Source organism: Pipra filicauda, unplaced genomic scaffold (assembly GCF_003945595.2).
Source record: "Pipra filicauda isolate LSUMZ 115617 unplaced genomic scaffold, ASM394559v2 scaffold30_size5312502_pilon, whole genome shotgun sequence".
NCBI classification, from domain to species: domain Eukaryota; kingdom Metazoa; phylum Chordata; class Aves; order Passeriformes; family Pipridae; genus Pipra; species Pipra filicauda.
Genome location: NW_024104432.1, coordinates 2,289,958 through 2,434,136, shown reverse-complemented (window position 1 = coordinate 2,434,136; position 144,179 = coordinate 2,289,958). Strand labels below are relative to the sequence as shown.

Genomic DNA, 144,179 nt, shown 5'->3' with positions numbered 1-144,179 from the left:
ATATCTTCTCTAGTGGAACTTGAATGTAATTAGACCCCCAAAGCTGTAACATAAGTTGAAAACTGGTCCTCATAATGCAATGACAACTTACAATGGGTCTTCTAGGGGCAAAGGCACTTTGGTGCTTAAAATGCTTCGATGCAACAGAAGTTCCAGGTCATGAACATCTCTGTAAAATATATGTACACAGTAGCATATTTCATGGAGCTTCTCAAACACATACTTCTCCCCCTGCTCTGTCAAATAAGAGAGTCAGAGACTCAAAACCACACCTGCTCTGCTGTGGAACTTCAGTGAAAGCAGTTACCTAGCTTCTAGAAAAAAGAGAGTGATAACAAATAACCTTTAAATCCAAAAACCTAAATGCAGCTGCAGTCGAATCTGTTAAATGTTAGCACCCTTGTATATCCTCTTGGACACATGTGTAATTCCTTGTCTAAGCCTTTTTTTTTTCAGTGAAAATTTTTGGTGCACAATTTTTTTTCCAACTTTTTATATACTGTAGACTTAATATACCTGTATGACATCTATACTCCTTGAACATTATATCCCTTGAAATAAAAATATTTTGTAAAAAGAAATTTTCTTTCTACAGCACAGATAATTTAGGAGGCAAAGGAATTTGAAAATGGCATCTCCAAGAACATTGACCTTGATACTGTGAAATATTTGCCATGACAGCAATGACAAGAAACTTATAGGTTTTGTGAACTGAAGTGGTACTAGAAATTCACAAAAGAGACAGATACATAGACAAATTCCATTCACCAGTTTCTCTATCAATGTGAGGCTGATGTCAGCCTGCAAATTCATGAAATCAAAAATCTGCAACATATGCTAAATTCTGCAGCCTAGCCCTTACTGCCAAAAGCACTGATGTCAACTGCTCTTCCTCAGAGGCCTCTCAGCCTGTGGCAAGCTGACTTATTCTTCTGGATCAAGAACATTGTAACCAAGTTCCTCCCTTCCCCCTTTGAGATGCTGAAATTGGAAGGAACAACCGGCTGCATAATTGTTCACCCAAAGTCCGTAGACAGAGCTCAGTCGTCTACTGCAGCTCGTGCTTCTCATTTAAAAAAATATATATCAAACGCATCACTGATTTTTTGTCAGACTAATGGAATAAGGAGAAGAGCACTAAACCAGCCCTAAACAAACCTGGTAAAACCCCAAAGTACAACTGGTACATCAGTAAAACCTTCAGCACATGGAATTTCTCCAGCAGAATTCTCAGTATGAAGAAGCTTCATAGTGTATTATTTTGGCTTGAAAACAGCTTCAGCCTCAGGAAAACAAACAAATAAAATCCACTTTCCAATGCCACTAAGCCTGGCTGAATGTTAAAAGTTTAGGGAGTGAATAAACTAAGCATCAAATAAAGAATTCTGGTTTTTTTCGCAAATTGCCTGTGAATTAAAATTTACTATGGAAGTTGTTTCAGTGAAATAAAAATAATAAAAATATGCTATCTGCTGCCTCTCTTTTGTCACTTCCCTTTCTTTCCTGGTCCACAGGTCTTCCATAGTTTCCTACTTTTGATACTTGCAGTTACTGCTATCTCCTATTCACTTATTTGTCATAGACCTGCAGCCAATTCTTCTGCACAGTAGCAAAGCCTGTAGAGGGATATTATATCTTTTTCATTTCTAGTTCCAGCTAGAGGGCACTGAGGCTCACAGTCTCCCTAAAGCCTGTACACCATAAATAAATAAAGTCATAAATTCAATTAATATTTATATAATTTCCTTTGTTTTTAGAATCACATAAAATCTGGGAATCACTCATAGAATTACTGAGTAATAGTGGCGGTACCTCTGAAATCCTACAATGCAGCACTTAGGCAACTTCTCTGGGAAACAGTGCAGCCAGGAATAATCCCTACTCTGCCTGGTTTAGATCAAGGTTTTAAACTTAAGTCTGATACCTCAGTAAGTTCAGCTGATTGAAAAAAAGTGTTAGCCTACATAGCAGATTACTTTGTCCAGCACTTGATTGTTTTGATTTTGATTTTAGTTTTGGTTTTGGTTTTGGTTTTGGTTTTTTCCTAAGGAAGTTAGTCTGTGCCATTCTACTTTACATAAAAAAGTTCATCCTGACCATGCTTGCAGGAGATCATCAGAGGGCTACCACGGGTTCCACAGTGCTCCACAGAGAAAAAAGGATTTTTGGAAACTTAACCATTGTTTTTTGGTTCTATAATGGGCTTTTGTGGTTTTTTTCAGTTCTGGTGGAAGCATACATTTTCATCCCTCATCTGTCATGATGGAGCACAAGATCTGCTGTGATTACTGAAGGATCCTGATGCAGGGTCTGCCACTGGGATGAGACCAAGGGTTAGGCTCTCTGACTAAACAGGTCAAGGCCTGCACAGCAATAGGAGAACTGGACTCAGGCACTATTACTACCTTCTCGTACCCCTTCTTCTCAATATATGTCAAAACTGAGAATGGATTATAAATGTTAAAAAATAGTCTGTAGTGCCTCACAAAGCTCCCAAACACATTCCTTCTTATGAAGCTATCCCAGGACAAATCCTCCTGAGTAACAGCTCCCTGTTCCTTTCTGACAGTCTGATTGTGACAGAGATAAGCATACAATTGGTGTTTTATTTATGTTGTAGCCCCTATGGTATGTTATCCCAGAGGCTAAACTTTCACTTTACATAATTGTAGAAGGGAAGGGAAACTATAAGCAGACGAAATTAAAAAATGCCTAAAATTTCCTGTTTTCCATTCAGAAAACAGAATAAAAGTAAAGAATTTGATATAGTAGTTATAGTTAGTGCTAATTCCTTGGAACAAACAAACAATCAATCACAAAACAAAATAAAGAAAAAAGAGCATTTCCTACTTTTTCAATGAAAATAAGTAATAGTGAAATAGTTTTGGTGGAAACTAGAGCAACAAGGAAGAGTCACTCTCATTCATTCTTCCCACAGTAAAACTGTTTTGTTGCTGAACAAAGTCAAACCTGAGATCTTTGCCTGCTTGTTCTCAGTCACAAAGCATGATATTTGAAAGTTATATGACAATCTCATTCCTAGTTTTGATTCTAAGGAACGGTTGAGTGATTTTGCTGAAACCAAAAAACAAAAAAAAAAAGCAGACTAGAAAATTAAATACAAAGAATTAAAATTCAACAAAGACTCAACAATCTTAGCTAAAGATGTTGCCAGTAGGCACAGAGATGATGGAATAGTTTATGCAGATGTATATATATATATCTATAGTTGACTAACATTCCTGAACCTGTTATTGACTTGTTTTCATTAATACCTGTGCTGTAGATTATATTTCAAAACTCTTCAGATGATAAAAGAAAAACATTTATTGGAAATGACTTGAGAAAATTAAAACCTTTAAAAAGAAGGGAAATATTTTTAATTATAAAATCTTTTTAATTCTTATTAAGAAGTCTTTCTAAAAACTTACTTCATAATCAGTTACAATCACTTAGTTACAAGATAGCTCAGTTACAAGATAGCTCAGTTACAATCACTCAGTTACAAGATAGCTAGAATTGCTGAAAGTAAGAGCCATTTTTCTTACAGATTAGAAAGGTAGGGAAGTTAAAAAGGATAGAAGAATAGACAAAAGGAGAAGAGTCTCTTTTAGAGGTTGCTTTATAAAACCCTTTTTTTTCTTCCTCAAAAATAGACTGTAAGGGATTCAATTTTAAATAAAGATTTCAAAGAAAACCGTGAAACGCGTAACTCTGTAAATCTTTATGAAATGTAAGAATTAAGCACTAAAGGATGCATTGTGTTGTGATGAGAAAGAGGATGAAGTTGAATGACATCAGACTAGTGGTATTCTAGTAACAGGCTTTTGTGTTTGCATGGCTCATGTGTGGAGAACTGAGATAGGCTGTTATAGATAGCAACAGGCATTGCAGTACCCCTACATACACAATGGGTGTATGTAACCTTACATACACAATAATCATTAAACTCACAAGGTCCCTCAGTGGTGGGTCTCACTATAGTTCCATCCACAGACTCAACATTTAAGCTGTAAAAAGTGGCTCATCCAATTTCTATATCTGTCTATTCAGAGAAGAAATTGTAAACACATAGAAGTCATTTTAGCAAAAGTGTCTTGATTGCTGCATTATTCTATACAATCACACTAAAGAGATTTTTACTGGACTGAGGACTGGATATACAGAAATAAAGTTTGGACGAGAGTGCTTCTGTAGAAACCCCATCTGCCATTTCACCAGTGTGTCATCTTACTGCTAAGCCTTCTCCAACAATTAGCTGCTGAGATGATTCTGGGCATTTGGCTGAGACGCTACCACTTGTCTCAGTCTAAAATTATGTTGGGACTTGTGTTAACAGTTGCAACAATATGTTGCAACGCCAGTGCTTGGACCTATGCCCTGAGCCTGCTTAATTTATTAGTATAGCCCTAACCTTAAAGCCTCAGATTGTTTCTCAGATTCAAATTTGTCACCTTTTCCCACAGCATTCTCCTGAAGAAATTGGCTGCTACTGAACCCCAGCATTCAGTACTGGGGCCAGTCCTGTTCAATATCTTTATTGATGTTTTGGATGAGGGCATTCAGTACATACTCAGTAAGTTTGCAGACAACACCAAGTCAGGTGGAAGTGTCGACCTGCTGGAGGGTAGGAAGGCTCTACAAAGGGATTTTGACAGACAGGATTGATGAGCTGAGGACAACAGTATGGGGATCAACAAAGCCAAGTACGAGGCCCTGCAGTTGGGTCGCAACAACCTCATGCATTGCTACAGACTGAGGGCAGAGTGACTTCAGACCTACTCAGCAGAAAGGGACTTGAGGGTGCTGGTTGACAGCCAGATGAATATGAACTGGCAGCGTCCCCAGGTGACCAAGAAGGCGAATGACATCTTGGCCTGTATCAAGAATAGTGTTTCCAGCAGGACTAGGGAAGTGATTCTTCTGCTGTATTTGGCACCAGTGAGGCTGCACCTCAAGTATTGTGTTTAGTTCTGGGCCCCTCACTTCAAAATGGACATCAAGGTGAAGGGTCTAGAAAACATACCTTTAAGGAGTGTCTGAGGGAACTGGAGTTGTTTTGTCTGGAGAGGACTGAGGAAGCTCAGGTTAGATCTCATTGTGCTCTACAACTACCTGAAAGGAGGCAGCAGTGAGGTGGGGGTCAGTCTCTTCTACCATGTCTCAAGTGAAAGAACAAGAGGAAATGGCCTCAAGTTGCATCAGGAGAAATTCAGGTTAGATATCAGAAATGATTTTTTCTCTGAAAGAGTCATTAGGCATTGGAGTAATGAGGGGGTTAATAGCGGGTCTATTAGCTCCCAGGATGAAGATATCGACTGGGCAAACTTTTGGGTGTATCCTTGATGATAAGGAAGTCAGTACACAGCCCTAATGGAGAAAATAAAGGCAGACTGTATAGTTAGTAGCCCTAGGATGTGGGAACTGCAATAAGGCCTTGAGCTTTGCCAAATGTATCACCCGTAGAACCTACCCAATGAAAATGCTGTTGCTTGCTTACCTAAAATAAGAATACTGCTTGCTGTTAGAGGGGGTATAAAAAAGCAGATGAGAAAACAAAGAGAAATTCAGTGGATTCTTCAGTCTTAACAAATAGAGTGGGAATGGACAGATATTCCAATTAAATCTAAATATATGTGATGCCAGGAAAGAATTAACTGGAAGCTATCCCCAGCCCTTACCCCAAAAATAAATCTAAACCCAAAAGCTCAGCATTTACTTGCCCAGAACTCATTAATAAAAAATTATATAGAATGGAATCAAGGGAAATGTTGACCTTGAAATTACTGTCTTTGGCTCCTCTGATAAGCAGAAGCTACTTTGTAACTTTCCCCATACTACATTATTTTTCCTCCTTGTTTCTTGCTGTTGCATAAGCAGTGACATCAGAAGGCCAAAGGTCCAAATGGCACATGCAGATGCAAGCCATGCATCATAAGGGTTGTACTTGTAGAAAGGCAAAGGTTGATGAATCTCACACAATCCATCCTCCTTATCTAGCTCTAAAGTACTTTATTCGTTTACTGATCCTCTTGTCATATACACAGCAGATGCACTATTATATTTGTCTAGCATATGATAGATCAATCTCATGCTCAAAGTCAATATGAAAACCAATTCAAAAAAGGTCACATGGACATCCAGAGGCTTTCTGGTTTTCCCCTCAGTCTATAAGATCATACACAGAGAAATTCCCATGAAAATTATGATTTTTTTTCATGAAAGTGCTGTGTAATAATTTTTGTCTCTGGATTTTTTTCCATTTCCTTCCTTGACCTTCATTTTATCTCTGCATCTTGCTCTTGGTGTGTATGCAGTGCTTAGCTGTCACTGTCCAGTGCAAACGAAAAAGGACATACTGTGTCTTGACACAGTATACATAGGTGCCTCAAGGTGCACAGCTTTCAGTTTCTCACTCTTCCTCCAAATGCCAATAACTTCTGGGTCCCTAAGCCTCATATTAGCCCATTTTAGTGCCTAGCAATCATGCCTCACCTGAAATCACAATCCTAATCTCAGAACATCCCATCACCACACTCTAACTACTAACATTTAACTATTTGAATGGCACAAGAGGCATTTTCAGTAAGACCCTTTTTCTGGACTTGGGAACATGATATTTCCAGGCCCTCTCCTTTATGAGGTCGGGCACTGGTTTGTGGAAGAGAGAAGAGGGCTTCATATAGCTATTTCACACATTAATCACAAGAGCAGAGTGTGCAATAGGCTAAATTGCTGGTCACTTTTGCATTCCTTCTTTATTGTAAAACTGATGTTGACTTTCTCTCTTTCTTTTCTCCCCGAATATATTTAGCTGTTGAGAGAAAAGGAAACACCCTGTCCGCTTCTGTTATCATAATGGACAAAACAGTCCCAGGCAAGGTTCTTGAAGGCAGAGCTGAAACTTGCCAAAAAGTTGTTAATTCTTTCATCACTGTGGAACTCTCGGCCCTTTCCCCAGTCACAAAAAAAAAAAAAAAAAAAAATTATTAGCTGAGGAAATAATGGCCAGTGACAATTCTGTGATCTGTAGTTTCCAGAATCCTAAATATGCCATGACCGTTATGAGAAAAATTACTTGTTCCATTGTCATAAGGAAACAGCCCAAACCTGTAAAGGTGGGAAATGTTGATTAACCTTTATGAGGGAAAGCACTGGAGTGAAGTCCATCATCATTGTGCAGTAGGCTTCAGAAAAAGACTGCAGTTAGAGGAGGCAACATACATTTTGGAGTTATTTTATATAAGATCCTCATATTACCATGCGATAATGTTCGCATGATATGCTCTAATGAACTCCAAGTGACACCACAGTAGAGTCCCAGTGCAGTCCCATGAGCTACATTTTTGTTCAACCACAAAGCTTTTTCTTCCGCAGACCTTGGTGACCTTCCTCCCTGAGTATAAAATGGTTAGTAGTCTGATAACTGGTCAAAGCGACAGAAGCTCTCCACCATTTTGCAGAGCAGATCATTGTGTGATCATCTGGAGCAAGTCAGGAAGGCATGTTTTCTTCACACTCTTTAGAGACATAAGTAGAAATACTCCTGTCCTAGTATGCCTATAATGCACTTTGCTTTTAAATTCATGTTCTTGGCAGATAGTTAAACTGAACAAAAAAATCGTTTGTGGAAGGCTTCTGAGGTGGAAGTGTGGCTTCTGAGACAAAAAGAAAGTAAATGTGGCATTTGGACTGGCTGTCTGGGGATGTGAGTGCCAATCCAAACCTAAACATTTGGAGAGGAATCATAGCTGGTAGGACAACTCTTTCTCCCTGAGATGCCCATAGGAGGCTTTGCAAGAAGAAATGTCTGTATGACTGTCATGGGACAAGGGAAAGGCTGGGTCCCAAAATGTGAAATCTCCCAGGACCTTGAGAATAGCACAGAGATCATTTTACTGTCTGCGTTTTCCATATGCATCTTTTTTGAGATGCTTTCCAGTAACATAAGGGTTACCTAGACGATAATCTTGCAGAAATCTTCAGTACAGGAAGGCTGTGCTCAATTTCTAAGGTTTCTTTTCAGCATAGTGTCAGAGGAAAGCTCTGTATATGTCATTTTCTTTTTCTACTTCTTTTGCTTATATATATATATATTTTTTTCCCCTACCAATTATTTTAAGAGACACCAAATACTCATCTCAGAAAAAGTGTGATAATCTGAATGTGCTGCATGATTTCACCATGAGTCTATTACCCCAGTCCATTTCACAGTAAAATTTGATCTGACATTATTCATTAACCAGATCTTGTCACTATGGATTAGATGTTTCTGATTTTAATTTACTGAGAGGGGTTTTTTTCTGTATTTATTTTACCCTTCTCTTTATGCTACTGAATTTAGACAAAATAGGACATAGTGAAATCAGTATATACTGTTTATTATGGTGATATTTGGCTTAAAAGTAAGTATTTTCTCTCTGAGAGTTAGTAAAAAATTATTCTCTGTGCAAAAAGAGGTGACATAGAAAGAAAATTATTTTTCACAGGAAGTTGAAAGATGTCGATACACATTTTCTGTGATACACAATGAAATAAAATTCTAAGATGTTAAAATTACCAACAAAATTATATTATGAGTGAAAATTGTCTTATTTAAATGTCTAAACAGCTGAAATATTTTGCTTAAATCTGAGTTTTGTTGTTTGGCAAAACTGCTTTTTTTCAAAGAAAAAATCCCATTCCTTTCCAAAATACTTAGGATATGATTCATTTCATGTTTTAATCAAGATCACCAGCATGTAAACACTTTTAAATGTTTTCATTTTAAGAATTGCATATGCTTTTACCAAGAGAACACTCATTTTAAAGGAAAAATTTCTGATCAGATTCATAAGAATATACAGGATGCATCATTCCACCTTTATATTATATCAGTCAGGCTAACTTGCTCAGACTGCTTTGATGCTAAAGAAATTATCTGTCCCACTAGTTGGAACCTACCCTCTGAATCCATTCCCATTGATGTGATACTGGGGAGGTAATAACCAGCTCTGCTGGGAATTGTATTTTAAACAAGTTCAGGAAAATAATTTGCTTTCCTTCCTTACTGTATGGATTATGACCTGACTATATTTCTACTATATGAATTTCAAATGACACAGTAAAGATAAGCATGACACCGAATTACAGGATACAGCATAGAAGCTCTTGGCAAAGTGTCTTTGAAATATGTATAATTTCCTGTATAATTTCCTGCTTTTTATGCTTGAAAACTGCAGTAGGCATAGTCTCCATATGCTGCTCTGTTCCATATGCAGGACATGATGTACAATTCCAACTTCAATTTAGAGGTGTTCTGCTAATAAAGGATAATGAGATACCATAATATAGCAATATAATTTATGAAAAGGCATGAAATAAAGGCTTGCAAAAGAAGTAAAACAAATAAGTGAGCCAACAGCAGCAACAACAAAAATCCTCCTTCTACAACTTTGTTCTCCATGGTCTACCCTTGAAATCAAATCAAAATCATGGAAAGCACTAATACTGAAACTTTGTGAACCAGCTGTTTCTAACAGCTGACTAATTAGTCTGTATATCCAGTAAATCAAAAATATTTGTTACCACTTAGGCAAAGTAATCCTACAGGAATCTGCATGTCAGTACAGTAAACTTCGTCTGAAATAGGGGGATATGTCCTGCTTGAAGCAGCAGGTCTCTGCAAAGTGTGCTAGAGGGGAGAGAGGGTCCAGCCCACACCTGAGTTGCACCATTTCCCTTATCAATGCCCTACCCCAGCTGTCCGCTGTTGCTTTAGATTAATAGGAGCAAATCTCCAAAGCCCCAAGGGTCCACTAGCTCCTATCTTTTCCTGATTTCTTAGTGATGTGAACTGAGTCTGGAAAACAGGAAGGGGGAGGGGAATGCATGCTAACTAGAAGTTGCTACAGGAAAGTATCTTTCTGTGGCCCTGGCAACACACCTAATATTTTCCACATCAAAAAAATTTTTATTGTTTGACACAGGACTCAAGTTAATCCCTGCCTGGAAACCTAAAGTGACAGGAAAGGATTTGATGTTGCAGCTTTATCCGTTGCATGGCTAGCTATACCTTATATAGTGCACATCCTTCTTGCACCCATTTTTTTTTTCTTTAATATATCCAGAAGTTGCCAAATTGCTTATACTGTAATAATTTCATCATGATTTGGGACGGATCAGGGCTGCAGAAAATGAGGCTGAACCTGTAGCAGTGCTAGAGCTGAGTTTTGAATATCTTAGGTGATACATCATAATGAGGGAGTTCTGTGTGATTGTGTCAAGAACAAGAGACTGACCCACCTGCAAGACTCTCCCCCACTGCAGTGCCCTGGTAGGTGAAAAGCCTAAACAGGTCAGTACTCAGACTGAACATGCTGAAACTCTCTCCTAGCCTTTGGATCCGTACGTCCTTCTGGGGAACTAGAGATGAGGAAGAGAAGTGGAGTGGTGCTTTCCTTGATCTAGATCCCTTGTGGACTTGGGATCTGATTATGACGCTCTGTGAGACTTGTGGAATGGAAAACAAACTTTATCTCACAGGGCTCAATAACTCTCTAAGTTCTGGGATGGTTGATAATCTTTGGTGCTAATACTGCCTTTTGTTCTACACTTGCACAGACCCTGTCCAAATGGGGTTCAGTACATGGTCAAGATTTTGAAGTACAAGAGAAATGCAAATGAGTAAGAATTGTAGTATTATTGCTTAGGACAATTTTAGAAGGAAGGTGTGGACTCTGCAGTTGTGTACACTCAGGTAGATCTTTGGTCTTGACCATGCCAGTGTTAAGACAGCTAAGGGATGAGGTAGCAGGTCCCTCACTGATTACTCTTCCTAACAGGGTAGAGAACAGTGAGGAATCACCTCTTTAAAGCCAGTTGAAATGTAGTCAGGTAACAGTAAGAAAAGATGTGTTTGCCAAGAAAACTTTGGGAATGGGTAAATGACTCCAAACGTGTGTGACGGAACTTACAACGTCTGTGGTTGTAATGGAGGTGAAGTTATGAGGTAGTTTGGGACTACTGCTGTTACAGAAAACCTTTACATCTATGTAACTATATGTGACCAGTGACCTTATCCAGTAAGGACAAGATAGCTGAGTTGCCTTCACTTTACAGCTGACATGTGGTTCTCTGTTTTGGCCTTTCCACAGTGGGATCCAAGATACAGTGAAAACGGTCCACCAGTAATTCTTCTGTTGAGGAAGTTTCTGTGCCATTAAAGCAGAGTAATACTGATAGAAAATGTTAACTATAGAAACAGTCATGTAAAAGTAGTTGTTCTTTCATTGAGAAAAATTATTTCAGGGAAGATTATCAAATATAACCTATTAAGACAGAAGAACAGTGACCAGAAAACAAATCTCTTTCCCAGATTGTCTTTAGGTTCCTTGCTGTGTAGTTCCAGGTCTGTTAAACTACATGCTATCTTGCTGAGTAATTTCTGCTCTGCTTTTGTTCATAAAACTACTGTAAAAGAGAAAAAAAATCACTTTTTGAATCTTATTTTTAGCCCTACTGGGAATTCTCAAGCTGCAGAGGAATCACAGTTCTTCTTCTCACCTGGAAGTTTTGAGAATTATTTTTGTAAATTTGAGCATTATATTAAGAGCATTAAACACCTACATCACAGTGAGATGAGCTTCATGCCTTTAAACAGGTGAACAAAAGTCAGAAGTAAAAATAAAATAAATTCAAATGTAAGACAACATTAAAAGAATGTAATAGAACAAATACCTTATGAGATGGTTTTAAGTGCCATAATTTGCAGTCAAGGTAGCATAGCCTTCATCTACACAAAATTCAACCAGACATTGGAACAGTAGAAAACCTTCCACGAGTTTTACAGCAGTGGTTAAATGGACCCTTTGTAACAAAACAAAATACAACCTTGTACCTTAGAGCCAGTGCTGGTGCAAATGTGTCTATATAGGTACAGATGGCTCCATTAAACACTTCAGAGGCAAAGAGCATTTTATTTCTACTGTTGCATCTTGATGGGAATTTTTTATCAAAATGTCATTGCATGAGAAAATGCTGTTTTGCTAAAATTCTTTTAATGATTTTAAAACATCTGCTTGAAATGTCTTAGATTCAGTGGATATTCACCAAATCTGAGTGAAAGTCCCAGAAAATGCTTAGTGGGACTGGTCAGACTTGCTGATTGTAAGATGGAGTCTTTAGCCATAGGTGAGTTGATTTGATTCAGAGGTCTCTAAGCTGAGGACCTCAAAAAAGCATTAATGCACCTGAACAGTGTGTACATCTGCAGAGCACTTATTCCTTTTCCTGTTTGGTATAATCACTGACTTACAGAAGTGGAGGAAGACAAGAGACCTCATGAGGTCTTTCACTCCAAGTGTCATTTCCTTCCATTCTGGGTGCACAACACAAGTAGACCAGATTTTGCACAGTATGCACCAGGGCTCAGGGCAAGCTCCAAGAGTCAGCAAAAGAAAAATGTGTGAGAGATGACTCTTTCCATTTGCTGGCTCCAACCTGAGCTGCTGACTCAGAATAAGGTCTGAAACGGGTGCCTTATGCAGCAACAAAATGTGGCCAGCATCTATTCACCTTTGTGTAATACGGTCTCCTGGCTTCCTCTGAATTTCTGTCAGCTCAATTAGCCTATTATTTGGGAAATGAAAATACAGGCTGGCAAAGACCCCTTGAAAGATGGTTCACTTCTTACTGTGGCTATCACTTGATTGGATTTTGAATAGGCCATCTGGAAGTACTTTGCTCTAAACTTTTCTTTAAAATGACCTACTTGAGAAGCTCCATTGTACTTTGGCATCATCTATTATAGTGTGTCATGATCCTGATAGTGAGAACATTTTCCCTAATATTTAACCCAGATCTCCTTTGTCACATGTTATGATGTTTGCTAGTTGTACTGTCCCTCACAGACATAGGGAATAACTGATCACTGTCTTGTTTTCAAATCCTTTATATAGATTAGAAGAGACCTTTATGTCTACTCTAAGATAAACTCAACTCTTTTAATCTTTTCCCACTGGTCATGCTTTCTTATATCATTATAATTCTTTCTAATTTCTACTAAACTCACTGAAATCTCACACTACATACCTTGCAAAGTGTTTTTTCCAAAAAATAGTGTAGAGATACAGCCAAAAGGGGGTTGCCGTTGTACAGAGGAGTCCTGTTTTGTTGTGAGTTTGACATGGTGTTTTGTTGGATATCAGGGAAAGAATAATTGTGAATATGAGAGACCATGTTTGTAATTTTTCATACATGTAAAATGTTAAAAAATATGGTGGGGAAATTTTGGGAAAAATCAGTATTATCTTTATTAGAAAGACTAGAAGAATTTAGATTTTAGCAATGAATTTAGAAGACTCTCAGCTCTGAAACTTGTCCTTGTTAAATCATATTCAATGTCACAATTGTTTACATAAGCAAGGATAATTAGTACATCTGTAATCACTTTTACTGGCAGTCTATGAAAGAGCTGAATGCTTCAACTTCAGCTCTTTATAAAGTAAAGAATAAGTCAATGTTATGTAATCTAAACTATAAATATTGAACACAAAATTACCAATTAATGTTAGATACTAATAGGTCTCTAGGAATAATAATAATAAAAAATTACAGCATTCTAATTTTAAGCAAAGTTATTAACTAAGAGTTGGGTTTGCAGAATCTTCATTAGAACATCACCTCATTTTTTTTCAGCATGTGTTTGTGCTGTAAATACTAAACAAATATTGACTACCTCTGAGTAGAATAGCAGTAAAATTTTTACAGCAGTAAAATTAATTCCTGGAACTACCACAGAGAGCTTAAAAATAAAAGGAATGCATTATGAAGGGAACAATTTCTCCTGATGGCAACTTTTACTTTATTTCCAGTACCTACCCTTCATGTACTGGAAAATTCTGTTCCATAATTGCTTCTTGAATATTGGTATGAAGACTCTTCAAGGTACCTTGGCAGTCATTTCTTTCACAGTTATTTTTTTTTACAAGTAATAGTATCCCACTTGATTTCCAGGATTAGCCCCAATTTGATTCTCTTTCATATGATCCACAGTCTGTTGTACCTTAATAATGTTATTTTAAAGGATGCCTAAGAGGTTTCTGATATTCAGAAGACCTGCTCATTGGCAGGATTTTTTCCTTCTGAAGAAATTAGTATGTATAGTTATTTTGAATGTGGATGAGCTTTCATATGTGTTTAAGCAAAACCATTGATACTGTAACAATTCACTTTCTTGTAATAGCTATTTGATAGAGAAATTTAAATGAATAATGTCTTTGCTGTGTGTCTTTAGAATAGCTGATCGTCTCTGATTTATATCAGTGACTATGTAAATATTCCTCAAACCTGCAACATTTCTTCTAGATGTTTCCTGTGATGAAATGTTCTAACCTCAATTCTTTTTTGTTCTGTTACAGATATCTATTTCAAAAAATGTCCTAGTTCTTGATGTTGAATATTTTACCTCTATTTTGTGAACCCTCTTAAGATTAGAAAAAATAGCCCTCTGAAACAGACAATATGGGCCAAGTCATTCCTTTAGGGTATTATTTTAGACAGCTGCATAACAAATAAGCAGAGTAAGGCTTATTTACACACAGTCATTGAAGCATTCATTCCACTGATTTATAGGACAGTAAAAGGTCTTTGAGACACAGAACAAGCGATTTTGAGCTGAAGTTGAAACAGAGGATTTTCTATTCTGCCCACCCCCAGCCCCAAAGGTATTAAAAAAATCAATTGTAGGATTTGTTGCCAGAACAGATAGATATAGTACAGTCCTACATCCTGGATAATATTGATCTCAGATGCTGAGTCTCCATTTTTCACACTGTAATCATAGTAAGCATTTGCAAAGGTCTTAATAATATAGTATTTTGACATTGTTTCTGTAAAAGGTAAAACATACATATTTGCTTTTAACTAAACTGTGAAGGCTGTGCTGTGACTAATGCTACTAAATGTTTTTGATGGTGAAATGAGCTAAATGTTAACGTGCTGATCTGGGGAGACCAAAGCGGGGCATAATTTCCAGCATTGAACATATTCCAATACCATTGAATGTTTTACTGATATTCAGCATTTCTTAATTTAATCTGCTTTTAATTAAAAACAATTACATCTCTGAGTATGTGAGCTAGTTATACAAGCTCTCATATATAGGTATTTCCAGAAAGTTCTAGGTCTTATAGTAAGATGAAACCGCCAGGCTCTGGAGACACCTATTTTTCCTTATTGTTTGTAGGGGAACCTTTGATTTTCAGTTAGCACCACAACCTGACGTAAATCAAACAGCAGTCTAATAAGTTATCAAATGAAATGGTAGCTTTGTGGAATTTATTTTGCTTAGCATCCACAAATGTTCAAATTGCAGCTGTAACAAGAAGAAAATAGCAAGAAGACTTAGATGGTGATATTAGTATTACTAGTGTCAATTATACTGTTGGAATATCATGATTTCTGAGTTTCAAAAAAATATAATTTTTTGAACTGGAAAAAGTTCAGGATGTCAAATAATTGGCACTTATTTGAACTCTGGAAAATTTCCTTGTATTGACACACTCATAAATATCAGTCTAGCCTATGCAAAGTAAAGGTTAAGAAGCAGAGTGCTCTTACAATTTATGATCTCTTCTACCAAGCCAGGATGACCAGCAGATCAACAAGCTTGTCAAGAACACAGCTTAAGCAAATGGAGAAGAGGCTGCCAATGACACCTGGTTACAGTTGCAGAGACCGATTTGACTCCTCTTGTTTGGGTTTAGAGTCCTCCTTGTGCTGCTACTGTGTTGGAGGTGGTTAAGAGAGGAAGCAGAGTCCAAGAGAGGAGGTCTTGGAGGGGTTTTTTTGGAGCAGCAGATCCATTTTTTCAAAAATAAAGATAATAATTAGTATATTGAAGACTACAGAAGTGCCTCTTGCTTGGCTACAGGCTGCAGACATGCAATGCTACATCTAGCCTGCAGGTACTGGAGCTTTGATAAGTCCAGGGCAAGGGATGGGTCAGCTGTCTATGACAGTACCTGTTTCTTTCAACTAAATCTAAAGTGTTTCTCTCTTCCCGCTCCCCCTTCTCCACTTATACCCTCCACCCCCAGTACACATCTACAGTACAAGGTCCTAAAGTTATACAAAATTAATCTCTACCATGGAGTTTTGAAAGTAAGTGGTCTGAATAACAGACATCCTTTAGGATTTAAATCAATAGTGTTACTGTTTATTTCTGAAGATATTTTTTGTCATTATTGTTGTTGAAAAGAAATTCCAAGGATTAAAAATTATTCATATCATTCTTGAATAACATGTATGAAATTTAATCATTCCATTTTATAGACTTTTAACAATGATTCAAACACAGATTATAAAATTATCTTAATATCCTTGTTCCCCTATTCAACAAATGTGCCTGCTTGCAAGCCCGTTGGAAGTCACAAGCAGCTTGTATTGGAATACTAACAATGCTATTCTAAAAGCAACTAATAAGAAAAAAACCAGAAATGCCTGTAAAAATTACTTTAGAATGTCTTTGGAAGGAATAGTCTCTCAATTTCAAAATCATTCAGTTCAGAAGCATTACCAGAATCAGGTACCATTATGGTAAATGGGACATTTTCTCTTGATTTATTATTAGTCAAAGGCAGAAAAAAAATGCTTAAACTCTCTTTTAAAGGTTAAAAATTTATACCCATTTTACTATACATGGGAAAAGAAAACAAAAAAAAACCCTATTATATTTTGTGGGGCACAGATTCCTTCAGTTTCCTTCATACGTTATATATTTCAACTTCCTATGTCACCACTGCAAAGATTTCAAATGGAAAATATTTTAGGAAATTTAAAAACTATTTGGATAAAATGTGATAAGTGAATAGGGTATCCTTAAACAGGCTAATTTTCAAGACTCTCAGATCTGACAGATCAATACTGGTATTTAAGCATTATTTTGGATCAGGTTCAAACACAGAAATGAAGTTTATAATTAGTCAACTGTGGTACTTTTAAAGTTTTTTACAATAATGTCCTTGAGATTGTAACTCCAACTACCAAAACTTCTCAGAATTTATTTCAAATCTTTGAAACATTCTATGCAATTAAAACCAGGTTTCCACACCTTGCAAATAGAGTGATTTGTATTATTTAGCTGTCCTTTTCTCTACTCTAGGCAGTCTTTATTTCCCTTCAAAAAACATTCAATTGTACTCCTACATAATTCTGAGAGAAATTAAAGAGCTTTTAGTAGGTAACTGAGTATTGTTTTCTTTTCTCTCTACCTCACTGTACCATCCTGGTACCACTTTTGATCCTCTTCCTAGCTAAGTCTCTGGCTAGTCAAACCTACTGAAAAATGTAGTAGAAGACATGGAAACATGAATTACAACATTTTTCAGATCTGTGCTTTCGTATGTGTGTTTTCACATGTGTGCCAGCCTTGATATGGACATCAGTGTATGGTCAGTTACTGCAGTTATGTCTTTTAAGATTTCTAATTCAGTGGTTGCTCACAGAGGATCCGAAGAATCAATTCCAGTCTAAGTCCAAAGTAGAGAATAAACCCTGTCTTTGCTCTTTCCTTTCTGTCACTCTTTCTCCCTCAAAGCCAGCTGCAAGTAAGAGTTGCATAGTTGGTAGATATTATTTCCACAAAATGCATTTAAGAATATAAAAACTTGCTTGCAAAATGAAATATAAAAAATTCTTAAGGGGATGTCAAATACACAAGTGTGAACAGCTCTGAAACAGCTACAATTGAAAAAAATATGTATACACCAGAGAAGTGCTCAGCATGTACTAAGTCATCACTAGTACTTCATCTTGATATCAGTGGTGTGAGATAGTGATGTCTATATCTATGTCTTCCTCCCACCATCTCCTGCACCCCTGGCAGGCACTGCACACTAGGAGGCACACACAGTCACCCCAAGAGAATTCATCATTACCAGGATCGAGGCCTGCATGAGGAAGTTTCAGTATAGAATGTGTAGCAAACCCTAACCACTAAATAAAATTATAGACATATATGATGTAACAATCATTGGAAAAGCTTTACAAAATCCTTTAATTTTTTCCCCATATAGAGGAAAAATTTTTGCAAGCATCATATGGTCATGACCCATAAAATTAGTTCATATCTTAAAGGTCATACTCAGGCAAGAAAGCCAGTGAAGTCAACTAACATTTGTTTCAGAAAAAAATGGCTTAGAATTCTAGTGCTTTACAGGAATGCAAAGAAAAAAAAAGATATACATGAAGGATTGTAGTATGGAGATACTAGACGATTATTTTTTGCATGTCTTTAAACACATCAACAAAAACCACATGTTTCTGCGAATATGAAATATCTTACATTTGATTAGTAACTAAGAGAGATATGAAATAGTTTCTGAAGTTAGACATTTACAGGCAAACCGAAATTGTTTCAAAGATTGCTGTGTTGATCCATGGATAATTTATACTAGTTTTCGATAGCCATGAGGGAAAGGAGGAAGCTCAGGAGGGGGAGAGAGAGAATTTTGTGCCAATATTTAAATGCAATGACCCTTGATTCCAGGAAAAATAATAGAAAAGTGATATTAGACACTATTAATAAAGAATTAAGGAGGGTAATTTATGCCAGTCAAAAGTTTGTGCAAAATAGGTGTTATGAAACTAATACAATACCTATTTAATGAGATTACGAGTTTGACTGGGAAAGGTAGCAGTCCTGATAGAATACAAGCGTTTATATATAAACATCTGCAAGGAATTTTACTTGAGTTAGCATGACATCTTGATTGACAAAACAAAACATAAGAAAATTAAGAGAGTCAGATTATGAATATGAAATAAACTGCTGACTTGTTTCTAATTGTAAAGAGGGAATAGGTTTCCCTGTCTGAGGGCATAGGTTTCCAACAGGACACACAAGGATTCTTGGTCCAAGCAATGAATTCTTTCAAATCAACATTAAAGAAAAGACAGTGCAACTATGGGTGAAATTTACAGATTAAACAATTTAGGGGAGAGGTAAAAAGCAAAGGGTCATCACTGTAGAAAAATCGGGATTATTTGTTTGCCTGGATGTAATCTAATGCAGTTAAACATGAAAGTATCACTGTCTGTTCTGAAAAGCATTTTGACCCCCAAAAGACTTTAAAGGGGATTTACCTGGTACAGCAGATGACCAGCTGATGGTAAACCTCTGCTCTGCTTCTTTCGTACTTCTATGTCCTTGGCCAACTAAACAGCAAAATATCAAGAAAAGCAGACATATTCAGCATAGGGATTCCAATCCTGATTTGTTGTAATCAAGACAAGTGGAAGAAAGCTACAATACACACCTCTGGAGATATTTTCATACCTTTAGCTACAGAAATACAAATATTTTAAAATGTACAATGATATTCACATTTGAATGAATACAAGCTTAGTAAATTTTCAGAACCTTGTACTTTTGAACTTCGTTCTGGGATTTTTCTTTTCATGGAGTTTTTCATTTCTATACAGTTGTATGTAATATAAGGTGCTAACCCTGGTGTTCAGTGACAGGACATACAGGAATGGTTCAAAGCTGCATCAGGCATGCTTCAGTCTTAATATTATGGAACATTTCTTTACTGAGTGGTCAAACACTGTAACAGGCTTTCTAGAGAGGTGTTTGGTGCCCCAAGTCTGTCAATGTTTAAGAGGCATTTGGACAATACCCTTAGTAACAACACGCATCAACTTTTGGTCAGCCCTGAAATAGTCAGACAAATGGACTAAATGATCGTTGTAGATCCTTTCCAAATGGAACTACTCTATTTCTATTCTATTCTAATCAACATGTCCCCTTAATGTTTTAGGAAACAATGTCTTTTTATCATCCTATTAACTGTATTAATCATACCAATAACAATTTACAGAGAGTACATTGCACATAAGAAAACAGCACACATCCTTTTACTAGCATTACATCTATTAAAAATAACATTTTTTGTTTTATATTCAGAAATCTAAGTAAGAAAATATTGTGTTATTTATTCCTAAACTAAAGTATCAATGCTATCAAAAGCAATAAAAATTTAATGAAATATAATTCTAAAAGCCATCTAGTTTTGGTATTTATACTATTTTTGTGCTTTTAAAAGTATATAAAAAGCCAAAGTAACTTTTAAGTCATTGTGTTTTGAAACATCTTATGACAGTGTAGAATCATAAAGTCATTCAGACTGGAAGGGATCTCAGGAGGGCCCTGGTCCAATCTCCCACTCACAGCAGGGTCAGCTATTCAGCCAGAACAGGCTGATCTAGGTGGGGCTTGAAAGCCCTCAAGTTCAGCAACTTCAAAATCTGGACAGCCTTTGCCACTGTCTGACTGTCCTCATGGGAAAAATCTTCTCCATCCAGCCTGAACTGAATTTTGAAGTCACACTGTTTGTTCCTTGTCCTGGTGCCACGTTCTGCTCTGTATTGCCTGGCTCCTTCTTCTCAATACTTCCTTGAAGTTCTGGTTCAAGGAGTTGGGTATTTGTATTGCAATAAACATTTTTGTATTTTGAACATAATAAATAGCCATTTTGCTTAAACACAAGAGCATCATATTCACAGATTTTCATTAAGGATTTTGGTGGCACCTATCATAATATCTGTGGACAATCATGTTAATTTAACACAAAACAACCTCATAGCCAAAAGCTGACAGAGCTATCTGCATAATTTAACAAAGGATCTGATAACAGGAGGACAAAATATGGATGTCTTCTTCGATCTAGCAGAGCACAACAAAAGCCCAGGGCTGAATGGTGAAACCATGTCATGTCGTGCCAGAAATAAGGTGCAAACTTTTAACACTGGAGATAAATAATGTTTCAAATAACCTGCCTGAGGTCATGGCACATTATTCTGGAAATATTAAACAAGACTGAATGCTTTATCCCCTAAAATATATACTCTACTTCAAACAGGAATTAAATTGGGAGCATCCTGTGGCTTGTGTTAAGCAGGGGGTCAGACTAGATGATCACAATGGTCCCTTCTGGCCTTAACTTCTATGAATCTAAGTGGAACACAGCACCAGGAGAACTCAAATCCCCTCACAGATTTAATAAAAGCCAAAAGCACATGACTGACCCAGAGGCAATTTTGAGAGTTGCTAGCATGACCGACTGCTGATAATGTAGGGCTTTGCCAAGTGGCCAGACACTGGCACTGATAGGACACATTTCACAACTGACATCTGGAATTTCAGGTTGTTGTGCACATCACATGCAGCAAAGCTAATGACTAGAGAAGACAAGGAAGGCACTAAGCTACTAGGAAAGTGATTCTTTTAAAGAAACAAAAGAAAATTCAATTTTCTCTATTTTCATCTCTTCCAAAATTTAATAATAGGATTTGCTAATTGAGAATTGTAGGTTTTGGGTTTTTTTAAATTATTGTCATGGTTTAACCCCAGCCAGCAACTAAGCCCCACACAGCCATTTGCTCACTCCCTTGGGTGGGATGGGGAGAGAATTGGAAGAACAAAAATGAACACATATATAGCAACATACTTATAAATAAATATCTAGTAGTTATGAACACTGCTTATCAAATTTATTCATATTCTAACACTGGTATTTATTTTGAATTTTTAGCTGGAAACTTTATTAATAACTCTGCAGTGAAAACCAGAGAAACCATAAAGGAAGAAGACATAGTTATAGCTGATAGAGTGTCTGAGACTGGGTTTTTCATTTCCATATCTCTGTACACTATGCATGAGTCAATTTTATTGTTTAATAATCACTTCTTTCTTTTACCATCTCTATTCATTTCTCGTATGCTGGAAACACTTCACTAATTTCCATATATTTATCTCTCATTTACAATGAGACAACTCCCAGAAACAGAGGATGAAACTGATTTCATCTAAATTTAAAAGTACACAGCACAAAAGTCTGTTTTTTGGTTTAGTCATCCTAGGCTCCCTCAGAAATCAGTAAAGAGAAATTAGCACTTCGGAAGTGTGATTCGTCTGATCTGCTGTAGATGTACACTTGAGGATGGGAATCATTTTTCCTTCAGTCCGGAAAACAGACGACTGGGAGAAAGGATGTGAAATGCAAAGGGGTTACAGAATCATGAATGGCCTGCAAAAAGGTAAAATGAGTCAACTGCCCAGTGTTTCTGAAAAAAAAAAAAAAAAGAGAAATAGAAGACACTAAATAGAGATGACTGTAGCTTCATTAAATCAACCACACTAAAAATGAACGAGAGGAAGTAGAGTGAAAAACAGACCTATGGAACTCCATGCCAAAAGACTGCTTAAAGTGCATGTGGGTGTTAAAAGAAGATTGTACAAGGAGATGTAAAATAAATAATTTTCAAATTGCTAAAATCTCAAAATTACATACACAGCATGAAAATCTTTCGAGTTGAAATAGCCAGAGACCAGAAGAGTAATAAGGAAAAGTACCATATATATGCTCACCCTCCCCTGAGGTAGGTGGATCCCTGGTCAGCCTAAATATGGTTCTATTATGCTCAAACACTGACTATAATAGATGGAGTGGAGATAGTTTAAGAAGCAAGTTAAAATCTACACTGTGGATGACTGTATTTGATCAGATGAAATCCACTGAGTGTCTCTGAAAACAAAATCAGCTCAGGTTTAAAATAGGTTATATGTGGGAGAAGAAGGAAAATCAGCCAATAAGGTGCTGGACTTATCATTTTTGTAGGCAAACAGACTTTCCACCACAGTTCTGCTTGTACCTGGTTCCTGCAGTCCATTAATGTAATCATAGGGCTGTTGGCTTTTCAAATAATACTTCTGAAGTTCCTGAAATCTGAAATTGAATGGAATTTACCCCCACAGGTTAAAAAGGACTGCTGCAGATTAATCACAGTTGGTAGCTAAACCCCAGCAGAATGAGGGAGACAATCAGAAGGGTAAAAGCAAGAAAAATTACTTACATAGCCCACCAGAGGGACCTGATTCTTTTTTATTTACAAAAGGAGATTCAGCTGAACAGACACCTTGGTTTTAATTTAAAATAGATTAATCTCAGCTTCATTTCTGTAAAGGTTAAGATTATTTTATGCTGATATATTTGGAGGGTGGGGGGTTGTATATCTGTATAAATCCATGCAGTCATTGAACAGAGAAACTAAGGTTTGTTTCAACTGTCTTCCTATCAAGACATGGCTCTTCTCCACATCAGAATTGGATGTAAAAAAAACTGTAGTATGTTCATCTATGACCTTAGAAGAGCATCTCAGCAGATTATTTCAATTACTATAACACTTATTTTTCATATACTTAATAATAATGGCCAGTCTTCGCGAGCGAAGATTTGGGAAAGGTCATTAACCCTTCCAGCCTGCGCAGTGGATTTTTAGGTGAGACACAGCGTGCGCTGAACTGAGCCCACCCTTTAGTCCTGAGGTTCATCTGCCGGGGCCGAGCAAAGCTTGGACAGTGGCAGTGAGGTCCCCAGGATGTAGGTTTGTTTAGAGTGACCTTCTCTTAGGTGGATTGCCTTCCACGGCTGACGAGCTCCACCTGCCCAGGGGGCCGGGAATCGAACCCGGGTCGCAGCGGTGAGAGTCAGACACTCTAACCACTAGACCACCAGAGGCCCCTAATATATACTTAATATTGCACACATAAAAACCTTCATGTTGTCTCTCCTTTCCTGTGACTCCTGTCAGATCTTGTAATGCAGCTTGACATATACATATCATCACGTTCTCTTTTTAGAAACTGGCTTTCCTTAAACCTTAACTGACTACTCTAGTGGAAGACCTGGCAAGAAGCAATACTTTAAGAGCTGAGTGAGCAATACTTTACTATCTTTAAGAGCAGAGTGAGAAAACAGTGTTTAAAAGGCTCTGCAGAGTTCAGGGCTCTCTCCATGGTCCATTCTCACAACATTTCCTTGATTTCCTGACAGAAAATCTGAGCAATGTCAGCAGGCATGGGCTGCTACCAAGTTTGCTTTCCTCTTACCTTTCTTTCCCTTCTCCAAAACTGGTGTCAGATATATAATGAAGCTCAATATAATGTATCCTATATTTATACTGTAGTAATACTGCCATATCACCCAAGATAACAGACACTTGATACATACAGTGCATGCATTTTTTGAACAGTTGAATTATAGTTTCCTTAGATCAAAAAGTAAAATGAAGCAAAAATGTGTAGCAACATTACTCAAATCAGATGATCATACTGAATTTTTCATACTAGAGATTTAACTGGAGAAAAGCTTAAAGGAAGTCACAAAAACAACACTCTAGACTTCCCATACGTTTTTAAACAGAATGTGGAATGAAGGGGAAAAAATAAAAAAAAAACACTTTAGAGTATATTTTGAAGGGTGGATGACTGTACCTACTGTAACAAGTCTCAGTGTGTTTCAAATGTGTGGAGCAGCACAGAACATACAGAAAGAAATAGATCTTTAGCTAACAGCAGAGGTTTTTAAAATATCAAGTTCATGTATGCAGAGCAAATTATTTTTCAGCATTATAGACTGAAAGGGATATAGATCAACAGGCACTTTTTTTGACAAAATATCTGCATTTCTCAAGCATTTTTATGGAATATGAGAGATGATCTTTGGCAATTCACGATATGCTGAAGACTAGACAGAGAAATAATCTGCTGTAACAAATAGAACAACACTGTGAATGGAGATGGTGGAAAATATCCTTTAGTGGTTTGTAGTGGAAACTAATGCAGTTTAGGGCTTTTCTCCATCTCACTATTGTTCATGCAGTTTGAGTACTAGATGATAAAGAAGCTAACATGAGGATTTATCAGGAAATTACAATGCTGATTTTTCTGATGACATTACTTGGCTCAGCTCTGTGTATTGATGGTAAACAAAAGATCCACCAAACAACAAGAAAATCAAAACAAAACAGTTTGATGGTTTCATCAATAAAAGGAAAACAAAAAATATGGTTATTAACATCCCAAAAGGAGCATAACTTCAGAAAGAGAAATATTAAAAGAAATAAGTCACTTTTTCTATCCAGATTGGAGCCTTGCAATGAAAATGATACTGTGGTAGACATCCAGCAATGATGACCAAATGCTGCTAATGGCTTTTATAACTTTGAAAAGATTTGGAAAAATAGCATGATTAGCATTGTCCCAAAAGTGATTTCTCAAAATTGTCATCTTTATGAAACAGTCATAAAGATATTTAGTAGTGGTTAGGAAGAACTATTAACTAACTCAAAAGCTTTGATTGAAAGAGTTTATCAAAACTTATTGGGAAGTTCATTATACTGTAATTTCTAAGGAAAGAAGCCAAAGTCATTAATCAGACATGAAGGAAGAATGGAGATCAACATATTCAGAATAAGCTTTAAGAGTAATATCAGTGTGACCTTTCTGTCAAACACCATTCAGAAGAAGAAGATGAATGAGAGCTAAGAAAACCTAAATGAGACAATAGGCAAAGAAACCCAGTTCGTCAACATGACACTAAAAAACTGAAGACCATCATATCAAAATAATTATATAAATTGCAGAAACCAGGGCCCAGCCCATGACCTGGATGGTGCAGAAAATTAGACAAGAACAAGAAAAAAATACTTTTCTTCACTAAAAGATTTCAGATGTTATAAAAGATTTCAGCTCCTCAAGGAGAGCTGAATAACCCTTTTAGGATTTTTGAGCAGTTTCTCACTATTCACAGTTCACCTGTGTCTGAAGTCTTTCCCCAGTATGTTGATTATGCTTAAGAAATACTAACCAGCGAATTAGTTTTTAAAAAGCCAGTTGTGAAGGGATTCCTTCATGATCCCCTACCAGCCTCCATTTAACATGGATCTCAGTCAGATTTAAGTAGTCTAAAGTGTAATGAAGAGATCTCCTTAGTCAGCTTCTCCTCATTTCCCTCAGGGACTTTGATCCAGTGTTATAAATGGTACAAGAAGTCTGACTGCTAACACCTAGGAGCACAGCAAAAGGGTCTTACCTGTAAAACCTTATTGGAACAGGAGCCCATCCTCTATATTGAAGGATTCTCTTTTTGTTAGAAAATGTTACTATTTTTTTTATCCCGCAGTTTTCTAATAAATATATTCAAAGTATTGTCTAAAGCTAATATTTTACTATTTTGTATTTGCTTTTAATTTCATGCAGTGTATTCAGTTTCTATGTTTACTCAACATCAATATTTGAATAGTCTTTCAGAGATACATGCTAAAGCCATGGTCAACCAAGCCTGGCTAATGTTATACATCTATTTAAACCTGACCTTCAATTCTTCTCTCTGATCAACCAGTGTCTTCACTGTTCTTCAGCTAATGGATTTTTAGCACCACATGTGAAGAGTGGAGTGTGCATCAGCATCTTTTACATTCACTCCCTCCAGAAGACAGAAGAAAGGGAATATCTGACTAAAAATGCCTAAATGGATTCAGCTGTACAAACACAACCTATTCATTTGAAGAGGGGAGACTGAATGACAGAGCTCAGTTTAAATGTGGCAAACTGTCAATTTAATTGAAACTAATAAATATACGTATGAAGGGCAACAGACAGACAGTTTATTGTTTGTGGGTTTTTTGCTCCTGTAAATTCTGCTCAGTGAAAGCTGGCCAAATCTTTATGTTTGACTGTAAAGAGTCTCTTTTCTTTCTGACTTTATTGGTTTGGGTATTCATTTAAGGCCTTCAACAGACATGGAAAAATATAGTAATCTGAGGACAAAGGGAATTCATTGTAAGATTACTACAGTATCTTTGAACATAAGAGTATGGATTTCCACAAAGAAATTCACATGCCTACTTTTCAATTTAATAGAAATATATCAGCATAATATGATATAATGTCATACTGAATAGAGGTACATTTATATTGCATTAGCTTTCACTTAAATAGCTAGAAACTTTGCAGGGGAATCACTACTCTCTACACAGACTTTAATTAATTTCTTTTTCTCATGAATCTCTTCACAATCTTCCTACTTGTTGGCCATCTATTATCACTACAGTTTAGTTTTAAACCTTTGTCTAGAAAATTTTTCACATATAACTAAAAAATCTTCCACAGTTCAGCAGCAAAACTCTTGTGTGCATCACATGAATGGTTGGTGGCTTGCATTGTTAGGCTACTAATATGGGAACTTGCACACAATTTCTGGGCAATAACTAAACACAAAGGCAAATGGACATGGGGATCTAATGGTTAACTATTACTGGTAGTTGAAAGAAGTCTGTTTTAAATGTGGTATGATGAGTTTGGGGTCCTATCTGAAATTCACAGTCTTTAATTCTGACTACTGCTGAAATCTTTGGGGGATTTTATGTCTCTTTTGGCATGCAATACCTCGCATTCACTTTCTTATTTATAGGTCAAAATGCATGAAAAAGCTTTCATTCAAAAGTATATGCCCAAAGGGATTTGCAGTAGTGCAAAACTCTCATGAAAATTTATAAAAGGAACCAAAGACCTTAGAATCGGCATACAGAATTCAAGTCTATTAACACACTGATCTCAGATAATGAAAAATCTGATAAATCACAGGACAAAGGGGCCTATTATGTAATTTATTCTGATCTCCTACATTGCATAGACTATAACTTTTCACCCAGTAATATCCTGATCTCTGGATTAGCTAACGCTCTTCTAAAAAGACAAACAGCTTTACTTTAAACTTCAGTGGCAGATACTCTGTCTGAATCCCTGATAGTAGTTCTAGTGGTTAATCACATTGATTGTGTCATAGATGTGGTTGATTTACCTGGCATTCTCTGCCAGCCTTTGGATGTCAGTATGCCTTTATTTTATCAGATAGCTCTCTGCTATAAGGATTCTTTCCTCAACACTACTGTCATCATTCTGTGATCACTAAACCTCTTCTTTGATAAATTAAATGGAGAGAGATTCTACAAGGATTTCAAAAAATTTCTCACTTTTTTTCCACCTTTGTTCTGACCTCATTTAGTAGGGTTGTTGAAGCACTGACTTAATTGGTTTACATGGCACAGTAAATGGCTTAGCAACTCTGCACCCAACCTTCTCCTTCTACGCCACCTATTACCTCATCCGCAACTGGGGAAAGTGCATACCGGGCCAGTATGACCTATATTCCTGGTTCCTAGGCATATGGACTTTTGTTTGGCTTTAAATGAGAAAAGCACATCAAAGGGCTCTCAGGAACCAATTTTTACATGATTATTCCTTTTGTCTCAACTGGTTTCACTCATCTGCAAATTTCATTACAGCTTTATGTTTGCTTCCAGTAAAGTATTTGATTAGCACTGGGCCAAAGAGAGATTCTTCCTGACAGTCATCCAAACTTCATCGACTGAAGATGCCTATATCCTCCACCAGCTGTTACAAGCAAATTAAAGCCTGGATCACTTATATTCTCCATTTATTTCTGCATTTAGATTTAACAGTCAGTCCTCAAGGATAGGGTACCCTACCAAACACTTCATACAATTTATACGGGCTACAGTAATAAACCTTAGACATAAAGGCATTAGTTTAATTCATATCCAAACGATCTATAAAATAATTATTAGACTGGTTATAATGACAGTAAAACTTACCATTCCAATTATCTGGCTTTCACCTCTCTTTCTCAATAATAATTTAGCCTAAATTGATAGAAACTTCCTGATGTCCCCCCTTTCTGTGATACTATGCTCGCCCCTTCATTTCTGCTTCAGATCATAAGCTTGATGAAAGGTTTTCCTCAAGAACTGTAGAGGGAGTGAGTCGTCTCTGACCCAAATTCTTACCTCACTCATTAAAGAAGTGTGATACTGATGTTTCCTTCATCTTGGGTATTTTTTTATATTTTTGCAAAAAATCACCTTAATTTGTTCTTTTTTGATTGATTATCCCTAAATCCAGTTTTACCTCATTTCCAGGTTACATTCCTTTAATAATCAGGGAATGATCAATCATTTGTGCCTTGCATTTAGAGCTCTGTGGCCTTTGCTATCATCCAGTGCTTGTACTTTCAGGGCCTTATAATCTTGTGTTGTGCGTACCCATTGCAACCTTTTTCACAGCAGCCTCCATGCTGCTTTCAGGTCATACAACTGTTATTTTATTAGCTCAGTGTAGTAACCCATACATCCTTGTCCTAGGGCCATTAATAGCACATTTTACAAAAGCAGTAATGTGGACATTGTGCTCTGATAAATGCTGACTATCAGTATCCATCAGTTACAGCAATAATACTGGTAAATTTTTTTTACTATACAATCCATAGCTGGAGTCAAGTCCTATCTTTTTACTTTTTCTTTTCACTTTTTTTTTTTTTTAATCAAGGTGAATCATTCTTATGCTTACCTAAACAAACAAGAAAATGAAGAAGCAAACCAAAGCAATTCATTTCTCTATTCAGAAAGCAAGAAAACCTCTCTTAGTATATACACTCTGCCTTTCACAGATAGGCACAATCACGTTTTGGCAACATTTGGAGTCAGTTCTGGTCTGATTCACAGAAGTTTGTTTACCATAGACTACCTTCTTGACATAAGGGTTCACTGAAGGTAATGAAGCAAATTCACTCCTACAGAATTGTAATTGCTCTGGCATTGTTTCTCCCTGAAAGTGACTGAAAAGAATTAGCAGATTTTTAAGTTCCTGCTAACTAATAAAGATATCTGATTGTTTGGTGGGCTTTATATCAGATTTCTGGGAAAGTAAAAAAATATAAGCTACGCTGAAATTCTAGCTGTTGCACTTGTCCTTATACAGACTCAAAATGCATATATGACAGTAACACTAACAGTCTGAGACTGACATCTATTATAGGCTGGCTTTATCCTCTGATCACAGCATAAAGCTTTTGTGGCTAAGACAGAAAGATTTCTGAGTGTTACACTTCAGTGAAACCCAAAAACCACTCTTGATATCGATCTACACAAGTCAGTGGTTCTAATTCTTCATCAAAACGCTAAAGTCTTCACCAAAGTCAATGAAAAATGAAAATGACAGGAAATTTTGCCTTGTATGGTAAGGATTGAATTCAGCATGTCTTGTCAAGTAAATACATTTAAAGACAAACTGTACTGCAGCTCTATGTCTAGATGCAATTTCTGAAAAACATATTGTAGTATATATATGTGATATGTAATGAATGCACTCATTTTGAGTGCCCAACAGCATTGAGCAGAGAGCACGAAATATTTCTACCAAACACAATGAATCTAGAAAAGCTTTTTGTTTGTTTTCCTTAGGAAGAGTAATCTTTGCTCTGGTAGCTACCTACTGATGAAGAACAAAATTAAATGGTAATAAATTAGTATAAATGGCAAGGAATCTTTAAATGAGTTTGTGAAAGATGAAATTCACAAGAATTTGCCCATTTTATCCTAATTTCTTTTTCAAATGATCAAGAATCCTTTGCAAAGAAAAAGAGTGTTTTGATACAGAGATGATATAAGGACTTCCAAGGAAGTTGACTCAATCTCCAAGTCTGTCATACCTTTACTATGTGACTTTACTCATTGAAGCAATTAATTGGATGAAACCTAGCTGTGAAGAAGCATTGTTAACAGAGATAAAGACATTAAGCTGTCTTTATAGTTGGTAGAGAGAAAAATCTAGTTTTAGTGTGCAATTTCTCTGATCTTTAGATACTTGGTTGATGTCAAGGAGAATTATAGCCTGAAAGTGCCTGGTTTTAAATCCTGATTTAAAAGAGACTCTAAAGTCACTGGCTTACATATGGATACCTACACCATGGACAACTATAACTGTTCAAATGATCCCTGCCCCTTGTGTATTTGTGCCTTATTTTCTGCATAGAAATTAAGGAAAACTATGCTACTTTTACGGTTGTTTGCTTTTTCTGAGTTTATGTAGACCATATATTCCCAAGATAAGGTCTTCTCTCATTTTTATACAAATGAGATTTTAACATGGAACAGTTCAACCACTACATTGATATGAACATATTCAAATTTTTAAGAAATAAATCTCTAAATCAATTTTAATAAATTATTTTCCTGACTCAAAATTGGATTTCAATTTTTGCTTAAAGTAACATAGTTTCTCTTTAATGGCACATACATCTGCAAATTGCCAGAGCATCTCAATGTCAAGATACGCTTGAATATATGAAATGTCATTCCGAAAAATCATTGCCTTGACAATGATCCCATTTTGCTAATTGCCTCATCAACTAAAACCCCACCCTAAACCAAAAAAAAAAAATATTCTTCAATCATTTCATCCCTCTCTAGAATGCAGGTGCTGCACTTTACTATAAGGTGCTGTTGCTACAGTAAAGCAAGTATGTGCTTTACTGAGTGATTTTGGACTTTGTATAATTTATTGAGAATGTGTCTCTTCCTGATGAATACTTTTAGCCAGCAGAAGGATGAGAACATCATAGAATCATAGAATAGTTAACTCTCCAGTAACCAGAGAAGTGAATTTGGACATGTAGATCTCTGAATTTCAGTAATATGGAGGATTTAAATTTTTGTTAGTTTTGTTTTTGTAAATTCTGATATTGTTCAATCACTAACATTTGAAAAATAACATTAATGGATAGAAAAGGATTAAAGACCACTAATTGTAAATCCCAATAGGCTTAAATTCTCTCAGTCATTCAACGTAGTGAGAACCTCTAAGTCTTTTCCAAAATGTAGATGGGTATGTAAGTACAACAAATCAAAAAGAAGCTAAGATTTCACCCTGTACAACAACACAACTGAAAATGAGCTACCACACTACCATGTGGTGCTATAAAATCATCTGGTTTGCTGTGAACAAGGGCTTGACACTGCAAAGTTAAAATCTCTAGGTGACTCTTACATGAGGGGGCCTAACTGTTGCTGACTTCCTTATGTGTTGAACAAGCTGGCTTGGCACTGAAGAAATGTTGCAGAAGGGTGTCCTCCCACCAGAAAATATGAGTAACCGCCATGATTCTTTAGGATGACTGCACAAGGGAAGTCATATGCCACACTGAATTTTTATTTTGCTCTTTGAGGGACGTTTTCATATATGAACAAGTTTTCTGACAGTGTATTCTTTATAACAAACATCTCTGTAATATCACCCAGTGAAATATCTGAAATGTCAGATGGAAACTGAGAATGAAGTAGCAGTGAAAAAATACCACCTAATTACAGTTAGACAAAATATTTGTTCTAACATTTCAGGAAAAATATATTTTTCTTAAAAAAACCCAATTTTATGTTAAATTATTTTGATTATATCCTAATAATTCAAAATATTTCAACTTTAGAAATAATTAATTACACATGGCCTATATCCAAGTCTCCCACACATATTCAGTAGGTCTGAATATCTGAAAATTCCTGCCATGAAGCTACATGGACACCAGTGAGACGTTTCACAGTGTATTGGGTCTGGCTGAGAAGGAGTTCATTTCCCCACAGCAGCTCTCACAGTGCTGTGCTTTGCATTGGTAACTAGAAAGGTGTTGATAACACACCAGTGTTTTTGCTACTGCTGGGCACTCCTGGCACAGCATCAGCACTGTCTCTCAATATTCCTTCCCCCCTCCGCTATCAAAGACAAGATTCTGAGAGGGGACACATGTAGGCCAGCTGACCCAAACTAACCAAAGGGATATTCCATACCATATGACATCAGCTCAGAAATAAAAGCTAAGGAAAGGAGGAGGAAGTGCTGAAGCCCTGCTTCCCAGGAGGTGGCCTGACTTGCTAATGGTCAGTAGAGAATAAACCTTGTTATTTTCCTCTTCATTTGTGAGCACACAAACCTTCACTTTTACTTTAGTAAACTGCATTATCTCAATCTAGAAGTTGTTTTCCATTTTATTCTCTCTCCCCTGTCTGGATGGGAAAGGGAGTGATAGAGTGGCTTGGTGAGCACCTAGCATCCAGCCAAGGTCAACCCACCACACACAGATACCAAACTAAGGAAATAGGGGTGGTTAATTAATTCTGTGTTAATATATGTATCCCATGAAAACTCTGCCTCTCCATTGATTCACACTGAAGTAGAAGAGCTGAGACATTTTAATTAAATAACAGCTTTTTCCACACAAAAAAAAAATCCTCCAAAACTTTGAGCTGATTTTTTAAAAACAAAATTAAATATATTTATTTCTCAATTAATTGTAAACATTTTAATTTATATCTATTATTTTTATTTTAAATTTCTACAGAGCCAAAACTTTATATAAATATTATAAAGCTATTCATTTTAGATTGTAGGTAGGAAAAGCTTAAAATGTTCCATACTTTAAAAATAATTTTATCTCTTCTCTGCAACAAGCTTGCTTTCTCTGTTGGTTCAACATGTTTTACTGCTATTAATTTAAAAACTTTCAGAGACCTACAGATTAGTGCCATGTAAATACCAAAAGTAAATTAAATCACAGTCCCTTCTTGGCAGATGCATCAATATTTATTACTTAATTCATATCCCAACTGAATTTCTCTCCTAATTGTAAGCAAGCAAATAATGATCTTCTTTTATCAGGCCATTATGTCATGATAGCTGAAGAGTCTTTGAAGATTTGCACTTTTCATAAGCTTTCTAGAACTTGCCTCTTGTGTCACCTGGTCTGTACTGAACTCATACATATAGCTATTTTATTACCTGCTAAGTATCTTGATTACAGATTCTAATCTTTAAAATAAAGCAATCTCTCCTGATACCTTCCAGTCACAGTCTCCTAGCAACAAAGCTTACTCCCCTTGATTCTGAATGCAGAAGAATTTATGGATACTTAAGCTTTTACATTTTATTTCAAGCAGTCTCTCTTTTTCTCAAGAAAGGCTTTGATTCCTTAAAACGCTATAAATCAGTGCAAGATCACAAATAGGGAATTTTAAACACGTTTTATTAAACAAAACAACACCTTAACACACTTATAATCTTAATGGAATTCACTTGGGCCACACTCCTATTATTTTCTGTATATGATGCTGGCAGAATTAGATAGCAGTAGGAGAAAGTTCCCTTCTTAAAAGTGTAAGAGGAGTCTGTAGTTAGTATAGTAGCAAATTTCTCAAACCCAAATTCCCTTCTTCTTTAATACATGGAAAACAACTTGTTTTTATTCATTGAAGATTTTATCCTATTAGACACACTAAAATAGCAAACCTTTATTGACAAAATCTTATTCAGTACTCATCATCAAGGATTTGGTTGAAGATTTGACTTCCTTATTCTGTAATGCAAAGTATTATAGGCAAAACCTGCGAAGCTCACAAACTGTTTTCTTCCTGTCTTGTGGCCTATGCACAGCTGTGTGAAGCCACGCAATGCTGAGTGCTCTCCAGTTCATTGCATTACTATGCTCCTTTCTGCTACTGGCACTTAACACTAATACCTGAGAGGCCAGTTCAGTAATTCTAACCCATTTATCAGCTCAAGTGTATAAGATATTTGTATTCTGCTTATCTGGTCATCTTGAGGATATCAAATATTATTATATTCGTCCTGTAAAATCTTTCTGTTAGTGTGCAGAAGTTGTATTTAACACACGGTAATCTCACCTGCCATTTCAGTCCAAAAGCAGAAAGCTTTCCAAAATCTTTGTTTATTAAGCATAAGCGTATAAGGAGAGGTAGAAAGACTTTGACTGTCATTCTACCATGTTTTCTTCATATTCCCCCAAGTATGATTCTTTCCAGATTATTCTATTTTCTTTCTTCTAATTTGACCAAAATTTGAAGAGGGTAGACGCCTCAAAGATCTCAAGATGCAATGAGATATTGGGTAGAGGAAAGATTCTTCAGATAAGCCTTTATAATGTCCAAGATCACAGGAAAGAGAGAGATACCAGAGTCCAAGTTTCATTAGTCCCAATATGCAGAGAAATTGTAGTTATTATTAGAAATCATCAGAGACTATACTACAGTCTCAGGTCATTTTCCAGACTCCCAAATAATTTTGTCAAAAGGTGTTTTACTATTTTTCAGTTTTTGCCTTTTGTTTGTTTGTTTGTTTGTTTGTTTTGGGTTTTGTTGGTTTTTTGTTGTTGTTGTTTTTTGGTGGTGGTGGTTTTTTGTTTTTTTTTTTGTTACTGAACAATTTTAGTATCAGACAAGCTAATGCCTTTTTCTGAAGTGAACTTTCAGAAGATACTTGATCATCTGGTGGCCTTCTAACATGGATTTGCTGAAGAAGAATCCAATATGTTACAGCATGGTTGTCTGAGCCAATTTTCTATCAACACTTTAATAATTGCTATGACCTCTTATCTTCTAATGAAATATTTTTCTGCTACACTTCTGTCTATGGCTATGGCCTTGGCTTCCTGTGCTGCTCACATAATCCTTGTGATGCCTGATTCTGTGGAATGTTTCTCCAGGAGTATTTCTGCAGCAGCTTCAGAGATATAAGAATTGGTGTACCCTTTCTAATTTGTGCCATCTGAACAGAAGCTGATCGACACTCTATTTTGCTCTTATTTCTGTGGACTTTCCATTTGTCAGTGTTAGAATGAACTCTAAGGATATTTGCAGGCAACTTATTACTTGAAAGTTTAATTTCAGTGCTGTCAGTAAATTATGATCTCTTCTGTGTCAACCTCTTTAGAGGCCTTCTATCACACCTTGATAATTCCTTGTTGAGATGATAAGGCAGTGAGTCCGACTGTAAACCCACTGACCCATCACGCATGGAAAGTCCACTACCTTATTGCTTTATGCTTGAAAAAAATATGTGTTACTGTGAAGTCACAAGAGTCACCATCTCTTACTTTTTGTCTTGTCACACTAAAGCATCTGGGAACAATTATAGCAATCTGCAGAAGCTCTTGTCAGGGCACCGCAGGGGCTAGTGCTCCCTGATGACACAGGGCAGCGCCTGGCAACCAGGGTCGGTCCCACCGCCCCAGACACCAAGCAGGGCAGCTGGGGGTAGCCTGGGCAGCCCCAGCCCATAGCACTCACCTGGGGATAGGGACAGGAAAAAGGACAGTGGTAGGGATAGGGATAGGGATAGGGATAGGGATAGGGATAGGGATAGGGATAGGGATAGGGATAGGGATAGGGATAGGGATAGGGATAGGGATAGGGATAAGTCAAGGCCAAGCTGGGCTCAGCTCAGGATGGGGGCCAATGGTTGGGCAGAGCAGGAATGTAGAAGCTGGAGGCCATCCCTGCTGGGACTTTCCTGGGGCAAGACCTGACAGCCCTCGGAAGCAGCCACGGGGTCCTGGGCTGTGGGTCAGGTGAAGGAGGCCAGGCAGGGCTGTTAAGACTACTGGTGCCCTCCAGATATTGGTAAGGTGTCTGGCAGTCAGCAAGCTCTCAGCACCTGAGATGGAGACCACACCTGGCTCACTGACTTCAACAGGCACAAATGGACCCATTCTCCATGCGTTAATCTAGCCCCTTTTTCAGTAAGAGCTTGAGAGTGGTTTTAGATCTTCAGTGCCTTCTGGCAATAATTTCTACCTCATTTTCAGCATATGTGACCGTTACTGTTCAAGGATGACCATCTGCCTCACATGTCATCCCATCCCAGGTGGAATTCGGGCCCCCGCCTGCACTGTCTGCCTGCCAGCATTGCAGAGCTCTGCCGGCACTCAGTGCCTGGGTGCAGTCACGTGCTTCTCGCACTGCACACAGTCAGCACACAGTGAGGGGGAGTTTGTCAGAGATGACTGCTTTTAGCAATATATTTGTATACCTAAGCCTTGAGTAGTGATCCCCAATTACATCCTGCTCTTAATAGACCTTTCTTGAACCATCAGAAAGAAGATGAATTAATTAAACATTACTTAAAGTGTTTTTGGAAGTTACTTAATCTCCTCAACAAAGCAGTGACCTGCATTTTGAAAGCTCCTGAACTTCGCACTTATTAATCTGCTAGACACTCAAAAGTGGCTCTTATAAAATGTAAAATAATGCATCACAGCAGCTAACTTTGATAAGGTATTGCCTAACTATATTCTAACTATATTATACAGCTGTAAGTGTAATTGTGCTTTGCTGTTCCTGTTTCCTGTTCTTTACAGGCAGAACTTCTTTTTTTCAGTGCTGGCCTTTGGATAATGAACGACAATAATACCAGTGAAAGAATCCTAGCCTGTATAATGGAACACAAGTTAGGTTTGTTTCCACTTTTATACACTTATAATGATTCCTATAATTTCACATGTAAGTAGGTGTAAAAAAGAACCCATGGAAAAAATATATGAATAAAAAAAATTTTCCCTTTAGTTTCTTAATTGATGAATGAATTTCAAGCTTTGTTTATGAAGTGTTGTAAATGCATAATCTGTCCTCCTTTCTTGAAAGCTGGAAGACATTTAAGATTTAATGGCATAATAAAACATTTGATAGAATACTTCTGTCTGTTAAATGTATTATCTTTTATTATAATAAAATTTAATAGAAGAGAGGAAAATCTTTCTTTCAGACATCTTACATTTATGGAAAATAATTGTCATACTCTTAATATCAGTGATGTAGCCGGTAATTTAAGGAGTGCTGAGCTATCAGTGAGGTTTAATGATGTTATAAAATGAGTGAACCACAGTTATTTGTTAAAGGCATGTTCACAAAACATGATTTCTATCATGCTGTGTATAAGTGAAAAATGAAAAGTCTATGAAACAAATCAATAAAAAGAGATGAATGCAAAATAAGCTATATACACCCCTCTAACATTTATGAAGTGTTAAGTCCTGGCTGGATAAAAATTTTGCTAGGAGATGGAGTCATACTCCTCTCTGCGAAGATGAAATCAAGGATCACGAAAATGCCATTTTTGCCCATCACTAATAGGAGACCCTGTAAATTGCAGCCACATCAAGATGTCATTACAACTCTGAGACAAAAGAAAATGTCCTAAAAACATGGGGGCTACGTGGAATTAAGGGGCTTAGAAAACATGAGCAAAACAGGTTTTAGCCAGGAAGCCTGAGGCAGAAGTTAACAGCAAAAGGGCAAATTGAGATGCTGGAGCTGTGATAGATGTTCTCTAGGATTTGGACTGGAGGAAAAGCAATTTCTGTACTTTAGAAATAAAAGGCATATAAGGAATAGTGGCTTTGCTTTTTTTCTTCAGGGGACTATTTTTCCTCCTTGTGGAGTAGGAGCTTGTGAAATCTCTTAATATTGTGGAAAGTAAGAGGAAGAGCTGCAGCATAAAAGGGAATGCAGGAGATACATTGAGATCTCCCTTTCTCCTTCAGGTGACCACCTGTATTGTGCCTGCTTCCCCTGGATTGTTCTGTTTCCTTCATCTTTACTTCTGCCAGAATATAACTTGTAAATTTCTGATACACAGAGAAGAACTTAAAAAAATTCTGATTGCAAGCTACAGTCTCCCTACGGTTACAGCAGAGTATGAATAGTGTTTGAACCCATCTCTTACTACACAAGAAAGACCTAAACATTGAGATATCCTAACTTAACCTATCCTATTAAGATATCGTGAGGAATGATATAAGCAGAAGGTTCTTAGTCACGTTCTGTGAAACTATTGTTCAACTTGGAGCAGTTTAGTGCCAGAAATGAGTGAAAAGAGAGAAAATGCAACCACAAATCTAAAACGTGTTGATTAGAAAATTCATCTAGAAAAGGGCAGGAAGCCTAAATGTCTTCCCATTGTCCATCGAATACTTATTATAGAATTAATAAAACAAGGGTAACATTTCAGTTTTTCTTCCTCCTCATATGTGTCCCAAACACTTAATTACAGTTAGTTTTATGCTTATTTTCTCTTGGGTCTGCTGAATATTTAGATATTTCCTACAAAGTAAAAAGATTTCTAACAGCAGCAACTGAATGTATTTATTTTCTCTCTATCCTGACATACCAAACAGCCCAGGGACAAAAAAAACTGCAAAAAGATGGAAGACCTGGGTAAAACAGGCTTTCAAGCAAAGGAGCAACCTGCATCTAAGATGTCCTTAACCTCAGTAGTGCCCTAGATACAGCACAATTGGCAGATGGGCATGTGTGCAGACACATTTTGGATAGAGCAGAGTTCTCAGACTTGCTCTGGAGCACCAAACAGATGAGGCCCTGCAGGCAAGGATATGATGGCTCTGGAGAGAGAGACCTTGTTTCAGGGTCAGATGACATTTTAAGAAATCAAGAGAGGTTATCATAGAATCATAGAATGGTTTGGGTTGGAAGGGACCTTAAAGATCATCTAGTTCCAACTCCCCTGCCATGGACAGGTTAAAAGGATTAAGATTATACATCCAGGCTGTTTGCATTCTGTTGTTTAGGACTTTATTCAAAGAATGGATCAATTTTATAACAATCCTAAGCCGTTATTTCAGATACCAAAAATCATTCAATTCAATTACTTCATTCTGAAGTACTTTATACTCCATTAAAGCAATTACATATAGGTGTTTGCTTTAGGTAATGGCATAATCATGACAACTGGTTCACTTTCAGAAACTTTCACTGGGGGAAAAGAGTACTAAGAAATAAATTCTTTGAAATAAAGTAATTGACATCAGATTTTTCCCTTCCTGGCTGAACCGCTAATTCCTAGGACACTGAATCAGGCTCCATTTTCTGCTGGACCACCATATCCTTCAATTTAGGTGGTAACATGCTGCTATAAACTGTATTGTACCACCTTACTGCTTTGGGAATTGACTCACTGGACATTATCCAAAAAATTCCAGATATTGGCCGTCATATGTAAAATGCAAAGGTGGTCTACCAACTGTTTGCTCTATGTCCAGCGCAGAACACATCACATATGTTAAGTCTGGACCTACGAGAGTTGATGACTGCTGGACCTATCATTCTCATTTTACATTGCACAGTGGATTGCCTTCAACAGGAGAGGTAATCCCCACAACACAATATAGACTAGTTGTTCATGCACTATTCTGTGAAGTAAATGTGAGCTACGATCCAACCAGGAATGAAGACATCAATAATAGAATCATTGAATGGTTTGGGTTGGAAGGAACCTTTCACGATTGTCTAGTCCAGGCCCCTGTCATGGGCAGTACACGTTCCACTAGACCAGGTTGCTCAGAGCCCTGTCCAACCTGGTCTTGAACACTTCCAGGGATGGTGCAACCACAACTTCTCTAGGCAACCTGTTCCAGTGCCTCACCACCCTCACAGTAAGGAATTTCTTCACAATATCTAATCTATGTCTACCCTTTTTTTGGTTTAAAACCATTCTTCCACGTCCTACAGCTATATTCCCTGATAAAGACTCTCACTATCTTTCTTCTAGGTGTCCTTTAAGTTTTGGGTAGTGTTATCAGAGCACATCCTCGATGTGAATGTCAGCAGTGTGACTTCTGAGTTAACCCATCAAAAGTAATAGGCCAGGATTCCACTAGTTTCTAATTGAGTAACACAGAAAATAAGGACGCAACTCCTCAGAAAGGCAAATCTTGTCTTCATAGAAACAGAATCATCCATGCTCATGTAGCTGTCAGATCAAAAAACCAAGTCTCCAAATGAGTTGAACAGGTAGGATTAGATGAAAGTTAGAATTGAAAGTAAAGTTTTTATTTCACGTTGTCAGTCATAAATCACGTGTCAACTGAAGTTCATATTCATTAAGAGAAGCTTATGACTGCTTGGGGAATCTTGATTTTGGATTCAAGTAGGAAAATTTTGAAATCCAACTTTGAACACCTCAGCTCCATTTTGCCTGCGAACCTGTGTAGCTAAGATGAAAGTGTTCCATCAAGACAGTAGTTTGGGAATACAGTGAGGGGAATTGTTTGTGCAGTCACTGTTGGAAATACTATTTCAACCCCATAAAATTACTTTGATCAAAATACATGTCTTGCAAGAAAAAAAGAAGAAGAGGATCATTGTAATAGTCAAGCTCCCACGCAAAATTAAACCAAGAGACAACATTTGCTATCAGTGTACCAGAAAGGGCTAGAGAGATGGCTGGACTTGAATGAGTCTTAGGGTAAAGATAATGAATCAAACTTGGAGTCAGGGAAGCTGGAGAACTGAACAACAAATCCAAAATGCAGTGTCTAATGCCTGATAGGTTTGGTAGCTGGGAACATTTATTTTGAAAGATTGCATGTGCAGGTAAAGGAGATAAACTCTGAGGAATAGAATTGGAATTCAGCAAACTCATAGAGCTCTGATTGTTTTCCTATCTGAATAAAACAGAAAAGCCAAGATTGAATATTTTGAGATTTCGCAGTGCTACAAGGAGAAGAAAATTTGCAGAGATATCAGAAAGACAAACCAGTGAGTTTTCTGAGCAAATTGGCTTTTTTTTTAATCACGGTGCAGTTCCAAAAGGAAAGCAAACAACTTTCAGAGACTATCAAGCAGATGTGAAAAATGAAGCTGCAGTGCTGAAGAAAGATTTGTAATTTCTCTTATAGTTTTACCTTTGTACATCAAAAGCTCAAGAGAACTTTGTATTGTATGGACAATTCTCAGACAAACAGTAATTAGAAATTGCATATCTGAATAGGAAGATAGAGGTATTTAATTTGAAAAGACCCAGGAATGATTGCTTTATCTCCTTCATTATCAGAGTGTGTTAGAACTTAGCTGCATATTTCAGATATATCTACTGTTTCACTGAATACTAAGTACATGGAAATATAGACTTAAAACACAAAAATTTAACTACTGTACTGTGGGGAATGGTGGTAGTTTAAATTCCAGTGGTAACCAGAGGACATTCTGACAGATGTTTAGTGTCTGTAATTAGTGTGGGAAGCAGACTTTAAGCAAGAGTCTTTAAAGTTTAAATCTCACAAGGGAAAGATAAAGACTTAATATGAATGAGGCAAAAAAATGTATAAAAGGGAAGATCTTACCTGACAGTTCTTTGGTTCTTAATTGTAATTCTGTCCTGGCTTCCAATGTTCACAATGGGATTTTGGTACCATAGTTTTACCTGAGGCAGACCTACATTTTTCATTCAAGTCTTGATTTCCTCTTGTATGATTGCATATAGCATGCTCTTGACAAAGAGGCATCTGGTTATGCCTGCAAAGGTATGTTACTATTCTTTTCACGTGCTTCAGACCTCTTGTATAGCACACCCCAGAAGAGAAAGTGGTCATTGCTCTATCTGAATGTAGTCTTAAGAACACAAAACCCACTTACAGAGGTGCCTCTGATAGCAGCCTTAGCCTCATCATTAAATAGCTATTGTTGATTATTATTTAGTACTATCCAAGTGAATCTGAAAACCCTTCACAGACAAGGGATGCCATACAGACCTCAAATTGTTTTCCTCTACTATTCTTTATTTTTGTTCTTCAGGGTAAAAATCTGATAGGGAAGGCATTTTGGTTTCAGTTGTAGTGACCCTTTGATTTGGCTTGTGTACGTTTATTGTCAGGAAGCAACTCAGTGTTGTTCCTGATGTGTTCCACTTACCGGCTTCCTTGGCTGTGCTAAGGTTCTATGCCCTTGACAGTGTCTTTGCTATCTTCTTACTGATATAATTTAAAATACTGGATTTTTTTTTTTAACAAGTATTCAAGGTTAGTTTTTGGACCAAGGTATGCAGATCTGCAGTAGAAGCCGGTCACTTGGTCATAAGTCTTGTCAAATAGTCATCTATGGTTCAAGAGGATTTTACTTAATTGAATACTATTAGTTTAGTACTAATAGTACTAAACTAAATAGTTTAGGGTGGAGATATTATATTTATCCAATCTACTGTGGAAAAAGCTAGATTCTATTTACCACTTTTTAACCTTCAGTTTATCACAGATTTTTACCACATTGCAGAGCTGTAATTTTACAGCAGCATCTATTTTTTCTTCTGCTGTTTTAGCAGTACCATCTGAAAGACTTTACATATTGATTGAGCTCAATGTGAAAGATATCACATTTTCATAACACTGATCTAAGTATTTCCGTTTAAATAGATCACAGAGTGAAAACCAGCAAAAATATATAAAATAAACAAAAGGTTTGCACAAGGAGATGAAGAGAAGAATGAAAAGTATGCCAAGTCAAGACCTAGTATTTCAGTTTCTGTCATTCTGATTCCTAAGATCTTCATCATTGCTACATGGCTTTGCTGCCCTTTCTGAAGTCTACCCGCAGAACCTCTACCATCTGCCACTAATCTTCTTTCCCTGAGGACCAGATTCTCAGCTGATGCAAAAAAAAGTGCAACCCCAATGATTCCTTTACATGCGACCTGATTGTGATTCAGACATTGCCTCAGGGTTAGTTGGTCTACTGTCATCACTCCTGTTGTCAGACCTGACACGGGCTGAGTTTCTCCCAGAGGCTTGGCAAGGGGTGACCTTGGCATCCTTGGACAGTTTCATTAACTTCAAACCAGGTCACACTGTAGGACCTGGTCGTAGTTTTGGGACATAAGTTGAAAGCTCTTCAAGAGAAATATTTAATCTCATTATCTTCTGAAACTCATCTACAGGAATTTCAAGGTGAAATGGAGGTTACAGTCACACAGCAGTGTTGATTGCTTGATTATTTCACGCTTCTGTAATATTACCCTTTTTCATTGCTACCACTTCCAGAAAATATGTATTATCCTAATTGTTACAGAATGTTCAAGACAACAATGGCATAACATTAACTTCATCTTCAAATGTCTTCTGATTTTTCAAGCAATGTGTTTTCTCAGCAGAAATCCACCATTTGATAACTTTAGTTAACTGTAAACTAATAGACCCATGGTTACATCTATTTTTCAGCAAAATTATAGGTTTTCCTGTGAAATTTGAATTAATGGATGCATCTACTAATGTATGTTTTTTGACATTGGTTTGCAAGTACTGCTCTTTATAAGTAGCATCCTCAAATACCTGTAAAGCAGAACTAAAATATTTCTGAAATTCTCATCATTTTCTCCCTCTTTCATCCCCTCCCTCTACCTTTAGGCCTTCTCTTCCCATCCTGCTTTAAATTCTCCAAACTGTAGTGGGAAAAAAAGCCCCTTCCGTAGATCTCCTATTTGTAGCTGGTTGACAGATTATGGAGGTCTTTTCTTCCTCCTGGAGGGGGGAAAAAGGATACAACAGATGGTTCTCGATCTTTTTTTGTCTACTTATTTGGTGAGGTCTGCATTTTCTTTTTGGAACTCCTTCTGATGAGTTAGAAAAAAAAAAAAAGCCTTATCTCTGCAGTATGTTTTACGTTCTGAAGTGGGTTTTCTCTGACAATCCCAGCTGTAGCACTTGTACCACTTTTCTCCTGACTTAGTTTTTAAAAGAGATCATTTTTTTTTTGGTGAAGTCAGCTTGGCAGCAGTGCTTATGTATTCTTTCTTCATTTGCTGGGCATTTCTCTTTATCTGTCTCTACAGCATGTTGAAGGCAGGCACAGCACCCTTTTTTAGTCAATAGACTGCAGCACTAACAAAAAATATATCGGTAGGCTGGAAAAATTCTAATACTAGTTTTCATTAACAAGGAAACAGGAGGCAAAGCAGTCACAGGATTCATGAATACAAAGCAAGCTACACTATAAAAAAATTGGCAGTAGAGAGTTATTACCTCTAGTCCCTCAACCTCGTAAACAGGCATTTCCTTAGTTCTGTTTGCAAAAAGCCTGAGCATAGAGCAAGAATTTTTATACCTTTTTCTATGCTTCAATAACTATTGATATTGTACTTGTGTGCTACCAGATAACTCAAAATACAAATTTTATCCAAACTGAGGGCAGGGAAGGGCAAGAAGGAGGGCTTGCTGCAATTTCTTCAAATGAGCACTGAAGCATACAATCCAGTATTTAAACCCTTTTTTTTCAACCACGTAGGAAAAAAGATAATATATTGAAACTTGTTCCAGGAGAAAGCCTGAGACTTCAAAGTCAGCACAGCAACATCTTTTGAGCAAAACTGACCATACAGAATGAGTTTAAATTGGCTTCTTACTTTGCTTCATGGGATTTTCTTTTGATCTCATACCACAAGACCTAAAGACAGATTTATTTTGTGATCAAACTGGAGCCTAAATCTATTGACTAGTAAAGATTTTGCAGGGATGCTCCCAATTCTAAGTGAGCCCTAATCTCTTGAGAACAACATAAAGAATTAATTTTCTGTATTTTTGTCAAGGAAGAACTCTTGCAAATTATCCTAGAAAGATTTTCTTCTGTGTGTGTTGAGACATTCTTCATGCAAATCATTTAGTATGTTTTTGTTATTAGTATGTCTTACTTCCTTTATGTTCTGCCCCAACAGGTATCTGAATGTGCAATAGACACCTTCATCTGGTTCTTTTTTTCCTTTGGTTTTACTCAATGAAAAGATGATTGACAAGCCCCCTTTCTTGCAGAGAAATTTTTGCAAAGTTCTGAAAGCAATCTGCTTTCCAGAAAAAGAATAGTAAACTGTGGAAGAGTTGCAGCAATATTTTTGCTAAGGCATTTCTTTTTCCTCTTCAGCATTTTTTTTTCTCTTCACTGTCAAAAAGAAAGGTTGCAAAGACAGCATTTTCTCAGACACACAGATTTGGTGATGTTAGCCATAGAAAGTTTTATTCCTTTCAAGAAAGACTTTCTGATCATTTCTGGAGAGACAAGGAGAAGTCAGCATGAAAATTTGAAACAAAAAAAAACATTTTTACACCAATCATTTTTCCAGAAAAATAGGATTAATTTTTCACTCCAAAGTTCAACAAATGCATTTTAAAGTTTCAGAAATTGTCACAGGAGCTGTAATTTCTAACAATAATTCCATAATTCCATTGACTTGGTAATAATGCAGTTTAAGTTCAATACCACAAACAGAGACCAAAAGAAGATCCTGCTGTTGCAAACTGTCATTGTAACATTCAGTAGTGTCTTCAGAGAAAGTCTAAAGACTTTCTAATGAAAGTGTGCAAATGACAAACCAAGAGGAGTCTGTTAGGGAAAAAAACAACTGCAGTCAAAGTCAATACATATGTAAGGAGATTTCAGACTTCAAGGAAATTAATAAATATTCTGTTCTAATTAAGAGGTTTTAACATTGCTAATTTTCTTTTAAAAAAGAACTTACTGGTATGATCTTGTAAAATCTTAGTGTGAAAAAGAAAATAAACCTGAATCAATTCTAACAAAATGAAAAAAAAATCACAAATATTTAATTTTCTGATAATTTATAAAATTTATAGTGTTAATTGGGAAAGTGGCTCAGAGAAAGCTGATCCAGAGGAGTACTCTTCAGCTCTTATTACTGAAATAGTCTTTCTGTTCTTCAGTTTGGTCTGTAATATGTTTCAGGCACAAAAGATCATCTGTCTTGCAGAGGTGGTCTTCAGGGACTGCTTTTCAGCATGTTTTTCACCTAAGAATAGCCAGGCAGTATTTACATTAACAGTAAGGACTAGCAACAGAACACTATACAGTTTTGACATTACTCCATGTATGAAGTGCAGAATTGCATCCCTTATAAATTACCACAGAGTTTTTGCTAGAGTGAAGTTCGTTTCTTTCCTCAAGAATTCATTAATAAGGTTCCTGGAGTTTTTCGTCAGACAAAAAAAGTTGTGGGTTTTGGTTAGTTAGTTAGTTTGTTTGTTTGTTTTAATAACTTTTCTAATTGGTGAAACATTGCTGTCTTGTCCACCCACAACATCTGTCTTCTTTTACTGTCCTCTTTTATTCAGTTTTTCTACTTCTACTGCCTTTTACTTTGAAAACCTGTTCTTCAGGTTGTTGAGTAGTTTTTCTTGCTTATCTGTTATCTTACTTTGTTTAGATTGAATGCCTATCTCTTCATTGAGGAAAAGTTCCTACCTGGAACAACTACAGACACAAAAGTAACAGGGAATTTATTAATGAAACTTGAAATGCCTCCATCAAATTCAAAAAAGGGATTTCAGTCTCTTTTGTTAAAACATAATCACCTCACCACAGACTATGCCTCATTTTTGTCTAGCTTGCTATCTATGCCTTTTTTATTTTATTTCAACACCCCTGAATGTTATTTATATTATCTTGCAAATTCTTTTTGCTTTTTTTATAATCGATTTTTAAATTTTTCATTTCAGGCACTAAGATGCATGACAGTCGCAGAAACATGCCTTGCTAAAAGAATGCATAAGTTTATTGACAGGAGACAATTCAGAATCAGTGCTGCTCACATCCTGATTTGGCAAGGCAAATATATTTCAATATATTTATGCTCTTATAAAATCCACACAATATCTTACAGACAAACAAGGAGCTCCACCAAAACGTTCCTCACCATTGTAATCTTCAGTACAGTCTTTTTTGGGGTACTGATTCATGACTCTCTGCTCTGATTAGTTTGTATGTTTTTACAACACAGGGCAGATTTCAGCCTACCCAGAAGACTGGTTCAGAGGGTACTTTGGGAAACAACCCCTGAAAAAAAAGAAGGTCCAGGAGGGATGGACATGTTTCAAGAAGCAAGTTTTAAACAGACAGGAGCAGGCTGTCCTAGTGTGCCAAAAGGTGAGCCAGAGGTGAAGATGGCCAGCCTGGCTGAACAGGGAGATTTTGAAGGAAATTAGGAGAAAAAAGAGAGCCTACCAATTATGAAAATAAAAGCTGGCTATTTAAGAAGAGTTTAGGAATATACTTAGGTCATGTAGAAAGAAAATTAGAGAGATGAAGGCACAACTTGAACTTAACCTTGCCACTTCTGTGAAGGATAACAAAAAGTCCTTCTACAGATACATCAAGAGCAAAAGGAGGGGGCTAGGAAAACCTCCATTCTTTGTTGGACATGGGTGGGAATATAATTATCAAAGATGAGAAAAAGGCTGAGGTATTTAACACCTTCTTTACCTCAATTTTCAACAGTAGGACAGGTTGTCCTGAGGATAGCTGGCTTCTGGAGCCTGTAGAAAGAGATAAGAAACTGAATACCCCCTTGTAATCCAGGAGGGAAGAGTTAGCAACATGCTGAGCCATTTGGATCCTCACAAGTCTATGGGACCATATGGGATCCACCCAAGGGTGATGAGGGAGCTGGCAGAAGAGCTCGCCAAGCTGCTCTCCATCATTTATCAGCATTCCTGGTTTATTGGGAATGTCCCAGATGATTGGAAGTTGGCATATGTCACACCGATCCACAAAAAGGGCAGGAAGGAAGACCCAGGAAACTACAGGCCTGTCAGCCTGACCTCAGTGCCTGGCAAGGTTATGGAGCAGATCATCCTAAGTGCAATCACACAGCACCTACAGGATGGACAAGGGATCAGACCCAGCCAGCACAGGTTTAGGAAGGGCAGGTCCTGCCTGACCAAGCTAATCTCCTTTTATGATCAGGTGATGAGGGGGAGGCTCTGGATGTAGTTTCCCTGGGTTTCAGCAAAGGCTTTGACACCGTCTCCCACAGCATACTCCTGAAAAAACTGGCAGCCCATGGCTTGGACAAGGGCCCTCTGTGCTGGGTTAGGAACTGGCTGGAGGGCTGAGCCCAGAGAGTGGTGGTGAACGGGGCTGCATCCAGTTGGTAGCCGGTCACTAGTGGTGTCCCACAGGGATCATTGTTGGGCCCAGTTCTGTTTAATATCTTTACTGATGATCTGGATGAGGGGACTGAGTCCACCATCAGCAAATTTGCAGATGACGTTAAGTTGGGGGGGGAGTGTCAATCAGCTGGAAAGTAGGAGGGCTCTGCAGAGGGACCTGGACAGACTGGAGAGTTGGGTTGATTCCAACAGGATGAGGTGCAACAAGGCCAAGTGCTGGGTCCTCCACTTTGGCCACAACAACCCCATGTGGCACTACAGGCTGGGCACAGAGTGGCTGGAGAGCAACCAGGCAGAAATGGACCTGGGAGTTTGGATTGACAGGAAGCTGAACAGGAGCCAGCAGCGTGCCCAGGTGGCCAAGAAGGCCAATGGCATCCTGGTCTGGATCAGGAATGGTGTGGCCAGCAGGACCAGGGAAGTGATTCTTCCCCTGGACTCAGTGCCGGTGAGGCCACACCTGGAGTACTGTGTCCAGTTCTGGGCCCCTCAGTTCAGGAAGGATATTGAGGTACTGGAGAGTGTCCAAAGAAGGGGAACGAGGCTGGTAAAGGGACTTGAACACAAGTCCTAGGAGGGGAGGCTGAGGGAGCTGGGGTTGTTTAGCCTGGAGAAGAGGAGGCTCAGGGGAGACCTCATCACTCTCTACAACTACCTGAAAGGAGGTTGTAGCCAGGTGGGGATTGGTCTCTTCTCCCAGGCAACCAGCAGGAGGACAAGAGGACACAGTCTTAAGCTGTGCCAGGGGAGGTTTAGGTTGGATATTAGGAAGATATTTTTTACAGAGAGATAAATCAGACATTGGAATGGGCTGTCCAGTGAGGTGGTGCATTCTCCACCCTGGAGGTTTTTAAGATGAGACTGGATGTGGCACTTAGTGCCATGGCCAAGTAACCACAGTGGTGCTGGATCAAGAGTTGGACTTCATGATCTTGGAGGAATTTTTGATTGCAAGATAATCGGTTCTTTAAACAGATTAAAGCAATACCATCTAATTTTACTAAATAAAAACTCTATAAAGCAGTGTTCATTAACTAACTCGAAAGGTCTTCTCACTGATTTGTCTATGCATAATCACTTCTGTAATATGCTTTATAAAAAAATCTGAGATTCAAAAGAAACTGATGAAAATGTAAAAAAAAAATTCTTTTATAAGAATTTCTCCTAAGAAAATGACATTTATCTTCTTTACTGAAATTGAAAGGCAAAATACTAGTCCCGGTCACCAATAAAACTGTCAATCCAGTTCATCTGAAGCATTCATAATTTTGGGTGTGGTGAGAAGGGAATTGAGCAGAGTGTCAAAGAACATTGATTTGGACACTTGTCCACTGATGGTCCACTGTTGAAACATGTTGTATCCCTCAGAAACAAAGAAAATCACATCCAATATTTTGTACCCCAGGCAGCTTTTATTTACACTTTTTGAACTCCTTTTTCATTTCTACCTCCGAAGAAAAACTTGCTTCATGGCAATGCAAGGTAAAATGGGAATGACAACTTGAAACAAGAGAGGATTGCCAGTTTTCATCGTAAGTCTGCCAAGTTGCCAGCTAGAAAATATTAACAGCTAGGAAATTGTCCTTGGAAAAGTGTTTTGGTTTTCTTTACTATGAGCATATATGCAAGCTTTACATTAGAATACATTTATTTATTTTGATTTTATTGTGTTTCTTTTTTTTTAATTTAAGAGACTCAATGTACATCTCAAAAAAATCTTGTCTCCTCCGAGTCATTTTTTAAGTGAGCTACTCCTGTCCCAGACAATTTTACAAAGGATAAACAAAGGACAAAGTTTTCCAAACGAAACCTCAAGTGAACTGTTCCCGTTATGGCTCAGCAAAAGCCTTCCCAGATTTTTCCACATAGAAGAAATTTCATTTCCTCTTTTGGAGCTTATAACATAATCTGGTGGTAAACATTTTTTCCTTTACCTACTATTCAAAACCTTATTCTGCATTGTAGTGGTTTGAACCAGGTTTTCCCCCTGAAGCTAAGAAAGTGGTAACCCCCAGGGTGTGGTGACACTTGAGATTTGAACCAATCTGCTCTCCTGTGAAATATAAACATACCACAACCAGACCGGAAGAGACGAGTTGTAGTTTGGTTGTAGAAGTGGTAGCCATGTTCTGAGGCCACAAGGAGCAGAGTGCAGGAGGCCCCTGGGGGGCTTTGGCCCCCCAGCCCCCAGCGGGGGCTGCGGGGACCTGGAACAGCATAAAGCTGGGCTAGGTGCCTGCAGGTGAGAGCTAAGAAAGTTTTCTCCACTGTGAGTGAGTAGAGATAGCAGCGGCAGAAGCAGCATCCAGAAGCGATGGCAGAGAGCCAAAAAGATAAGAACGCAGTAGAGGCGTCTTGCAACCAGGCAAGCAGACACAGAGATGTCTAATGAAGAGAGAGAGAGACGAGAGAGCAGCAGGGAGAGAGGAAGTTGGGGTAAGAACTGGAATAAGACCCCATACCCCTCTGAGACCTCAGAGAAAGGAGGGAGATGGACTCCTATTAAGGAGAGGAGCCTTGGAGTACTGCAGCACCAGAGAGAGTAAACGAGCTAAGAAGCTCGGTTGTCCTGAGAGCTCAGTCAGGACGGTGTGTAGGAGGGTGACCTTGGGGCCCTCCCTTGCTGCAAGCTACAAAGAAGCTCGCAGACATCTTGAGGCAGGGCACAGAAGCTCTGCAAGGGGCTTGAATCCCCTGAAGATACCAGACCGTCACAAAGACCCCCTGGGCTTCATGGTATGACCGTGGTGGAACGACCTTTGTCTGGGGTGAACGTAGCCCACGGAAGACCCCTTTGCCTGCTTCGAGGGGCCGAGAGGGGCTTGGATACCCCCCTCGTGAGTGCTGGCAGAAATCCAGCCACAGCTGCTGCATGCATGAGATGAGGAGAACCTGCTGCCTTAGAAGATACTGCTGCTCAGAGACTGGAAAGGATCTGTCCTTCTTCCCTCCTGGACTTTTATTTGGAGGGGAGAAGAGATCTGATCCATTGTAAATACTTATGTCATGGTAGAGATAGTTGTGATAGTGTGTATAATGTATTATAATATTTATTTGTATAGTCATCGTAAAATATTCCCTTTCCCCATTCTGAGTCTCATGTTTTGTCTGGAAAAAACACCTTATACTGGTTGAGATAGGGGAGGGGGCTTTGACTAGAGAATTAGATTTTTTCGAGGCTCTCAAACCATGACATGCATGTACAGGTTTTAAGTCGAGTAACTCTTCATTAACATTAATGAACAACTACTTGAGAAAAATCTTCATGTTTTCAAGGGGATATTAAGAAAACATGGTGTCTTTACCCTACCAAGAGGAAAGTTCTGTAGGCATGCATAATACAGTGAGAGAATAAAAACAACCAAACACTTAACCAAACAAAAATAAAACAAAACAATCAAACAAGTCAAATGGTAAACAGCATTTTGTCAGGGGGTAGATATAATTAAGTTCCTTGGATGACCACGTGCCTGTATAATTGTGTTAACAAAGGGAATATTCTCTCTCACACATTCAACATTTTCAGATTTCAAAATGACATGACTAACATTAAGTTTTGGGCCTATTAAATCAGACACAAACTTTTATATTTCAAGGTTATTCAAAGAAATATAATTTCTTGATTATTTGCACTTCTTACAAAACTCACACCTTATTGAAATTCGTGACTCAAAAGAAACTGTTGTCCCATTTTTATAAAAAATTAAACTTTGTTCTACCAAGTAAATTCTGATGATATTAATCATATGCAACATCAGTGTCTCCTACATTATCACTCTGAATTTCAGCAAAAGCAAAACCCTAAATACAGAGCTTGCTGTTGCATCACAGAGGATGAGAAATCTAGCAAATACTACAGAGGACTGCATGCAGTATACATTTTGAGGAAGTACAATCAAAAAAAAAAAAGAAGCTTGATTTTTCCTCTTAGTTTCATTTGAATAATCAAACTCTAAATTGTAGCACTTAAATGGAAGTCAAAGAACTTGGAGTGTGATGGAGGAAGCAGTAATCAGTTTGAAAAGATGTTGAATCTCTGATGAGCATTGAATATGTCAGATTAAGTTATGCCCTAGAAAGGGAGGATCCCTGAACAACTGCTAGTCACTTTAAATTATTCTGCATTTCAAACAGGAAATCATCCAATTAGACTAACAGCTGCAGAGATTGAAATAAGCCTTACATATTTGAAAATTAAGGAAATGCAACTAAGTACCAAGGAAAGGAGCTAAGGTAAGTCATTTTCCCTCTCCTTTTCTTCAACAGAACTTAATTTCAAGGACTTTTAGGATAAGAAAATGACTGCAAATTTATTACGTGTAGTTAAGATAGGAAAAAACATTTGCCATGAATTATGCTGGATAATTCTTTTTCATATGTATGTTGTGTTTGTCCTAAAATATCCATTGTTTCTTTCAAAGTGGGTGGAGAACTCTGTATTTCTCCTTTTCCCAGGTCCATTCCAATACCATCACTATTATTTCCAAATGTTTTAAAAAAGATAAGCCAAAATACTACATTGGAATGACTTTTTAGTTGAGTCATCTCCATTTGAAACTCTCTTTTCAAAGATAGTCTGAGATTGCAAACTGCAAACTATATGTAAGAAAAGAAACATAGTTGAAGTTGGGAAAAACAGTAACTCAGAAGATAAAAATGAAATTTTATACCGTGAAAAAACCCAACCTCAACAACAAAAAGAATTCTCATGCCAAAGAAAATAGGATGATGAAAGAAAACAATATTGAAAATACAGCTTACACCTTGAGCGTTCTATTGTATCTGAGAAAATAAATAAAATCAATCTATTTTTACCTAGACACCATCCATGTCATTTCAGGATCTGAAGATGTAAGCCAGCATGCATGTCAAAATTATGTTTAGCTTTTAATAATTGGACTAGTGTTAGACATCAGTCTCTAAAACCAAAATGGATAGAGTCATGATGTGTCAACCATGAATTATAAACATGGTTGTTTTGGTTTGGGGTTTTTTTGTGATGAAATATGTTTTAAGCAAAAAAAAAAAATTAACATGATAAAACTATATATTTCCATAATGATTCTCTCAGACACCTACAGATACTACTCCTGCAGCTTTTGGCACTGTGCATCCCGTAACTGGCCTTCAGGAGACGTCTCTTTTCTGAAGAGGTGGTTCCTTGAAGAATCTCAGGTTAGATAAGCACTTTGATTTTTTTAAAACTGTGCACTAAATGTCAAGGCACATTCTCATGCTACATACACAATTCCTCCTACAGGCTTTGCTCCTAAGTGTTTAACCTGGGGTCTCTGTCCCTTTGATACATACACAACATCTTGTAACTTACCACAAGAGTTCACTGAAATCACAACCGAATCTCTAGCAGGCAGAAATACAGCCTTTCAGTGCTATAATTCCTCTCATTTTAAAATGCCTCATTCCCCTGATGCTTTTTAAATGAGCCTTAAACCATAATTAGGAAAAAGTCTAATAATTTTCCTTAATATGTAATTTCAGATTGCTTTCTGCAGAAGATCTTTAACTGATGTTAAAGCTTTGAAAGTCTTGATAGGATCAAAGACAAATTCATCAGGAAGAATATATAGAGGAAAGTGACTAATTTCTTATACCAGTGTATATTCACGTCACATCAAGATTTAGCCAGCTCTGGAAATATTAGATCTGAATTGCCACTGAAATGTATAATTTCAGTAAGAAAGTGAAATTAAAGAAAATCCAGGAGACACTCTCTTGCTTACTGATAGACAAAGGATTCAAAGACTAAAGTGCCCCTAAGAGTGAATTTTTCCAGTCCAACAGATGCATTCAGTTGGGAAAAAAACAAACCTTTAAGCCAGAAATATGTTCAAAAAGTATAATTTAACTTTAAAAATGGATTAAAATGTATGTTTAAACGGTCATTGGAATCAAAGGTTCAAATGAACAGTTTGAATAGAAAGCTTGTTGCTTTTAGGTTGCACAGAAGATGCTTGTTCTTGGGAAAATTTAAACTTGTGTTAAAATATTAGATTTAATATTCTACAATGTAATAGACTAATTATCAAATGTATTGAGACCAAGGGATAGCATAGCACTGCATTAGAATGCATCAGATGAACAAATGCCTGGAAATCACTCTGACCGCTGGTGAAATGAACCTTGTTTTATGCTTGTAATCAGTGTATCCTGCTATGGGAAAATCCAGAGGATTTTCATGGGATGTGGCACAGCACTTTTGCTCTCCTGTTAAAGACTCTTTCTTGTATTGCTTAATAAGCATCACTTAATTTGACTGCAGTACATTTAATGTATTATACAATAAAGATACAAGACCCATTGAAAATCAACTGTGATTTTTTTTAATTTTTTTTTTTTTAAGTTCCTCAGTTACCTGAAAGAGTCTTTTTCTTGTGGTAACTAACTGCTGATAAGATCCAGCAATGATAATTTGTATGCTCAGTGCATCCTGGTGTGAGGGGGTTTTTTGTCTACTCGATGATTTTAAAACTGTTCATAGACTGACAGCAACTGTTCTTAACCTGATTCTTTTAAGCTGATGAGGACTAACTGCAATCATCTAATCTAACCTCACACCAATCATCTAATCTAACCTCACACCTAGAAGTTAGAGACTTCAAACTATGAGCTCCCAATTCCTGTCTGTTGATTGAATTTGAAAATGTCAATGGTTGTTGTGGCAATGAATTTGCCATATGCAGTATGGAAAAAGTCCTGTCAGAGATGGACTGGTGAGGAAAACAGCTCAAACCTTATGGAAACAGAAGTTTTTACTGTAGTTTAAACATGTTTCAACATGTTTGTGTATTTTTTGCAGTGTCACTGTCTCCCTCTCCCAGACACCCCCTGTGAAGCTATTGTCTCCCACACAAGGTGTCCTGGGAAGGTGTCCTGAGATGTTTCCCATTGGTCCTTTGTTAACCCCTTCCTATTGGCTGTTGACCCCTTACCTGATGGTTTTTTCTGTGTGACCCTGAACTTGTGATTGGCCCCCGTTGACCTTCCTAAAAGCCTTATAAACCCCAACCCCACAATAAACTTCCTCTTTCGTCCGTCCCTCCCAGGTGGTCTGTGTGTGCTCCTTGCGGGGTCACCGGGCCACGTGCTGGGGTGGGGGGAAGGGCATTCACCTCGCAGGTAATGGGGCAAGCAGCTTAAGGCCTGGAGATCTCCCCCAATTCCCCCTCAATCCGCCGTAGGTTGTTGTGTTGTTTCAGAAACTGAGTATGTGGCTGCTAATAAGATGTTAATGTGATGAATGCTACTTCCCACATAGTTTTGAAAAATAGGTATTGCCGAACTAACTTCAATTCTATGTGAATACAAGTTTATCTGACAGATGCACAAGTGATAATGCAATAGAAATCTGTAATGTATTCGATATCACACAACTTAGGGTTAAGAAACTTGAGCAACACAAAGTTAGTGTGCTGCATATCATCAGGATTAAACATTAGTTAAACAGTATATTTCAAAAAAGGATTGTAAATAATAAGTCTTAATCAATTAGGAGAACTGTGAAGGAGTAAAAGTGATTCAGACTATAATTTAAAGCTTATGTTAGCTAATGTTGAAAAATCAAAATCATTGTCAAACAAAAAAAGGGAGTTTTACCATACAGATAGCATCAAAGAGAGGTGGTTTTGGGTAGGAGGAATTCAAACAGATGTGGAAAACCAGAGATTTTTTTTTAAAAATTATTAACTTAGTATGCATATATATATATATATATGGATTTATGGATTTATGAGTTTCAATAAAGCCAAATATTGGAATATCTCTCATAGCAGCAGACAGAAAACTTTCATGGGAAAGAGTGATACTTGAAAAGACACAAAAATACTAGTGGATGATCTTCTGAATATGAGTGCCCATTCTGTTGCCACAGCCTAAAGGGTTAATGTGAACCCTGCATGTATTAATTCTGTTATTACTCATGGTCAAGGGAATTACATTTCTCATATGGAACAGCTTGGTGGACTGGAGGACTCAGAGGAGTGCAACAAGGCTTATTAAAGGGTTGAACAAAGCCTTAGAATGAAACACCTGAGGAGCTCAACAGATTAGTTCAACAAGAACAAAAATGGATAATTACATCACATCTATAGGGAAGACACACATAATAGTGGAGTTTCCACTCTAGCAGAAAATGTGAAAGCTGAAAAAATTTAGATTGAAGTTCAAAGATATTACTAGAGTGAACAATTCAGTATTTTGATTGGAATATATGTACAGATGTTCATTCTCTGAAAATAATTGTAAATAATCCACAAGGCTTCAAGGAACCATGTATTTTAAGGAACTGGCAAGTGTTCTTAAGTAGTTCCCAATAATTATTCACATTTTTCTCTTTAGTTTCTATTTACCAGCTGACTAAGCCCATAATTATCTGTATGCCTGTGAAACTAGCTGCTGGTATGCACCAGAGAATGTATTATTGGTTTCCACAGAAGCATAATCAAATCATGATGACTTGCAGTAATCACCATTACTTTTTAGGCTTGAATCAGTTCCTTCAGTACCTCTTAAACAGAAAAAAAAGAGAAGACTAGCCTAGAACTTACACACTTGGAATGTTATATTTCAAAGGCTAGAAAACTGTCACTAATAATTTAGAGAAATTATTTTGATTTTCATATTGAAAGAGAAAAACACTGCAGTATGTTTCTGTTTACAACTCCCATGTGTTTTTAATTTTAAGTCATATTTTCTAGACATTCTTGACCACTTGTCTCATTCTCTCTGTTCTGCTTTGGCTTTCTTAGGCTGACATCAGACTACCTAATCTCTCTTTTATTAGTTAGAAGATTACTCTTAAGGCCAACAAGATCATTTACATCCAACTTGTCCTGGATTCAGAAAAAAGGTAACAATGCCTTCACTCTCTTGTATGTTTGACCCTTATCAAATGGATTTAAACTTAGGGATTTTAACACTCTTAGGAAATCTTCCTATTAGATTTCAGAAATATCAGCTAGATGTTCATGCATGCATTTCTAGCCTTTACCAATGATTCTGAAACTGGTGTATAACCAAATAAGAACTTTTTGTCCAAGGTCTTATTGCTGAAGATATCATTGTACCGACATCTTAATTTTCTACTGAATTAATAGACTTTATCTGCTCCCTTTTTCTATACATGAACATAAATTTTAATAAAAACTATATGAGAAAATTAGTGAGATGGAATCAAAGTAATTTACTCTTTACATTGTTATTTGTTTGCATGTATTTGTCTATTTTAGGCATTATTTTCCTATATTAAGTTGCCAGCATTTTAGAAAAATGAAAACTTTTGAGTGTATTATACACTTAACTGTATTACAGTATTTCTTGCTAAGATAATATTTACACATCTACTTTTATTTGACATACATTCAGCAGAACTCCTGGTCACTATTGAACTTTTTTGTTTGTTTCTTAAATAACTTGGAAATAAAAAAAAACTAATTTAATGCGAGGTTATTTTTTATAAGAAGTTCTCACATTTTTAATGAAAACTGAGAAAATCCTTAAATTGTTGAAATAAAAAGCTGAAAAATGTTGTTTTAAAACATTAAAATCAAAATGTGAGTTTTTCAAAACAATCTCTATTACAAAGTCATTTAAAGAAATACTGACATTTCAGTCACCTCCATACTGAACTTTTTAGTGAATTAACTTTCATTTCATTATTCATCTTTGTTTCTGGAGCCATCCAGATAGATTGCTCATTCCTCTTGCATGGAAAAGAAATAACTTACTCATTTTTCTTGGCTGATGTTGCAATACATCTTTCCCTAGAAAGATTGTAGGACTGACAGGAGCAAAAAAGGGAAAGATTAACTGTGTTGAAGCTATACATTAATGCTTGGGATGCATGAGAAGAAAAAATAATGTTTCCCTCTTTCCTGTGGGTCTTAAAGTGGTTAGTATTAAACAAGTTGGCTCATAAGTGTAATAACTTTTTTTCCCCCTCTTATAAATTATTTCTCTTTTGAAGGGGAGCACCCAAGGCCCAGAATCTTGCTGTTCAATATGACATGGTCTTGCACAGAGCATATTTTCACTGGGTCAACTCAGAGAAACTGCTGAAACTAAGAAACTATCCTACAGAACAGATTTTCCTTTTTTTCCTCAGCTTAGCAGTCACTTGTGTTCCTTTCAACCCCGAAGAATGACCCGAATTTAATTGCTTTGTTTCTTGGAAAATACCATGTTCCATGTATTTTCTTCCAGACATAGTCTGAAGATGTTAATCAGTTCCCTTGCACTTGGTCATTTGGATAACTGTAATCCTTAAAGAAATTATTACTTTCTGGATATCAAGAATACGACCAAGTGTGAGAGACTGAAATGCTGTTAATGTCTTAAACATTGTCAAAATCACAGAAAGACTTTTTGTCAAACTGCAAAGAAGCAACTGCCCATCTGTGACCACCAAAGCACTCACCTCTCTCCCAGATATGCCTCCTGACTGGAATTTGGACTGTAACTGGGGACTTGAGATAAGACTATTGTCCAATTCTCTCAGATCTGAGGAGAAGTAAACAAGGCTCAGGGAAGAAGAATGTATCTCTGTTAAGAATCAGCCCTAGCTGGCCCCAGCAGGTGGAGGAGGAGAAGGGTTTTTAGTGTGTGATGGCAAAATCTCTCCACACAAAAGCAATAACTCCGCCTCCGGCAAGGCCACATACACAAGGGGCATTCACATGAGAGGCAGCTGAGAAGGGGTCATAAATCATCAAAGACCCCCAAAGTGCCCTCCGACTCATTCCTAAGACCTTCTGGCACCAGAGGACTGCAGGTGATCCAAGTGATGCAACAAATACGAGCCTATCGCAAGAAACTGTAAAGCTTCCCCCCAAAAAAGGGAGGTACCTGGGCATTTCCTGAACATGTATTAATCCATTGGACTCAATGTTTTATGGGTCCCTCACCATCAAGGATACTAGAAGAGGAGGACCCACGAGACGCCATTCGGTTCCATGGAGTGGTGATACATTTCTATTTCATCTCTCCCTGTCACTCTCATTCTTCCCTACTCTCTCCTTTTTCCAATTCCTTTTTTTCTCTCTCTGCCTCACATTCATATTGAAGGGAATGATCCTGCAGGATTAGAGGCCCAGCTATTGCCTTTATCAGGGAGCAGCAAGGACTTGCTGCTTTTTAAGGACAGGCAGGGCCCTCTCTGTCAAGGGCACAATGTCACAGCAATTGAGCAGCAAAGAGCAGAGAAGGTTGACAACAGTGATCAGAGTCAGATATGGTCCACTCTGCCAGGTGCATCTCTAGTGACAAGGCAGGGCTGAGGTCAAGGCAGAAATTCAAGTCTGGGAGAGGATCAGGGTTGAAATCAGACTGAAAAATTCATGGTTCATAGTTTTAGACAAAGCACCTCAGCTCCACCTCCAGATTATCTGTTGTGACAAGCACTGCCCCCTCTACCATAGAAATATTAAATGTGTAAAAAATAATTTATTCACTGGAAATTAGGTCCTTGCTGGCATCATAATTCTAGACTGATATACCTGGAAGACACAAGAGACTACAAATACAGTTCTGTGAAACATGAATGGGGCTAATTTTGAAGAAGTCTCACAGACTAGTACGAAGAAATAGTTCTCTAGCAGTCCAACATACATGATGGAATAGTTGATTAGTAGAAAAGAGCAGGGAAACTGGTCATAGAGAGAGGAATGATTGCACAGAGCAGAAGCATGGTAAAAGAAAAATAACTACAGAGACAAAAACTGGTAAGAATTATTTTTGGAGTTTCATAATGCTAATAATTAACATTAAAATTAACATTAAAATGTTAATAACATTAAAATTAATATTGATGGGGAAAATTTACCACTATATATATATTATGATCATATTCCCTATCAGAAATCCCAATGCAAAATGTCTGCTGAAATATGGAATAATGTGGAAGAGACAAGGGGTTGACCTTGGTTGGCTGCTGAGTGCCCACTGAGCCACTCTATTGCTCCCTTTCCTCAGGACAGGGGGAAAAAAGTACAATCAAAAGTTCATGGGGATGGCATAAGTATAGGGAGATCACTCAACAACTATCATCATGGGCAAAAGAGACTTGAATTAGGAAAATTAATTTAATTTATTGCCCATTAATCAGAGTACAATAATGAGGAAAAAAGAACAAATTCAAAAACACCTTTCCCCCACACTCCCTTCTTCCCTTGCTCAACTTCCTTTACTCCTGACTTTTCTACCTCTTACCCTAAGCAATGCAAGGAGATAGGGGATGGAGGTCATACCTGGTACATAACACTTTGTCTTTGCTGCTCCTTCCTTCTCACACTCTTCCCCTGCTTCAGTGTGGAGTCTCTCCCATGGGAGACAGTCATCCATGAACTTTTCCAACGTGATCCCTATCCTCAGGCTGCAATTCTTCACAAACTGGTCCAATGTGGGGACTCCCATGGGGTGTAGTCCTTCAAGAACAGGCTGCTCCAGTATGGGACCCCCATGGGATCACAGTACCTGCCAGAAAACATGCTCTAGAATGCATTCCTCTTTACTTGGGTCCTAACCTAACCTGACAGGAACCTGCTCCAGGACGAGCTTCCCACAGGGTCACTGCTTTCACCTGCCCCAGTGTGGAGTCCTCTAGGATCTGCAGGTCAATCTCTGCTCCCCTATGGACCTCCATCATCTGCAGCCAACCTCACCATGGTCTCGACTACGAGCTTCAGGGAAATCTCTGCTCTGGCACCTGGAGCACCTCCTCCCCCTCCTTCTTGGATGACCTTGGTGCCTGCAGGGCTGCTTCTCTCACATATTTTCACTCTTCTCTCCCACCTGCTGTTGTGCAATATTGTTTTCCCTTTCTTAAATATGTTATCCCAGAGACACTACCATTGTCACTGATGGGCTCACTCTTGGCCAATGGCAGGTCCATCTTGGAACAGGCTGGCATTGGCTGTCACACATGGGGAAGCTTCTGGTGTCTTCTCACAGAAACCACTCCTACTTGTCCCCTGCTAGCAGAACCTGTTCCCACAAACCCAATACTACTATGCAGACACTCACAAGTTAATATCAACATTTAGATATCCTAATTTCCAACTGAATTCTGTATTACGTGTTCATAACCAAGAACATAGCATGTTATATGAGGTCATCTAAAGCATTTCTCAAATGTTCTTGAAAGTAAAGTGTAAAATTTCATCTACAAGAAAATAAGACATTAATTTCAAATCTCACAGTAAGATGTTAGTGAAAGATGTGATTTCCACAGGTCTGTGGCTGTGAGAATGGTTAACACTCAACAGGCAGAAGCAAATCAAGCACGTGGGAAAAATCACAACTAGTGTAAGTCAATGCCCATTTAACATTGCACTATCATCTGGACCATACAGCTCATCAGTTCTGTGGGCGTAGGGATGTTTTAAAAAGCTTTCACACTACCTAGGTCTTAGTAGCTTACTCTGAGGCCTTCATTTCATTACCAATAAACAAGGCATTTGCCTTCCAAAAGCTTACTTCAACTGATCCAATACATATTCTGATTATGAATGAGTAGCATGCAGATATATTTGCAGATATATCTGCAAGCATCCAGATATAATAGCTTAGTGGTACTTGGGAAATATTGAATATAAATTATTATTTACATAATTACAGCATCCATGATTGCACTGCCTCATTGCTGAAGAGAACTTTAGGGATTTTCTTAATAAAACATAATTCATTTTCTTTCAGCACTGAAAAGCTGGGTATTCAAGTAGCATGAAGTCAGTACTGTAAATGTTATACAGTCAATAGTATGGGGGAAAAACACATTTCAGTTGATGAAAACAAACTTTAACTGTCATTTTCTACTTCGAGGTTAAGACAGAGGAAGACTTGTAATTTAAAAAGTCATCAAACCCTACCTGACACAATCATGATTGAAAAATCTTTGTTTACTCGTTTTCCAAGTCTTCTAAAAAACTAATGCTGAAGCTGAAATATACAATTAATTGAAAATTAATGAAGATTTTTCACAGTTCTGTCACTTGTTATTTTTACTCCTTTGCTCTTTCTTTTTTAGCTAATATTTTGCATAATATTATATCAACATGCTGGAAGTAAACAATACAATTCGTACTATTAGCATTCAAGGTATCTTCAATCTGGACCCCTTTGTACTCAACTAACTTTACTTCAAAGAATTTAAAAGCTGCAAGGAAAATATGTTCTTTGCCTCTCGCAGAGATGAGGTACATTATTAGAGAGATTAAGATCCAGAGAGAAGGATTTGGGTTAGTAAGTAGGATGAGGGTAAAATGTGGGTCTTTAAATTCAAGTTCAAATCATGGCTAGGCTTCGCGAACGAAGATTTGGGAAGGGGTCTACCCGTGTTTGTTACAAGCACGCTGGTGGCTAAAAAGGCCAATATGAGATAGACACATCCTACTGCAAAAGGCACAGCAGAAAGACTCCTTAGGTGGTAAATTCTGCAAGACACGATTCTTTCTGTGTTGTCTTTTCTCCTCGAGAGTGACCCTGCATGTGTACTCAAAGGAAGCAGCAGCGTTATAGATGGTGTGTCTCCAGACCTCCCAGTTGGAGGCCAGAGTAGACCAGTTATGTTGATCAATATGACCAAGGCTGAGATGTTGTTTCAGGGAGTCTTTGTATCTTTTTCCTGGCTCTCTGGGAAGGTCCCAGATGATTGGAGGTTGGCGAATGTCACCCCAATCCACAAAAAAGGCTGCAAGCAGGACCCTGGCAACTACAGGCCTGTCAGCCTGACCTCGGTGCCTGGCAGGGTTATGGAGCAGATCATCCTGAGTGCAATCACACAGCACCTTCAGGATGGACAAGGGATTAGACCCAGCCAGCACGGGTTTAGGAGGGGCAGGTCCTGTCTGACCAACCTGATCTCTTTTTACGATCAGGTGACCCACCTGGTGGATGAGGGGAAGGCTGTGGATGTGGTCTATCTAGACTTCAGCAAGGCCTTTGACACTGTCTCCCATAATATACTCCTGGAAAAGCTGGTAGCCCATGGCTTGGACAAGTGTACCCTCTCCTGGATTAGGAGCTGGCTGGAGGGTCGGGCCCAGAGAGTGCTGGTGAATGGAGCTGCATCCAGCTGGCAGCCGGTCACCAGTGGTGTTCCCCAGGGGTCTGTGTTGGGTCCAGTCCTGTTTAATATCTTTATTGATGATTTAGATGAGGGGATTGAGTCCATCATCAGCAAATTTGCTGATGACACCAAACTGGGAGGGAGTGTCGACCTGCTGGAAGGCAGGAGGGCTCTGCAGAGGGATCTGGATAGACTTGAGAGATGGGCTGATTCCAATGGGATGAAGTTCAATAAAGCCAAGTGCCGGGTCCTGCACTTTGGCCACAACAACCCCCTGCAGCGCTACAGGCTGGGCACAGAGTGGCTGGAAAGCAGCCAGGCAGAAAGGGACCTGGGGGTACTAATTGACAGGAAGCTCAACATGAGCCAACAGTGTGCCCAGGTGGCCAAGAAGGCCAATGGGATCTTGTCCTGTATCAAAAATAGCGTGGCCAGCAGGAGCAGGGAAGTGATCCTTCCCCTGTACTCTGCGTTGGTGAGGCCACACCTTGAGTATTGTGTTCAGTTCTGGGCCCCTCAGTTCAGAAAGGATATTGAGGTGCTGGAGCGGGTCCAGAGAAGAGCAACAAGGCTGGTGAAGGGACTGGAGCATAAGTCCTATGGGGAGAGGCTGAGGGAGCTGGGGTTGTTTAGCCTGGAGAAGAGGAGGCTCAGAGGTGACCTCATCACCGTCTATAACTACCTGAAGGGAAGTTCTAGCCAGGTGGGGGTTGGTCTCTTCTCTCAGGCACTCAGCAATAGGACAAGGGGGCACGGGCTTAAGCTCCGCCAGGGGAGATTTAAGTTGGATATCAGGAGAAAATTCTTTACAGAGAGAGTAATCAGGCATTGGAATGGGCTGCCCAGAGAGGTGGTGGATTCACCATCCCTGGAGATTTTTAAACGCAGATTGGACGTGGCACTGAGTGCCATGATCTAGTAAATGGACTGGATTTGGACCAAGGGTTGGACTCGATGATCTCGGAGGTCTTTTCCAACCCAATCGATTCTATGATTCTATTCTAAGATTCTATCTTTTCTTTGGGGCTCCTCTTTTGCGGCAGCTGGTGGCAAGTTCACCATAAAGCAAGATCTTAGGGAGGCAGTGGTCCTTCATCCTGGAGATGTGTCCTGCCCAACGCAGCTGTGTTCTCAGCAACATGACCTCAATACTTGTGACTGCTGCTTGTTCTACAACAGATGTATTGGTCACATAATCTGACTAGTGGATGTTTAGGATTGTATGGAGGCAGCATTGATGGAAACATTCTAAGAGACGCGGGTGGTGGCGGTAGATGACCCATGATTCGGATCCATATAACAGAATGGACAGCACAATGGCCCTGTAAACACCGATCTTTGTCCTTTTCTTCAAGTGTTTACTTTGCTAAACTCTTTTATGGAGTTTTCCAAAAGCACTATATGCCTTTGCTAACCTATTGTCTATCTCCCCGTCAATCTTACCATCCGAGGAGATGAGGCTACCTAGGTAATTAAACTGCTGGACTGATTTGAACTCTGATTGGACAATGGTGATGTGGGGATGATGGAAGACTTCCTGAGGTGCCGGTTGATAGAGAACTTCTGTCTTCTTTAAGCTGACTTCCAGCCCAAAAATCTCGGCAGCATCTGCAAAGCAGGATGTTAAACGCTGCAGAGTTGCTTCTGTGTGAGCGACAAGGGCGGCGTCATCAGCTTAAAGCAGCTCCTGGACAAGATGGTTTAAGGTCTTAGTGTGGGCCTTCAGTCGCCTTAGGTTGAAAAGGCTTCCATCAGTACGGTATCGAATGTAGATACCGTCCTGATCATCGAGGCCTGCCATGGCCCTTTGGAGCATCATGCTGAAAAAGACTGTGAATAGGGTTGGTGCAAGAAGGCAGCCTTGTTTCACACCATTAGTTATTAGAAAGGGCTCAGAAAGTGCATTGCCGTATCTGACTTGGCCACGCTGGTCCTCATGAAGTGAGATGATCATTTTAAGGAACTTGGGGGGACATCCTAAACGCTCCAAAATCTGCCATAGACATTTTCTGCTCACAGTATTGAAGGACTTGGTGAGATCAACAAAGGTTACATAGAGACTTTTATTCTGTTCCCTACACTTGTCTTGTAGTTGTCTGAGAACAAATACCATGTCTGCGGTACTCCTGTTGGTTCTGAAATCACATTGGCTTTCAGACAGAACTTCTTCTGCTATAACAGGTATTAGTCTGTTCAAAAGTATTCTTGTTAATAATTCATAAAATATCTCTACTTTGAATACAGCTTTATGGCAATGATGTCTGCACTCTGTGCAGCTTCTTGCTCTGAGGCTTATGGTGTCTCCTCACTGTGTTCTTCCTGTTATCAACCAATTAACAGTAGAAATATTACAAATATGAAGCAGGGGGAAAAAAAACCCAAACCAGTACTGAGAAGCTGTATCTGTCCCCCCACAGACCAACAACACAACTAGTGGGCCGTAGAACCTTCCTCCCAGTTCCTCTTTTTCAGACTCTAATTATGTGCTTCTGTCTGCACAATAGCACAGCTATCACAGGGTGAATGATGCCATCCCATATGGTGCTCTGTGGCCTGGTACTAAGATACTCTGTTGGTGTTAGGGCTTCTAGATGTATGTAAGGCAAGATTTGCCCTTTGTGGAGCCATGTTATCTTTCTTTAATTACCACCCTGTCCTCCATGTGCCTTAGCATAACTTCTAAGAGGATCTGTTCCATGATCCTTCTAGGCAAAGGGCAGGTAGTTCCCTGGGTCCTCCTTTCTACCCTTTTAGAAAACAGGTGCAACGTTTTCCATTTTTTAGTCACTGTTGACTTAACCTGACTGCCATGGCTTTTCACTTATTCATCAATGACATGGACAGTGAGATAGAGTGCGCACTCGGCAAATCTGTAGGTGACACCAAGTTGAGTGACACAGTTGACATGCCCAAAGGACAGCATGCAATCCAGAGAGACCTGGGCAAGCTCAAAAATGGGCCCATGAGAACCTCATGAGGGTCAACAAGGCTTAGTGCAAGGTCTTGCATGTAAATTGGGGTAATCCCTGATATGCATACAAGACGGGAGATAAAGGGATTGAGAGCAACCCTGACAAGAAGGACCTGGGGATACTGGTGGATGAAAAGCTGGACATGATTTGGGAATGTGCACTTGCACTCAGAAAGCCAATTGTACGCTGAACTGCATCAGGAGTGGCCAGCAGGTCGAGGGATTGCTGCATCCAGTTCTGTCATCCTCCACATAAGAAGGATGTGGTCCTGTTGGAGCAAGTCCTGAAAAGGTCCACAAAGATAATCAGAAGACTGTGACACCTCTCCTGAGGAAAGGCTGAGAGAGTTGGGGCTGTTCAGCATGGAGAAGAGAAGGTTTTGGGGAGACCTTCTAGCAGCCTAGAATACCTAAAGGATTTTTAGTAGGGCTAGAGGTAATGGTTTTAAACTAAAAGAAGGTAGATTTGAACTAGATATAGGAAGATATTTTTTTAAATGAAGCTGGTGAGACACTGGAATAGGTAACCCAGAGAACTAGTGGATGCCTCATTCCTGGAATCATTCAAGGTCATGTTGGATGGGGCTTTGTGAGCAACATGATCCAGCTGAGGATATCCCTGCCCGTGGCAGGGGGTTGGACCAGATGATTTTTAAAGGTCCCTTCCAATGTAAACTATGCTATGATTCTATTATTTACTTGAAAACTTTAAAGTATTGATATTTTTCATTAATACTTAGAGACATACTATATATTTTAAAACTTTCTGACCTCAGACATGACAGTGTTTCAAGACCCTATAAAATTTTTTGAAAAAGAACTTTATTGTACTTCAAAACATATTAGCTATTAAGTATAAATGCAATGAACTGGAAAAAAAGAAGAACAAATATTTTCAATTAACTTAAAATATCATTATGTAGAAGGGCTTAGGAAAATCTCATCCTACTGAAAAAGTGGGTTGAAATTAAATTATTTCTGCATTTTTTCTATCAACATTATAATTCCTGTCTTCAAATGTCATTATCATTGATGCCAACTTATTACAGTTCACGAATTATGTTTCTACAGGTATCTCTCCATTCAGTTTTAATGTTATGGGAATTCTTGGTACTGTCCTAACTGATATCAACAATAGAAAGGTTCAATGAGCTCTATATGAATCTATTTTTGAAGTATATTTGGCAGGTGAATAATCTAAAGCTTGGATCTTGATTGGTTGAGTTGTATTCTCGCTGTCCATATATAATGCAGACTTGAACCCAGCTGTGATCAGCAATCAGTGTATTGCATATTTTTTATTTCAAATGACTTACCATGTCTAACTAAATGAAAACATAAGCAAGCAAACATGGTATTTTCTTGCACTATATTCTCTGTAAAATACTTTGTAAATGTCGATTCATTCCCAGCTAACTACACACAGGAAAAAAGCCCAAAACTCGATCATTGACTTTCATATGCTCCTTTACAAAACAAAAACAAAAAATAAAAAGATAAGAAATAAAAGCCAAATTTATTAGAATTATTATGGTGAATAACCAATAATGCTGTTGATTCCTGTAAACATATTTTCAGAGTTATTTGAATATTTCATACCTGCTATTTGAATACATCAGTACACTGCACAAAGTTTGATCTAAGGGCACTTCAAATTCTTACTTCCCTGCAATATAATAAGAAACACTTGAGGAATTCTATTGGAAACCATCTGGCAGCAAATAAGCAGGAAAAATTAAAAAGCCTATTTTCGGTCCTGAGTCCCCTTTTAGTGTCTGCTCTCTCTTTATGTTGTTCACCCAGCTGCCAAGTGGAACAAAATGTACTGCTGCTATTCTGGGGTTCCAAACAGCATGTTTAGGAGGACAGATAACATAATTCAAGATTCAGCAGCTGAAGTTTTTTGGAAATTTTAAGGTACATAACCCTTTACCTTGTAATAATCTCTCACACCTTGGTCAAAAAAGTATAAAAAAAATTGTTTGGAAATACTAAGTATTTCAGTTCCTGAATAGAATTATTAACAGCTTAAAGTAATTTCAAGATTGAAAACACAAGGCCTAATGAGGAAATTAAAAAAAAAAAAAAATAACCCATCATAGCTTTACAGAGGATTTAAAAGAGAAATGAAGTTTGTGACAGAACTGGCATTGTTGTTTGATAAGACATCAAGCTTACCCTACAAGAAAATTTAGAAAGAGTATTTTAGGGAAAGAGGCATCTCAGAAGCAGCAAGTCCATATTGTTTTGGAATACTGCAAGTCTGGAAATACATAGTCACTTTTCAGATATTACTTCTATTTTGAGATATACATCTATGCAAGACCCAAACTTATCTTTTTCACCCTCCAGCTCTTGTACTTATCATCCCAAGAAATAGCAAACTTCAGGAAAACTTAGTCTTTCTATTTACATCGCAAAATTTTCCACGAGGAGAAGCAGGTGAGTGTGGATCTTGCAGAACATTCCTGAGTTCTGAGCAAATTATATCAGTACTTTGCCTACGTTAGTAAATAAGGTCAGCTGGGATCCCTCTGAAGGCAGGTAGCACACGATAGCACCAGTCTACATGATTAAACTCTCTCCTGTCCTCCAAGTATAGTGGCCTTGTGCTGACCGTCCATGGAAAGCAGACCTTGGCCAGTGCTATCGAAAGTGGTACCTTGGCTTTGTATAGTATGAGGTGGCCCGGGCCAAAACCATACTGGCATGTTAAAACAGTGTAGCTGTAGCTAATCGCAATACTTGGTCTGATTTAGTTTTCAAAGTACAGGCTGTGAGTTCATCTGAGTCTGAGACAATGAAGCCAGCATCCTGAAAGAATGGGAGAGCTCACAAAATGAATAAGACCACCATACAAAACCTGGCAAGAAGCCTTCTCAGATTTGTAAGATTTGTCTGGAGTAGCTAAACTGCTTTCAGACTCAAGAGTTATTTCTGTACAAGTCAAGTAACAGGACTAGAGAACATTCCCAATGACTGGATTGAAATAATAGACTTTCATCAGCCAAATAAACTTCTTGTTCACTCTCTGGGTTTGGATGATCCAGCTTTTTCTGCTTCAGAACAAATGCCTTACTTCTTATGGACACAAGCTAGGCACCATCTTGGCCTTTGCAGTTATCAGTCCCCAGATGTCTTTCCTTAGCACCATGGACATAGTATGGCCACAACTGTACAGCATACTTCTCGACCTAATCAAGTCTTCCAGACCTGAACATAGAGCCCACTACAGTGCGTCCGCATCTGTGGCTCTGCAAAACTGTTACTTCAATAAATCACCAGTAAATTAGTAATGGTGCTGATTGTGTTTTTTATTCATTTCAGTTTAATATAATGATAAAGACATTATACATGGCTCTAGGTGGTCTAATATTTAATTATACACTAAATATGACTAAATTACACTTTATCATCATTGAATTCAGTTCCCAAAGCAGGCAAGCACCTACTGTCTTTGTGTATCTCCTAACCACATTCCATTTTCTCCAGAGTAAAAATGCAGCTGTTGCAGAAAGTACTCTGACTAAAATCTGAGCATCTAGGAAACACTGCAGACAATGTTCAGATGGGTGCATGCTTTTCCTTTATAATGAGTGGCAGCAAAAGTGCCACAGTGTCTCATGTGGATTGGTCCCAAACCATGTAAGGTTTTATAGACCATAATTAGTACCTTAAATTTCAGTAGGTCGTCTAATGCATCAGAGTTCCACAGATACCCTGCTGTGTGAGAATCTCCAAATCCTGAATAATTTCAATATCTCTCATTCAGAAGATATTGTACAACCCTCTTATGAAATTACCAAAGTAGAAGAATGATTTGCCTCTGAAATTAAAATTCAGGACAAAAAACTATACAAAAGAAAAATATTTTATGGCAATTAAACTTGTAAGGGATAGATGATATTTTAATGAGATCTCAGGTTTGGCTGTGGTTGAGTTCTCTAGCATTTGACTTTGTCCTCTACGCAATTCCAGTTTCAAATGGAAGCATCAGACTATGTGATAGTACATTTGCTTAAATATTAAACCACTTAGAGGCTTACATAATGTGTAAATTTGACATTTTAATTGTCTGATATTATTTATAACTGCTGCTGTCTTACTGTAGAACCAGCCTATTCTCATAGGTATGTAGTAAGTAGACAAAAGGTAGTCGATAAAAGTTGTGAAAGGGAAAATTTTTAGAAGATATTAGAAGAAATTTTCTCACAATGAAAGTAGTCAAATACTGGAATAGCTTGCCCAGAATAGATATGAATTTTCTTATAGAACATTCCCTTGTGAAACCTGGTCTCATATGGCCTTGATTTGGAAAAAGAGAAAGATCAAGTAGCCACTAGAGGTCCATTCCAACCTAAAGTAGTCTAGGATTCTGTGATTTAATTTTTTTTTACAGGGGTTTTTAATATGACATATGTGGAAATTAATTATAAGTGGAAAATCACAATAAATCAGTAGAAGAAAACCAGCAATAAATACATAATTGTTACTTGTAAAACCTTCCAATAACTTCAAAATATGGTGGAGTCACAGCTAGCCATGGGACTATGATAGATTGACTAAATCACTCAGCAAGGTGGAATCATGAATTATATGAAAGAATATGAATCTAGAAGTAAGGAATGTAAGTCTCTTAGGTAAAGGAGGGTTGTGCTCTGTAATTCAGTTTCTCTGGAAAGGACCCATGATACCTACATATGTGCCAAATAATAAGGTAATAATGAATTGCCAGGAAAATGATTCTCAGATATACAAACAGTGAACTACCAAATGTAAGCAGAGCTGAAGAGATGTCATTACTAATGAGATATTAATGGAATACAGAACACACTTTTCAAGTAGGATTTTGACAAATTGTAGAGAACTTCAAAAAGAATTACCATAAAAGTTAAAATGAAATTTTCAATCATTTGGGGGGAAAGTTTAAAAAGAAAACATTTTAATAATTTTTCTCAAAAAATTATTTTAATCAATTTTTCATCTAAAAATGGTTCTGCCTTAAAGAACAATGTGATAGGAAGTTTTATGCTGTGGTCTATCATATTTCGATTTTCTGACTTTATATGGGTTAAAGCTATATAAATTCCAGTCCTTATATACTTTTCGGCAAAGGAGTAACAGCTGATTGTATATACATGAAAATCTACCAAATTTCAGTAAAAATTTCTTTTTCATTTATATGACTCCACTTTCTTCTTGATTGTGTCTTATGTCAGTGCTCTGTGCTTAGGCGAAATTCTTTACATTCTAAAATATGTGAACAATTTGAACAAAACAAAACGAAGTAAACATTTCTGTAAGAGAAGACAATAATTTTGATGTAACAATATTTTTTTCTCCATTTATAAGGACTGTTAAAGTGGTTGCTCTTATGCAGACACTGTGCTGCAGAACCTTTGAGTGCAGCATCTTTTAATGGGGGCAGCACCCATGAGAACAGCAATCAGGAGCAGCAATTTCTGTAAACACCTTCAGCACTTAGCTTGCATGTGATTTTAGATTCACTGTAGGATGGCAGAGCTCCAATGGTTTCATTAGTCAGGACTTTGAAACCAGAGCCCATATTTATTTTATTATCTCTGTTTTTTCCACCTTCAATCAGCAAATCATAAACACTTCATAATCACTTCTGCCTTGTGCAATCCATGAGACACACATGACTGTCTCTATTAACATCCATAAATCCAATATCAGCCTGAACTTGAATTCGTTAAACTCACACTTGCATCTAACCCTTGAGCCTTGCACCAATCTTATGGATGTTTAAATAACACTGTGTGTCTTTACTTTTTCTCCAGCTGATAGCAAAAAATTTTGATTTTAGGCATTATGGCAGGTAAGGTGAAAGCAGTAATTCCAGAGAATTTAAAGGTACTAGAGAATATTCCAAAACAATGTTTTTCTTATATTCAGTAAATAATTCAAAATTCTCAATATTGCATAAATATATTTTAATCTCAATTATTGTTATAAGAAAAAGCATATTAACTCAAATTATTGTTGAGATATTATTAAACATTCCTTTAATGCAAAAGATCCTAGGGTCAGATCATTTTTCTTGTTTTATTGCCAACCAGCACAAATCTCCCATAATTTTATTTGCGTATCAATTAAAAGAGCATAAGCAAATAGGCAAGCACTTGCCCTGTCCTCCCTCCTTCCCATCTCAACTTTCATGTTTTTTACCATGGGCTGCACTCTGAGGAGCTGATGGGCAGCACAGGATGGTTTCTGTTGTTTATACATATCAGGTTTCTTGTTGCTCTGTTTTTAATGGGTTTTACTGCTTTATCCCTTAGTGTCTTTAACACAGTGTGAGTCAGCCATGGTCACAGCCTCTTGTGGGGCACTTTCAGCATGGAGTGCCCTCCTAAAAGCGTGTCTCTGGTCTGGTTAAAGATTTGGCCCCTAATGGTTCAGTTTCCTTCACCATTGCTTCATTTGCCTCAGGATGATGCCTACATCCACCTACAAATAGACAACCCACCTGCACACGGTATCACTCTATCTTTGCCTGAAGGGGATGACCATGGATTTTGAAACAACTGTATCTGCCAAACGAACCTTTGGCTGTTGCTAGTAGGAAACAGAGATCAGCAGCTTCCAGACAAGATGTTGCCCTCCATAAGCTTCCTCGGTGCTAGAGATGCAGCAGGAGTTACAGCAGAAGGAAAAATGGTCACAGCTATTGAGGTAGCTTCGGTTCATTAGCCTGGTTTCCCAGGAAACAGCTTATTTAATTGCTTCACGAAGAAGTTGTAAATTTCTGCTAATTTTAAACATTTTCAAAACTGTATATTGAGTCATTATAATAATGGAAAACCTTAGAAAAATATGAATACGCTGTGTTAAGTATTGAGATATTTCTTCATTGTCCAAGCTATGGATCCTTTAATTCTGCTTTGTATTCCTCTGAAACCAGTCCATTATGTTAATATTTCATACCTACATAGCTGGCAGCCATGGTAGCTGTCGGCTGATCTAGATGGAATATTTCCTTCTGCCAAAGTCATATAAGCGATATATTTGGTAGTGAAGTGAAGTCAGACAAGTCATGGAGTGCTTTTGACATGAAAGCCCAGAAGAACAACAAATGTCCAGGGACATTTCATTATGTTAGGTTTCAGGCAGCGGACAATGTTATTTCCTAAATCTTGAGGAAGTTATGTTAGGAAGAATAAATTTGAGAGAAACCTTCTTCTTTATGTCAAGTAGGAAGAACATAGCATACAAAATAAATGGTCCAAAAGACATGTAAGGCAGGAATCTCATGTTCTCTAATACATCTGCCAAAAGCTCCATAAATGTCTCAACAAATCAAACCCAGTTCTGTACATGAAAAGGAAGGCACTGATCAGCATTTTGAACAAATTAGAGGGATATTTATTTTTTTTTTTCTCTAGAGAAGATTACTAAAAGCAGACTGTGGGGACCAAAGCCTTGACTCAATGAAACCTGCTCTTTGGAAAGAGAATTCAGCTGAAATTTATTAGAGGTAAAACTAGTTATTAAATTGCACATGTACTCTTGCTATATATCTTCAGCTTTTAGACCTGATGACTGTTGCTGATGCTGCTCTTTGCTTAGGCTCTAATACATCAGTGTTATGCCTAGGGGCTGTTTTGACAATGAGGAAAAGAGATGACTTCTAAAAATTGAGAAAGTTGCTTATTCTGCTCAGGAGAAGGTAAAACACAGGAAGCCTAGCCACCTCTGCATTCTCTCCAGTTTTAATCATCCAGAACTCAATAGCATTTAGAGCTTATTTCTCATTTTAAAAGGGATCCAAATAGTAATCTCAAACCTACAATATTAACTGTTCCCATCTTGTTTAAAAGACCGTGTGGCCTGTTACGATTGCATCCAACAAGGACAGTAGGAAGTTTGTGTTACATGGTCCTGTGCTTGCACATAACAGCAGGAAGTAAGACTCTCAACCTTCTTTCTGGGATGCACCTTCAAATATCCTTCCCTAATTGTATTATTTTTCCACTACATACATTCAGACATAGGAAATACTTTCCATGAACATTCTTTAAAACATTTTAAGAATTCTCTGTTTTGCTGGTTATCAACATTTCTGAAGAGACCCTAGCACTGTGAAAAGAGTTGAAATAAGATTGCTACTATACATTATTAACCTGCTTATGCATGGAATGTGTACTGTGGACTGGAATTTAAAGAGATCACACAGAAGTGATTTGTGGAAGTAAGGTCTTCCATCTAAGCAAGTCATCTAGTTTCCACTTCACCAAAATTCCTATTTCACCTGACTTTACAAGTCTATAATGTAGCTTTCTCACCTGTGTAGAACACCATAACCTTCCAGTGTACTTATATGGAAAGAAATATTCATTCTCCTTACTTGTGTCTCTACTTTAGTGTTTGACAAATCACCTGAAGAAACATCCATTTATCCTTTTTGTCTACATAGAAAGCCCGGTGGAGAAGTAGACATGTATATATAACAACAAGATTTGCATAAGGAAAGATGAATCCAGCTTCTAAGCTCCCCCCAGGTTCAGTGATGAGAATTGCATGCATCCAGAAGGTGATTAATGTGGATATATACTTTTCCATAGTACAGTGTATTCTCTTAAGTGTCTTTCTCCATTACATAAACAAACATGTAAAAGTGTAGATGAAAACGTAGGGTTAAAGTTAGATGAGATGAAAACCACTTATGCAGTTATTTTCTAGTTCTTCTGGAACACATCTTCATCATATTCACAAGTGTGATGAACTTAAATATATTGTCCGTTTGCTGCCATATCAGTTTTGAAATCCTTGTCTCAAAGTAACAGCAGAAGAAGCAATCCTTTTTCTAGATGGTGATGCAGTGTAAACCAGGAAAGACTAGAGTTTGACTTGGTTGTGTATATATGGCATGACTCCAAGTACAGACTCAAGGTAAATTTGCACAGAAGAAGAATTCTCCCAGCACACTGAATTATGACTTAGAGAGTCCTAATAGATTACAAATCATACCTCTAAGTCATGGTAGATTTTCTTGTTTAGAGATAGTATTCATGCCATATTTTTCCTTTTCCTATGAAGTTTAAGAGCGGCTACCACTGTAAAATCCACAAATCTTGAGAATAAGAGCACTTTCTTTCACTCCCTTCCATCACAACCAGTAAGAAAGATCATGCAGACCAATTTTAGTTCTTGATGACAGCTGTGAAATCTTACTGAATGCTCAGAGGTGTAACTATGGAAATCATTTGGCTTGTAGGATCTTATTTTTTATTTTTAAACTTTTTTACACCTCCGTCTGAAATTGCCATCTCCTGGCTCCTGTTAGGCAGAGGATATGAAATTTTTCTAACCTATCATTTCATATCAGTAGAAATGATGATTGATAAGAAAACAGCACGCTGTCCATTAGAACCAAACTGAATTTGCAAGGATGCTAGTGAGATTATATAGTTATGTGTCCACATGTGCTCAGAGAAATATATATACATTTGAAATATATATACATATGCAACATGAATCAATGAACTTAAGGTTTTTGTGCAATTTAAATTAAAGCTCAGGATGAGATACATTTTATGTAGAAGAATGCTACTGCACCCAGCGTGGTAGACAAGGTGGATGCATTTATACAGGGAAATTAAAAGGGTCAACATTAAAAGCTAGGCAATTGACTGGTGATCTTTTCACCCCTTTGTTAACCTGCTCTCTCACACTCGTTTGCTTTGTGGAAATTAGCACTCTGCCAAATAGTGCCCAATGGATAATACATGACAGACCTCATTCCCAAAGGACAATTGGACACAGCTACTCTTCTTTGGGAGGACAGAGGCAGGAGCTTTGTGAACACACGATTGGCCATTCAACACAGTCTCACATCTACAGAGTTGACTCTGTCATGTGTTATTTAGTAATATGGATGTATCCAGATGGAGTCAGGCTGTGACACTTGGCAGCAGCAGAAGCCAGAGGCAATAGGACTGAAGTTTGAAGCAGAAGTAGCATTTCTGCAAAGATCTCTGCTAACACCAGGCAGCAGATTCATTTTTATATCAGAATCATAGAATCATGGATTCATAGAATGTTCTGGGTTGGAAGAGACCTAAAAGATCATTTACTTCCAACCCGTCTGCCATGGGCAGGGACACCTTCCACTAGACCAGATTGCTAAGAGCCCCATTCAACCTGACCTTAAACACAGAACATCCACAGTTTCTGTTCCAGTGCTTCACCACCCTCAAAATAAAGAATTTTTTCCTGATATCAAATCTAAACCTACTCTCTTTCCGCTTTCTTTGTCACTACAGGCTCTGGTAAACAGCTTCTCTCCATGTTTCTTGTAGGCTCCCTTCAGGTACTGGAAAGCCACAATTAGTTCCCCTGAAGCAAACTTGCTAGCCCCATTTAGCACTGTTTCTCTTCAGCAAGCATTGAGAAGAGGGCAAAAGAGGCTATAACTCAGTTGTTCTTTCCACCTGGGACCATTTACAACTGAGACTTTGAGTCACAGGTAAAGATTTTCTCAGTACTAGTATATCAAAGACTTCAACCATGACAGTGTGCAGAAAATCAAAATACAAGTCGCTAAGCTCAGGATTTTTTGACAATAATATTTACTTGTAAAGTGTTTCAGGTTTGTATTTACATTACAAGTTTCCATTCTGTCTTTGATGCACAGTAAGGCAGAAGGGATATAGGAGATTTAGGAACAAAAAGGTGATGAAGAGGACATTGATCCTAATGAACTTTTACTCTTAAAGAAGCATAGAGGGCTTAAATATGTACTTTTATTTGGGGGGGGGGGGGAAGAAGTTTTTAAGAGAGTGAATATTAAAAAACAACATTTATAAACTGTTAAAATAAGTACAGGATGTTTTCTTCCCAACCTAATTTTCTGCAACACCACGAGCTCAGTTGCTAAGTAATTAACAGAGCCAAAGAAAGAGAGAAAAAAAGAGAATCCTTTTTCTAAATTGTCTTTAAGTAGCACATATGGATATTAGATGGCAGCAGATCCGGTTATAATTGTTATTCTAGTATAATGTAACTCACACAGAAGGGAGCACCATGTAACTGTTATACAGTGAATTTGGATCTGAATGGCTTTATCTCACAATGCACATCTCCATTTATCCTGGTCTTTGTCTAAGATTCACATTGTTCTAATGTCCATGTTGTCGTGGTATTTAGACTTGACCTCTAGTTTGCCCTGAGAACTCCCGAGTACCAGCTTTCCTAATCAGGTCAACGGAGTACCTCCTCAGGTCAGTGGGATTCACCTCACTGCTTTGTCTACAGTTACAGGACAATTCAGTGATGAACTCAGGGATGAAATTCAGCCACTTCTTTCTCATTAGGATACTCTGAGCAGTTTCTTCTAAAAAACTGCTTTAATTTGTAAGCAGAGACAACATAGAAGCAAATAGCTAGTCTTTGTGGCTGTCTGCATTCAGAGATGTAACAAAAAAAATATCCTGATAGAAAACCAGCATTTAATATTTCAAATGAATGAGATATACTCTTCAGTATAAAAAAGATATTTAGATTTCAGCCTTATTCAAGTCCTTCATTGAAAGGTACCCATCCATCCTACTGTAAAATTGAGTAAGTCATTTATTATTACTGTAGTGAAACTGTTGGATCTTTAATTTCATCAGAATTACTAGGTTGCAGATATCTGACTACTTAATGACCTTGTATTTACTGAGAAAAGAAGTCCGCTGCTGAAATGACAGAGATGTAATGGCATGAATTCATTGTGGATAACAGAGCTATAGAAGAGCTTACCATATAATGTATGACTCAGATCTGACTACTTTTTGACATTCAACAGTAACACTACTAAACTATCACTTAAATAGATATCAACAGTTAATCACAAGTGACATAATGTTTATAAGGGGGAAAAAATTTCACTTCTCTGTGTGTTTTGCCTCAACACTGTGCAGGAAATAAGGAACAAAAAATGAGTGCCAGTTAAATAGCACCATTCTGCCTCATTCAAAATAAGTAGAGAGACATCAGGCAGTGCTAAAGCATAGTGGTAAAAAAAAGGCAAATGCGAAGGCGAAGGAGAAGGCGAAGGAGAAGGAGGAGTGGAACTGAATTTGTAATCGGAGTACCTTCCTTCTCCAGCCTCATATACACCCTTAAGTAGTTTAAACTAATAGCATTTTAAGAATTGGTTAATTTGTTAAATATCAAATATTTTTAAATTTTCTCTCTTTTAGGACCAGATGACTTCCAAAATGTAGGCTGTGCCAAGCCACTCATATCCTGGAAGTTTCTTTATATACAATAAAGCCTATGCAACACAAATGTGGAAAATCAGAATGGTATGCTTTACTGATCACTCCTCAATTTTCTTTTGAGACAAATAAAAGTTCTATGTTCATTTATGCTTGTATAGATCTTCCTCTTTAAGGGAAAAGCACATGAAAATTCAGTGCCGTAATGCTCCTCGTGTTCTAGGTAAATGTCTTTAAACACTGAGTGATGGGAAACAGATATTTTAAAAGATGCTCAGGGGAGCCATGGAAGTCTGTGGGTAATCCAGGAAGTAAATTCAGATCTACACACATTATATTTTGTTTGAAAGACCATCTATTTATGTCCATTTCTACTGCCCTACTCATCCATTTTACTCTTCCTTTCAGAAGAAGCTGAAAAAAAAGAGTAAAACCTAAGGCATGAAATTAACAGCCCTGTTGCCCAATCTGTCAACCATACTTCAGCAACCGGCCATGAACATCAACAGTTATGATCCAGGAGCCTGATCCAGAAGCAATTAGTCATAAACCCCGTTAGTCTCAAGAGAAATCTGACATAGAAAGATTAAAAAAAAAAAAAAGATATCTAGCTACTGACTTTAGCACTAGCCCAGGCAAGAAAAATGCCTAGTATTTCTAGTATTTCCAGTTGTAAAGACAGCCAGTGGTACAGACAGTACTTTTAAATACAGATACATGTGAAAAGGAGATACTTATATTTTGTTTGAGAAAAGGAGTGAAGGAGCAAAGATAAGTTTTGAGAACCAAACAAGGGAATAAAGGAAACGTAGTGGGTGCAAGCAATATTAATTTGCAAAGTTCAGGTTTTATACCTAAGGTTGAGAAAATAAGGTAAAATTCAGTAAAGAATGGGTCAGATGTTCAGGGGTCATACGCTATTTTTTTTCAGTATGAAATCCACAAATTAGACCGTATGAGCAATTATTAAGGGTACCAATCTGGAAGCTGCAAGATGCAGAAACACTTTTCCAACCCAAAAAGAAAATTTATTGAAGTGAGTCACTGCAACCTGTTTCATCTGTGGGCAAATGTTGATGTTTTAATGGCAACCCCTTCGAAAAGAAAAGGAAGGGACTTATAAACCAAGTAATATATGAGTATTTAGATTACTGCAGAAGTAATCTAAAGCACCAAATATGTTTTCTCTACATTATGCAGTGTGTTTTGATTTACAAATTCTTTTTGCTGACTTCAGTAACTTGTGTCCAGTGTAAGTAATTACAATAGGTTCTCTTATGCCACTGATGCATGGATATTCTGTCAACTGCATGGTTATTCTGTCTGTATGCTTTGAGCTTACTATATTTCAATTTTTTAAATGCAACTTGTTGAAAACATATGGTTTGTTGTCTCAGGGAAAGATTCCCAGTACTCATTTGAAACCATCTTTGAAAACACTATCAAGTATTACTTCTCTTGATACCGTGGGACATATTTGTAGGTGTAAATTCTGGGCCTGCCTGCTGCCTGTTGATAAGCTAGATACCACATATACTTTGTGACTATGTCAGTATTTGCCACAAGCAAAATGATGTTCATCCTCTGGTTCTTATGGGTTGTAATGTGAAGTGAGAGCAGAGATAACACAGGAAGGCATTGTACAGCGTTAAGGTCATGGAGTCTGAATAAATATTAGCTCAGGCCCACTGGAATTTCATTTAATGTTTTTCTAATCTCTTTCCTTTCTTTTGGGATTTCAGATGTTCATACACATGTGAATTATGAAATGTCAGCTGAAAACAGAGCTTACATTCTTAAACGTTACAGATGCAGAATGACAAACTAGAAATATAAGAGAACATTAGAAGGTGTAAATTACCAAGTGTAAATTTTATCAATTTATTATGAGGCATCATACTTAATGATACATATCTGCTGATACCAAGAGACATCTTGAACAACTTTGCCTTCCTCTCTGAAGTCCCCTGGAGAGCAGCCTTTTTCAGCAGAAGGTCAGGAAGGAAAGTACGGCCTTTAGCTTCCTGCTAATTTTAAATAAAGTGGAAATGGCATCTGCCCAGAATATGAAGTACGCTCCGAAAGATGTTCTTAGCAAAGTAAAGGGGTGAGTCTAGCTTCTTCTTCAGCCACGTAAGGGAAATACTCAAAAAAAATAGAAAAATGTTCAGCTGAGAAGGAAGTAGAAGATCACATAACCTCACTGCTCCTCCAGGACTGCTCATTTGGAGAGTACATTGAGAGTAATAAGGACCATGTACAGACAAGAGGAGTGTCAATCTTCCATTGCTTCTTTCCCACCATTCTCAGTAAGTATTGCTCAGGGATGGAAAGTGCCTCAGCCTTGGCCCTCAGCAAAAATAAAATCCTTCCTCTTTCCAGGAAAAATAAAAACCCAAAGTAACAACCTGAACATTTTCAGCTCCCCTCTACATGACAAATTTCCACAAGTGTGATGCAGTATGGGGCAGAAGGAGTTCTAGCAGCTTGTCAAGATTTCTAAGGAGGAGGAAGGGAGAGTCTGTGCATCAGATGGGAACTGTGATAAATATATGTAACTGAAAAAAGGGTAGAAGGAGGGAATGAGACAAATCTCCTTAAGAGCACAAGACATTGAATTTTCAGCTTCTGCTGCACTTTTCTACTGCTGACACAGATGATCTTTCCTTTCCTGTGATATGGTGACATTTCTCTGCCTTAATCATAACCTCCTCTGCAACTGTAGACTCTCAAGTATAAGCAGATTGAGGCTCCAGAGTCCAAAAGGGGAAATATTTAAAAGTGAGGCTTTGTATGCAATTTTACATATAACTTTATTTCTGTGGGCAGTATTGTTAAAATTTAGATAGCACTGCCCAGAATTTGGTAGTCATTGTGTGCCAAAAGCCCTCTGTATTGCAACTACATCAAATTTCAATTTTACACTGAAGATCATGGGTTGTTTGCAGAAAAAGACTGAACTGGTAATAAGAAACTATTCACTTTATTTACAAATCCATAAATATGTGATCTTTTCTCCCTTCCAACTGTATTTCAAATAGCAAGATGGAATAACAGTATACCCTTGGAACCTTTCTTCACTCAAGTACATGTAATCATTACTGTCAGCCCATCAAGCTCCAGGTGAACATAGATTCTATATAAACTATTTCAAGTCACATTTGATTAGACCCTTTTCTGTATGAGTTTGACGCGGTTTATTATTTCTTATCACTGCTTCTGTGGTGGACTTCCCTAGAATAACTTCTGTACCATAACTGACAAACGAAATCTGACTGCACTACAGTGAATGTAATGCTGAAAGTCCCCTGCTAAATATGGTAAATGAAAAGTGTATCCTGTCAAATGCTCTTAATTGAACAGAAACTTTATTTGGAGTAATATCAAGCAAAAACATGTAACACTTACCAGTCAGGAGAAGGTAGAAAGTAACCCGTATTCCAGGTGGAGGTGGCAGAGAATCTGTGGCAAGACAAAGGAATGTGGTAACAGAAAAGAACACAGCCACTAATAAATAAGGAGAAATGCTTATGGATTTCACCAGCTTTATGGTACAGAATGCAATTAAAAGAAAAAATTAATTATAAAAAAATAAAACCAGTAATAAAACCATGGCTGAAACTTTTAAAAGTTTATTTAAGAACACAAATAATCACAATGATTATGAGACACAGACAGAAGCTTTAGGTGCCTTTATGTGCTTTCTCTGTTGTGAAGACTTTTTGGAAAACTAATACCATGACAGATTTTGCCTATTTCAGTGGTTTTCTTGCTATCTTTCCCTCTCCTCTCAAAATACATACATATAGAGAGGTAAAACACTGCCTATAATGCATGACTGAGGCACTTCTTCTCAGCAGTGAACATCTTTGTATCTTCTCTTTCAGACTGTAAAATGAAAAAAAAACACGTGTATTTTTATTCCATTTATCTCCTTCAGTGGTCAGTTCTGAATTAAAATAATCTTAATGTGTCCATCAATAGAAAAGTCAAAGGCAGATTCTGCTGGCATGTGATCAAACACTGCTTCTTCTCAGTGCCTCACAGGGAGTTGTTTATCATAGTTTTTAAAAGTTCTTCCTGTTTCTGCTCATTTGCCAAAATTTCAATAAAATGCTGTTTTAAACCTGTAAGACAACTTCAGTTAGTGTGGAAAATAATACAAGAAAAATGAAGACTCAGTGCTCTTCTCTGAGCCACATACAGGAGCCAGGAGATGAAGTTCAAGGTCTGACTTACTCCACAAGCTCCCACAAGTTATGCAAATTTCTTGCCCTTGGAACCCTTTCAAGTCGGTATTTCTAGGTGACAGCATAATAAACAGGTCTGTGCCTCATTACTCTGCACTGGTAAGCCTCTGCATTTGATAGGCTTCTTCAAAAATTTGGCATTCAGAATTCCACCCTTGTATATGCTGTTCTGGTCACACTACCAAGAGCTAACAAAAAGGACTGTCAACTAGACCAAGGGTGAATTCTGTAGTACCTTCCATCTCTGGGAGGATTTCACATGAATATATCCAGAATATTTGAAATTAGTAGTTGTCAGGATTGCCCAGCAGATTTGCAAATGTGCCTGGAAGCAGTGCCTTGTGCTTATTACTGTTAGGCACTCTTGTCTTGAAAACTCAAATTTCATAAACCTCTTTCCAGAGAGCTCGTGTCTGAGCCTGTAATAATACATGACATGTCTCCTCAGGGATGCTGAATAACTCACCACCAAACAGAGAGTGATCAGTCTTTCAGCCACAAGGATCTGACCAATGAGCCTGGAAGAACAGCAGTGAGGCTTTATTTCAACCTGTCAATAAGCCATTCCACTATTCATAAGCTAAACCTTTTTGAAACAATTTATGGGACCGGGCAACAAAAGGAGGATCAGGTATGAAGAACAGACTGTCAGGGAGGGGCAAGGGCCAGCTTGTCCCTAAGGGACAGGGAGCCAGAAGCCAAGCACAAGACAAGGCCTGGGGACTTACGGTTGGAATCAGCCTGGTGCCCAGATCATCAGCTAAGTCCCTAGTGGTGTTGCAGGTCTGAAGGCAAGTCATGAAGTCATGCCTAAAGGTGAAGATCAGGATCAGGTCTGGTGATTGTAACTAGGATCAGACACAGGTCAGTAGTAACCAAACAAACCCATGGTGACAAGGCAGGTCTGAACCGAAGCTAGGAAGTCAACCTGAGCATCAGGGTTAGGGTTTGCATCACCAAGTGCACAGCCAGGAACAGGCAGGAGCCAAGGGTTAGAGTCTTAGCTTAACAGCAGCTCCTGTGGTTAGGAGTATCATCCACACTCAGGTTTCTAGCTTTCTTCACACAAAAATTTCCCACTCAGAACCATCTGTTGTGCTTTCTGTAGCTGTACTTGAGCTCAAGCAACTAAATGACAGGAGGGAGGGTTGATGAACTATGGGATCTGAAGAAGAAACTGACAGTCTCTGGAGCAGGGCAACATTTTGTGCATGTGTCTACCTATGAACATGGGTGCAGACTCGTGCCCACCAAAACTGCTCCATCACTATCCTTCTCAGCTGGACAGAGAGAGGGAAAATATACTGTAAAGCTCACTGAGCGAGATAAGGAGAGGGAGAGATCACTTGTGATGGTTACCTAACCATAACACAATCTCGGCTTGGGGAAATCAGTTTAATTTACTGCCAATCATATCAGAGTGGGATAATGAGAAATAAAAACTAAATCATAAAACATCACTCTTCTACTCCTCCCTTCTTCCCAGGCTCAACTTCACTCCCAAATTCTCTACCTCCTTCCTTCAACAGTGGAGGGGGTTGGGCAATGGGGGCTGCAGTCAGTTCAAAACTGGTTGCCTCTTCCTCTCCTTCCTCCTCAGAGGGAGGACTCCTCACACTCTTCCCCTGTTCCAGCGTGGAGTCCCTCCCATGAGAGACAGTCTTCCATGAACTTCTTCAAAGTAGGTCCTACCCATGGGATACAGTTCTTCATGAACTGCTCCAGCATGAGTCCCTTCCAAGGGTGCAGTCCTTCAGGAGCAGGCTGCTCCAACATGGTCACCCACAGGATAATAAGACCTACCAGCAAACCTGCTCCAGCACGGGCTCATCTTTCCATGGGTCCTCCAGGAGCCTGCTGGAGTGCTGGCTTCCCACAGGGTCACAGCCTCATTCAGGTATCCAGCCGGTCTGGCATGGGGTCATCTATGGGCCAGTAATATCCAACCTTTGTAAATTAGGGTTTCTCTGGTCATTTCATAACTTACCTATGCCAATGGTATCTAAGAACTTTGTCTTCTGTGGACAGTTCTTCGCAGTAAAACAAGTGAGTGGAGCACATAATTCCAATGTTGTAAAATATATTCAGATGGGCATATCTGAGCTAATGCAGTACTTTGTAACATGACTATAAAAAATATCCTTGTACAGAATTATATAGCTATGTAAGTCAGGTTTTCTATTTTACAGTTCTATGTGATTATTTCCAGTAAACACACATTCAGGCAAGGGGTAGAGATATTTTAGAGATATGACTATGAGCTAATTTATCAATTTGTTTCTGTGTTACATCAACCTAAAATTTTATTATCTGGAGCTGCAAATCAGTTTTGTTTAAACTTTCATAACAGTGCATACATTATACCAGCTGTCATAGATTTAAATCTTTGGATCTGTAGCCCTAAATGAAATGTAGCCCTCACTGGCTGGTATTTTTGAGATGGGTGTGGCAAGGGGGAAGCTGGAGATTGATAATAAAACTAAAAGCAAACAAATAGTGTTAAAAAGAGTGGAAGAACATGTACATCATATCTATAATTTTATTCTCATTTCAATGTTATGAAGACTTTCTCAAAACCAGAGGAAGTCAACAAAATTACTCAGTAAGTTATGAGTAGAAATATTTTCTAGTTACTCTGCAACTATTGTTAATGGAACGCTGTTTATAAAATTGCAAGAGAAGGTTCTTGACATATATTCCATATTCATTAACTCTGATGCAATCAAGATTTCTAGAGCTAGGTGTGATCACTGTAATAGTTTAGTCAATTTCCTGCCTAAAACTGCTTTTGCCATCAAAACAATACCACATAACTTTGCCTTTGTCCCAAGCAATGTGCAGTTTGGCTGAAAGGTATCTCTGAGAAAAAAAGTGCGAAATCAAATGGGAGTGCAGGGATTGACAAATTTGAGGCATCTATTGAGAAGTCACCACAAACTAATTTTCTGTGTCAGGGCTGGAATAAGAACTTTGGCCATTCTGCAGTTTTATAAAGAATGGAGCTTTTACAAAGTCCCTTTTTCCCTACGTGGTTCGGGCAGAGTCCTCCACTTCGCCCGATCCAGTGAATATGTGTTAACAGATGATTTTTCACAGACTTTGTAGGCTGCATGGACTTCCAAAAGGAAACAATCAGTCATCAAAGTCTTCTAAAGAAGCTCAACATCACAGTATAAGGGGGAAGGAACAGGCATGGAGCAGAACTGCCAAGAGTAGGAAGGAGAATGCGCTCCTCGACCTTCTACTAACAAACAGTGAAGGCCTTGTTGGAGATGCGAAATTTGAGGGCAGGCTTTGCTGCAGTGACCATGAGTTTCTGGAGTTCAGTGTTGGGCAAGGAGAAAGCATGGCAGCAAGCAAGATTATAACCATGGATTTTAGGAAAGTTAAATTTAGCCTCTTCAGGGATCTTCTTGGAAGAGGTGTCTGCAGGGAAGAGGTGGTCAAGAGAGGTGGTTGATATTCAAGGATCACTTCCTCCAGTCTCAAGAACTGAATCCTCTTGAGCAAGAAATTAGGCAAAGGAGGCAAGAGACCTGCATGGATGAATAAAGAAGTCCTGTCATTACTCAAGCATAAGCAGTAAATATACAGGAGGTGGAAGCAGAATCAGGCCACTTGAAATGAACATGGAGAGGTGGTCAGAGTAAGTAGAAATGAGAGAAGGCCAAGGCCCGTTAGTAATTAAATCTGGCCAAGGATTTTAACAACAAGAAGAAGGGCTTTTTCAAATATATCAACAAAAAGAGAAAGCAAAGGGTAATGTGGTTCCATTACTAAATGGATAGGGGACCTTGGTAGCAGAGAACAAAGAGAAGGAAGAGTTACTGAATACCTTCTTTGAATCGGTCTTCACTGACAAGACTAGTCCTCAGGAATCTCTGACCCAGGAGACCCAGGTAATGGAATGTTGAAAGGAAGACTTTCCCTTGGTCAATGAGGATTGGGTTAGAGAACATCTATGAAAACCTGAAATCCACAAGTCCATGAGCCCTGACAGGATTCATTCACAAATGCTGAGACACCATAGCTGGGCCACTCACAATCATTTTGGAAAATCGTGGTAATCAGGAGAGGTATCTGAGGACTCGAAGAAAGAAAATGTCACCCTAGTCTTCAGAAAGGGCAAGACAAAGGGAACTACCTGCCAGTCAACCTCACCTCAATCCCTGGAAAGGTGATGGAGTGCTTTATTCCAGAGCCCATCTCTGTCCACATGGATGACAAGAAGGTGATACGGAGTAGTGAGCATGGATTCCCTAAAGGTAAATCATGCTTGACCAGCAGGATTGATTTCCACAATGAAACAACTATCTGGAATGGGTGAGGGGAGAGCAGTGGATATTGTCTTCCTCAACTTCAGCAAGGTTTTCAACACTGTCTCTCACAATATCCTGACAGGCAAACTCAGAAAGTGTGAACTGGATGAGCAGTGAGGTGGATTGAGAACTGGCTGAAGAGCGGATCCCAGAGGGTCATAATGAGTTGCACAGGGTCTAGTTGAAGGCCTGTCACAAGTGGTATCCCCTAAGGTTCAATACTGGACCCAGTATTGTATAACCTATGCATCAATGACTTGGATGGAGGGGCAGATGTCATGTTCACTCCTGACACAAAGCTGGGAGGAGTGGCCGATACCCCAGAGGGCTGTGGAGCACTTCAGAAGGACCTTGATAGTCTGGAGAGACCAGCAGAGAGGAACTATCTGAAATTCAACAAAGGCAAATGCAGGCTACTGCACCTGGAGAGGAATAACCCCAGGTAGCAGTAACAGGCTGGGGGCTGATCTGTTGGAAAGCAACTCTGTGGAGAAGGACCTGGGGGTCCTCGTAGACAACAAGCTGTCCATGAGCCAGCTGTGTGTCCTTGTGGCCAAGAAGGCCAACAGAATCCTGGGGTGCACTAGGAAGAGCACTGCCAGCAGGTTGAGGAAGGTGATCCTGCCCCTCTACTCAGCCCTAGTGAGGCCACATCTGGAGTGCTGGGCTCCTCAGTACAAGAGAGACATGGAGCTCTTGGAGTGGATCCAGTAGAGGGCAGTAAAGATGATTAAGGGTCTGGGTCATCCCTCTTGCAAGGATAGGCTGAGAGAGTTGGGCCTGTTCAGCCTCAAGAAGAGGTGACTGAGTGGGGGACCTCATCAGTGTATGCAAGTATCTGAAGGACAGGTGTCAGGAGGATGGAGCCAGGCCCTTCTCAGTGGTGCCCAGCGATAGGACAAGAGGCAGAAACTGATGCACAGGAAGTTCCACTTGAACATGAGGGAGATCTTCTTTACAGTGCGGATGACCGTGCATTGGAATAAGTTGCCCAGAGAGGTTGTGGAGTCTCCCTCACTGGAGATATTCAAAAACCATCTGGATGCAACCCTGTGCAATGTGCTCTAGGATGACCCTGTTTGAGCAGGGAAGTTGGATCAGATGACCCATTGTGGTCCCATTCAACCTCACCTATTCTTTTATTCCATGATTCTGAGAAAGCGGGAGTTCACAGTCATTTATTGTGGTGGGGTGATCACTGGAGAGTTTCACAGAAATGTTGGGATCCATTCTATTCCTTAATTGATTGGGAAAAGGAGTAAGCAGTGATCAAAGTTCGCAACTCGTATGAAGTTTCAACTCTTATGGAGATAGAAAACACAAAGGCTAAATACAGAGAACAGCAGAATGCATTTACCTGACTTAGTGACTGAGCAATAACATGGCAGATTATTTTCAATGTAGGAAAATGCAAACTGATGCACATAAAAGAAAAGGTCTATAAGCTTACAATTGTCACTCAGGAGTGAGATCTTTGGTTTGTGGCAGACAGGTCTATGAAAAGGTTAACTCAGTGCTTAGTATCTGTCCAAAAACTAGGGAATCAAGCATTAGGAATTATTAGAAAAGGTTATGAGAACAAGAGTGAAAACAATTATGTTATTATATAACCCATTTTTCAGCCTCAAGTTAAATCCCTTGCATGGCTCTGGAAGGCTATCAATCATATCATATATCAATCATATCATATCAATCATATCATATCATATCATATCATATCATATCATATCATATCATAGTTTGGGTTGAAAAAGACCTTAAACATCATCTAGTTCCAAACCCCCTGCTATGGGCAAAAACAAGAACCTGAAGAGACAGAGAGGCAGCAAGGATCACCAACGGCTGCTTCTATAAGAGCAATGGCTGAGCAGGCTGACAGAGGAGCATCAAGAGGTGGCTGCCTTGCAAGGAGAAGTGAATAGGAAACAGTGGGACAGAACAGGACAGTGTCCTCTCCAACAGGGTATGGTCCCAGAAGAGCTAAGCAGATTTGGTGACAGTAACCAGGGTCAACCACAGTCCAGTGATCCTCAGGTAAGACTGTAGTGACAAGGCAGGTCAATAATCAAGCCAACAAGGCAGAGTCATGACCATGACTGGGCACAGACACCCCTGCAACGCAGACTGGGACAGTCCTAAAAGAAAGGATCTGAGCTTATGTTCAGCTTCCTAGTGAAGGAAGGAGTCTCTGCTGAGTCCTCTTCTGGCTCTTTCTCCCCCTAGTATTTCCACAGCAGCATGATCCCAAGTTACACGCTAACCATGTCAACAGTTGGCCAACTGTGAAGGCAGGCAGAGCCTGGGGTGAGGGCAAGGGAATTGCAGAGCCTGCTGGTGCACACAAAGTCCAAAGAGTCAGAGACTGCTTTCTCATCCTGAAGAACTGGGAAACAGATGATAGACAGTTACACAGTCCTGATGTATGTATGGAGAGAAAGGATCCATTGTTTGTAGTCTTCTCCACCAAACAATACTGTGGGCAGCCAAGTTCAAAAGAAAAAAAAAGGAGGTGGTTCTTCAAGCAGTAGGCAACAGACCTGCTGATTCTTTTTCCATTGTGAATACAGCAAGTTTCAGGGTTTTAAAAGGCAAGTGGATAAGCATTTTGAGGATAAATCTGTTATGAGTCACTAGAGAGCTAAATCACTATAGGATTATGAAGTCTCTTGAGCAGTGTGCTGGTTTTGGCTAGAGGAGAGTTAAGTTTCTGCACAGTGGCTGGATTTGTGCTGAACACAGTGTTGATAGTATAGAAATGTTTTTGTTATTGCTGAACAGGGCTTTCACAGAGCCAAGGCCTTTTCTACTTTTTGTATTGCCATGTTAGCAAGCAAGTTGGGGGTGCATAAGAAGTTGGGAGGAGATGCAGCCGAAACAGGTGACCCCAACTGACTAAAGGGATATTGCATACCATATGACATCATGGTCAGTATATAAAGCTGGGGGAAAGAAGGAGGAAGGGGGGAACATACACATAAACAAATATTTGAGTTGAGTATGTTCACATGTTTAAGTGTATATATATGTTGAGTACACTTGGCAAAACCAACAGCAAATTCTTATGCTATGAATATATGTGGAAAACACATTTTTGCAAAATATTTATTAAGTAGTTCAATTTTTAGAATTAGAAGTTATTCTGAAACAGCTGTTTTAATTGAAGATAATTGATACAGATGTGATCCTGAGAAATAACCAGGGATTGAGTAATCCTAAATTGTATCTGTAGAATGTTTTTCAATCTAGACAAAACACATATGTTTTATCCCCACATAACAGTTCCATCTGAGATAATGGATATGTTATGACAGATGTTGTAAATCCTGAGCAGGACAGTTCTTCCCCCAAGACCATGCAGTCCAACTAGACAAGATGGGTGAGATTTGGGAGGAATATTGGAAATGCCCATCCAGTAAAGTAACAGAAAAGAACACTGAATTAGTGAATGTCAGGAATGTTTTTACTACATGGAAACCTTACAGACCCTTTCACAACCTGGAAGAATAGTTGTCACTATGAAGGAAAACAATCCTTAAAGTGCTGGGAATCAGGTCACCTTGTGGCTTTAAATAGATATCCAGCCCTAAAAGGGCAGGGATTAGACATGCACTGCTTGGAAAGGAAGTGGAGCATCAGAAAGAACAGAGATGGAAGTGAACAAAGTTGACCAAGTAGAGGGAACAAATTTCTCTGGAGTACTGCTTCCAGTCCTCTGTTGATCTTTTTGGATTTACTACTTGGATGGAATTGCCTTGGTCTTCTGTTGGACTGCAAATAAAGTCTGAAAGGTTTTGAATGACAGTGACACTGTTACTCACTGTCCTAAATAGCAGGAGGTAAGAGCAATATAACATTAACTCTGCTGCCATCATATACTTCCCAGAACCCCATGTTTGGTCAGAGGAATTTATTTTCATTCTACCTTTTCATTTACAGCTAGTAAAAGCAGGAAAACTTTTGCCTTACTACTGAAGAGTAGTAAGATGCTATGTAACAATCTGCTTTTTGAATTCCAGTGCTTTTGGATGACTTTCTAATTCTATTGTCAAATGACTACCCTTAGTGAGCCAATGTCAGTGAAGATACATATACAACCAATTATAATTTATAAATTGCATACTATTTATATTTATACTATTTATAAAATAGTAAACAAAATACATACATATAGAGATATGAAATACAATACATGCTGAAATAAGCAGATAGAAAGTGATTTAAGCTAATTCAAAATTGCCTATTTTACCTTTCTTTTGGCTCCTAGCTTATCCATCTGTATTAGAATCTCTTTCATCTCTCAGGTCTGCTGAAGTAAAGGAAAGAAAATTAATTAGGATTATTTTATCCTTTCTAGTCTACATATGTGGGCTTTTTTTCTTTAAAAAAACACCCCAATAGAAATAAACTAGGATACTTGCCTTCTTCTCCATGAATTGTTATTCACGTTGTAACAGTAAATCTCTAGCACTTGCTGTTGTTATTTAATTTACAAGACTATTCTAGCTGCAAAAGCAGGCAGAATTTTATCAGTGAATGGCAAAAGGTCTTTTACATTCTTGAAATCTCTGGGAAATATCCTAAGCAGTGCTAAAACTATTTCAATTTTTTAACTTAAATCACATTAATTCATAACAGTACTGGTTTCTCCCCTTAATCTGTAAAGACATATTAGACTGACTAACATAGATGAATTGCTTCTTGCCTGCCTGCCTCCTCCCTATTCTCTTATCAGGCGATTGGGATATGGATATGCATTTTCCCAATGGGATACCACCAAAGACAAGGACAGGAAGAAGCATTATGTGCCGGTTGTGGCAGAAACAATTAATCATGGTATCCAGTGTAGCTTTATGCCATTCTTTTAGACTCCAAGTCTAGTCTTTTTGGGTGTTCACATTTTTAGAATCACAGAATCATACACTCATTTAGCTTGAAAAGACCTCCAAGATCATTGAATCCAAACTTTGATCCATCACCACTTTGTCAGTTAGATCATAGAACTAAGGGCCATGAACACCTCCACAGATGGTGACTCCACCATCTCTCTGGGCAGTTAACAACCCTTTCAGTGAAGAAATTTTTCTTGATGTCCAACCTCCACCTCCCATGGCACGATTTGAGGCTAAGTCCACTTCTCCTGTCACTAGTTGCCTAGGAGAAGAGGCCGACACCCACCTTTCTCCAACCTCCTTTCAGGTAGTAGTAGAGTGATAAGGTCCCTCCTGAGCCTTCTCGTCTCCAGGCTAAACAACTCCAACTCCCTCAGCTGTTCCTCTAGACCCTTCATCAGCTTCATCGCCCTTCTCTGGATAAGTTCTAGCACCTCAATGTCTTTCTTGTAGTGAGTGGCCCAAAAAGGGAACATGGGATTCAAGGTGCAGCCTCACCAGTGCCAAGTACAGAGGGATAATGATCCTTTACCTGGTCCTGCTGGACATGCTATTTTTTATATAATACTTTATATTATGTCTATATTTTGGCATACTACAAAATATCTCCAGAGAAACTTAGGCAGGAAAAGGTAATTTTAAAAATCAGTTATAACTCAACTTGAAAAAATGAAGCAAAGAAAAGTATCTCTTTACTCTGGTAGCTTTCTTCTTAGGGGTCTACTCTATACAATGGAAGTAGATATTTCTGTGGCACAGATATATACTATATACGTCCTTGCCAAATTAGTACTTACTACGCTCCTTGAGACAGGAGTTTGACAACTGTTAGACAAATTTGAATTTTTTAAAAATTGTTACAAAGGTGTTATCCTTGTTTTTTCTATTTCTCCATGCTGCTTATAAAAAAAAAAAACAAAAACAGAACAATAAAACCCCACAAAACAACCCCCCCACGCCAAAAGAAAACACACCAAAAATACCCAAACAATGACAAAAGACTCCAGGCTTGAGAAAAATGTGCCACATTTCAGTTTAAAGGTAAAATAATAGTGGTGTTTAACAGAATTGATAGTAGTGACTCCTCGTTAACGGTTTCTCGGAGAGGGTCTCAGTGGTGCGGTCCCCCTTCTGTGGGAGGAAAGAGCCACCAACTCTCTTCTCTGCATTCCAGGGTGAAAAGTGGTTTACTTGAAACTCCTGTGGGCTTTTAAGGTCTCCAGGGGAGGGCTTAGAAGGAGGAACGTGATTGGGCCAAGGTCCAGGGGAAAGGGAGTGACTTGAGGGCTCTGCTAACCAATGGGGGACACAGGAGGACCAAGGTCCAATAACAAGCCAGAGATTGAGGAGAAGCGGATGAGACAGCCTACCATGCTTGTGCAGAGGCGGGGACTGGTTCGGGGAGGAGAGACAACATGGCACCACGTGAGGGACCACGTGGATCGGGGGATTGCACAGTCCAGGGAAAAAATGTACAATAAAAACACAAATCATTGCTGTTTCTCCACTCTGCTTGATCCTGGAGAGCTGCCACTGTGACAGATCCACTTCTAAAGTCATTCTTTCCAGGATTCATAATCTTTGCATTCCCTCAAAGGTGTTAATAAAAATTTTAAAAAGTTTCTTTAGAGAAGGGTACAAATTAAATTAAGAATAAATATGATTTGGTATTCTTTATCGGTAATGCAGTTATTTACTATAAACAGGATTCATTTGGAGTCACTTTGATTTGTGCTACCTCGCTTCTACAGAAAAGATAGAAGTGATCGCTTAAAAGCAGACGTTGCATTTAAGAAACTAAGCCATCAATAACACTGGTCTTAGAGCCCAGAACCCAGTACTGTATTAGGCACTGAATAAAATTCTAGGGAAAAGTCAGTAGCTGGAAGAATTTCCAACTGGTGCTGAAATGCCACACTCTTGTGCAGAAGGGAACAGATGTGACATGCAGCCAGAGTGTGGGAGAATCACAGGAAAACAGAGCAGCTGATCTGGGAAAGCACCTCTGGAGATCGTTAGTCCAACCCCTGCTGCAGGCAGGATTGCCAACAGCAGGTTCACCCAAGACCATGTCCAGTCACACTTTCGAGATCTCCATATTCTCTACCTGATTCTAGTGTTTGACAACCCTCACAGTAAAAAAACGGGGGGTTTTCTTATATTCAAATAGTGTATCTTGTACTTCAACTTGTGCCTGAAGAGCAGCCTACAGATCTGCTTTAGCAACTTTGTTCTTTTTTCTAACTTGGTGGGGGAAGGAAGTGGGATTTTGTTGGCAGGCAGTTCACTAAATTCACAAAAATACCAAAAGGAGGATAGTACTGTCATGAAGTTTATTTAAAAGATCTAAAGTTGAATAATATATCAGTGAGAGAGATCGTTCTTTATGACTTCAACTGAAAGCTGGAGAGTGGCTTCTATGTTTATAGTAGCTCAGATGGGTCTCCTTCCCTTCTCTATCCATTCCCAAGAGGAAAGCAGGAGATTGCAATGATCATGATACCTGTAGGAAAGAAAAGGAGAAATCAGCTTTGCATAGTCTTGGTATTAGACAAGGAAGTGGAACTAAATGGACTCTATTATTTCCTGGGAGGTTATTTACCTGAATTTTTTGAGGGCTGGCCTTGTGGGAAGATCCAGAGGAGGGAGTATGCCTTCTATAAATTACAAGTGTACCTGCTTAAGCAGCTGAGGGCAAACTCTGTAGCGGGCTCTCACACCTGATCATTTCATTAGCCATCTATCATTTCACAATCTGTATTTGATTCCGTCTATATTTGCAAAGAAAATATGCCTCTCTTCTTACAAAATGCAAATGTCTCTGAATAAAGTAAAGTAGATATAGGAGAAAATTCTGAACATCAGAAAACATTTTTTTGCTGTGAGAGTGACCAATTACAGACACAGGTTGCCCAGAGAGGTGATGGACACTTCATCCTCAGAGATATTCAAAAGCCACTTGAGAATGGTCCTGAGCAATGTGCTCTAAGTGGCATGGCTTGAGCAGGGGAGGTGGACCAGATGACCTTCAGAGGTTACTTCTAACCTCAATCATTTTGTGATTCTAAATTTTTATGAAAATAGTTATAACACTGAAGGTGTTGCATTGACCCTTTTTCAAGGTCCCACACCTTACTTAGGAATGAGTTCCAGGCAAGTCTGGAATTTGCAATCAACCCTTTGAGAGAAGAAGACTCAATTCAAGCCTTAAAAATTAACACTTTGTTAGAAGCCTGTGGGCTTTTCTTTGCTGTGTTCAAAAGCCCATGATTTTAATGGGACCATGACATAAAATGGGTCCATGTTCAAGGGGCACACCGGGCCCTGTCTTGTGTCAGTCTCACCAGCAGTTTCCAGAACTTTTGTCTTACCCCAGATGCCTGCAAACACATGCTGGCTGAGGGGAGCTGATATATCTCTGGGATTTTTTTTCTCTGCACAGAAAATTGAAACTTTCTCCTCTTTAGATACTATTGTTTTAAGTCACATTTTCTGCTGCTTGGTGCATTTGCAGATCTGAGGGTTGCTTTACGAAGTCAAGGCCCACACACCATATGTGAGGCATGGCAGGAGAGAAAAGGAGGCAGTTAATGATATTTGCTGCTTTTAGAGACTGTACAGTAGAGTATCTTTAACTTCAAGGACTCCAGTTCCCTGCCTCTGTAAAACACTGCCTGGCTATGATTATGGAGAAGTGCTTTGCAGAAGAAACACAATAAATATGATAGCAAGTCAGACGGGACTCAAATAACCATAGTGGCATCAGAAAGCAGTAGAAGCTATCAAAACACTTCCAGGACTGAGGAAACCTGAAAAAAGACTTTCAAGAAATGAATTGTATGGTTGCAACCACCCACTTCCAAAGACAAATGGCATCCATTCCAAGCAGTGAGGATACCGCCATTCATTTGAACTGCCATCACTGAGTGTCAGGAGCTGAAGGTTTCCACTACCAGGTTGACCACCAGTCTGCACACAGCCCTAGAAGAAACTGATAAAGTCTGAAGAATGTCAGAACCTCTAAGATACTCCTAGTAATTAAAGTAATTTAGCACTAAAAGTAGCACTAGTAATTTAAGATGGACTTTGTTCTCCTCAATTTCTCAATGGTTTTCAATATAATAGAGGAACTGTTTAGATTGTATCCCTATAATTATTAGTAAACATATTATTTGCTATGTCTCTTATTAGAAGCAGAGACTAAATACCTCAGTCTAATTATGACTCATTTATGAATGCCTGCTTCATCGTTCTAATGAAAACATGCTCTTAGAGAGGTAATAAAATTAGCATCAGAATCTATTTGAAATGAATGGTGGATGCTCAAAGCAGTCAACACCGAAGTCAGCTAGAACACGTATGAGTATGCAAGAACTGTTATATACTGTTCTATAGATACTATTTAATTGTTACAGTTGTATTTGACGTTAAAAAGTGACTTCTTGATTTAACTGGATTTGAACTTGCAAGGCTTGTCCTCTGCTATCAAATTGCACAGATTCACAGACAGCAGAGAAGCAGTGTAGTTCAGTGCCAGATCTGGATCTCAAACCTCAGCTGGATTTCAGCTAAGTAGCACCACAAGAAACGTAACATTAAGACACAATCGCTGTGCTCAGGCACAAAGTCACTATCATGCAGACAAACTCCATTTCTCATGGCAAAACACTTACTAACCTTCTATCTGAGAAGAAAATTGCACTGTACATTTCAAAACAGTTTTTCTAAAATGCATAAAATTAGTAGTATTGGCAAAAGAATTCACATTGAATTTAACTAAGGTAATGTTGTCCAGGATTCATGACTTTGCTCATAGGAAGCAATGTTTCATTGCATATCCAAGACAGACAGCTAAGTATGAAAAAGTCCACAGAGCTGTTAAGACAGACATGCAAGTTCTGCTCTACCTATTGAGCACTGCATAGGGAGATACTGTAGTGAATGGGGGATGGACTGTGCTTACTATTGTAGAGATATGTGCTTCTGTAGTCTCTCCTAACAGATATTTGCTCCATTCTTACAGATTCGTACCCCTACAGAGTTCATTGCTCCAGTTCTCTGTGTGTTAACCAGGAATACAAGTCCATGTTTCAAAGGCAGAAAGCTCTAAAATTTTCAAGAGCCTCTTGTCAGCTGGAAGACATGGCTCAAAGGACACCAGAAAAAAAATCATCTCAGGTAAACCTAACCTTGTCAAAATCTTCGTGAAAGCATTGAAAAAATACTTATTTCACATAGACAAATGTCTATCTGAAAACAGATGCAACTTTTGATCAGCAGTCACCTAACCTATGTGAGACAGGTTTTTTTTTTTCCACAGCAGAACACTAATGATACTGGTATCATTAAAGGTTGTGTTTTGCTCAGCTTCTGAATAACCATAAACATTTAATTCTTCTGACACAATATCACTGATCTGATCAAAAAGCATATCAAAAAGGGATGGGATTTTTCTTCTGGTAGAAAACTAAGTGATGGCACCTGCTCTGCATTGCACAAAAATGCCTGCGGTTGATGCAAAACAATCCCTGTTCAATGTATGCAACCCCCAAACTATGGTTGAAGAACAGTCAGTTTGATATCCTTCTTTGAATTCCCTATAGTAAGCAATTCCATTACTCCCCAGGCATACTTGACATACATAACATAATGCTGCTTACAATTTCAACTATGGTAAGAAATACTAGCAGAATATAAACATACTTGGAACATACAAGAAAATTTTATGTTTTAAATACTCACTACAGTACAATTTTTGTCTCAGATCATAATGATTATCTCAGAGTTTACTGTGCTTGCTGAAGGTAATTTTAGTGTAGCTATCTCTGCTGAAAGAGCATGTCCTTTAAATAAAAAAAGGATAGGTTAATCTCAAAAAAGTATTTCTTATTTAATATGTTAAATACTTTTTTATATCCTGGTAGATATAATCTTATTTTCACAAGCATTTTAAAAGGTAGTGTGGTTTCTGTGTTGTAATGCTTGTCTCCCCCTGGAACAGAAGATTTGTTACAGACTACTGACCTGAAACTTAATTCACAGAAGGAAGGAGAGCATGATAACTGAATCCTACACTTTCTTAAGTGTGTGTTTTCACTTTTAGCTGCATCTTCATTTTTTGTCTTGGATTCTGAGAAGAAAAAAAATGCAATAATATTCCTTTCAAGTGACATATTTTCAGTAATTCCAAGACATAATATCAATAGTGTAATGTAGTCAGGTCATACTGTTTTCTATATACCAGTACAATGAAGGCCCTAAGGCACATCTTGGCCTTTTCCACTGTTGACTACATGAAGACTTCCAGTTTTGATTTGCCAGTTGTTAATCTTAGTTGACTAAAACCACAACCAAATTCTCCTGAGAAACAGTTAGATTGCATTACTCAGTATATTACTCATAGGTTATATGGCATTCACTTACTGCATTGAGCTGCAACTAAACATTACACTTGATATTTTTAAGGGATTTAAATTATACTGGTTGGCAGTCATGTAACTTCATCAGCTGTGACGCAGCTGCTACACACCTTTATGACCTCTTAGTACTTTATAATTTTTAATGTGTTCAGAGCTAGTCAACAGAAATGCAGTAATGTCATAATGTCATCTACAGGCCCTAAACAGTCCCTGTTTCCCTTGGTGACCCTGTCTCCCATATTCCACCAGATAACTAAAATAAAGGGCCAGAAGAAAAAGAAATCACAACAAATCCTTCCATAGGAGAGTAAAATCATAAGTAATTCAAACAAATCTCTACACCATGATTCTGCATAATGAGTTTTCTTGACATCTTTCTAGTAATCTCTGGCAGGAATAAAGTGAAGATAACTTTTCATGTAGTATTTATTGACTGAAGCCATGGCATCAGGTTAAGAAGTAAGATAGTGTAAAAACAAGGTTTAATTGAGTAGTCTTGAAGACTGCATTAAAATTGCGTTATGTTCAGTCCTTAAAATCTTTGGTAAGCTGTTGGTCTACAATGGTTGCTATTCCTATAATATATGTATGTCCAACCTTTCTGATCCCAACAACCAGCCATCAAACCTTCAAATGCCCAAGGGCCACAGGACAGACCTCACATATTATGGACAGCTGAGAGAAGAAGAGAGATCAAACTGTGGTTCACAAAAGATGACAACAGCTCCCAAGGGGTCCCACTGCTCCACAGACCTGGGGATGGCCAGTCTTAACACAGCCTACTGATTTGCTTCCCCAAACCCAGACATTTAGATTACCTAGAAGTTTCCATGCCAGCTCAGCTTCCCTGTTAATCAGATGGCACAACCTGCCATATAACTTGAACTTCTGAAGCTCCACACATAGCTTAAGACCCACCTTTGCCATCTTGTTAGGCTTACCAGCAAGCATAACTTTGAGCAACCACAGACCTTGTTAAAGTCGACTGATGTGCTTGGCTCTGTTCTGTAAGGTTAAATGGGAAACAAATAAAAAAACCCCACCAAGACACACACAAGAAAAAAAATGGCTGAAAAACCAAAATCGCTGCCCAAGGGCCTGGGTCACCTGACATGAGGTAATGAAGAATACAAGAAGTCTACTGTTGCAAAATGTTACTTTTTCCATGTTTTGGAGGTAGACAGTCAAAATAAAGAAAAAACTTCTGGCAATGTCTACATTTCAGCTACTTGTGTTTCCTTTCTTTGGGGATCTCTGAACAGTGAATCCAACAGCATTCCTAATGAAAAATACAAGAAGAAAATCAAGACTAAAAAAGTAAACCGCTTGTTCACCTCTTTAGTCTAGCATATTTTCCACTTCTTCTCTTATAGAAATAATAAAAACCTGTTACACATTCTCCTGGTAAGCAGATGTTCATCTCAGACTATCAACCCCTCCCACCAGCTTGCTTTTGTCTGCTTAAAATTACTTCAGTGTTCCTCCGAAAGGCCATGAGTCACTGAAATTACATGAGTGTTATATTTAGGGCATACATACATGTGACCACTTGGAGTAACATCTAAAAAAGTTTCCTTCCTAGGTGAGTCTCAAAACAAAAGATGAAATGCCTCTTCTACTATTTGTATAGAATCATCAGACTGAAGAGAGATCTATATGCAAAGAGTAATATTTTTAAAAAATTGCTTTAAAATTTGGATCAGTCATTAACTAACACAATCAGAATTATTGACTCTCTTCTAAGTCAATCCTACAGACTACAGGAAGAAAGAAGAGCTACATCCATATGAAAAGGAAGTGTTTCAAGCTTTTATGAAGTATGATTTTATCAGTTAATATTTTCAATTCTAGGACTTTCTGTGCTGTTTGAATAAAAACACTTTTTTAAAAAAATCATATTTTAAATACTTTTACATGAAAATTAGAGAAACGTCTCAGAAGAAGAGTCAGAGTAACAGCTTGACAATAGACATCACAGCAGATCTCATTTTTGCATGCATTCTTACTTCAGCCCCTGTCAGACAGTGAAAAAAGATATATTATCTGAAGCTCTTATACCTCACATTTGTTGCATGTAGCTATTATTTTACTTGGCTTTGATGTTTCACACAACTTTCTGAAGCAAAGAATCTGCTATGACAACATGACATTTCCCATATGTTCCCTTAGCTGTATGAATGAGAAAACCTTGGCTAACCCTAATTAGCATTGGCACTGTTGTTTGTAATCCTTGCACTGCTTTTTATACAACATTGTTTTAGTAACTTAGAGTACATGAAAGGTTCTGCTTATTGCACAGAAGACCAAGAGAACCATGTTACGGAGGATATTTGACTTTAAATTGTTGGGGAGAAATGGTGGCCAAGTCCCACATCTTGGCTAACTTTCCAGATTGTAACTAGGTGGAGGTTATGGCAGGATATGGTCTGGGTGCAGACAGATGGGGATTGCCTCCAGGTGAATTTCTCAATTCCACCTGCTTAGCTATATGAGCTGAAGGAATTTTTTAAGAAACCTGGTCAGTCAACAGATGGAGGAAAAAAGACTTACCTGAATTGGTTCACATTGTGCCTCCAGTTATAGAATCTTCTTTTCTCTTTTGGCTAAAAAGTCATTGCCAGTGACTAAAATGAACTTAGTCTCCTACAAATCAAATGCAATTAGTCCTAGCTTTTTGAGGTATTGCCTCTCCTGGTGAATAGGCAAAGACCTAATCTCTGCATGTAATCTAGCATTCCAGAGATTTTGTCTGACATGTCAATAATCCTCTTTATAGTTAGCTGGAGGAGAGTGTTGTACAGAGTGCTGCTTGTCACCCCGCATGCCTTCAGCTCCATATGATTCAGGATCTGGCATGATTTCAAAATGCAAATCCCTGCTTTGGTTACTTGGAGAAATGATACACCAGAAGGGTCATGCTGCCTTCCAGAGGGACCTGGACAGGCTGGAGAAATGAGCAGACAGAACCTCATGAAGTCTTACAAGGGGAAGAGCAAAGTCCTATACCTGGGGAGGAACAACCCCAGGTACTAGCATATGCTGGGGGCAGGATGTACTTTCCTTCTTTGCAGCAAGGAAACGTTGCTGGATCAAGCTCAACTCATCCACCATGATACTGGGTCCTTCACTGCATGGTTGCTTTCTAGCCAGCTATGCTTAAGGCTGCCCTGGAGCCTGGACTTAGTCCTCCCTAGGAGAAGGACTTGGCATTTCCCTGTATAGAACTTCATGATGTTTCTGCTGGCCCATTTATCCAACTTCTTGATGTACCTTTGAATGGCAGCACATTCTGGTGTATTAACCAGACACATTACCTTCTGATAACACTTCTTTTTCCTTTTTTACTCTTCAACTTATTTTTGTTTTGTTTTTTGAAAAAGAATCACTCTCTCCTGCTTTAAGGGTCTTCAAATCCAGTTATAACATCCATGTTCTGGCATACACTTTCTTTTTCATATTGTTTTAAACCAGGGATAAGATATGAACTACTTCCAAATATGTTAAGGTTTGCAATTCTCAGAGATCCTGGACAAGTACTGAGTAACTAAGCCTATTATTGCACATGTTGAGTTCAAGCCAAGTGCTTTATCATTAAAATTCAGAACTGCTCCAGTAATACAAAAACAAACCCACAAAATATATAGAGAAAAAGATAAAAGGAGAAAAGCAATAGCAAGAGCTCTTGATGGAATCTTTTTTTCCTTCTCTTTTCTCTATTTTTCAAATTTAACTTTAAAAATAGCAAATGACTGAACTGTTAAAAGAAAAAAGAATCCAACTATGAAAAAAAAGGTCAAAAATGTAGGCAAAAGCATTTCTTGACAGAATTGGCAACTGCTATCTTCTCTGTTTCCAATCCTTTTTTTCTTCTTATCCACTGCTTGACTACTTGTTCACACATCTCTCCTCATTTGAACATAATTTTCTTTACCTTTTTTTAGATCACATATTACCTTCATAAACATTGTGTTAGCAAGTTGAGAAATAGTTTTACCTTGATCTATAAAGAATTCAGGTAGAATTCAGATTCTAAATTTGTTTTTTCTTTCCCTGGATGTAAAGCTTGTGCAGTGAGGAACTCTCTTTTCACTCTGTATTTTTACACGAATGGATAAAACAGAGCTGAAACACAACATTCATCTCTCATCAGTGATACAGTGTTTTTGTTAGAACAGGAGATTTGCAACTTCCCTTGTGAACATTGTTTTTTCTGTCAATCAGTCATTTCTTCATCTATTCCTATTCTTTTATAAATTCTTATTGTTTCCTTCTACACAAGAAAATGCACTTCTTTGTTTGGGTACACCTGCATCATAATCACAGTAACTGCAGAGATGTTTGAAAGGGCTTTTGGTAACCATCTAGTTCTGACAGCAAAAGTTTAGTACAAGTTAATATCTCTGATCAAAGTTGATAAACATCCTGTGGTTTATAACTCCTTATTCACTCAGGCCCCTCCAATTGTTTTTCCCTGAGATTAAAGAAGTCCTCCTCTGGAGCCTCTTTCAAGCATTTGACACTTCAATTTTCTTTTTCAAAGTTGTCTTTCATTTGGGATCAGTTAAGAAAATCTGCCTATTTTTTCATGCTTATATGTTACATAGACAGAGGACCTGAGAGCATTTCAGGTCTGAAACATATCCTCCAACCGAATTGAACTTATTTGGTAAAGGCTTGAAATTGTAGTCATGCCCTCTAGCTAAGCATAAAAGCAATAATTCTTTGCTTTCTCCTATTTTTTATTTTCCTAAAAAAGGTTTGAATAGCATAAAACAGCTGTGTCCCATTTAAAGGAAACAGAAAACAAGGTATTTGCAATTAGAATTATGTCCTTCTAAACAAGCAATCATTTTGAAATCACATTCTTCCATCACTTTTGCTATTATACCTTATGCTAACAATTCAAGACCTGGTCCCATCCCACTAGAAACAGAGTTCAACATTTATTGCATTATATGAGGAAATAAATGAATCAAAAGTTAAATATTCTGCTCTTCTGGAAACAGACAAAAACATAAGGATTGACATTTTAAAAGCCATATACTTCATAGCTTGTAAGCTTCAGACCTTAGATATGTTGTATTCTGGTAACTTTGTGTGCTACTATTTGTCTTCCTCCAGGTTCTCAATATAGCTTGTTTTATTCAAAGCAATGCTCCCATCTTGCTATTTAGGCTTCCTACTTTCATGCAGAAACTTACATGATCAGCCCTTAAATTTTCTTCTAAACCTGTGTGTATATGGCATTTCATTTGTTCCGCCTACTGATCATCACTATTATTAGTCTTTATCAGTCTTGTTTTCTTCTTAGGACTGTAGAATTTTGGTGCGTGTTATTCTACACCTGTTTATTTTCCACATTTTTAAAAGGTCACTCTTGACCTTGACTTAGCAGCAGCTTGGTCCTCTTCCAGTAAAGTCAGAGAGATAGTGGTCTGGAGAGGTTTATTAGAAACTGGATACTCAGTCCCTCTTCCAGCGCATAATGTGGAAGGCACATCAGACAGGACTGAAAAAAAAAAAAAGACTGAAAAATACAAGAATATGTAACATACATATTGTAAATGCCTTTTCACTAAATATTACTCCTATCGAGACTTCACCTGAGCTCAGGAATAGTTCAGAAAAATTCATGCAATATTAAATCTTTTAAGTTTCCTATACACACAGAAAACATGTCCAGCTCAGGAATTCCCTGAATTACAAATATCTGTGGCTAGTATCATATATATATGCTGGTGATAATGTAATGGGAAGTAAACCTTGTTACAAGCAGTTGGAGAACTTTTTCTGAATGCAACAGACAGCTTTATATGCCAGTTTTAACCTGAGGGAACAATCTGTATCACATTTGGCATTTTATAGGTAACTCCTGAAGTGGGGAAGGAAGGAGTGTCAAGAAAAGTGGGCAAAAGGAACCAAATCCTGTAGTTCAATTACAGGTGCGTGAGCAGGAGGAAGGCTCTCAAATTTGTAGATTCTATGGTGGCTCTTGTCAGTAGTGGAGATCTTTTACCACCAGTACAGAGTGAGGGGATCCTCTTGACTTCTTGTTGCCTGTACTCATGATTCTTCAGTTCCTTTGCACATTAGTGCTGCTTATTTAGTAAAGGTGTAGGAAGAAACAATATCTGTGGGCTAGTGGCTGTAACATCATATTGCAGTGAAAAAAAAAAAAAAAAGGAAAAAGGCTGCTATTGAGATGTATATAATGTCAGATACATGAAGTCATTCATTCTGCTTTTGGGTAGCTAAATTTAATTCAAGATATTGGTCTCAAACATGGTCCAGAGAAGAGAAACAAGTCTGAACACAGGGTTACAGAACATGGCCTGTGTACACCATGAAAGAACTGAATCAGTCTAGGGAAAAAATAACTGCCTCCAAATAAACAAAAATCTGGCACAAAGAGGAACAAAATGTTTTTTTTCTATAATCCCCGGGGATAGGACATGAAAAAGTAAATTTATATTGCCATGAGGTGCTTTTTGTTTAGGTGCTTTTTTAAGTCTAAATGTAGTTAAACAATTGAATCAATTACATAAGAAGGGTGAGGAAGATCCGTCAGAAACTTTTAGGACAACCCTGTCAGAAATAATACAGATATTGTGGATCCAGTCTTTTAAATCTTTTTATTGTTCTACTACATGCTGAAGACTGTGAAGCATTCAGATACAATGATAGAAATCTTATATAACAGATAAGTAGAGACTGCTTTTGAGAATTTCACAACCATCTCACAAGTGTATCATAATTATTGTACTAAAAGATATATTTACTGGAAACCAGTGGTTTGAACGGACACCAACCAAGACATGGGGCTAATCTTTGGCTACCCACACTCTGAATGTTTGAAAAATGGCAAATTACTGTCATTTATCTTGAATGTCACAGGAATGTACTCTGAAGGTTTAAAAGAAACACTTGGATGAGATGATATTGACATTTTATTTTGTAGGTGTCCACACTTTGTACTTGAACTAAAACTTCATGATACATATAGTCCTATCCAAGCAACAGCAGCTCAGTTCTTTATCAATTCATACTAAAGTATAAAAATAAAAAATAATATTAATAATAATCAATGAGTTTTCTTTTCAAATTGTACCACACATTGACAGAAATTAATACCATACCTAAAAATAATTTTGATATTTCAGTCCTGTTATGCCTCCAACATTTGTTTTTGTCTTACTAAAATTGGTTCCTTAGTTACTGCAACACCTTCCTACAGTATCTTTCACGATAAAATTACTGTACAGTTTCTGCCATGCAGGAGGTATGTCTAGGTTTTAAAATCAGTGCTTCCAGAAAGCAGTACAATACTCATCTCCTGTATTGATTTTTCATTAATTGCAAAATATGAAAATTTTAACCGTGTTTAAGATTTTTTTTCCATTATATGGGTCTCTTCTCTGAAAAGGCTCTTCCCATAGCTATAGTCATGTGAGTTAGAAATTAATATTAAAAATAGAGTATAGGTGAAATAGAAATAGTGCCATTAAACTAAAATATACATGTTTTTTTCTGGGAAAATGCTAATGCTTCTGATTTTAACTCACGTGACACTAGAGCCCTACTGATTCACAAAGTAACTATGAATAAATAAATTTTAAATTATTAGTACTCTTCCATGTATCAACAATTACATGAGAAGCTTTATATATATATGTATATATATATGTATATTGTATGTATCTGAATATTTTATATATTTTTATTTCTTCTGCATGTTTAGGAAACAAAGAGAAACAGAACCAAGTGGAGATGTTCATTTGGCTCACATGAAAGGTATTGAACAAACCTGTGCAAGCATTAGAAAATTTTGGCTACATCAAACAGAGGAACTAAATTCTACTTTATCTTACACACCTCGTCCACTTCTGGAGCCAAAGCACTTGCCTTTTACATAGGCGGAAAACTTCTTTGGTAGCTATCTAGTTCTCTTTTAATAACATTCATCCTTCTTTAAAAAAGACTGATCCTATGTCAGTAGTATCAATGACACAGTATGGAAGAGGAAGTGAAATTTTTTACAGCATCAGAGATAAAGAAAACATATATGAAGCCTAAAACTTCTCAGTAAATGTTACATACAAGAAGTTCTTTAGCAAAAGAAAGCAGTGAAGACATGGGAGTGAGATTCTGTGATACCATGCCTTGTCAACCTCCACTGTGCATCACACAGTCAATGGAAAGACACAGGCTGGGAGCCGATCATGCTCCAACAGACTTAGCAGCTGTATGATTTGATTCTTTGAAATATTTACATTTTATAGGTAAAGATAGTTTTTGGGTCTGCCCTCACTAGAATATCTTGCAATATTTTATTGTGTCTGAGCATGATTATGGAGGCTGAGTTTAACTGATAGACATTAATGATGACTGGCCAGATTGTCTTGCTCTGTGCCCTCTATTACTCATGATCAACTTGTTGGCTTAATAGGGTTAGGGTTTAGTTTATTTCATGCCTAGCCATCATGATCCCAAAAACAGTAGTATTATGTCAGAGGTACCTGAGCGCGCACCATCTGCTGTCAGCTCTCTGAAATGAGTTAAAGCTGCAATTGACTTGGATGCTATAGCAGATATATTCATTGGCTTTTAAAATCACTTTGTTCTAACTCTGTACAAACCAGCAGCAAAGTCATTGACAAGAAGCCCTTATCACAAAAATCTCAGTGGCCGTTTATTCCTCCTTGGGCATATCTGCTGGGACAGAGATTTTCAGCTTTTCATTTTTCTGAAGGCAGCCATTCACTTTATTTTCCTCGACTCTGTCTTTCTGAGAGGCAGGAGCACAGGGTGAATCATATGTCTTCACATTTCATCTATCAAATGATGACACTGGTCCTGTCCTATCCCACCTTAAGGCAGCAGGTCTGCACTGTTGTTCAGAGGTAGGCACAGGCTGCCTCCACTTCAAGCTGATAATAAGATGTGTTCATACTTAGCATGACAATAAGTTTGGTGTTAAGTGTAACAAAATATTTTGTAATATTCTCAGAGTACAAGCAGGTTGGGCATGTATTTGTAAAACCTGATGTTAGAGGGGTCAGGTGGAAAACTGTGCACCTGCATCTGATTATACTAATTTGAGAATTATACTTATTTGAGAACAGTACAACCACCCAGGTAAACACAGAGAGGTGTTTAGCTCCTTCTCTTTCCTGTGTGAGATACAGTATTCTCTGTAATTGTAAGTCTGAAGAAAGTGAAGTGAGCAAAAATACACGTTCTTTTCTTTAATACAAGAGGGATTGAAACCCAGGGGTGATTTTTCATCTCTAACTACATTACTATAGTACCTGTTTTGCTGCTTCTCATTTCAAGGGCAGTATATTAAGAGTGTTCTGGGTTTTTATTGATTCCTGTTGTCATAATTAGCCACTGTCATGGAATTAAGTGAGACTGGGTCTTGTTTTGACTTGTACAAAGAGAAAATATAAGAAAAAAAAATCAAAAAACCTCACAATCAAAGGTTGTTAGAGGATTTTGACTTGTTTTGAGCCCTTTGAGGGGAGAGAGGGAAGCAAAAGCAGAAACGATGTTATTGTACTGTTGAGATAATATCCCTGAACACTGGTAAAAAGTGCATTGTTGGGGGTGGGTTTGGATGATATTGCCTTTATAAGTGTTTATGATTGCTGCCTCAAGAGACAGCATCTATAATATAAAAAGATAAATTTTTACTAACTTAATTTAATTTGCATGGCTGGATCATTCACTGAGACAAACAACAGAAATAATGTTAAACATTCAGACTTATGAAAATATGCACTGATAAGTCTTATGCAGGTGTTTGAGTCTTTCACAAGAGGATTTCCAATCATGCGAAAGCTGTGTGCATTTCTAACCAAGTAGTCTCCTGCTGACAGAGAGCATTTTGAACGTTTAGAGTGTGGTCACTAAGAATATTCTTGATATAGACCTCAAAGCAAACTAGAGATTGATTGACTGGGATTATCCTCTTATTTTTCATAATTAGCAAGAGGGGAGTCGTTAGAAAGTGTGTGATTAAGAGATATTATCACATCTCCTGCTATTTCATTATGAGGAGGTGAGAAATGTAAGGAAAGTTACTGATCAATAAACCCTTCAAAGATACCCCAATTTTTTTTTGATTATTCAGATAAAATTTGTTTCTACTGAAATTATTAATAGTCTGACAAGTCCCATTGCAATTGTCTGCCCTATTTTTCTTTTGTTCTTTAGGTTACTCTTCGTTTGTATCTTGCAAGCTCTTTTCAAGCATATATGTCTTAAAGCACTTCAATGAACTTCAATGACATTGATTAATGTGATAATTTTTTGTTTAAAAAAGTAAGATACTTTTTATCTTGGAAATTTACCACTCTTTCTTTTTTTCCTTTCTTTCTTTCTCAAGCAGTTGGTGTTATAAACTTGAATAAAGTACTTTATTCAAAAGGAATTCAAACGAAAATGAACCATTGACATGGCTTTTGCTTACAGTAAGGACTGGCTGATTGAATTTAAAGCTGTAGTTTGTTGACATGGAGAATAACAGCTACATCTATTAATTATATATCTGTAAAAATAAATTAGCCATAAGAAGTACTGTACCTTTTTCTTTCCTTTGCCAAAAAACTCACATCGTATTCCACCTTTTCTTACCAAGAAAAGTTTAATGTAAAGAAAGGAAATGGTTGATGTAAGAAATATAATAATTTGAACACTGTGAAATTAACCAAAATTTGTGTCAGAATCTTGCAGGACATAATGCATTATCTACACAGTGAATGCCTTCCTACATTTTCAGCCTTGGCAAATATTAAAAGCAAGGATAGTATACATGTGTGGGTTCATGTGTGCATGAATACACGCACGTTCTTGTGGGCTGCTCTAGCCCTCCAATTTTTAAGATGCTGGCAAAAATAAGTGTCAGATATCTCAAAGAAAGCCAGTTTTATAAGATTTGCTACAATTCAATGCCTCTGCCCCACATACAGAGAGCTGGCAGTTGAGCAAAGGAGAAACATAAAGAGCATTGTTTTCCAGGTGTCATTTTTGTATACTTAAATATATTAGAATGATCCTTTTTTATTTTTCTTCTCTTTTTTTTTTCTAATGGCTACCTAGCTACTCTGAGAGAGGACAGGCAGCAATGCCATCCAGAGAAAATGAGAAAGCAGCTGCAGAGATGCTAAACAAGTGGCTCTTGTAAAAATCAGTATTGGGCTGAGAAAACAAGCAGCAGGGATATTTTGGGGAAATTATGTTTTTTCCATTCATTGCCACATCACCATATGTTTTGGAAAACAAGCACTAGGTTTGTGTCAGTGCTCTGTCTGGATACAAACACACAGCAACCAATTTTGCAATAATTTCTGAATACATGTTACCTTAGTCACTCATTTTTAAACCTGCTCATTAATTTTAATGATGGTGACTTTTTTTCTAAAGTATTGTGACATGCACGGTTGAAAAAAGGCCATAATTTCTCTTTGAAAACTCTCTGGCATTTATGAAACTAATGATTTAAGTCTGGCACTTCAGCTGCAAGGTAAATGAAATGGAGTGAATTTTTTATCCAATATTTGATGGCTTTGCATTTTGGATACGTATTTATTTAATGGTAATGAATTAGGCAAATTTTTAGTATAATTTAGAATTTCAAGAGTAATATAAAAAATTCTAAACTATGCACATTTTTTTGAATCTCATGTCTACAATCATATTGATTGTTCAAGTCACATAACTGAAATCACCCAGTAGTGCATGATGCTAGCTCCTGGGTCTGGATCATCCAGCCTTGGGAAGTCAGAACACCTAAAAACTTTGTTATTTCTTATAAAAGCTATAATTTGTGCCAGTTGTAAAAGTTACCCTTAAAAATGTTCTCTTCTTTAGAGGAGGCATAAAGAGTACAATGTTCCAGTTCTTCTGTTTCCCTGGATCCTTGGGTCATGACACTTCTATTTCACTACTGTCTCTATTAAAGCCTCTTCAGCTTGCCTCCTACAGGGTTGTTAGGAGACCTTGACATTATTACAAAAATATAACCCCCCAGTCTCCTTCCATGTACCTCATTCCCCAGGTGAGCAACCTTTCTCTTCATGTTTCAGCTGTGTTCGTATAAGTCACTGCCTTGTTGTCAGCCTTGGGGTTTGGTCAGGCTTTAAAGACATGCATGTGAAATACAGATCAGGCAAAGGCAGCTGCAGGGAAGCAGGTATGAAAGGAACATGGATGTCTATGGAGGTATAAAGGAAAAATCTGCACCAAAAAAATCAGGTGTTCTGACCAAAACAAGTAAGTTCTTCCCACTGTGCTTCTCAGACAGCAGCTGCTGGGAAGTTCATGCTCCAGATATAGCAATTGTTTTAAAGAAACAAAAAGCAGGCTGAGGAGCAGCACTGAGAAGTGAGGAGCCAGGAGCTGTGGCCAAATCAATATACAGAAAGAAAGAAATTGCTGAGATGAATCTGGAATGAGGGCTATGTTCTCACTGTACTACTCCTGGTCTTGATGATGAATCTCCTCAGCAGAAAGCTGAGAAGCGTGTGAACATCTATCCCTTTTTCCTCCTTTTTTTCACATCTTGACGTAAAGCATTTCTAAGATGGCCTGCTCCCTTCCAAGCTGATCCATATCTGAAATAAGACTGAAGAAATCCTGGCTGGTTTTTGGGAACAGCATTGGCATCATCAGTTAGAAGTCAGCATAAATCAGCCAGTTTTACAGTCAGAAGGTGTTGAAAAATGGGTAAAATGAAAGAACTGGCAGCTTTCATGAAATCCTTCTGAAAACACAAATCGGTCCCGTCTGTTCGCTGTGAGCAGTTAAATCCATTTCACTATAGCATGAAAGAAATGATTTTCTGGTGGGCAAAGAAAAAAAATCTGTTGTATAGTCACATTGCCTCCACCTCCATTTACTCAAGCCTGATTTGGCTTCTCTCCAGAACAGCCTCTTCTCTTATGAGCTAGCACTATAATCACCTATAGTTCTTGAAGCATCCCAAAAGCACCGTACCCCATCTAGTCCCTGTTTCCACAGTCTAAGTAAGAGTTTTAGTCCCAGTTCACCCTTGTAAGAGCAAATTGAAGGCAGTCAGCTGAAGACTATTGGAAGAGAACCTGTCCCTGCTGCGCATATGCCTGTCAGAGAGAACAGTATGTTTTCACCCCCGAGATAGCCCCAGTGCTTTCCTGACAGCCATCAGAGTGAGTCCATTAGCAAATTTGGAGTTGAACTCAGACTCTCTAAAAGGATAGTGCAGGCACAGCAGTCCAACACACAGACCTGAGGAGAACCCCTATGCAATTTTTCTACCCAGGAAATCACATACTTTGGTACAAAACTGCAGTCCTGAGCTGGAGTTCTTTCAGAGTCATAGAATCATAGAATCATTTAAATTGGGAACCATCTTTAAGAGCAACTATTAAACTTTCCCTGTCAAGTCTACCACTAAAAGATGTCCCTAAGTGCCACATCTACACATCTTTTAAATATTTCTGGGAATGGTGAGTCCATCACTTCCCTGGGAAGAGTATTCCAATGCTTGATCACTTTTTCAGTGAAGAAATTTTTCCTAATATCCAGTGTAATATTCCCTAGTACAACTTTAGACCATTTCCTTTCCTATCACTTCTTATCTGGGAGAAGAGACCTAGGCTAGGTCAAAGCTAGTTAGGCACAAAATATTTCAACTATTTTCAAAATTGTTTGTTAAACAGAGGGTGGTAAAAGAGACCAAAGCAGAGCCAAGAACATAGCCACATACATTCTTATTTTGGGGCAAAAGCCCAGATGAATATGACTGATCAAAGACTGGATGGAAGATTGTAAGCACAACAGTAAATTTACAGGGGTTTCCATGACAAAATGGAAGGATGAAGTTATGTGACCCTCTACAAAGGGTTTATAGAGTTTGTGTTTTCACAGTTCAGGATCAGAATTCATTTCAGTGAAGACAGAACTGCCTTGCAAAGGCTTTCCTCTCTTCAAGCCATTTTTGTGAGTTTTTATATAAAATCAACCAGAGGAGGGAAAAAAAGCCCAACTTTTTTTGGATTATTTCTTAATTCATTTTGTTGCATTAAGACATGTCATCTAGGTAAATCACTTTTGGCTGCAATGATGTGTCCATAAAAAATACCAGTCTTAGTCTTTAGTGAGTGCAAACAGTTGCTCTGTTTGCTTGGGTATAATTTGGAAAAAAAAAAAAAAGCAGATCATTAAATCATTTTCTGAAAAGGTCCTTAATTACATTTAGCGACAGAGAGAGGATGATTCTGTGAAATGGATAGTGAGGCTGCATAGCAGCAAAAAGAAAAAAAAGATGCCTTTCTGCTCTCCGTTCTGAGACAGGAACTTCTGAATGCCCCACATTTACTGTGAAGTTAACATATAATATAGTAATTCATTCATTTTGCTCATCTGTATCATTTTTATGACACAAAAGGTACAGGCATGTTTCCAGCACCTTCCTAAACAAATTTTGGAAATATAAGTCTGCAGATGAATATGCCAAATGGAGATTTTAGAGGCACAAACACAGTAAATGCTCAGTTCTTAATATTATTTTCCTTTATGTTTTAAAGTTAATTTCTTTAGCAGGGTCAGCATTTATAAGTACATCATTTTATTTTTATGGAAGTTTACTAAGCAGATTCAAATGAAATATTTACCAAAAGGATGAAACACTAGGACAGGTTACCCAGAGAGGTAGTAGATGCCCCATCCCTGGGGACATTCAAGGTTGAGTTGGATGGGGTCCTGAGCAATCTGATCTGGTTGAATATGTCCCTACTTATTGCAGTGGGATTGGACCATACAGCCCCAAATATTCCCTTCCAACCCAAACTATTCTATGACCTTATGATTCTATGAAGTGTCTGAGGGTACAATTCTTATCTCTCCTGCAGTGCATTTAGCATCAGTGGAAATATTTTTCTGATAGTCTGTACTGTAAAAACAAAATAGGACTTTGCGAGTGGCAGGAATGATAGGCAAGCTGGTTTACACATTGTATGTATTAATAGCATAGCTACCTTTGGACAAGACTTTAACACTATTGGGAATAAAGAGATATATATATTGAGAACCATAAGGAAAATACCTGTAAAAGTTTTCAAGCTTGCAAGCATGTAAGCTTATTCAGGTAGGCAAAATCTTATTACTATATTAACTTGTATGCAAGATAGCAGTATGTGTCCTGACATATGATTTTTATTTTTGCAATTTTAAAGATTAATTTACTCAAAAAATTCTTACCAATTTATCTATAATAATAAGCTGCAGAAAAACATGGTTGTCCAAAAATTCTTCCCGAAATACAGGACTATGTTCCACGTGAAGCACTATGTCAGGTAGCCTGAAATATCTGTGTTGAAATGAGGTTTATATAAACCAAGATGAAAGCACATCAAGTATTTTATATTTTCTGGATGATAGTAAATAGTTTTCAAGTGCAGTTTCTGGAACAAAAAGGAGTCACAGGAGCTGCACATGCCTGTGTGCCACCTCTGCTCACACAGTGGGTGGTGATGGTTCTGCTGTATTACAGCATGGTGTCCAAAAGGATGTGAGCCTAATAAGAGCTGGTAATTAAACATGATTAATCAGGCACATGAATCTCCACTGCAGCTTCTGTGAATCTGTAAACATACTGATGTTCTATGTTATAATAAGGTCCTTGTGAAAACTCAGTTGTTCAGATTTTGTTGGCATGGCAGTTCCACTCTCAACAAGTTTATATGTGACTTGTGACTTCCTGCCTTTTCCCCATGCTGTCCAGTTATCAAGGTACACTTAGGCAGACCTCAAAAGAGGAAACTCCACAGATTTCCAATAATTTACACTTTAGTCATACAGATACTTGTAGCACTTTAGGGCCAATATATATAGCGAGGCCTGTCTTTGAAAAGCAAAATATGCTTTCACTTGACACACAGGAGTGTAATTGAGGTGTTTATCACTTCAAAGTAGCCGAAATGGCATTATTTATTTTGAGGTTAAACTGCTTCCCATACTTGAACTACATTGCTTAAGAATCCAACTACAATCCAACTACATTGTATCCCTATGAATAAGTTAAGAGTATATGGCATAGATATAACCAGAATACTGGAAGGCAAAGCTAGGACTTGAATAGCCAAAGGAGGAAACACTGAGAATGGAGAACTAGAGATAGAGTCCGCTGGGACTGCTGAAACCTCAGAGAGATTTCAACAGAACAAAGTTTTGAATCACTGACAAGAGAAAAATCTTGTCACAATGAGTCATAAAACGATTAGTGATGCCACCATCTAGGAAAAAGACTTCACTAGAATTCAACCTCACAAAGAACATTCTCTGCAACTATACAGTATTGCTTTTATTAAAGTAAATCACTTATTACAATACTTCTTTTTCTGTGTAGAACACTGTTATACTACACTGAGAATATGTATATTTTTATATATTTTTATATATATATGTATATCTTTATATATATACATATATGTATGTATCTATGTATATATATTATTTCCTGGAGAGGACTGCTGTCTTGAAATCTGATGCCTGAGGTCTTATAAACCAGATACTTGCTAAGGCTTCATCATGAATGACAGATGCCAACTCTGAAAATCCCTGTCATGGTCATCATTGTAGAAGTCATTGATGCATCATGTTTCTGTATGGAGGATTGGATCAACTATTTCAACAGTGTTTGTCTTATACCTTTACTATTTTTAAGCTTACACTCCTCTGCCCACCGTAATCTTACCTAGAAATGTCTTGCCTCTGTTTGTGGAGAACTGGACTTGAGAGAGTTCAGCAGTTAAAGAATGTATGTTGAGACAATTCTGCCCCAAAGCTGACTGGGGGGCTATTCTTGCATTCCAGTGTTGCTACAGCTAATGAAATGAGCCTTAGTGAGCCACTGGCCTCTTATCAAAACCTGAAAGGGCAGAAAACCTGACAGATCTGACACAGTAAAGAAGGTAAGAGTAAATAAAGGCAAGAAATCTGCCTTTATTTATTTGCCTTAACAGAATCCTGTTGTTCAGGCAAAAGGAATATGGAGTGAAATTTGGCACAGGAGGTATGAGCAAAATTCAGTTCTGTCACATACTATTTATATTATATTAACATATTTTATATATATTATGCATTATATGTTAAACCAGCAATGATTTTGTCTTCCTGCATTTTAATTATTTTCCCCACAAAAAGCGGGGGGATTTTGGTGGGAGTAGAGGAGGAAAGGAGCCAATTTCTCTGTAGCACGGGAAATTTGTTCAGAAATTTTACACCTTGTGTTATACTTATATACATAATAAGGCTGTTGCAGACTTGGAGAAAGTTTAAACTTTTTATATGCATAAATATCTATATCTATATGAATATAACTTTGTATATAGAAAAAGTTGTACAGGTTATGTAAAGATATATATATCAATATGTAATTTTATATTTAAATAACATAAGTACTCTACCCATAGATCTATAGAGAGATAGAGAGATACATATTTCTCTTCTTTAAAAATACATATTCATAGTCTTTAAAATACATTGTAAAATTAAGGCAAGTTGCCTTCACAAGGATAGACATAGGATCAAGGTATGGACAAAAGCAACACTTTCTGCCTAAAAATTTTCAAATTCATCTTCAAAACATCTTGCATGAATGTTGTAGGCATAATTTAATTAATTGCACATACTTCTGTGCTGCTTTTAAAGAAGGAGGTAAATTGTCTGTTATATCACATAAGGCTCAAGAAATTCCAGTCCATTAGTAACCAAAGAGGATGCTAGGTGACATACATTAGATGTATTTTGAAATCAGGTTGTGTCAACAGATGTCAACAGATTCATGAAAGTCTTGACCAAGGAGATTTTTGCTATAACAATTTAATTAATTTTACCATTTTTTAATCATGAGACAAAGTGCAAAAGCCTGGATGTGTACTAATAATGTTTCTTTCAGAAAGAAAAAAAAAAAGGGAGAGATGATTCAGGAACCAACAAGTGAAGAATAAAAAGAATTAAGAAAATTGAATTCTGGACATCATGGATTGCCCCAACTTGTAGGGGAAATTGGTCCTACTGTCAGAAATTTGTGTACATTTTTGGGGAGTGCTGGTAGGTGAAGCTAATCACGCTACTCCTTGTGTCACAACCATAACTGCTACATATTCAAGAGGCACCCACAGGAAAATAAAGATAGGGGGTTGGAAAGAAATCAGTCATGGAAAAGTATACAGTTTTCTGTAGATTCAAACCCCCTGTGAATTTATCTGTCAGGGAAGGGGCTTCTTACCACCAGGAAGTCCATGAGCACTAGTGTTGTCAAAGTTTTCATTCCTATTCTTACCCTGTGTGCACAAGTGCACTTCTTACCTTTGCTCTCATTATAGAACATAGAGGATGTTTCTTTCATATCTAATTGGCTATTCTGATAAAACTTGGAGGAACATGCTCCTCAATTTGGTTGGAACTTGTTAGGGTTTAAAAAGGATTACACAATTATTGAGACAGGGTAATTAGATAAGCTTTATTTTTTTTTTCCTCAGGAAAAAGAGAGAGATAAAAGAATTCAATTCCCACTAGCTGATACCAATGGATCACATACTAAAGGATTACTTAGAATCATAGACTCACTATGTTTGGAACAGACCTCCAAGATCATCGAGTCCAACCATTAATCGCATCATATTTACCACTAAATCACATTCCCAAGTGCTACATCCACACACCTTTTGAACACTTCCAGGGATGTTGATTTCACCACTTCCCTGGGCATCCTATTCCAATGCCTGACCACCCCTTCAATGAAGGAAGTTTTCTCAACATCCAATCTAAACCTCTCTTGGTGCAACTTGAGGCCATCCCTTCAGCTTGAGGTTAACAACTATTTGGCAAATGTCAAAAGCAGCAGCCACTGGGACACAGAAGCAAATGCTTTCCATACATTCAGCATGCCATCAATGTAGTAAATGCAGTAAAAAGTGACTGCTAAACATTTGGCATTTTTTATATATCTAGAAATTCATAGAATCTGATTGTCACTAGCACTGGCATCACTGACTGTCGTAACTCTTCCTCCAGTTTCTTATGAACAAGCACCATTTGGCATTCAAATGCAGAGACATCACAACAATATGTTCATTTTACCTGAGTCCCAGGAATGATGTTATTATGGGTGACCTTTTCTTTTTAATGAAAACACACTGACTAGATCTATAATGCACTGGACAGGGGGGTGTGTGTGTGTGTGTGTATGTTTCAAAAATATGGTAAGCCACTTGTATATTTTACTCTCTGTAATTAATAATAATTTTCATTTTAGAAAGTGATGGAAGATTACATCTCTACCAACAGTCAAATAATTCAGGCTGCCAAAACCTTATTGGACTAAAAGTGGAGATAGGTGGAGGCTTCCCAACCTGCTTGAACACAAACTGTGCATACATCATTAGGATTTGTTGATGCTGACAGTTTTAAAAAAACGCACACATTGAACTATCTCTTGCACTATTCAATATCATCTGTGGAATAAATACATTCAATACTTAGCAGACAGGATAAATAAAAAGTATGAGTATGGAGAAAGTTATTATTGGTAATGTGTTCAGAATTACTCTACAAAAGTACATCTAAGTACATTCAGAAAACCAAAATCAAGCAGTCCTTAAACTAAAGAGTTTATATTCCTACAGTTATCCTCTCCTCACAGCGTACAGTCCATACTGCTGTGTATGTGCATGTGTAGCAATACTTAGTCGCATTCTTTAAAATCTTTGTTGCAAATATCTTCCTTTCTATGAAATGCGTAATTTTCTCTACCTTAAGGAGAATTTTCTGGGGTTTAAAATTTATCTTTTTTTTTTTTTCCCTTGGGAAAACACTGCATTCTGATAGTTGAAGGCAAATATACTTCAGAAATTTCCTTGTGGATTTTTTTTCTTGAATTCTCTTCTTATACTTGATAAAGATATCACACAAATTAATAAATGCATCTGAGAAATAAGGTTAATTAATCTAATAAAAGAAAAACAGTGGAAAATAAAGTAGAGTAGAAAAGGGAGATCTAATCATGATAAAGGTAGCACTTCACTATCTTGTATGATAGGCCTATAGTTCATGTACAAACTTGATGAACATTTTGTGACAGAGCTTCAGTTTAACCCCCAAAATCTCAGGTAAATCAATACATCAATATGTAGTTTTTAAAATCCAAGAGGTTCTGTGTCTTGAGGTTTTTTCCCCAACATTTGACTAATCCAAAAGCTTGGGCTTTTTTCTCGGGATTTCAAGAGAATCATTAGGAGAAAATTGCAGTAGATCTGCATTGTAAGGGAATCACCTCATTAGTCCAGACTCTTCATAATATCCTCTATTAAACTCATCGGTTTGGGTCTTAAATTGGGGAAAAAAGATATTTGACCATGTCAATAGAAATGCGTATAAACTGAACTATCTTTCTCTGTATTCCCTTGACTGACCTTAGTTGAAATGCGATAAATGATGGTATGGTAATTATATTCTGCTGTTTTACCAGACATCTCCATTTCTCTGAAATACTATTTTCTAGTTTTATAACCTTTGGCTCTCTAAATACCAAACAGAACCAGTATGGATAGTTACTCTTTCTTCATTATTGCAGGAGTTATTCCCACACTATATTGGCTATTGTACTCCTTACGGCAAAGTGTTTCTGTTGTGCAATAATGATAATAATTTCATTCAACTGTAAAAGATTTGACCGTAACTGTAAGAATATTATTTGGTACAGTACATATAAAAGAGCCCTCCTTTCTTGAAAGCAGATGATTTGCAGTAATTGGCATGCTTCTTCTGGTCCTACTTAGGAAGGGTCTAGCTGATGGAAGAGTACTCAGTATCTTTGAACTGAAGGCAGCAGCAAGGCTGCCACTGTGACCTGGTCTATGTCACCACTTCAGTCATTTCCCATAAATCTTTAAGTGATACAAGCAGCGGAAACACACTTCCCATTACAGATCAGAGAATGAATCCATTTATCCACAAGTCAGAATCAGTGTTAGCAGATGAAATTACACCAGTGTGAAAACATCACACAGAAAAAGCTATTTTTAACATTCTTAACATGGCATATCCTGACTTAAGCAAAGAAGCTTTGAAGAAATCAAGAAAGATGGAAGAAGAAAGGAAGTGAAGGGTCCTGTGATGCTTTCTTGTTCCTTTCCTCTGAATCAATGACACTTTCATATGCTGATTTTGAGACACTATGCCAAGAATCGTTGTCCCCACATCATGGCAATCCAGAGTACGCAGTAAGGGAGAAGTGCTGCAGTGCACCCTCCTTTGGATCCCTTCTCTTTCTTCTACTGAGTGAGTCATGGCACAGTACTGACAGCTGTGTACTGAGATTTTATTACTTAGTTTTGGTGGGGAGTTTTTTCCCTTGTTTCTTTTCCTTTTTTTCTTTCTCCTTCTCTTCTTCTTTCTTTTTTTTTTTTCCCTTTCCCTAATCCACTTTCAGGCTTGAAGGTGGAAGCCTGGATAAGATGCATTGGTGATTCACCCCTCAAAAGAGGTTTAATAAACCCTTCAGTATGTTTCTCCATGGTAGCTTATCAGAACCTTTGAAAGCAAGGGGTTTTTTAAACAGCAGTAATTAAGTGGTCTCAGAGAAGCCTCAAAAATTTGTTGTGACAAATGAAAGCATCTCAGGGTAGAGGCTAGATGCTATCAAACTGTTCAATACTATGAGCCTAAAAACATTGTTTCTGTGAAGGACTTAATACAGTGAGCAGCTATCCAGTTTCACTGAAATCAGGCATCAACTCTTGCACAAAACTGATAATGAAAGAGGTAAATCTTTAATTTCTGTGCTCAAGAAATAGAAGTCACTTCCTTGAAGCTCTCTTCATATTCATTTCTGGGCAATTATGTTTGTTCAAAAGTAGCAATTAACCTACATGTTTATAAACCTAGAAACATAAGAAAGAGCACAGCGAAAAGTATTTCTGCACTTACATATACCTATTAATCTTTTGTTTTGAATACTGTTAGGAACACAAACAGGCTTAATTCATGGAAGCTGCTGCTGCTGTTAATATCTCCTGCATGTGTGTTTTGGCATGTACCTACAATCAGCGTGAAAATATAGGGGAGTATTATTTATGTAAAAAACCTCAACGGCTTCCAGATTTCACTGCAGCCAGAGTATGAAGGGAATTCAGGTTGAAAATTAAATTGGTGGTTTAGGTATAAGTCTGCTTTACTAGACAATATGAATATGAGTTTATTTGTGTTTAACCCTGATACTGTATGAACTTAGAAAAAATGTCAAGACAGCCTCGAGCTCTAAAGGTTTTATCTATAAAGATGTTCATATCATCATCTTCTGTAAAGTGTTATTTTCTATGGAGTTGAAATTATTTGCCAGTAAATAGCGAGTTCTTTACTATGCCATCTAAATTCTGGACAACTATGTTGATTCTGAGATCAGTAACTTAATTATTTCTTTTTCCTACAAAATTATTTACAATCAGCAGAAATTGTGGTTGTGCAATAGTTGAATAAAGTGTCTGACCATACAAAAATTGAACCATGCATAAAGTTTTATGAACATCTTTATTTGAAATGTGAAGCCCTAATCCTAAAAATCCCTTTACCTTAATAGGATAAACAAATGTAATTGTCAGGAATCTTGTCATTCCATGCCTCAGACTACAGTGGCATACACATTATGGCTTTAGCAATATTTTGCATATTACATGGAAATGAAAAACCAAACCATGTCTGCAGTTCAGCTGGAAACAGCAGCCTGACTCCTCTAAGGACTTTCAGCATAATGAAAGAGTAAACAGGTTTCCACTGCCTATGAAAACCAAGTATCCAGCATAAAACAGCTTTGCTTATGTGGAGCCAAACTTCTCCAAACACAAATATTCTGGCTAGCAGAAAAAAGCTACTACCAATTCTTTTTTGGTACTACTTACTTCTGCAGCAGATCCTCCATGTGCAAGAAGGACCTCACAGTAGCCTTGGAATCTGTTTTACTAAGTTACATAGACCAAGTGAAAGGTAGTCTGGAGCAATAGAGCCCTCTCATAGATATTTATGGTCACAACAGATAGATGATGCTAAATCATCCAAAAGAGGGGTGACTAATCTCTGCAGCTTTAAACCTTGACATTTAGCAGGACTGAACAAATGGCACATGTACCTCAAGTACACAGGATTTATTGTTTTCATCTACCAAGGTTCCCATTTTATGTGAGTCCCTTATTAAAATATTATTGCAAATACCTAAAACTTCAGTCCAAATTCCTGAGATGTCATCTGGGGTTTTGAATATTTGCTGTCTAGAGATGTCTTTTCTCTAGAGCTCTGAAATTGTAACCTGTCTATTCTTATTTAGAGAAGAACTTACCTTCTCTCTCCAGAAAGGGTATGTCGCATAAGAAGTGTAAGCCATTATTTTCGTTTCAAAGGCAAGGCCCTGTATTGACAACACATTCAGACTCACCAGGAATAACTGAGGGGACTGCAAAACCCTCTTGATCACTTCTGAAATACTGGTTGGCAATATATTTTCTCAATAAACAGGCTGAGTACCAAATGTCTAATCATTTGAGAGTAGAGAGAGAGCAGGATTTTTCCAGGTTAAGTAAAGGGTCTGACTAATCTCACCATCCAACAAGGGCCTCACTCTGTTGTCTCCAGAGAGAGCAAGTGAGCAATGACCAGCAGCTTTTTGGTCCTGTGTTGAACTCTTAGGCAGTAATTTTCTGATTTTTTTTGAAATATCAATAGCACTTCCTTCATGTTTTTTTTAAATTTTCTGTGTTTCCTTTGGTTCTCAGCTTACTCTTTAAGGAATTTCTGTCCCTTTTCAAGACGGGCATAGGCTTGCCCTTTCCATAACACTGAGTAGGGACGAAGGATGTTTGAGGAAGGATGACGACTGGATGTGGCACTTAGTATTGTGGTCTAGGTGACAGAGTGGTGATCAGTCAAAGGTTGGACTTGATGATTTTAGAGGTCTTTTACAATGATTTTGTGATTCTGTGACATAGGAAATCAAACGAGTACAAGTACTATTTGGGGATTTTCTCCACTAGTCTTTCACAGAGAAAATGCCAAGTCCAGAGACAGTACCACTACATTTAACTCAGGGCAAGTTCTTGTCTTGTGAGTGTAGCTTGACTAGAATTGGCATCTGTGCTGCCTGGGGAGAGGGTGGGAAAAGGCAAGGAAACAATGAGAAGTGGTCACCAAACCACTTTCTATTGCCTGCCACTCCCAAAACAATATTCATGAATCTCATTCAACTTACATTCTAATCACTTTTTAGGTTTAAATCAGAACTTCCAGAGTTTTGAAAGAGACAAGGCAATAAAAAGATAATCACTGTTCCTTTTCGGTGTCATGTACCAATAAAATGGGATTGAATAGAAGCTCTCTGCTAAAATCATTTTCTTCATAATTCAGTTATGTAAGGAGCCAATGCTGCTGGACTTATTTGGGGGGGGGAAGTACATTATTTGTTAGACTCTCAAACATGAATTTTTTGCACAAGAAGAATTCATTTAAACTCAAGAAAACATATTGCCATCATTTCTTTTTTTTAAGTATCTTCCTTTTCTAGTCTAGAAAGAATTGGAAATTTCACCAAGGCTTGTAATGACTCACTTTCTTTGTGTTACACCTGTAAAAGAAACAAGGTCCTTCTTGCTGCACTGATCGTTGCCATTATGTCTTCCTTTGCAACACAGTGAAAAGATCAACAGAAAACACATGACTTACACTGGTTGCTCTTCCTGAGAAATAAGGACTTTTTCTTACTGTTGAAGAACGTAAAGTAGAAGTGGAAGAAATACTGCCAGAATTTGATTACATTTGTGCTGATGTTCATGTGAATGGCACACATGGGACCTAGTACAGTGTGTAGGATCTGCATTATTAAACTATAAATATCTACACTCCTGTTGTCTACATCTGAGCTTGTCACTCTAAACTTTATTACTAATAATAAGAAGTAGACACTATTTCAGATACCTACATTAGACTGAGCTGTATTAGGTTTCAGAGGGATTACAAATCTTTTCCAAATTGCAGCAAAAGAATTTCTTAAGAGTTAACAGGCCATAAGAGTTTCAGTGATGAGCATCCTATTTGAAAGAATATAGGGAAGAGAAAGAAACAAGAATAAACACCAAAAACAGAACGTGTGAGAATAGCTGGAGAATATTTTGTCAGAATTAATCCCTTTGTATATAACAAATAGCTTTCTGAAGAATTTTTTTTTTCATTAAGAAATACTGGATCAGTTGGATAAAAAATTCTCTGTACATAAACACTAATACATAAATATATATATAAACCAGGGTCACGCCATTGATACACTGAAGAAAACTAGAATGCAACCCTGTGTGTATTGATGGTTCTGAAAAAAAGGATGTTAAAACCAGGACCATTTTCTTGCTCTACTAGACAGAAATACCCAATATCTACTGTTTTAACCTCTTTTGAACCATTTCAGTTCCTTCCTTTAGGGTTTAGCTAGCACAGAAACACATCCCCGGCTTACAGATTGGATGTTAGTTTTTTCTGCAGTGTGGATTAAACCCAGTAAAATAATTTCAGTGGAATATGTTTAAAACACAGATGTCTTTTTCATGATCTGTTCATAGTTTGTCTCATTTGAAACTTGCATTTCAAATCCAGAGTTATCTTGCTAGAAGGGATTTTCTGGTATCCCAGATACATGAGACCCTAAGTGTCCTTGTGGGATTTGCTTTTAAACACCCTTTTCTCAATATCAAATTGCCATTTTCCCTCTGGAGCCTTCTTTACAGGATCCCCTGAAGGAGCTTGGTGGGTTGTGTGGGAACAATGTCAGAAAACTGCTCCTTTAGCTTTGCTTTTTCTGCAGGAAAACCACCCCAAAGAAATACAGCATCCAGAATGATTTTAGGAGTAACTACTAAAAAAAAATGGTGTTTCAAGCCATGGGGAGGAAAAGTTAGGCATTTAAATGGGTGAGGAATAGGTGTCTACCCAGCCTCAAGCCTCCAAAGCTTAATGCTGTGTAACTGCCACATGCATTAATGAAACCACCCGTCATTCTATGAGTATTGTCACTGTTTCTTGTAATTAAATGGAGTTTGCTTCCCTTTCCACCTGTCCTGTCTTTGCTGAAATCAGCAAGAACAATGAAGGTATTCTAAATAATTAAACCAAAATATTTTTAGTTTGACAAAAATAAAATTATTCAACATTTTGTATCTCATTTTACCTTGAAATTGACATAAAGGAACTCTTGAGACCACTTCTGAAATCAAAACTCTGACTTCAAGTCTATGCATTTGATGTCATGTCTGGTGTCAAGCCTGACACCACTAACTTCTGACACAGTGTAAGTTTAAATTTTACAGATTTCAAATGCAGGTTTCCCATCCCACTCTAATCTCTGCAATGAGTTCAATGTTTCAAGAGTATCAAGTTGACAGCCTTGGAATCTGCAGTTCTATCCAAAGCACAGCAATTGTTCTCATCTAAGTGCTAGAAGATCGAGTTATTAACACTTACTCTTCTGCAGCACACAAGCTTTCCCACAACCTGCCGTTAGCGTAGCTCAGACCTGTGTTGGAGGCAGGCATTGGCCCTTCTGCCAATTGCAATGTCCATATTGATGGTTCAGTGATGTGAACTTCTGTCCCATTGCAAGCCAATCTGCAATATCCAATTCAATTCACTTAGTGACCTACGGGCTCTACTAAACACAGCTGGATGCAAGCAGTGATCCAGAAACGAAAAGTTTGCTGTCTTCTTACCCATAGCCTGAGGTGCCCTGCCCTTTTTGGTGATGTTTGTGTAAGTTAAGGTTTTGTATTCAGTATGATTTTTCTTTCACCTTATACCTCAGACCACTTCACTGTGCAAAGTACAATGCACAATTCTTTTATGAAAGTTATGGTTTTAAATGACTAAGGACACATCATACAATTTCCTAAGTAATAACACTATGTATAAAAATAAAACCGTGTGGAAGCAGCATTGGGAGTAATCTGGAATAATCTCATTTCTTTTTTCTCTAAGCATCTTTTTCCACAGATTGACTCAACTTCAGGTGTCCTTTAGAATTCAAAGTTATTTCCAAACTTTGCAAATAATTGAATTTTCAGTTTTTACAGCACAAATTTAAAACTGTTAGTAGTCATCAGGACTCCACAAAAGCAGAGAAAGGACAGCCCACTGTTCCTTCCTAATGCCTCTTAAGCTCCTGTTTATCATGAGATAAATAAATAAAAACCATGTAAAAAAACCAGTTCCTTCCTCAGAGACAATAAATAACTTCTTGAACATTCTTTTGTGAGGCAGGAAATCTCCAGGACTTCAGCATGTACTCTGAGAAGATATATTTCTCTTATCATTTTTTTTCAGGGGGAATGACAATGAACTCACAAATCTATTTCTTATGGTTTTCTTATAATATGTATTGATAAAAAAATAAAAAGAGAAAAAGTTGTGATATTTTATTAACCTTTAACCGGTGAAATGTACACCATTGCAAGGAACTGTGTTCAAACCTATGTATAAAACATTTCGTGAAATATGCATCCACTAGAAACTTATCCTGAAAATTATGTGCATGTAATGTCTTAAGTTTCTGAATTTCAACATCAAATCATTAGGCAGAAAATAGATACCTTAAACCAAACAAGAAGTGGACACAGCCTAAAATATATTCAACTACAAATCTCTTTTATTCTGCAGGAGCCATTTTGTTAACATTAGGAGGGGACCTGAAGCAGCTTCAAGGGGTAAGATTTCCTTGTTATTCTCTCCTATCAAATGATACCCTTATCTTTGCCTTCCCACAGTCTTTTTCCTACCACAATATGACATCACTTTTGAGAAGTTTGAGTCTGTACAATTCTACTGTGTTCTGCAGTAAACTGTAAAGACTTTCCTCTGAAAACCAAGCAGGTCTTTTTTCTGATTCATTTTCTAGTAAGTTTAGGATTGTGTTGTTACTGCGATAAAACCTTGAGAAAGACATAAAAATCTAAGTATAAAGTTTTACAGAACTTGCATACTGACAAGCGACTTACAGATAAAACCTATGGAAAGTAGTATATGGTTTATGGGTCTGTTTTTCTTTCTCCCTTCCTGGATCACTGTAAATAGGAAAACAGAATACAAACCAGAGGAATTTTAATAGCAGAGTCTTGACTCTGAAAATTCCTTGGTTTCAAGTATTGACTGGAAAATTTATGTCTGTCAGGTGGAGGATGATACCGAACCTTCACCTTCCAGAAAAGAACATAGCAGAGTGGGTACAAGGCTTTTCCGTTTATGAAGGAACAAAAGTTCCTTCATGAGGCACTTCAGGACTTCAGGAAAGCACTGTACATCATGGAATACTAGGTGCAGAAAAGTATTTCTTGGAGATTGTATTCGGCATCTAACCTTGAGGGCTTATTCACAGATTTCCTCCCGAATATTTCAGGGTTATTTTGGTATAGCAAGTGCTGCACTGGGTTAGAGGGAGGTACTATAAGAATTCTCGAGGTCTGTGCCAGGAATGAATTATTCCAGATGAATTTTTCTTTATTTTCTACCCGAAGTATAGATAGAGCATTTCATTCACTGCTTTCTCTTGCTTCTCCATGGCATATCACTCTTTATTCAGAGTAGAGAAGCATGAAGAATCAGGATTCTGATTTCCTTTAAGCAGAAAGATTCCTCTAAGTGAAGCATTGCAGTCATATGGCATTTAGGAATGGCTTTCATCTACAACTAGTCTTTACAAAGAGTCTGCAAAACAGAAATAACTGAATTTGCTAATCATAATGATTAGGTGAATCACAGACACAAGCTGAGCTGAGCAGCAAAATAAACTAAAATTAGCAACAGCATGCCCCTGGCCTAGGGCAACATCCAGCTGATGAACAGAGACAGCTGGGACCTCATCCTTGCTCTACATTCTGTTACCAAAACTAATTTGTTGTGTCACTTGTATAATAGCAGGGACAACATCCACCTTCTCGGGCACCTGCGCTGCAATGCGCTGTGGTTTTGCTTCTTTGTGGCCACAGTCCACCTGTCTGTATGTATTCGTCAGGAGATAGTACAAATAACGTGGTGGAATAGCTGTTATTACATCTGTCACTGATAATCCGTCTAAAGCCCTTGCATTTGTTCTTCACAGAATCTATAAAGGCATTTCGAAAGATCTATATAGCCATGTTTTGATTCATCAGTTCCCCGTCAGCTTTTCATGCTTTTCTTCCTTGCCACAGATTAACACTCTCCCTCACTTGGCTGTAAATGCCGCGACATAGCTTTTTATAAACTAATCAATATTTAATCATTGTAATACTTTGGAGGTTAAGAGAGGTTCAGACATGAAAATTATATTGCACTTCCCTGATATTGGAAAGACCTCACTTTGACTCTGTGGGATTAATAAATCATATTATTCCCATTATAACAAGGAATCCAAATTATCCATAGGCTTCATGAATTACCCAAGGTTATACAATGCATCAGTAGTAGAGCAAAGAATCACACTGGTTAAAAACCTGTCCTGCAGATTATGCTCTTTGAATTATACCAATTATGTCTGTGTGCATGTTTCAAGAGATATAACATCAGATATACACTCTTATTGTGACCTGGATATTCCATTGCAGTCCACATTCATCCCCCTCTGCATTTTTCTCCATTTAATATGACCCATTTCATCATATCAATTAAGATAAAGAACTAGAATCACTCAGAGAAGTATGTTAATCTTGCTCTGCGTGAACTAATCAAGTAATGGTGAGCAGCTGGTCAAATGACCAGAATTTGACTGACGCTACTGTCATCAAGTGTCTAATGATGACACTAAAGCTGCATGGAGTCCTTAGAAGTAAAAATGAACATTTCAGTAGCAGAAAAACTCACCAGCTCGAAAAATCATAAATTCTTGCACTCCATGAATGCAAGTCCTCTTAGCTTGGAATGGTAGTTATAAACTAAGGTCTTCCAAGTATCTTGGCCACAAAACTCACATAATGAGTTTTCACTTCTGCCTTGACTTTTCATTGAGTTTCCATGAGGACCTCTTTTTCAATGAAAAATTAGAAGCCTAAATAGATATTAAGTACCTTTCTTTGGGGATCTCGGTCTTAGCCAATAACCAGAAGCTGCTTTACTGATCCTGTAGATGGCTTGTCTACAGTAGCATCAGTCACCTGTTGACTTGGATTTCCAGAACAGGAAAAACCATTTATTTCCTTCGCCACACCAAATGTCATTACTAACCAACAAACTGCAGATTAAAAGTTAAGAGAGTCCTCATGTATTACAGTTCATGGTTTTCAGTAAATGAAGCATAGCTTTAGCACACACCTGCTACTCCTCTTCTTTTCAGTCGATCTAAGACTAGGTTCATCCAGTGAGCACCTTACAAAAGAGATACCAACATTTATTCCTTGAGTCTTTTGGGGAATTTTTCAAAGCTTGTCTGAAAACAAAAGTAAATAATTACCGGATAAATGTGCAAATTTGTTTATATTTCTCCTTTTCATCTTACTCTCAGTTCATGAATAAATGGAAAGAATATTTTCTAGGAAGTGCTTAAAGAAACTGATTATTTAAATTCATATACAAAGGCTCTAGCTGAAGCAGCAATAAGGAGGGGGCTATACAGCTGTGGAGGTTCATTCAGGAATAAAATCTTCATGAAAGCTTTCCTGAATAGCTGTGAAAAATAAAGTGCATGTTCAGGAGAAAAAAAAAAAAAAGAAAAGAAAAAAGAAAACATTGCAACACAAATTGTCTGCAAGAATTTACTTCAGTACGTTTCTCTGTCTCCTCCTTATTAGAAAATGTACTATCTGAAATCTGTTGCTTCCCTCAAACAACAGAATCTCAAAGTGATTATGCTGTAGGATGAAAGTATGTAACATACTGGTTCGAGCACTGTCTTCTTTGCATTGATTTGAAATGGTGTGTTAGTGCTACTGCACAACAGATTAACTGGGGTTATTTAGGATTAAGGGTACACTGTCTCCTAGGACAATAATTAACTAGCTAGAAAAAACTGGGGTTTGTCTTTTTTTCTTAGTCTCATCTTTTTTTATAACAAGACTCCTTATCATCTTTCAATCACCTGTGCACAGTTTACCATCGCCATCACTGCATAGGTTTTCTAACATATCTAGCACCTCGTGTTTTCTCTCTAGTTTTTTTAATACTACAGAACTAGTTGAAGGTGGTGAGAAGCCCTTTATGTCCATTATATGGACCTTTACAAAGGTGCCATTAGCACCCTTCTTGATCTTTTCTTTCTCACAGAAATATGTTTAATGGCTCGAAACCAAACAGAATAACCTACTAAATAGTATCTCCCTTAGTTTGCAAACAACTCAGAAATTTTATTGCATTTGTGTGATATCTACACAATGCAGTAACCTTCCTGGATCATTTTCTTTAAATATTCCCTGGGGGTTTCCCTTGAGCATTTTGAAATCATTTATTTTATATGAAAAGTTCATAAATAAGAATTAGGAATAAAAATTAGGAGGAACAGGAAATCCAGTGGGGGTGAACACCATCATTGAAAATTAAGTGAGGTGAAATATTGTTGATTTATGTTTTACTTGTACCTTTACAGCACAGTTGCAACTACCCTACCATTTTCGAGAATTATTTTGTCCAGGAAAATGAAATAGTTGAATGTACTGCATTTTGTGGGTTCAGAATCACTGAAAGTGTTCAAAGTCAATGTCAGTTCTGACTCATCATTAGAAGTGTTCAAGGCCAGATTGGATCGGGCTTTGAGCAACTTGACCTAGTAAAAGCTGTTCCTGTCCATGGCAAGGGGGTTAGACTAGATTATTTTTAAACATCCCTTTCAACCCAAACCATTTAATGATTCTATGATTTTGTCACCCAAAACAAGAGCTGAAATATTGATGTACAAATAATCCTGATCAGTCTTTGTTGCCATGTCTTTTCTAAACATAGACAGAAACAAGTTGAAGAGCGAAAAAGCGACAATACAGCTATTCAATTTTTTTTTTTTTTAAATCTGATGAATACCTTGAATTTCATGGACATTTACATTCCCTCTTCTTTGTGTCTTTTATTTTTCCCAAGACAAGGGGACAACTTTTCTCTGGTAATAGTGCCAATCTATTTTAAATTTGCCAGTGTTGCTCTTAAATTACAGATGCTGAAAATATTCTGTAAATCATTCCCAGCTAGGAAAATAAAAATTAAAAAAAGCAGTGTCGTTTCTGCAAAGCTCAAGTGTCTTACATGTAGTGCATTGTTATCCTCATTGCTGAAGCCCACTACAGATAAAAAGTTGTTTTGAAAAATACTGAATAATGTGGTTGCCTAGGCAGCAGGGACTGGACTGATTGACCTGGGAGGTCTTATTCAGTCTGACATCCTCCATACCTATGAAAAGAGAATACTCGTAAATGAATGCTGAGGTTTCGTTTTTTGAGATTCGTAAGTGCTATAGAATCTCAGTAAAGCAAGACAACAAACATCTTACTGAAGCTTCCTGAATCATAAAAAATATTGTGGTAGTTTATGTTGTTTCATTAAATTCAGACCAGATGTTTATTGAGTTGCACCTGCTAGACTAAAAAATGAAATTGCCCTTAGGAAAAATGTGGCAAACCGAACTAAACTACTGACTTTCCCTCTCCAACTCTTTAGGGGGATTTTAATTAGTTTCTGTTATATTAGGTGTAATGAACGCAAGAAAGGGACTATACATGCAGAGTAATAAAATCCATGAGATTTGTTAGGATATTCAGTTTCAAACAGATATATGTTTTCCTCATAGAGAAGAATGAGTGAGAAAGCAGACAGGACAAACTGAGAACTCATCTATGCACCAACCATGCAAACAGACATACTAACACTTGCCTATTCAAAAGTTGTAGGTAGAAGAGACAAGAAATATTTATAAAGTGTCTCAGACCAGAATATTCATTCCAGAGAAACATCCTTTTTGGTTAGAATTGCAAATTCCTTTACAGTTAATTAGCCAAATCCCAGCTTTCCAGACTTTCATAGTATGAATGCAAGTTTTCACCCCTCAGTTACATTCAGAAGAATGGTAAAAAAAATTAATACAGCCAAAAGAAAGATATTTGTTTTGGACTGAAGAATGTAGACCACCTTGCAAAATGGAGACCAGGCTAGAATGACATCTGCAGTTTTACTCTTTATCAACTGAAAAATTAGAGGGAATATCTATGAAAAATTTTTAAGGGCTCGTAGAAATTAATTACACAGTGAGATTTTGAACTCCGTGAATTCACCGTATCAAAAACAAGCTATACTTCTTTGAATAATCAGTTTGAGTATAATTATGGAGGTTTCACTTTAGTAGAGGACTCATAACACTCTTCTTATATGGTCTCCATTGTTCATATGATGGTGCAAAACAACTTAGAATTATATAGATAGCCCGATTTATCAGTTCAATGTCCTCTGAACATCAACTTGAATTCCGTATTCATGCCTGAGTACAAGTGATAGATTCATAGCACAAGCCTTACCTTTTAACATGTAATGGAATCAAAGGGAAGTACGATGTTCCACTGATTTATTTTATATGATTTACCAAAGGAATATCTGGAGTTCCAGTCTCTGCTCCAGGGGCTGTTTAAGTATTTTATATTGTAGAGTGTCCTTGGATAAAAACAGAAATAAACCTGAAACCAGAATTAAAAAGTAAGAAATGTCTCTTGCAGCTAAGAGGCCCTCTTTATACCTCTCAGTTAAGTTTTTCTCTCTGATCTTATAGCTCACACATTTCCAGGTTTACAGCAGTCCAGCTTCAACAAGAATTGTAAAGTGCCTTCCTAACATCTTGTAATGCACAAGAGGAAAAGACTGATGTGTGAGAGCTGTGGGTAAGAGAGCCCTCGAGGCTAGAGGAGGTTTTCCACTTCCTGAGTACTCTTGTAATCACTAAACCATCATGTATCCTTAAATAAGGATGTTTCTCAGACACTTTTATTGTCATTAAAGTTGTTAAACAGAGCTGTGACTTGGCTCCTAAAAATCTTCAATATCTTGTTTGCTCCACTGTTTCTTGTTGCATTTAAAGACATTCTTTGTGGCACACAAGAAGGCAGCAGTTGATAGACAAATTTTGAACTCTCATTTGCAGTATGCAAAAGCCAAAATAATGAAGCTAAACACAGATGAATGATTGATTGCATACAGCTACACTCTGCTGAGTTTTATCCCTAAGAATAATTCAGTTGGTTTAGAATGGTTTTGCTCAAATTATAAAGCATCTTTGTCTCACAAGAAAAAGAACAAAACCACAATATATGTTTGAAATAAAATTTGCTGAACTGAATCCATGCACAGATTTCCCCCCCCCACCCCATTTGAAAGGTGCTCTTCGAGTCTGCAAATTCTTAAGCTTGGTAGCACAAGCTTTCAAAATGCTCCAGGTACTGGAAATACTTCAGAGTGTACCAGCAATGTTATTGGCAAAATACGGTCATCTTAAGATATTTTACTGAAATTCTTTTTAAATATGTTCAGCTTTGAAAGAGAAAAGAGATCAATAATACAGTGACATTTGTTTTTGCCTCTGACATACACAGGTTCCACATTATGTCCAGAACTCAACTTCCACTATAGAACTTAGAAAGGAAAAGATACTACAGATGATAAACCAATTAAAAAAAATCCACCTAGTTGTCCTGGAAAAGATAACATCACTCATCTCCTTGTGACTGTGATATAGGAAAAAGCAGTTGTCTTTTCTTTTGTAACCTTGTATATGATTTTGATTTGTGAAGAAATCAAAAGATTTTGATTTGTAAGGAAATTTTCCCAAATTCCACCTTTGCAAAGACATTTCATGACTGGCATGAGAGTAAGATTGCTTTGAACAAAAATGAAAATTTTTTTGAGGTTCAAGTCTAACCAAACCCATCTAAAACTATCACAAGAGCTTCAGAATCTGTGACAATAGATTCTGAAACACTTGCTAAGAAAAAAATTCAGATTTACTAAAGTTTTGCTCTCCACAGTTGCTTCAGTTCCTTTCTCATAATATTTCATTGCCAGGGGACTGGTAGCATAGTAAGTATAAATATTGCCTAGGGGAGTGTTCCAAGGAATAAAGTCTTAAATACTTATTGCTCTTACATTTTTGGATTTTTTACAAAGCATTTCCTAATATCACCAGATAATACAATGTGGGTAGATTACATTTGACCAAAGGTAAATGCCTATAGCATGCACATCTACATTCCAGCTAAACTCTCAACGGAAAGAGCTTATATACTTTTGGAGCACAGTTCACACTGTCCCAAAAGAGAAACTTGAAATAGGTCAGTTGCATATCTAGGAGCTTCCCTCTTTAGCAGAATTGAAGGATGACCAACTTGAAGCAAACATGAACATTTTAGAGCTTTAAAATTAGATAAGGTGAAGCCCACTCTCAGCTGCAAATTTCTACAGGGTTTACAAACCTCTCCATTATATGTGTTATTTTCAAATTAGCAGTTGCTATGCAATCACTGTGGTTATACTATTATTAAAACTTCAACATGGAGCTAGCATAATAAAATGCCCTGTATCAAAACAGTCCCTGATTCCCAACTTCATATTTCAGCTAAACAAGAAGTGATACTCCTCGTTACCCATGATTTTTCTGAGCAAGGTTGTACTGATAAATTAGTTACTTTTGCCAAGAAGCAAATCTCACAATTAATTAGGCTTTTTGGGAGTTTAAATTTTCCTTTGTAGATTTCTGCCAAAGTAAAAAATCTCTGTATGAGCCACTGACTGAACTTCATTGTTGTATCTCAGTACACGCTGAGATAAATATTGGAATTCTTCAATATTTAGGAGAGACAGAATTTTGGGTGTACTTCAACTTTTTTCACTCTTATTCTGACTAAATAATTTTTATCAGAGTTTTGAATCACACAGAGAGGTGTGTCCCTAAATTTTCCCTGGTTTAAGTTTTTTCTTACTTTTCTTTTTGGTTTTGTTCTTTTATAATCCAAAAAATAGTGTTTAAATTTAGGTTATGCAGTTGTTTATTGTGTGCTTTACTGTACTTGAACATCACAATATTCAAGCCTTTCCTGAAAGCTCACTCTTTATCCTCTTGTCTCAGAGCCACTTCCCCCTTTTTTTTTTTTTGTGAGATATTGTGGTGTTAAATATAATGAAAATTGTAAAGCGGTAGGTTCAAACTGATACTTTAGAAAATATAGAGCTGACTAGAAATAGATACAGGCACGGCACAGACGTGTACTGAGGCTGACTTGCAGAAAGTTACTCAGCATGGAGAGTCTGAAATCTAGCCAAGGGGAAATGATTTCTGTTGTGGTGTTTGGGACCGATAATAAACAATCCTATTCTATTTGTATTGCTCAGAGTGTCAGTTTACCTTTGACATTACATGCTGCTTTATACCTTGGCCATTCATTTGCCACCCTTGAGGGGCAGGCAATGGACTTAAGTCTATAACAGAGCAAGACAGTTTTCTCTCATTGTTTGAAACAGCATCATTCTGTGAATAAAGATGGGGTCTAATTCATCTTGACAGTGCATTCTCAAACATGTCAAGCAATATTTCCACAATCTATAATGACAGTAGATTTGTTCCTAAACAGGCATTTGCTACATATAAAATTTATATTCATGGATATATCTATACTGATGTTTTCTCCACTGTGAGCGCAACTAGATCTCTTATATCAGCTTTAATAGCTGAGTTTATGTGTAATTTGCTACACTTCATGGTTCTGAAACACAAGATTTTAAAGTGAAAATGATAGATAATGCATCCCTCTTTTTCTCATGCTGTCCTTTTGAAACACACTTTCCTCTCTGCCCTTTCAACCCTACACATCATGTTGCAGTACACTGCAGGAGATGGTGGTGTCATTTCTCTGTTAAACATTTTCTGAGATACTTAAACATGAAAGATGTTATATCACATCAAACATCACATCCCAAAATACTGCAAGAAATGAAGGTAAGGACGTTCCATCAGCCAGCCTATAATAATAATAATAAAAAACATCAGGTTCTATTTCTTTATTTGCTACATAGTCCACTGTGAGTTTGGGTCAGTTAGTAAAAATTCAGAGTAAAAGATTATGACAAATAAATCAACAGCATGGCTAGCTATTTTGAATTAACTTAGGATATGCTAAAAGAAGGTAACATTTAATTTCTTTCTATTGTTTTTAAGTATGTTGAGGAACCATTCAAGGAAAACCCAGAGATATCTGAGTTATCTTGCATTTGCAACAAACTTTGCATATGCTTATAGAGAACTGGCACATTTGTGATGAATGCCTTTTTCATAAGCCTGAGCTTACAATGTATTGATGCTTAATGTTTTGCCTATAAATTCAGCATAGTGACAGTTCCCAGTTCATCAGGACATTAAAGGGATAAAACCATGTAAGATTGTGATCTAGAGTTAACAGCATGGGTATTAAGTGCCCAAAATAAAAAATACAGGTGAAGGTACAGGCATTGTAATGGGAAAGGGAGATGGATATCTTCTTCTACCAGTTAATAAAAAAAATCTCCAGAGATTAATACTCTTGGTTACTGTTGGAGAGAGCAAAAAGTAGAATTTTCCCTTCATGGGTCTTTTTTTCCCTCCAGCTCTGAGAAGTCTTTAGAGCATATGTAAAGTATAAACCATTGGAGTGTATGGTAATGAGAAAAAAAAAGGAATGGAGAACTGTTCAGGTTGTGGGAACAAGTATATTTTTAACAGAGTGGACCCTCCTCAATTAACCCCCTCCACTGAGGACTTTGTAACCAACAGTGCCAGAGGTGACCTTACGGTATGATGTTCTTTACTGATATTGCAGAGCACAAGAGAAAAAGTAAGTGTCCCTTTGGGGCTGGGACTCTCAATGTTTCATCTTAGGGTCTGAGATGACCCTGCCTTTATATTCCCATTGCCTGTTGGTGTGCACCTGGGAGTAGAGAGTGGTGGGAAGGAAACAGAAAAGTTAAGTGATGTTTATTGGGCATAATCAGAGGCCAATTTGATTGGTGCCCAGCAAGAAGCATGAGCTTAAGGGGGTTATTAGTTACTCATTTCTGTAGGCAATAGCTGTGTTTTACAGAGTTCCAGCAAAATTCTCTTGACTCACAGCATACTTCCTCCTTGTTTTGAGTGCAACCTTATTACCAATAACCAAGGAAGTTTTCCATTTAAATTGTATCTTCAGGATAGATGTAGTTTTTACATATGCTGAATAGGACCTCAGGCTGATGATTTATATTAATTGGCCATAACTCATTTCATCTATACAACATGTGGAAAATGCCTATGATTTGTATTGCAGCAACGTACTAGTGTTAAGATGATTTGTGCAGTACTTTTTAATTCATATGTACTTCTCAGTTTTATGATGCAATTTTTTGGTCCCTATTTTGTATTTGTTTCTCTCCTTCCTCTTTCTGTTTTTTTTCTATCTCTCCTCACACGTGACCCAATAAGCCTCTAGCACGCAGAGAGTCAACAGATGCTTTCCGGTTTTTACAGGTGGTTTTTGTGCGCTAACTTTATTGCTGCCACCTTTCTTTCCTAACAGAAATTTCAAAGTATATACTCATCTCACGGGGAAATATGGCAGAAACATCCACATTCCTGTAATCCTTAGGCATGTACTATTTTATTTTTAATTGCCAAATACTACTGAGAAGGTAGTTCTTCCAAGTACACATCAGTTTCAACTCTATTTGACATCACTTTCCTGTCCCAGCATGCCTACTACAGCCAGCGCCTCAGTGATATATCAGAAGGTAACTGGTGTGGGAAGAATCCTCCAAAAATCAGATTTTTAGTGCACAGTGTAAAAGACAAAATTTGACTCAATTGAATTTTTTTGAGAAATCATGAAATTTGAGATCAGACCTTGTGTTACTAAAATAACTGGCTTCACCTCCTTGTCTTCAGAAATGAGTTCTGCTTTGGAGTGACATCGGATTTTGCTGTGTTTGTTGATACAACAGGTATATTTTGGGCCTGCAGCACAGCACAAGCTACAATAAATGACCGTATGCAGCACATCTGCAAAGTCTGGGTCACTTGAGAACTCAGCAGAACTTGACATGATGTTGGCAGCATGTCATATCCTGAGTTTTACTCAGCTGGAGGGGAAGACAAGTACCTTGGGCTGGTAGCATCCAGCTTCCACTGCAGTGTCTGCTCTTTCAAAAACTTTCTATGTATGCCTTTGTCTCTGATGAGCTAAAAGAAACTTGACTCTTCCTGGAGTTGCATGGAAAAGTCAGCCAACTGGCTTTTCCTTGCCTTATTCTTTCAGTTCTTGCAGTATGATGGTGTCACCATGAAGCTGAAACAGAGGGTAATAAAGAAATCAGAGCTCACAGGTAAAGGGCAGATATCGCAGGGGCCCAAAAATCAAGCATTGGTCACAGACACGTGTAGTCGAGTTACTCATAACCATAAGATTCAGATTACACTACGGAAAAATATTTTTTACTTCAACTATTCTAAAAACAACATTTGAAATATTTCTCTAAGAAATAAATTAAGTCAAAGTGAGAAATATGAATGTTATATTGGAGCTATTAACTCTTTCAATTTTATTTCAGATGTTAAATGTATCCTTCAGATGCTATGGATCAGCAATTTTCAGTTTTTGTTAATTTGGCGCATTAATATTTGATCCTTCAGACAAAAAACAATGGCTGTTTTGAGTTTATTAATGTATCAGTACTGTGTACATAGATCTAATATTTTCTCAGATCTACAGCACCCATATTTTTATACAAAAAATCTTATTTGGTTAAGCATAAAATTTAAGTCAAAATCAAACTAAGATAATGAAATTGTGAGATATATTAGGATATAACTCCATCAATGTTGAAATACAGCAGTCAACCACTCAGCTAATGCAGAAATTTTTAGTGCCACCTATTGGCAGGCGATGCAAACTTTGCAAGCTATAAAGCCAAAAAAATAATACAAAAATAAAATGCTAATTGATTTCCAAAAGTGAAACTTCCATTAAAAAAAAATGTGCTTTTCTTTTTTTTTTTTCTGGCATTCTTATATGTTTTATCTTCCTCCATAGGATTTAAAAAATATTTATAGGAGCAGTGACTTTTAAGTAGATAATGACGATAGCAGCAAAAAACAACTTTTCAAATTATGAATGTTACTAATAAAAGTAAGAAACATTATTCTAAAGAATCTCACTTCATTTCATTCAGGAAGGGAAATGCACAATGTTATCCACATATCTAGCCAGATAATATGGGACAGAGAAGATTAAAAATAAACTATTTATAATCTTTTTGAGAATGACAGTGTTGATTATCAAAACCTACTGAAATACTAATCTTTTCAGTACCTTTCAAAAGTGCTCAAATTATCACAGCTTATTCCAATTTATTTTTATTAATAGGCTATGACAACTTTTAGAGAGGAATTTTAAAAATACTAAAATTTATAATGAAAGATATGAAACTACCAAAAATTTGACAGAAAAGACAATATGGTTTTCTGAGCCTGCGCATTTAATACAGCCAAACTGTGAGTTTATTTATTTCTGTGCTTAACATGTACTTGGAAATATTGGTTTGGACTCCAGATATACATGTGAATAGGAGCACAAAGGGTCAAATGTCACAGATCTGGCCAAGTTACACCAATTTGTTGAGTCCTTTGAATCTTCCTGCAGGTTTAGTAGGCACAATGTCAATTACTTCTTCCCAGTCTTGAAGGAAAATAAAAGAACCAGAACTGTAAGCTGTTTCATAGAATCATTCCAATTTGACAGTGATTTATTGGTAAGTGGTTTATAAGTCAAATGATTCTAGTCTTTTTGTGCCCACTTTCTATAGTTTTGTTTGGAATAGACTTCCTTGGTTTAATTATGTGAATATTATGAGGCAGTATTAAAAGCTATGTGTGACATCTGCTGCTTCTTTTCTATCCACAGTTACTCTCTCACAGAAGGAAATTAGATTATTCCGATATAATTTTGTCTTGACAAATCTATGTCGACAGTGACTAATTTCCTTGGGGTTTTTTTTTAGATGCTTACAAATAGTTTGATTATTTGTTCTAGCATTCTTCCAGGAACTGAAGTTTATCTAATTTCCTAAAATTGTTTCACATTCCTTTCAAAGATCACTACCACATTCATTCTTGATCATCACCCATTGTCCTTGACTTTTTAGGGCTACTTCTATCATCTTTGATATTTCATCAGCATCAGCTAATTGAAAACATCTCACTTATTACTAAGTATTTAACCTGTTCCTTCCCACTTAGAGTCTTGGGCTTAAATTTTCTTCATTGTTACTTATTAGTGTAAGATTGAACTGCCTCTAACTCTTTTAAATAAGAGTGATTCAGAAAAAGTAATAAAAAACATGATGTCAGTATCAGCTCTTGACTGCTTTTTGTCTTTTTTTTTCTTTTTTGAGCAGCTATTTAGTTTGCCTTTGTCCTATCTTTTTCTGTCACGAAAGAAAGATTTTTATTATCATTGTGGCCTTTGGGATTGAAATTTGTTATGTGCCTTGGTAATTTTTGATTCTGCAACATCATATTTATGCAATGCTTCCCTACCCTTAGGAAGTGACCCAGCTTCACCTTTTCAGATGCTACCTGAAAAGGTCAAAAAATAACTCATAATTACTAGTAACTATTGCTCATAATTTAGCAAATCTTATATTTTCTGTTCTGAGATAGTTTGGATTTTTGCGCTTAATATTGATTCCTTAAGTAACTCCTAAATTTCTTGAATTCCAATGTTTTCTTACAAGACAATTCTGAGTATAATGAAGCCTACTTTCCTGAAATCTGATGCTTTTATTTTGCTGTTTTTTTCTTTTTTGTATCATACATCTCTATTATTGCATGTCTTTTCTCACTCACTTCTGCTTTTACTCTGTTGTTCTTGACCAATTCTTCCCTAGTCATTACAAACAAGGAAAGAATTCTCTCTTACAGTTGAGTTCTTTGTCATCTGCATCTGTAATTATTATCAGGTCATTGCAAGGACTTCGTGGGCAGTTCACATCTTTTCCCAACAGGAGTACAAAAAGTTAAAATGCCTCACTACACTCATATCCTGTCATTTGTATAATTTTGCTGTTTGCTTACAAGAAATCTCATTTGCTTGAAAATTTACCTTGATAGCCTATTGTTTACCTCTCTGTTTTGACAATGCTTCTTTTTAAATTTTATTTTAATTATTTTAAAGAGCCATATTAGTATAGTAAAAAAACAGAAACTTATCAGATAGAATTCATAACACAGATAATGTCCCCAGTAACCAAACTAGGCCCAGTGAGCACTGAGGCAACTCACTGAATATTGGAGATAGATATATCTCTTTAAACTCCGATAATGAATCAGAAACACTTGGCAAAAGACTCTACCCAAACGCTGCTCATTGTAGCATTCTAGGATTTTTCAGTTTGCTGCACCACAAGTTAGGTTACCTACTTGGTTATTTGTACGATGATTATCTTTTTGTACTTAAAATCACCTTTCCAAAATACAATTAAAAAAAAAAAATTGGTAAATATTGCCAGAAATTAAAAAAGGACTCTCAAAGACCAGTTCTTAGTTTAATTCATATCAGTAAATATAGCATATGAGGTAAAAATTAATAGAATCTCTTTTATGGTTATTTTTATGAGATAGATACAGATTTCCATTTAATCAAAATTAATTCCTTATCTTTTAGCCATTCTGCAGCTTAATAACTGTCTTGAAAAGGTTTTATTTCTTGCTGTCTGAAGTCAGAGAGAATTTTGCTGCTAACACCAATGGAGAAAGATTTCACCTGAAGCAGTTCAGTCTAATGATTCCTTAATAAAATACTGGAGACTAGTTAGAGCTTTATTATGTCAGACAACTGCATTCACATGTCTCTATTCCAAGGATCTTCTGTTTATAAAGTGGATACCACTGAAAGGCTGACGATTATCAAGGTGATGGAATCTATACTAGAGCAGATCCTTTCCTTTTAAAGTATTTATGCCTAGAGTTCTATAGACTTGTGGGTTTGCAATGGGTAGTTTTCAGCTGTACATCTTTCACCACTACTGGTAGATGAAATGTAGGGGACTGAAGTTCAGCAATCAGTTAATTGATTACAGCCTCTGGCTCAATGCTTGCTACAATCTCACTTTTTTTGTCTATCAGTCTCATTATCTTCTTTATCTTTCCCCTTCAGTAAAGCTATATTGTGTTAGAGCTACACAAACAATAAAAAATACAGAATCCAAGTAAACTTCTTTGTTTTCTCTTTCCACATTTCAACAGAAAAGGAGACCCTTAGGTGCTGTTGAATAGTAGCATTATTTTGTTAGGGAACTAACAGCCAGCCCAGTGGGGCTTTTCAGAAGTCATTGCTATGTCATACGGCTCCCCAGTGACACTGGACCGCATCACTTACCTCGCACACAGCCTTCTGATGTTACTCAATCTGAGAAACAGCCATAAACATCGCAGTTATGGTGACCATTATCTTTCTCCTGAGGGATTTCACTCTTCCTTGAGAATCTCCAGAGTGATAGCACACCAGCAGTGCAGTACACTGGATAATGATCTCAGCCACAGAGGTAGGCAGGTAGGATGGGGGTGGATAAAAATAATGCTCAACTGCTTTCTTTTGTGGCATGGCATTTTATTTGGGTTGATAACAGTCCAATTCTCTGTGCTCATCTGGTTAGTGCAAACTAAACAGTCTTCTCTTTTTATATCAAAGGAAAAAAAGCCCCCTGGTAAGTGGAACACCGCTGTTTCTCAGTGTAAACCACAACACCTTAAAGACTCAACACCTTAAACAAAAAAATTATCACCCTACTATCTTTGTCTCTCTTATGGTTGTGGCTCTTTTTAAGAGAGTATATAAAACATTTTTTTCTTAGTTCCAAAACTGGTAAAATTTTGAGTACTAGAAGCTAGAGAAAGTGTCACTGTACCTGCTCTCTTCATATAGACTTTCCTTTCATGTCCTGTGCAGGATGGTTTCACATGGGAGACTGGATTTAAACTGACCTGGTGTGGAAGATCATACATTTTTATGTTGCTGCCATGTTATTGACCAAAATATTGAATTTTGTTCTGCATGACATGTGCCATGAGGCAGACTCAGTGTGATTTTCTTAGAAGATAACTCCATCTGGGAAACCTTTCTTGCTGAAAACCTCAAGCAGTTTGCTGAAAATATTATAGATTAAGGTATTATCAGGATTTTCTCAGACTGCTGCAGTGAAGTGTCGTTTCATTTTTGAGGGCTGATGCATTAATGAATTAATCAGAAAATGTGTTAAAGTAACAACCATAGCAAACCCAACACTTCCACACTTCAGTACATACTGCTCTTTCTAAATGTTGAAATAACTTCTGTTTTTATCTATAGAAGAAATCTCTAAAAACACTCAAAAAACTGTTAGTTTTTCCTCAATGCCTTAGCATTAAGACTCAACTTTTGGAATTTTATTTTAGAATACATTTTTCAGATGGATGCAAGAATATTTTATTTGCTGATACAATGCACAAAAGCCTCTTGAGCATGCAAACCCATACATCTGTTTCTACTGCCTGAGCTAGAAAAAAGTCTCACAAATTTTTTTCTTGAATATGTTGTCTGTGGTGGTGATATAAGTACTATTTATGAGCAGAAGGGCTTACCTGACAGTTTTGTTATGGCTAAACAGTGCTCTCAGCAGTAAAATACAAGTTTCATAAAATGCCACTTATACTGGGGCCCTTTTTTTAGTAATAATAAAACGCTTTTCTCTTTTGTGACAAACACTGTATTTATGAAAAGAAAGTATTTAAGGAAAACTAAGCATGAGATTGACTTCATCATACAGACAGATATGGTAGTATGAACACAAGTAACAGACCACAAAAGTCTCATAAAGAGTGACTCAAGGGGTTCTTTGGAGGCTTTTCTTTATTTAACTGAAAGCAAATACTGAACTGGCTTCAGGAGGGAAGGTGAGCTTCAGTATACCATACCAGATTCAGTGCAAGTTGCAAATAAATCAATTTGTTCCTTCAGTTCCAGGAATTCTCTCAAAAAATAAGGAGGTTATATTGCTTAAAGGAGCGCTATGGTATTAATTCAACTCCTCAGTGTAGTGCAGCTCTATCATAGCATCCCCTCAAAGCTTCCTCTAAACAGTGTTTTGTTTAGCTTTGTATTTGTTTTCTAAGGAAGACCTAAATGGTGATTCCTGGAAAGATATTCTTCATTTTAACCCTGGGCTACAGAAGAGTCTGCAAGTGCAGGCTCCTGTGTGATGAAGGTTCAAAGGGAGCTTCGAGAAACCAGTGGGTAAGCGATGGTTCAGATATGCAGCAGCTCGTGACTCATAGAGTGCCTGAGCTCCACAGAGCTGGCTCTAAGCTGCTGTAGTGTTCAAGATCCCCACAGGAATAGAGTTAAGCAGCAGATTAGCTTCAGCCTTGTGCAGTTGCAGAGCACCACAGGACTGGTGCCCAAAGATAAGCTCGGCAGTTGTGAAGCTTCCCTCATAGCAAATCCAGGAGACGTCACCAATGGGATGATGATAAAGGTGTAATATTCATGAATATCAACAAAAGCCTGATCCTTGTTTTCTTGCCAATTGTCTGACACAGGACAGAGCTGTGAAAAGCTAATCAGAGAAGTACTAAGGAAATTGGAATTTCACTCATGGACACTTTTATGAGGAAACAGAAAAATCTTTCAAGTTTTCCCTGGTGGATACTTCACAGCATTAAATGTATAACAAATG

The 144,179-nt window shown here is 37.7% G+C and overlaps 3 long non-coding RNA genes across 3 annotated transcripts; all 3 read left to right on the top strand.

Moving 5' to 3' along the window:
- Positions 1-52,348: 52,348 nt before the first annotated feature.
- On the top strand, positions 52,349-58,506 carry LOC114002427. The gene is made up of 4 exons (XR_003545861.2): positions 52,349-52,496; positions 53,335-53,438; positions 57,029-57,129; positions 58,246-58,506. It is a non-coding gene; the product is annotated as an uncharacterized LOC114002427 (long non-coding RNA).
- Positions 58,507-58,561: 55 nt separating this feature from the next.
- On the top strand, positions 58,562-78,610 carry LOC120323668. Its single transcript, XR_005564343.1, has 3 exons — positions 58,562-59,238; positions 76,636-76,802; positions 78,523-78,610. It is a non-coding gene; the product is annotated as an uncharacterized LOC120323668 (long non-coding RNA).
- Positions 78,611-96,977: 18,367 nt separating this feature from the next.
- On the top strand, positions 96,978-116,433 carry LOC120323669. Its single transcript, XR_005564344.1, has 3 exons — positions 96,978-97,176; positions 115,272-115,369; positions 116,356-116,433. It is a non-coding gene; the product is annotated as an uncharacterized LOC120323669 (long non-coding RNA).
- Positions 116,434-144,179: the final 27,746 nt, after the last annotated feature.